Raw genomic sequence first — 144179 nt, forward strand, 5'->3', positions numbered from 1 at the left:
ACATACTTTAGTTCACTGTTGGTAAACCGTGCTTCCGGTAAACCAAATCACTTAGATGAAAAAACAAAACATCAAGAACATTAGTTGCTAGTAATGACAACACAAATAACTGATCATGTCATCTATTCATATAATCTCAATCTCTTCATCACAATAGACTTCTATCCTTTACCGGTGAAGTCATCCAACTTCAACTGCATCACCTGATCTACAACAGTTATGCCAAATGCCAACAATCTCCCCCTTTGGTATTGATGGCAATACTAATTAGATATACAATCAGAATAACATCATCATCTGCAAATTTCTTGCCGATATCACATCTCTGTCGGTTCTCCTTTTGTCATCTCCCCCTTAACCAATGCTTCACTTAATTTGATCTTCAACTTCTCACGTTTGCCATATCTGGTTTCTATTCTTTTCTTCTCCCCCTTTGACAACAATGGGCCAAAGATTTAAATGCATCACTTGTCTTCAATTCTGTTGCCACCTCTTCCATCATCTTTGCTACATAAATAAGAAAAACTATAACAGAGCATTAAATCATAACTTTACATCAGACTCGCTCCCCAAAGGAGTAGCTTGTACCTTTATCAATCCTTAGTGAAAATAAACATGAAATCCATAGGATTGATGGATCTCCATCATTTTAGTTCTTCTAGTGTAGGGGTCTAACCCCTAGTTTTCCTCTAAGAAACTCAAAGGTAGCCTTCGGTAAGGGCTTAGTAAAGATATCAGCTAACTGATCTTTACTCTTCACATATTCAATCTTCACCTCCTTATCTTGAAATCTTTCCCTTAGGAAGTGATACTTCAATTCAATGTGCTTGGTTCTAGCATGAAGTACATGATTCTTAGAAATGTTGATTGCACTTGTAATAATACAATATATAGTCACCGGTTTTGACATATCTATCTTGAATCCTTCTAGCACATGTCTCATCCATATTGCCTGTGTGCAATTCATGGATGCAGCTACATACTCAGCTTCAGTTGTAGATTGAGAAACACGATTTTGTTTCTTGTTCGTCCATGCCACTAATCTTCCTCCAAGTAGAAAAGCTCCACCTGTTGGTCTTTTTTGATCATCTAGATTACCTTCCCAATCAACATTAGTAAAGACATCTAAAGTAAAATCTCTTTTATAGGGATACCATAAACCATAGTCTACTGTGCCTTTGAGATACCAAAAAATTGTTTTTACAGCCACCATGTGACTTTCTTTAGGCTCTTTTTGAAATCTAGCCACTAATCCAACAACAAGAGGAATGTCTGGTTTGCTATGGACAACATAGTGTAGCTTGTCAATCATAGATCTATACTCTTTTTCACTAACACCAAGGGAATCATCTTCCTTTGACAACTTGCAACCAGTCACCATCAGTGTTCCTACCGGTTTGCACTCTTCCATGCCGAAAGTCTTCAACACCTCTTTGATATACTTGGTCTGACAAATAAAGATACCACCATCCAGTTGTTGAACCTGTAAGGCAATAAAAAACTTGATTTCATCGATTAGAGACATTTCAAATTACTTTTTCATTATATCAACAAAGTCCATACACATATCATCAACAAACAATTCTGCTATCAGCATCTTGTCTCCATCAGTCTTCAAATAAATTGTGTTGTCTTCATTGGTACATTAGAAACCAATCTTGATCAAATGTGCATGTAATCTCTCATACCATGCTCTCGGTGCCTTCTTAATACCATACAAATATTTGTGCAATTTACACACCATGTCTTTATCATCGGTCAAGGAAAATCCATCCGGTTGTTCAAGGTATACTTCTTCTTCTAGAATCCCATTCAGAAAGGCTGACTTGACATCCATTTGGTAGACTTTGAATCCCTTGTATGCAGCAAATGCCAATAGAATTTTTACACCTTCTAATCTAGCAACAAGTGTAAATGTTTCACTATAATCCTCACCTTCCTCTTGAGCATACCCTTTGCAGACTAACCTTGCCTTGTTTCTTACAATCCTTCCTTCTTCATCCAATTTATTCCTAAAGACCCATTTTGTTCCAATTACATTCTTATCCTTCAGTCTAGGAACAAGTGACCATGTCCGATTCTTCTCAATTTGATCTAATTCTTCATTCATTGTCTCAACCCAATAATCATCCTTTAGTGCTTCCTAAACTGTCTTGGGTTCAATTGTAGATATCAAACATAAGTTCTCTTTGATCTTTCTCCTGGTTTGCCCACCTGCATTCTTATCACCAATTATCTGCTCTTGTGAATGATTCAATCTGACATATCTAGGTATTGCTTGTGTCGGTTTTGCATTAGGTTCTTCATCTTCTTCCTCACTGTCATCACTCACCGGTTGAGCACCTAGTTCTTCATTTGTCGGTTCTTCATTATTCTTTGCTTTCAGTTCAATGATCACAAACTTTTCCTCATTATCATCCTTTTTCAAGTTCAGATCTGCTTGTACCTTCAGACTTATCAGATAAATCATCAATTTTTACATTAGCACTTTCAATAATTTTCTTAGTTCTCTTATTGTAACATTTATATGATTTACTCTTAGAAGAGTAACCAAGAAACATTACCTCATCATATTTTGCATCAAAATTCTCAGTGTAGTTATCTTTCTTGATAAAACATTGACTTCCAAAGATTTTAAAATAACTAACACAAGGAGTTTTTTCATACCATATCTCACAGGGTTTCTTATTCTTACCTCTTTTTACCAGTACCCAATTTAAAGTGTATATAACAAAACTGGCCGCTTCTCTCCAAAACATTTTAGATACATAACCCTATAATAACATGGTTCTTACAGCTTCAACTATTTTTTTGTTCATCCTTTCTGTTATGCCATTTTGTTGTGGTATCCTCGGAGCTGACATCTATCTCTTTATACCTTGTTCATCACAATACAACAAATTTATCAGATGTGAATTCACCTGCTCAGTCTGATCTTAAACACTTAAAGTTCTTACTAGTTTCCTTCTCAACCAGAGCTTTAAATGATTTAAATTTATTAAATGCTTTTGATTTCTCTCTCAAAAATGTTACCCACATCATTTTAGAATAGTCATCGATGAATATCATGAAATACCTATTACCATAATAACTCTTTGTTCTCATAGGGCCACATAGATCAATATGTACCAAATCTAAAACATTCTCAGAAATACCATTCTTGCTCTTGAAAGAAATAGAGGTCATCTTACCGATTTGACAATCTTTGCATATCACACTATCCGGTTTGACAAGTTGGGGTAATCCACTTACAACACTAGACTTGCTTATCTTAATCAAATTATCAAAATTAACATGACAACAACTTTTATGTCATAACCAACTATCTTCCATTCTTGCAAACAGAGAATTATTAACATTACTATTCAAATGGAATAAGTTACCTCTAGTTTGCTTCTCGGTAGCAATTAGTTTACCATTACCTCCAAGAATTCTGTAGACTCCACTCTTAAACTCAAGCAAATAACCTTTATCATTGAGCTGACCAACACTTAAAAGATTATGCTTAAGACCATCAACCCAAAATACATCATCAACATTACTCTTTCCATTTAGAGATATTAAACCTTTACCTTTAACCATGCAAGGAGAGTTGTTTCCAAATCTAACAACACCTCCATCAAATTCATTAAGGGTTATGAAATTACTTTTGTCTCCGGTCATGTGGTGTGAGAAGCCACTGTCTATAATCCACTCATCACTATTCTCCATATGAGATACTAGTGCCTTTTTATCAGACAGTTCCTCCTTCACAACTACAAACATAATTTCTTCATTGTCATCTTCTTCTTCCGACTCCTCATCAGTCACACCTTCATCTACTGTAACATAACAATGTTTCTTTCCCTTTCCTTTGAATCTTCTAAAATTTTCTTTCTTATCGGTGTTAGGGCAGTTAGCAGCAATATGACCAATTTTATTACAAGAGAAACACTTCAAAGGTAGCTTTCCTTTATACTTACCAGTGCCTCTTGGAAATCTCTTTGCTAACAATGCCTCAAGTTCCATCACTTGATCTTCATTGTCTTCATTTCCCTGGTTACTTCCATGACTTGTCCTGCACTCATGATTTTGACATATATATTTTCCTTTTCTAGCAGATGAATGGGTAACAAAAGCTTTAAAGACAGATTCAATAGATTTTGTCACACTATTGTCAAAACTATTTAACTCAAAAGTTGTAAGCTTACCAATAAATGAATCAACAATTACCTTATCCTTTGAAATAGATGTAATTTCTTCGATTTCCAATACTCTTATAGCATACCGAGGTTGAAGAGTTCTGAGCATTTTACTTACTATTGTATCATCTTCTATTTTGCCTCCAACACTCTTAGTGTTGCCAACAACCTCTTTGATTCTCTGACCATACTGTCCAATATTCTCTCCAAGCATTCTCATGTCATCGAACTTTCCTCTCATGCTTTCCTGCTTGGCTCTTTGAACATCCTCATCTCCTCCATAGATTATCTCTAAATTTTCCCAAACCTCACCTGTAGTTTCCAATCCTTGAACATGAATATATTCTGAATCAGATAAAGTACTTACTGTAGACACATAAAATTGTCTTGTCTAATTAAATAAATATCTTTATTTATTTAATTATCTAAGCCTAATTCTTCTATTAATTAAATAAATCTTTATTTATTTAATTAATTCATTTATCCTCTTCTAGCCTTATTTCTCATTTAAATAAATACATTTATTTATTTAAATTACCCTTTTCCTAAATTAAATAAATATTTTATTTATTTAATTGATCCCACTTCTTCTATTAATTAAATAAATCTTTATTTATTTAATTAATTCATTAGCCTTTTCCACTCATGACACATGTCATTCATCTCTTAATTCATACACTACCTACCCTCTAATTATTTTCTTATTTTCTCTACCTACCCTCTAATCATAGCCGACCATTTATCTTTTACACCTCTCAATCTTATCCTTCCATTTTATATAGTGTCTTCTATATAAGGAGATGCTTCCTTTATTATCAACCCTATGCACCTTGATGATTACTCGACTACACTACGCCTTTGCACTCTCATATGCGATCCTACTTGCAAACACATTTCTGTTCTTTGTTGAGCTCTTGTGCACATATAAAATCTGAGAGCAAATATATCAAGCAAGATCAATAAAGATAGGAAGAATGGAGATCAAAACCCTATTGGACATGTGATGGTATAATCTTTGTGATTTCATTTGATTTGCATTGTCTTGGGTAATCTTCATATGTTATGGTGGATCTTTGTTGTTGTTAGGCTAGGGTTTTGTGGTTGAATCTATTTAGTCTTTCAATATTGTTGTTTCTATTTTCACTGTATACATTTTGGCATGCCCGGTGGGACACTTGTCCCTTTTGCATTTAACATCTTTTGTTGTAGATTTTGTTTTGAAGTTGCAGATCTGACATTTTTGACAACATTTTGATATTTTGCGTCTGTGCACTTTCGGATCGCGTTTTTGATTTTCTGCCGCATCTGTGAAACCTAGAACCGTGTCTGTGTCTTCGACAATATTTTTTTTTTGTTTTGCAGATTTCGGGAAACGCATTTGTGTTCCTCAGCCACGTTTGTGAAGTCTTTAAACACGTCTGCATTTGGGAGCCGCATCTGTGTCAGGTTTAGGCACGTCTGTATGTTTTAGCAGCATCTGTGTCTGTGACAACTGCGTTTGTGTTCGGTTGTTGTGTTTTTGGTTTCATTAAATCAATTTTTCATCATTCAAATTTCAGATTTGGTTTATTTTGGGCTAACATTTTCAGATCTAGCTAACGAAATTGGTGCATCTTGTATTGAAAGCAAAATCGTTTTGTTGAAGGCCCCTATTTTCACAAAGTCTTTTGGAGCTAAAATTTACCTAACTTGTGTGCTTGCAGGAAGGGGTGATTATTTCAAACAATCCAAACTACTAATAGATCTTGGTTGTAGGACCTTGGCAAGGATTTTTGATCTTTATTGTGTGCCTTGTTTTCATAGACTAGCAAACACTTCAATTGGTGCACTAAAAATTGAACCATTGTCTTTTGTGTCTTGAGCAATAGGCTCTTTTTGTTTAATCTTTAGAGGGCTTGTCTCCCCATGTGGTCATTAGGACTACTAGTAAGAAGAGAACGACCCAAGTGGTAGCAAAAGAAAAGCCATCTTCTTCCAAACGACTATAAATAACTGTATCCATGGTGAAAACTATGGATAATGTGTGTTGATTAGTTCATACCAACACTATGTCTCCCCATAAACCTATTTGATCAAATTTATTTGATCATTTGTAGGGCGTAACCTATACCGGCTGGGAGCCTTCTATATTTACAGAGCTGAAAGTGCCGCATGTATGGCCACACGAGCGGATTCCCTTATTAGCACCTTTTTGTTTTAAAATCCAAAATCTTTCTAGTTGTTAGGGCAGGAGGTCGGACCTCTGGTAGCGGCCCACACACATATGGTTCTTAGTAGAGATACAAAGTTTGTCACGAGGAGTTTTCGTAGGACTGATGCTTGGTTTCCCCAAGAAGTGAGTGTCGAGGGTGGAGCCAGTGGGGTCAAGCATCTAAGTATTCGCTCCGAATAGCGTAGCCTCAGGGGAAACTCCATGTGGGATCAACAACTATTGTCTTGGCCAGCCATAAGAATTGTGCTTGACTTATTTTGAACAATCAAATATTCAAGACCAAACATCAAAACATTGTGTCTTTTGTGTCTTCAAGTGTATGCAAAACAATTTTACACCAAACAACACACTTGTCTTTGAGTCATTTTGGAGTCTAAACACTTGCAAACATTGATTCCTCATCAACACTATGTCCTCTTGTCACAAAAAATAGTCAAACATTCAGATTTGGTCACAACAAGCAACTTCACAGATTGGAAAAATTGCACAAATTTTGCAGAAACGTGTCTATGTCTGACATAACCGCGTCTAAGTCATCTAAATGCATCTGTGAAGGGCAGAAACGCGTATGTGTCTTTTGAGCTAAACTGCAACATCTCAGAAACGCGTTTGTGTTTGACAAAACCACGTCTGTGTCATTTAACTGCGTCTGTGTCTGACAGAATAGCGTCTGTGTCATTTAAGCACGTCTGTGAAGTATACAGGCACGTCTATGTTCAGGATTGAAAACTTTCATAATTCAGCAAACAAGAACAGTCAGTTTCAGACTTATTGAGCTTCCTAGGCTATCTCTTCAGGTTTTCATCTAGATTCAACCTGTCTTTGGGTCTCACAAAGTCCATCATTGCTTTACACCTTACATTACATTCACATTTGTCTAAACTTGAGTCAAAAGGTCACTTGCTTGTCCTCATCATACTTTGTCAACACATTACATACAACAACATTTTGCTGAGTGGTCCCTCATCAAGGTCTATCACCTTTGGGTCTCATTTGGTCTTACTTAGAGTCAAGGTCAACTTACCTCATCAAGAGAAACTATCATCTCTTTGGAAGCCACACCTACTCTACTACATACATACTTAGTCTTACACTTTGGACATTGCAAGTACACCTCAGATTCATTTACATTCCATCCAAACTCTTGGTCCTCCATACTCTTTTCCATTTTTCATCTAGTCTCACGCATCTTGGTCAATACCTAGTTCATGGTTGAAACCCATTCCCAAAAATCTAGGAGAGAAACTAAAGAGGCTCAAGAGTCCGCAAACATGAGTTCCTATGAGTATGACAATGATGTCTTTTTCAATTCTGATCATACTACATTACTTGACATGGACGCCTATAAAAACATTCCAAATGTTGAGAACATGGACACTACAAACAACAATGATACACACAATGACAATATGGACAAATTTTCTGTACATTCAGCAGAAGTGGAAGACACCATTATGAATCCCCATTTCAATCGATTGGTTGAGGAAATAATGAGGAGAGATAGACAATAATTCTTACAAGTGATGGCATAAAGTGGAGCCAAGATCCCTCATGATTTTGACATGTCTCAAATAATGGAAAATCGACCTTTGCAACAACCTCACTCCAACATGGATCCAAGGAGGCCTAATAGTGGAGGTAATAGAGGACCACATATGGTGCCTGAATCACCATCATCTTTGTTTCAAAAACCAGAGGTCCCATACACACATGGTCAAGCATATGATACTCACCTTCGCAGACCATTATGGAAGTCTTATGTAGAAAAATATGCTCAACCACATACCAATGCTAAGGATCAACTACCAAAGCAATTGGATATTCAAAGGCATGCTCAAAATTTGGACACAAGGAAACCCCGCGTCAAATTTGGGGGCAACACACTAGAACAAACTCATGACATGCCTATAGAGTATGGTATACATGGATAAAGCAAATATTCCATTCCTCACCATGACTCTATACCAAGTGGTCCAGATACGCAACATCATTATAGACCTCCTCCATATGAACATGTGTATGATCAATATCATCCATATATGCAACATGCTCCTCCACTTGGTGCTTCAGGAATGGGATATGGTCCAAGAAGTCGATCTCCACCTAAGAACAATTTGGAACAACAAATCAAGGATTTACAAAAGAAAATGGAGGACATAAATACACTGAAGCCAACTTACACAATGAGAGACATATGTCCCTATCCATTTGACAAAAGCATTCCAATGCCTCCATTTCCTACACACTTTGTGACACCTAAGTTTGATAAGTATAGAGGAAAAGGGGATCCTAAGGCACACATAAGACAATTTTTCACAGCTTGCATTGAGGTAGCAGCAGAAGAGACATATTTGATGAGATTATTCCCACAAAGCTTAGGTGATCAAGCTATGGAATGGTTCTCCCAACTCCCACTTGGCATTAAGTCATGGGGTGATTTAGCAGAGGCATTTATCCAACATTTCTCATACAACATAGAGACAGACATATCAGTCACCACTTTGTGCAACACCAAGCAAAAAGATGGAGAGTCTTTTTCATCATTTTTACAAAGATGGAGGAATCTAGCCAGCAGATGCTCTTGTGAAATTCCACAAAAACAAATGGTAGAGATGTTCACCCAGAATGTTAACAAAGACATTGGTTATGACCTAAGCAAAGCTTATTTGTCCACCTTCAGAGACGTCATTGAAAAAGGCTTAGCAACAGAGAAAGTCCTAATTGAACAAGGAGTCATTAAGATATTCAAGGAAAACAAAGATGACTTTAAAGGAAAAGATAAGCCAAGATTTTGGAACAAAAAAAAGAACACAGTCAATGATGGTGTTGTTGATGCCAATACAGTATGACCCAAAATCATGTTTTTAGGATCAAGCTCTACAAATAATCAAGTGAATACTCAAACAACTTCCAGGTCACGAAGGAAGTACACTCCATTGGGAGAACCACTTGAGTCAGTTTTCAAGAAGCTAGTGGCAAACAAAGTAATCACAGTTCCAGATTTTCCTCCATATGAACCAAAGGTTAAACCAAATTGGTGGAATGATGATCAGTATTGAGAATTTCATAAGAGCAAGGGTCACAAGACAAGAAATTGCCATCGACTGAAGAACATCATACAAGATCTCATTGATAGAGGTGACATTGAGATTGAAGGACACTCATCCAATCAAGAACGTGAGATGTTTAAGGAACCATTCCCAAAACATGACAAGGGAAAAGCTCCAGCCACAGATGACCAAACCAACTATACCAGAGCATCCTATAACTATGATTCAACTATCAATCACATTTCGATGGACAATTATGTCTCTACCATTATCATCAAGGACAAAACACCTGAGAATTCTACCCAAAGACCCAAGATTGTCCTAAAAGGCATTGGATCTTCTTCCGAACCTACCTCTGAATGTCATATTACAACCCATCGAGGTAAATTCACTTTGCAAGGTGCTCCAGCTAAAAACACCACTTCCTCATCAGCCAAGCCTGAGTATGACCTTGTAGAACAGTTAGGGAAGACACCCGTGCTCATCTCCATCCTTGAGCTCTTACGCATATCCCCTGCACATAAAGCCATTCTTGATAAAATCTTGAGAGACACTGTTGTCCCTACTGATCTGAACGTGGACCAATTTCAAGCCATGGTGGGATACCTTTCCATTCCACAATCCCTTACATTCACAGAAGCCGATGGTGCCTCCGAACTTAGCCACATAATGCACCTTTACACATTGAAGCCTTCATACACAAACATCAAATAAAACGAGTCCTAATAGATGGAGGAGCAGGTCTAAACATTTGTACATTGAGCACTATTAAACAATTGGGATATTCTGATAAAGCTGTGAATTCTACAAACAAAATTACTATCAAGGCATATGATGATGAAGAGTGTTCATCCAAAGGCACAATCACCTTGCCTCTCAGAGTTGGGCCAGCTACAAAGGATGTGGTTTGTCAAGTCCTAGACCTAGATCTCACATACAATATATTACTAGGACGTCCTTGGATTCATGAAATGAGGGCAGTCCCATCTACATATCACCAATGCATTAAGTTTCCTCACAATGGAGTTGAAATAATAGTTAATGGAGATCCTAATCCATTCATATACTACAATAACTTGAGACTGAAAACTGAGATGATCATTCCCAGTAATCGCAAAGCTATTCCTTCTTCTGCATACATTGATCCTGAGTCATTAAAACCTTTGACATCAAAACAAGGTGAGCTTAAAGGCAAATTTTAGGACAAGGGCATGGGTGAATACACTTTGAATCAAAACATGTACTTACGACAAGTCATGAGTTCACCAAAAGAATATGGAAGACCACATCCTAATAAGCAGGTATCTATCATTATACTCAAATGGGACCCTACTATCTTTCAAAGATGGGGTGAACTGGAAGAGGAAGACTTATACAAAATGCTTTACAAAGACCTTGAAAATGATACACAAGATTACATCAGTATACCATGTGAGAAGTATGGCAAAGGGTTCAAGATTCTACAACCTGAATTGACATTCAAAAAGGAACGCTCGAAGGGACTTGGTTTCGTGACTTCCAAGGTCCACACTCAAAGAACAAAAGAAGCATTACAAATCAAAGCTACCAAAATGCAACAAGAGAATCACTATTCCACAGAATCCAACGAATGGGAATGGGGTTCAGACAAATCCTCCAGTGACTACGAACTCACTGAGACATTCAAAGAGCCAGATGAACCCATAGAAGAAGAGGAATTTTATGAAAAATTCAAATTTGGTCAAGAAACAACCCCGAAGGATCCCATACAGTCCTTGCCTCTAAGTCCTAGGTTGAAATCACATAGAATGAGAACACCTATCCCAGAATGCGCTACTAGTGAAAGTAATTTGGATTCATTCACGATCGAGATAGATGAGGAGAGTGCCAACGATGACCTTGATAACTACCTCGACATACCTGAATATAACCACATCTTCACTCTTAGCCCCGCTAACTTCAAAGACATCAAAGGCCTTCCACTTGTTCACCACCAACTCATTGACTGGGACCATGAAGGACCTGCATAGTTTGACACATTCCACAATGATGAAGCTTTTATTGACTATCTTGGCATACGAGATGATCTTCCTCCTGGGGACCATAAAGCGGGATACACTATAGAACTCAATAGCATGGAATATTTTGGTGAGGGTGTCGGGCCTTCCAGTCGCAAAAATATAAAAATAAAAATAAACCAAGGGTCTTATGGCGAAAACCACATTGTGGCACTATTTGACCCCAAAAAAGTAAAAAGAAAGGACGTATTTGAGGGCAAAAACCTCTTTGAGGCACCCGAAGATGGAAGGCTCGACATTCTCCCAGCAACATATGAGGAAAAGTCATCCATGTTGGTAGAGGAGACTATTAAAAAAAACATTGGCACAGAAGAAGTTCCACACAATATATTCTTGGCTCAATCTTTGACAGAGTCATAAAGGTCAAAATTCATAAGTTTCTTCACAGAACGACAAATCAACTTTGCATGGTCATACACTGATATGCCTGGATTGGATCCGAATTTGGTAATGCATCATTTGACAGTTAAACTGGGGGTAAAACCAGTGAAACAGAAATTAAGAAAGATGCATCCACAAGTCGCATTATTAGTCAAAGCAAAGCTTGAGAAATTATTGGATGTCGGATTCATACGCCCAATTGATTATCCCGAATGGATCTCTAACTTAGTGCCTGTCAGTAAACCAGATCGTAGTATTAGAATATGTACAAATTTTAGAGACATCAACAAAGCTTGTCCTAAGGATGATTTTCCATTACCAAATATTGACTTGATTGTCAATCTCACAGTAGGTCATGCGATGTTATCTTTGATGGATGGATTCTCTGGTTACAATCAAATAAAAATTGCATCCGAAGACCAGCACAAAATAGTATTCACTTGTCCTTGGGAAAATTTTTGTTGGAATGTCATGCCCTTTGGGCTAAAAAATGCAGGCGCTACATATCAAAGAGCCATGACTACTATCTTTCATGATCTCATGCACGTAACTGTGGAAGATTATGTTGATGAACTCTTGGTTAAATCAATAGATAGAGATACACATTTGGACATACTTTCAGTCATCTTTGATCAGTTGGAAAAGTATAAAGTAAGATTAAACCCCAAGAAATGTGTCTTTGGAGTAACCTCCGGGAAGCTCCTAGGATTCATTGTATCAAAAAGAGGAATCGAAGCCGATCCAGCAAAAGTCAAGGCCATCCTAGAGATGCAACCACCAAGAAATAGAATTCAACTTTGATCTTTGCAAGGGAGACTCCAGTCCATACGAAGATTCATAGCACAACTTGCAAATAAGTGTAATCCTTTTCAACGCTACATAAAAACATCAAATTCAAATGGGATGATAACTGTCAACAGGATTTCCAGATACTCAAAGATTATCTTCTCAATCCACTGGTTTTGATGCCACCAGTTCCGGACCAACCTTTATTACTATACATATTAGCTACTTCAACAGCACTGGGGGCACTCTTAGCACAACAAGTTGTTGAGGGCAAAGAAAAGGCAGTATACTATATCAGTCGCACATTGGTGGGATATGAGCTAAACTATACACCGATTGAGCGTGCATATCTCATTGTGGTCTTTGCTTTGTAGAAATTATGACATTACATGCTAACTCATAAGACTAAGTTGGTTGCAAGGATCGATCCATTGAAATACCTTCTCAATAAAGCAACACTTACTGGGCGACTAGCCAAATGGGTGATGATCTTGAGTGAATTCAAGATCGAGTATGTGGACAGAAAAGCAATAAAAGGACAAGCTATCGCAGATCAGTTGGCAGATGCTCCCATGATAGATGATGTTCCTCTAATTTCTAAATTTCCAGATGAATCTATTTTAACAGTGTCACATGCAAATCCTTGGCAACTATACTTTGATGGCTCATACACACAACATGGGGCAAGAGCTGGCATCCTCTTCATAACTCCTCAAGAGGATTCTATACCAAAATCATATTGATTATCATTTCCCTGCACTAATAACATAGTGGAATATGAGGCATTAACAACTGGATTACAGATTGCAGTTTAGTGGAAGATCCAGGAACTTCGTGTTTTTGGGGACTCTCAACTTGTAATTCGTCAGGCAACTAATGACTACCAAACAAAGGATGATAAATTAATGCCCTAAAAAATAATGGTGGATGACTTGAAACAACAATTCACGAAGATAGGCTTTGAGCAGATACCAAGAGAGCAGAATAGAGCCGCGGATGCCATGGCTACAATTGCTTCACTAATTGATCTACCACCGAATGAGACCCGCTATGAGTTATTGGTGGATAACCTTTTGGTTCCCTCATATGAAATCACTCCTACTGAGATGATATGTGTTGTTGGTCTTGAGTCCCAGTTATATGGTTCCATTTTCACATACCTTCATGACAATACCCTTCCTCCTGACCTATCCAATAACCAACGTCACACTTTCATTCGCCAATCTTCTTGATATGTCATTTTAGTCGATATCTTATACCGTCAAGGTCTAGATGGCACTCTTCTTAGATGTTTAGAAAGCGACGAAGCTCAGATTGCGTTACGTGAAGTACATGAAGGGATATGTGGTCCACATTCTAGTGGTCCTACCTTAGCCAAGAAACTCATCAGGATGGGATATTACTGGCCCAATATGGAAAAAGATTCATATCAGTTTGTCAAGAAATGTAAGTAGTGTCAACTTCATGGAGACCTCATCCATGCACCAGCACAAGAACTTCAACCAATTGCGACTCCTTGGCCCTTTTGTCAGTGGGGACTTGATCTCATAGGCAAGATTCACCCTCCATCTTCCAACGGTCATAAATTCATCATCACTGCCACAGAGTATTTCACAAAATGGATCGAAGTAGTACCTCTCAGACAAGTCATTGGAAAACAAATTGCTACGTTCATTCTCAACTATATCATTTGTCGATACGGTATTCCTGTTTCTATAATCAATGATAACGGGCGTCCCTTCAAAAATCAGGATGTTCGTGAACTCTGTGACCACTTTCATATTACCCATCATTTCTCCACACCTTATTAACCCCAAGGTAATGGTCAAGCTGAGGCATCTAATAAAACAATCCTTAAAATTTTGAAAAAGACAGTCGACGATGCTGGCCATAATTGGCATATCCAACTTAATCCTACACTTTGGGCTTACCGCACAAGCATCCACACACCTACAGGAGCTAGACCCTATTCACTTGTCTACAACACTGAAGCTATCTTGCCTATTGAGGTCGAGTTACCCTCTTTACGAGTCTCTTTGCAAAACATTATCAGTGATGAAGACTACAGGGTCTCTCGCTTGCAAGAACTTGAACTATTGGATGAACAAAGACAAACTGCTTTTAATCATCTTAAGGCTTATCAACAATGAATGAGTCGCAGCTACAATCATAAAGTGGAGCCTCGCACATTTGAGGTAGGTGACTTAGTTCTCAGAGAAAATCCTAAAAGTCAGCAAGATAGAGAGAAGAAGGGCAAGTTTGAACCAAACTGGTTTGGTCCTTACATCATCACAGCAGCATATGGATCTGGTACATATCAGCTCTCAACCACAGAGGGTGAATCTTTGGAGGATCCTATCAACAGCATGCACCTTCACAGGTTTTACACATAGCTATTCAAAGTATCCTAATTCAGAAAATACAAAAAAAATACAAAAAAACAAAAACAAAAAAAAACAACATTTCGTCCAACGGTGAAAACCACTTCGGTGGTGCCCTGGGCAAGTACTGTGGTGAAAAATGGGTCACCAGTGCCATGCATGGAGACATTGCTCGTCCCTCCTTCAGGATTCCATTTCATCCTTTCACTTTGCACACACTCACAACCTATCCATTCATAACAAACTTACCCATTCCCTTCATGGCTTGTTATTGATCTACCCAAGATTGGTTAGTCATTCATAATAAACATTCATTTTCATCCCTTTCCATCCATAATAAATTAGCTCCTATCTATGGCTAAGGCAAATCCTATGTCTAGTGATGGGTGTGGAACTAAGAGCATCACATGTTTCGAGGAGTACAGTTTCTTCCAGTTTTCTTCAGTCTATCTGTGCACAATCTGCAATAAAGCAACACTTGCATCGCCAATCCGCAATAAAGATCAGTTTCATGGATTCAGTTAGTTTCAGATGAGATGCAACAACAACAATGGGCTTCAACAAATCAAATCTTTCAATAGACTCAGACAACATTATGGTTCAGTGCTATCTATCCTTTTTGTGAAAGTAAACATTGTGACCACAATCAAATAAGACTTATACAAGTGACAAGAGACACTAAACTTGAGGACTACAGTGGATGTTGGTGTCGAGTCTTTATTTTCTTTTGATTTTACCTTTTTGGTGACATGTCTTTTAGCTTTTCCAGGATGTCTCTGACTAGAGATTCTATCTCCAGGATGTCTTTGACTAGAAAGGTGAGGAAGGGGTATCGTCGCCTATTTTTCTTTGCTGCCTGTGGATTGTCTCTTAGTAATGCTATGACTTGTCCAAGGATATGAGGACACTGTGAGTCTATTGTGAGCTGGGGCTTTCCTTGTTTGTGACTGTCTTATCTCCATGCAAATGGGTACAATGACTTTTTGGGTCGAACATATGCTTCGATTGTCATAACCTATTTTGCCATAATAAAGCTCAATGATGATAACACACAAGAAGCTCTTTCACTTTCATATCTTCTATCTTCCATCCCCCTTTCTTGATTGACTTCCACCATTCTTCTTGAGTTGGTGTAGCCAGCTATCACATGACTGAGTATAATGACACACCAAAAATATTTGCATTTCATGTAGTTGCACCTGCATTACCACATATTAAGCTTTTCATACATACATATAGATATCAAAAATTGCATCACATCTTGCACACAACACATATTAGCACATTTTACATTTTCATCATGTATATAATCATTTGCATTATCATATTCATTTGTGTTTCATACATTGACATTTGCATTGGCATAACATATTAAAAATAAAAGAACAAAAAAAAAAAATATTGCATTTCATCATGTACATATTTGCATCCATATCATAACCATCACATAGAAACATACATCATGAAACATCTCATCACATAGGTACACATGCATATAGCTGCCGCAAAGATGAATCATCTCATATATATATAATCAAAAGTGTCATGAAACAATGATGTCAAAATGCATATGGCTACAAAATCACCCGAAGGTGTCTACATCATCATACAAAAATGGTACAAAAATGATACATAGGGAGCCCTCTATGGCTATGATGAACTCCCTCCCTCAAAGCCATCTGGCCTAGACGGAGTCTGAGCCCTAGAAGGACCCACCCCAGGATCATCTCTCCTGCCCCCTCTATCTAGTGGTGGTGGAGGACCCATAACCCCACCACTGGATGCCTATCTCCTCTGGCTCCCTCCCGTAGCTGTCGCTATCCGCAATGGTCTGCGGAAGCTCCTCGCTCGCTGCTCTAGTGGCACTGCCCCGCAGTATAGGTCTCGCTAGTAACCTATCTCCTCCCCTGCCAATAGAACATAGGCATATCTAGCCCCTGTGTCCTATGCCACCTGCCTCCCAGCCCTCAGTGCTGTCTCAGCCTCAGTATAGCGCTGGATAGCCCGATCCCGCTCAATCTTTGTGTCCCTCAGTCGCCTCCTGAGCCTAATTGTCTCCCTGTCCAGGTCCTGGATCTCATCTACCTATCCCTAGCAGATCTCCCTCAGCTCAAGAAGCTCATCCTCCTCCTCCTCGGCTCCCTATGCCTCTACCTATGGCTCCCCCTATACTGGTACCTGTACCTGTACCTACCTCTGTCCTTGTCCCTGCACCTGTCTAGGACCCTATGCTGCTGGCACCTGTAGTGGCAATCCACCTCGGCCCCTCACCACCCAAGCCTGCCTCTCCTCTCCACCCTCTCTCCATGAAGCCACTCTCCTCTCTCCAACTGCACCCTGCCTCCTCCATCGACCTCTCCCCCCACCATCTCCATCATCATCCCCATCCCCACCACGATCTCCATCTATCGAATCCTTGAGTCTGTTAGTCATGGAAAGGGATGCTTAGCCCAATATGCCATGTACTCTGCATCCATGCCTGCATCCTTAATCTCCGGCCATATATCCCATGGCATAGGCACCATCTCTACCAACTGCATCACAACCTAATCATACGACAACAATGGCCCAAAGTGTGCCTGATCCCTGACTGTCCGAGCATACATCCCGGAACCCCATGGCATCCACTGAATATGGCCAAACTACCTACATACCCTATCAACTAGCTGTCTCTCCAATACATAGGGCGTCCGCCTAGTCAGATATCTACTTCAGAAGGTATAAGGTAGATCCACTGCATCATCCTCCCACTGCTCGCACTCATGGTATGACCTCCATATCACAGTGTCGATCTCATCCAGGACTCGATGCCAATGCTCCAACCTGCCAATCTGTGGCTATGATGTAATCATATTGTACAAATGCACAAAGTTGCGTCCATGACCCCTGCCCCTGAAATGTATCGGTTGGGTAATAGGAAGATGCTCATATGCCAACACCTATAGCAATGTAACTCCACAACCCAATCCTACAGATCCATGATAAACAAACTGATGCAGCTCATAGTATAAGTGTGCCAACACGCACCCTAGGCATATCTGGTGTGTTGTGTCACTAGTGTCTCCAAGGTGCTCCCCTATCCCACAGCCAAGTCTGGACATAGGAACCCACTTATCACTCTTCCTAGCACTGTTGGTAGTGCCAGTCCTGTCGCTGTCATGGTATCCCATGCCATATGTCTTGCCCTCATCTCTAGGCCTAGATCCTAATACACTCATCTAAGGGCCTCCCTGTCTCCATCTTGATCATAGGGTATTAGCTCCCCATCGATCAATATCCTCAGAATCCTATAAACATCCTCCAAGGTGACTGTCATCTCACCCATCGGAAAATGAAAAGTGCATGTCTTAGAATGCCACCTCTCAGCAAGTGCAGTTAGCAAACCCATGTTTGCCCAAAACTTAGGCACATACAGAATGTATCGCAAACCCATAACCTCAATAACAGCTCGGTCCTCGAATGTCAACTCTGGTCGTAATCTCTGCGTTGACGGGAATCTCTCTCGCGACTCCAACATAGGCAAATACTCTTGCAGTCAAGCAAAGCAATCATATCAGTCATAGTGGCATTCACTGTTCATCACAAAATGTTGCTTTTTATCTTAAGTGCTTACGATACTCTATCCTAGTGACACTCACTGTTCATCACAAAGTGTTGCTATCTATCCTAGTGACACTCACTGTTCATCACAAAGTGTTGTTATTTATCCTAGTGGTACTCCCTGTTCATCACAAAGTACTACATTTTAGCACTCCCTGTTCATCACAAAGTGCTGCTCATATTTGCACTCCCTATTCATCACAAAGTGCTACTCTTATTGGTACTCCCTGTTCACCACAAAGTACTATTTCTTGATACTCACTGTTCATCACAAAGTGCCTCGATCTATCCTATCTTAGGGCCTCTACTTGAGTGTATCCTCTTGAGTAGTTTCATAATTGGCAACGTATGTCTATCACAGAATTGTCAATCCTAGCCCTATCTGCTATCCTAGTCTTCCCTGGAGGACTTGCTTGAGTGTATCCTCTCAACAGCTTATCCAATCGATAGCATATGTTCATCACAGAACTGTCGATTTGACCTTGAAGACACAAACGTGCCTTCATGACATAAACGTGCTTACAGATTGCACAAACGTGCCTGAAATACATAGACGTGCCTATGCTCTACACAGACACGCCTGTCCTACACAGATGTGCCCACATTTCACAAATGCTCCTCCACAACGCAAATGCGCTCGCATTTTGCACAGACGCTTTTTCCAGCATAAACGCGCCTGGCACAAATGCAGACGCGCCTAGCCAACATAGACGCACCTGGCACCAACACAGACGTGCCTACATGTTTTTGACATTTTTTGACGTTATCCTAAAGCACATTTATTGCACTACCTAGCATGCATTTATGACAACAATTAATGCGACAAAGTACAAGGAGGTTTTGCAGTACTCACCGGCTCTCCTGCATCTGCTGGCCTATGAAATCGGCGAACACGATCGAATCTGTGAACCAATGCCATCGCTACTGACTGTTGCTGCTCTATTTTCTCTCTGCACTCTGATCTCTTGGATGTGTGGATGACAATGAGGATGTGTTCTCTCATGGTCTATCTTATAGACTACCCTAGCCCTAGCCCTAGCCCTAGCCCTCGTCTCCCGAGTCAGTCTTCATTATCCCGTGACTCTGTCACTTTATCCGGTCAATCCTTTCTAGCCATTCTTTCTTATCGAGAGACTGTCTGCGATCTTTCTAGACATTTTCATCCAATCTCTGGAGGGGGCATATCATTCCCATCTTGGGGCAACTTTGTATCAATTCATATTATCTTCTTTGAAACAACACGACAAGCTGCATTGTCTCAAAGAGGGGCAAAATGTAGACACCTAAAATTGTCTTATCTAATTAAATAAATATCTTTATTTATTTAATTATCTAAGCCTAATTCTTCTATTAATTAAATAAATCTTTATTTATTTAATTAATTCAGTTATCCTCTTCTAGCCTTATTTCTCATTTAAATAAATACATTTATTTATTTAAATTACCCTTTTCTAAATTAAATAAATATTTTATTTATTTAATTGATCCCATTTCTTCTATTAATTAAATAAATCTTTATTTATTTAATTAATTCATTAGCCTTTTCCACTCATGACACATGTCATTCATCTCTTAATTCATACACTACCTACCCTCTCATTATTTTCTTATTTTCTCTACCTACCCTCTAATCATAGCCGACCATTTATCTTTTACACCTCTCAATCTTATCCTTCCATTTCATATAGTGTCTTCTATATAAGGAGATGCTTCCTTCATTATCAACCCTATGCACCCCGATGATTACTCGACTACACTACGCCTTTGCACTCTCATATGTGATCCTACTTGCAACCACATTTCCATTCTTTGTTGAGCTCTTGTGCACATATAAAATCTGAGAGCAAATATATCAAGCAAGATCAATGGAGATAGGAAGAATGGAGATCAAAACCCTATTGGACATGTGATGGTATAATCTTTGTGATTTCATTTGATTTGCATTGTCTTAGGTAATCTTCATATGTTATGGTGGATCTTTGTTGTTGTTAGGCTAGGGTTTTGTGGTTGAATCTATTTTGTCTTTCAATATTGTTGTATCCATTTTCACCGTATACACTTACAATAGCTTCTAGGGCTTGCATGTTATCTTGTTGTTTTCTGATTTCATCCGGTGTCAAGGGAGTAGTGGTAGGAGCACCATATGTTGTTTCAACTTGCTTCCAATATTGTGCACCAAGACCTTTGATGTAGATCTTCATTCTATCTTTCTAGATCTTCTAGTTATCCTTGTTGAACTTGGGACCCTCTTTCTTCGTCATCTTGAATTCCTCAGAATCTTTTCCTCAAGTGGTTAGGCTTTCTGCACATAGAGGACCAATGCTCTGATACCAATTGTTAATTCTATGAGGATCCAATTAATACTAAGAGGGGGGGGTGAATCACTATTAAGACCAATTGAAACTTTAACTCAAAATCAAATTTATCTTAGATCTGAAACCATTTAACAAATATCTCAACTTCCGTAATCACATCTAATAACCTCTTTATCAGATTTGTTTAACACATTAATCAAATCATTTACCAATACTTTCACCACCAAAGTAATCATATAAACTTGATCATCTACCAACTCATTAGTCTTATCAATAAGATCAAATACTTTCTCAAACAACTTCTTATTAGTACCGCTAACCTCTGATAAACTTATGATAAAACATCATAACCAGTGTCTCAAAAATAATGCATGAAATGAAATATAAACAAGAAAATCACATGAAAAACATTCCACACATGAACATGATAAGTTTTTGACGTGGAAAACCAAATAGGGAAAAAACCACGGTGGGTGTAGTACCCCTGCCCTAATCAAATTTTTAAAATCGGTTTGACCTTGGTTGACTTCTAAGTGGCTTTCTTGAATGTTTGATTTACCATGTTGTAATGTTATAGACAAGTATTATGCTTAATGTGTGTACCTGTAAATGTTGATTTCACATTGATTCTTATGTAAGATTAGTTGTTCATCTGATTCGTGTTATTAACCCCAGGCTAACACTTTCATTGAAAATATATATGTATGCATGTGTGGTTCATTGTGCAGGAGATTGCAGGTACAATACCACATAGGTAAGAGGTTCATCTCCACCTGGCTTCACAGGTTGAGGGTACCTCATTGGTCCTAAGGTATTGGATTAGGTAGTCGTAAGACCCTACGTTTTACCCTAGTCATGCTTTAGTGAGCGTCGTCAGTCGTCCGTCAAGTTTTCCCTTTGGTTGGATATGTGGGTCATGTATTTGTTTGGTTTTCTTGGTTTGTGTGTTGTGCGTGTGGTAAATATTGATTATTAAATCCCAAGTAATTAATTATATTGAATGTGTTTTTATGCATTAGTAAATTAAGGGACTAAATTAAATAGGACCCCTTTGTGTGATTAATCTATAATCAGATTGCTAAATTCATGTTTGTAGCAAGATTGATTAAATGGTTATTTTTAAATGATGAATTAATTAAGTATATGCATTTTGAAAGGAAAGATTAAAGAGTATTTGAAAATATAAATATCTTACCCTCTTTGGCATTTTGGAAAAAGAAATGTTAGTTTTAATATAAATCAAGAAAATCAATTTTAGAAGAAAAAGCAAGTTTTGCATATTGAATTGTTTGGGAAAAATGATTTTTATTTTTATTTTGAGGAAAATATCTTAAACCAAAAAAATGATTTTTGGTCAAACAAATTCTCTTTTAACCTAGGTTCTGAAAAATATTTTGGGGAGTTATTTTTTAGAATGGAAAAATTTTGAGCATTTGTGGTAGAAGGAATTTCTTGAGCTTGCAGGTTGGGCTCTTCAGCAAATCACTTCTAGGATTGCATATGGAGGTAGGATTTTTATTAATCTCCTTTGTTGTCAAGAAATTTACTGATTTTGTTTTGGGAAGGAAATCTGTATGTAGTTTGGTTTGATAAGCTTTTAGATTTATGAAATGGCAAGAGTGTACTTAATTTCATAATTAAAATCCTCCTTTCCTTCATTTCCAACTTCCTGATCAATTCTTATTTGTTCAAAGTGATTTTTGATACTGAAAAATGAGTGTGTAGGTTTTGGTCAAGAAATTTCTTTTTGAATCTCTTATTTTGGTTCATAAATTGGGAAATTAGTTTGTATTTGGCAAATTAGTTGGATGAATGTGTGTAAATTAATTCCATTTCCCCAAATATGGTATTTGGTTGGAGAATTTTTCCCAGTTTTAACTATTTTGGGACTGGTTATTCAACAAATTTTAATATATAAAAACCCTTGTTATTTTGGAAATATATTTTTGTTTTTGTCTCAGTTTGAGACTATGCTTTGAATTTGGGGGTTTTCTTTATATATATATATATATATATATATATATATATATATATATATATATATATATATATATATATATATATATATATATATATATATATATATATAAATAAAACCAAAAAAAATATGGGATTGCGTGTATGGGCGTGGGGAGCCATGGCTCTACCCATGACCCACCATGGAATTCCACAGTCTGTGGCTCCACAGCTGTGGAAACCACATACCGTGGATACCATAGTTTGTGGCTCCACACCGTGGATACCACGACTGTGGAAACCACAGACCGTGGTTCTGCATGGCTGTGGAGACCATAGTCCGTGGAAACGATGTTTGTGATAACCACGGGTGTGGGGGCCATCAGTGTGGCATTAAAACAAATAAATAAACTTTTTTTTTAAATGTTATTTTTTTTATTAATATTAATTTATTAATTAATGTGTATTAATAAATATATATTAATTGCTAAATTATTAATTAATGTATATAAATAAATATATATTAATTGTTGTCCAATTATTACATTATTAATTAAGGTATATATATAAAGATATAAATACTAATTAATATCTTTAGTTTGTATATTTGTTTAAATATATGCAAGGAAATTTTATTTCTTTGGGAAAATGATTATCTATTTTAGTTTCTTTTAAATGTATATTTCCATATTCTGGAAAGTGTATCTTGGTTTTGGAAAAGATAAGTTTAGATAAATTATTTCGAACAAGTATGGAATGATGATTTTATTTTGGAAAATAAATATCAAATTCTGGTTAATTAATATATATTTAATTATATCTTTGTATGTTTTGCATATAATTATAATTATATTAATGTGATTTTGACTTGAAAACTTATGATGAAGTATTTATATTATTTTATGATGCAAATTGAATTATAGTGAGTTAGTAAACCATGGGCAACATGTACCTAGACAAGGTAGACAAATCACAATCAAATTTAGATCTATTAGAAAACTGGATCGATTGTAATGTTTAAACGATATGGAAGAAGGTTCTCATTTCAGATTTATGTCTATGCATGTTTAATTTTTTGTATTCGCATTTGATTAAGAAATGACAAGTCCTTGATTGTGATTGGTTGATATTGTCATATGTTTATTTTGGTATCTTCTTATGTCCTTGATCTCGAGTATTGACTATTTGCATGTGATGGTTTTTATTTTTGGTCATGTCCTTTATGTGAGTGTTGGGTATCGTTATGTGGATGATTGTAGTTGGCCATGTCTCTAGTCAGAGAACTGTTAGTCGATGCACCTTGTATGAGGACGTGTCTAGCCAAGTGGGTATTTCTACCATATTTAACTTCGTAAACTAGTCCTTGTGTATTCCTTGGTTTTAGGAGTTTGTTTGATTTTGGTCTTGTGTCATATGGGAGAGTTGCTTCGATTGGGGGTCACGCCCAAAGTGGTTGCAGGGTAACCCATCGAAAGTGTGTCTAAATAAGTGATAACCTAATAGAATATTAGAGATTTTAGTTAATGAAACACTAAGTAAGATAATTGTGCCTCACACATGGGATGAGGGCTAATACAGACTCAGAATGCAGTGAGAAGGCTTAAAATGGCAAACCAACAACCTTGTCTTCATGAAAGGATGTGTTGGGTCCACATGAGACTTGGATGGGCCGGAGGTTTGGGAAAGGTTGCTAGGGTAACCCAGTAGATGGGGTCGGGACCTATGGAGGCCTGTCAGAGCAGCCATACCAAGTTATGTGATGACACTTGTCCCTTATGTTCACTAGTGTGTAGTTTGTGTTGTCTTTGGTAGGAGTAATATTGTGGAGTCTTATTTGGTCATTTATGCCTTTGAGAGTACCTGATTTTTATGTTAGACTAAGGGTTGCTTATGATGGTTGCGAAGACTTAATTTCGCAGGTTGTAATTGATTCTTATCATGTTTCAGATGGATCCTTTCCTTCATCTGGGATCATTTATGTATATTTTGACTGGTGTGGTCATATGTATTATTTGTTTATGTACGCCTTATTGGTAGGATGTAATTTATGTGAACCTTATGTATTCTTCACCCTATTATTTATTAGATGGGTCTTGTAGTTGAGAAGACTCAGAGATGTAGCCCACTAGGGGTGAACTCCGATATCAATTTGGTGTTATGTGGTGTTTGTGTTCTTATGTTTCCTTTTTATTTAGCATGTATGGATGTCATTATAGTTAAAATGTATTATGTAGATTAGATGATGTTAATCTTAAACTCATGTATGTAGTTATCTTATTAAATGCAGTAATATGGATCATGAAGAATGTAGGTTGGTATAAAGGAAAGTATTAATTAGTTTTTAATGCAATTTAAGTATGTAAAGAAATTAGATGCATGACATATGTCTTATTGTAAGATGGAACGTAATGTATGGTTAAATTGTAATGGATGAACTTCATCATGTTATTTGTTTAAGTATTGTCATGTCATTAAGTTAATCAACGTAATTGGATTAATTAACGTGAGTTGAGTTAAGTATTGAATCAAGTAATCACGTTGGGAAACTCCTTAGGTGTTACTCAAGTCTTTCGTTGTGTAATCTGAACTTAATGTTAACTCAATGTATCTTTGATTCTGTTTTAACTTACAAAAAAACTATTTGCACTCTATTCTTATGTTTTAGTGTTATCCCTTCGGGGTTTCCTGGCGGGGCATTATAGTGGGATTTGGCACCCACAAATATTTGTACTCTTTTGAAGTATGCCCTATTAGGAGCTTACAATACGCTCGATTAAGAGAAGACCATGTTAGGAGTCACCTGGTTAGGGGATTTGCCTTGCAGCCTAATTAGGAGCTTGATGATCTGTTAGGATCAACCTCGTGAGAGGATTTAACACTCTTTTCAGAATTGCCCTGTTAGGGGACTTAAATGTTTAAGGTCTGTTAGAACCTACCCGGTTAAGGGATTTAACCTGCAGCAACTGTTAGGGAACAACAGTAAGAAAAATGATCTATTATTTAGACTTCTCTGCTTGCTTGATCATATCCAGTTATACTCAACACTCTGCGACTCTCAGACAGATATCACACTTCACTTGGATGACTTAACACATTTTCTAAGACCACCAACACAATAAACATCAATTGTGTCAACATAAATAACCATCTCAACTAGGTCAGCCACAAAACCTAATTACATCATGAATTTACAATTAGGTCACAAGAGATCATCATAGATCGCTATCTAGATCATTACAAAAAATTACAATCCAATATCAACCATTGATTGATCTTAACCCATCACAAAAATCCGATATGTATCCTCAAAATACTCTACTAAGCGTTTCACTGATTCCCAAGAAAATCTTCCTTGAATCACACCAAAACAACTATCAAATATTTCATGTGGGTTGTGTCATGTTACCAACTTCATGTAGACTCATTGTCGATCACTGTCATAATAGAAATCATTACCGATTTGATGATTTCTTGACTGGTCCTTAAATCCTACTAAAACCTTAGCAAAACTTCATCAGAAATTTGAAACATGCCTTCCGGTAATTATCACAAGTTCCAGTTCTAGTCATATACTTCTTTCCATGATACAAGTTCACCATCCAAACCACAAATGACCAATCATAGCCGATCAACCGATCCAATCAAAACAATTCTGCTTTACCAGTTAAAGTCCTATTTCATAGACTTTAGTTCACTACTGGTAAACCTTGTCTTCTGGTAAACCAAATCACTTAGATGACAAAACAAAACATCAGTAACATCACGAACATCAGTTGCCAGCAATGACAACACAAATAACTGATCATGTCATCTATTCATAAAATCTCAATCTATTCATCACAAATAAACTTATATTCTTTACTGATACAGTCATCCAACTTTAACTGCATCACTTGATCTGCATCAATTATGCCAAATGCCAACAAAGTAACCCATATCATTCTAGAAAAATCATCAGTAAATATCATGAAATACTTGTTACCATAAAAAATTCTAGACCTCATAGGACCACATAAGTCAGTGTGCACCAAATCTAGAATATGCTCAGAAGAAAAGGATTTGCTCTTAAAAGAGGATGTAGTCATCTTACCCAACTGACATTATTTACACAACACATTGTCTGGTTTAACAGGTTGTGGCATACCTCTCACCATACTATATTTTCTGACCTTAACCACATTATGAAAGTTCACATGACAAAACCTTCTATGCCATAACCAACTATCTTCAACCTTAGCAACCAAACAACTATTCACATTAGCATTCAGATGGAATAAGTTACCTTTAGTATTTTTCCCAGTAGCAATCAATTATCCTCTGCATCCTAAAACTCTACACACTCCATTCTTAAACTCAAGATGATAACCTTTGTCATTCAACTGAACAACACTCAACAAGTTATGTTTTAAACCTTCAACCCAAAATACATCATCAACATTACTTGTACCATTCAAAGAGATAGAACCTTTACCTTTTACCATACAAGGTGAATTATTTCCAAATCTTACTAGCCACCATCAAATTCTTTAAGCGAAATAAACTTATTCTTATCATCGGTCATGTGGTGTGAGCAACCACTATCAATAATCCGATCATCACTATTGTCAATGTGAGGTAATAAAGCCTTCTTAAGAGACAGATATTCCTTAACAACAACAAAAACAAAAACAATCTCCTCATTGTCTTCATCCTCATATTCCTCATGAGCAACACCTTCATCAACTACAACATAACACTGTTTCTTTCCTTTTCCCTTATATTTTTTAAACTTTTCCTTTTGATCATTATTAGGATAGTTTGCAACTATATGTCCTATCTTGTTACAAGAGAAACACTTAAGAGGTAGCTTTCCTTTGTACTTACCAGTGCCTCTAGGAAGTCTTTTTGCTAATAGAGCTTCAAACTCCATCAGATTATCTTCATCATCCACATCAAATATTCTACCACCATGATGACTTGACCTGCATTCATGACTTTGACAAACATCTTTTCCTTTTCTCACTGGTACACTAGATACAAATGCTTTAAAAGTAGATTTTGTCTTAGGTACACTGTTATCAAAACTATTTAACTCAAAAGTAGTGAGCTTACCAATCAAAGAATCAACAGTAACCTTATCCTTAGTAACTAACCTCAACTCTTGAATAGCAGACACTCTGATGGCATAGGCAGGCAATAGGGTTTAAAGTATCTTTCTCACAATAGTGTCTTCTTTTATAGTACCACCAACACTTTTGATTTCACCAACAACATCTTTAATCCTCTGTCCATACTAAGTAATAACATGCTACCACAACTGAGTACCCATACCTTTGATGTAAATCTTCATTCTATCACTCCATATTCTGTAGTTGTCCTTAGTGAATTTGGGACCCTCCTTTTTCATCATCTTCCTCAGATCTTTTCCTCAAGCGGTTAAGCTTCTACACAAAGAGGACCTAATGCGCTAATACCAATTGTTATTATGAGGATCTAGTTACTACTGAGAGGGGGGTGAATAAATAATAAGGATAAACTGAAAATTTTCATCAATCTGCAAAATACTTCACAAAACAGTTCATAACCAGTACCGGTAGTTGATTAAACAATCACTTAATGCGAATTCACCAAAACATTACCGGTAGCAACTTAAGTGTTCATCATTAAGAAAATATAGTAAAGACATCAAATGCATAACTCAAAAATCCATCCACAACATGAACACAAGGATTTTTCACGTGGAAACCCAAATGGGAAAAACCATGGTGGGAATTGGTACCCACAAAATATGCACTCTTTCGGAATGCGCCCTGTTAGGAGCCTAGCCCGGTTAGGTGCTTTAAAACAATGCCTGGTTAAGAGCAGACCCTGTTAGGAGTTACTCGGTCAAGGGATTTTACAACTTAGCTCTGTTAGGAGCTTTACCTTGTTAGGAGTAACCTCGCTAGAGGATTTAAACCCAAATTAATTAGCTAGCCGGTAAAGGGATTTACAAGATCAGTCCTGTTAGGACCTACTCAGTTAAGGGATTTTAATGTTGTTGTAATTGTTAGGAAACAAAAGATAAATGATTTGGACTCAACACTTCATAACTTTCTATTACAGATCATTGTCAGCTACAATCTGCTTCTCTCATGAAGACATCTCAATCTGGTCTGACACACACACACTTCTCTGATCATCGACACAATAAACCTTCTAAAACTTGACCTAAATAGACTTTACAATTAGGTCAGTTACATAGCCCTAACCTACAATGAATCTACATCATAGATCATATCAGATCATTAGAAATCATTACAAATAATCATATAGATCATTACAACAAATTACAAGACAATTACAGACATTTAATGATCATAACTCATCACCGCACATCAATCTGATAAGCTGTCAAACCCTAATCATATTGTACTAATCACTTCGCCGCTTCCCAATAAATTTGCTCCTTGTACGCACCAAAACAATATCTTATCTCTTCACACGAATTCTGACACGTCATCATCAACTTATGAACATGAAAATAATCACTACCAAACCATAAAACATCACCGGTCAAAAGATCTTATTACCGATTCTCAAACCCTAGTTGGTTATACAATAGTCAATTACAAACATGACTTCTGGTTCACCAAACATGTTGTGGTTCAAGTTATAGACTCATTACAATGTCATAAGCATACATTGCAAACCGCAACACTCAACTCAACACGGATCTCTACCACAGCCATCTCCTTCTCTATTCCTACTTACTGGTTCACTGTCACTTGCCAGTTTTTCTTTCCAACTCAATCCATTTCAGTCCATTATCGGTTAGACTTAACCAGTAGACTTAGATGACATACCAAGCATAAACAGACATGGACAAACATGGTTGTCATCAATGACAACACAAATAACTGATCATCATGTCATAATTATATCATCACCAACAGTCCTTTACTGGTACACCATCATCTCCGTCAGTTATGATATGCCAACATTAAATGCCTGAGAAGACATGAGGGTCACCCTAGGAGGGTGTGGTTAGGGTTAGGTTAGTGTTAACTAGTGGATAAAGATTTTACCCAAAGGGTAAACTCTTGTGCAAGGGTTAACAAGATAAATAGGGTCAAAGAAATGAGTGCTTGATGAGACCCCTAGGTTAAATGAGGGTTAAGTTAGAGAGGAAGTCTCTAACCATGGGTTGAGGTTGGATTAACCATTAATGGTTAGGAAGACTTTGAGGGTTAACTTGTTGAAAACATAAATCCTTTAATGCATTTCAAAGACTTTGATGAATTTTTTAGAAGTGACTTCTCTTAAGGAATGTGAAAATGTTTAAGAGATGGATTAGGCTAATTAGTGTGATTTAGAAGAATCTAGAAGAATCTAGAAGATAACTAGTCATGCAAGTGGATTTGTTAGGAGAATGGAAGTGGGAGAATATTTTTATTTTTATTTTGAAATAAAGTGATTTATTTCACAAATGTGGATGACAACTTGCATTGGAGGAATATTTAAATAAAATTAATTTATTTAAATGGGAGAGAGATTTAAATTAAATGGAAAAGGGGAATTTAATTAAATAAAGGTGATTTATTTAATTAAAAGGTAGGATGTGGCTAGATGAATTAATTTAAATAAATTGAATAATTTATTTAATTAATAGAAGAATATGGAGGGGAAATTAATTATTTATAATTTAATTAATAGAGGAATTGATTTAAAGGATTAAATAAACATTAAATATTTATTTACTCAGATGGTCAAATTTATACGTCTACAATATGTATAGGTAAATAGTAGTAATGTGATAAAGTTTTGTCCACAAGTGAAGGCTAGCAACTGGTTTACAATTCATTAAACATATGCACAAGGTAGTTGATGAAGCCTATTTTATCCTTCATGTAGAAGGAAAGAATTGATATCTAGGGAAAGAAATGTGCAATCGTAATGTTAATGTTCTTTTGTAAGCATACACATGTGAAACAGTAAAAAGTTTACTAATTAGTTGGCATATGAGAAGGGTAAATGTGCACATGGATATTGCATTTTCCAATATTTTCAAATATGCAGGTATCACCTTCTTTTATCCTTGTTTCATAAAAAAAATTCCTCCAACCAACAAAAAACACTAGTGTACCATTATCAATTATACATTTAACAGGCCAGAAATGACCATCACATGTGCAAAGAGTTAGCTGAGTTTGATAATGTGGGAGGCATAGTTCATGTGCCAAATGCTTTGTAAATTTCTATAAGAAGGAAATAGTATCACAAGTGAGAAAAAATACTATATAAACCAAGACATGATAGGAAAAATAATTTTCAGTTGCTCACCATGAGAATAGGTCCACCAATATTCCATCGTTTTACAACCATTGCTATGTATGGTTTACTTGAATCAAAGCTAGTGGGTGGTCCAAGGGTTGCTAAGATGTAGAGGGGAGAAATGAAAATAAGGAGCGAGTATTTAGTTGTAAAATACAAATTGAAAGTGGGAAGCATACAATAGACGCACTAATACTTATTTTCTTGAGAATGGGCATAGTAGAGTATACTGAACAAGAGAGGAATGATGTTGGGAGCAGCTTTCCACATAGTTGATGTTGGCAGAAATTGGAACCTCACCACTCATGTTATCAATGCCCTAGAACAATTCACGTGGAAAAGATGGGGCGGTCTTATGTTTAAGTGGTGGATGTGTGTGCACATCATGAAGAGGGTAGTTTTTCACAACCCATTTTACCAAAGATTATAACTTTGAAGAAAGAGGTGGTCATGTATTTGAACACAATGAAATCTCCATGTTCAAGGCTATTATCAATTACAAATTTTTGCCATCCATTGGTAAATTTAACAATATTGTGGTTTGCAAGAAGAAGAACATCCCACTGAATGCCTATCAATGCTTGTAAAATGACATACATATTGAGGATATTAGAAACCACTAGCACAAACATTGGTGGTATTCTATGAAAAATCATCAAGAGAAAGTAAAAAAGTGCATATAGTAACAAAATAATAATTTATAAAGGAAATTGGTTTTAGTTAAAGGAATATGTAGTGTACCAATATTGTAAAGTTCCCTTCCAGCATTAGTTTGAAAAAAGAGGGGACTATTCCATGTTTGGCATAACAATTATATGAACATACTTGACATGGTGGGGATGCCATCACGCCCTGTTGCTTTATCTTAGATTAACTAATAGTATGTTATTTTTATTTTTTGTATTCAATAAAGAAACACAAGTGTGTTTAGATGGCACACAATGCAATAATTAATAAATATTGGAGACACTTTTTTGGAAAGAGTTTGCTTGCAATGTGCGATTGAGAAGATTAAATAAAACCAAAGTAGAAATGTAAACATATGAAAACGTGTACATATGTACACAACGTAAACATGCACATATGCATACTATAGAGATAAAGGATGTTCAAACAATAGAATCTTTATTTTTGCATAACAAATAAAACAAATATGCATACTATTAAAGATTAATACATTTTAAAGTAATAATGTATGGAAACCCAATTATAGAAAGATATTAAAGTAAGACACCACACAAAACAAGTAATAGCAAAAAAGACAAAATGTACCAACAATTGTTGGGATGTAAGCATGGAACAAAACAACAAGAAATATCATTTTATGAAGGTAGGAAATGAACTAGATACAATGAAAAATCAATCACCAAACTTTAGACCTTCCAGGGAGAAGGTATGTAAAACAATCACCAATTTGTAAAAGCACCAAAACAATGTAGGTAGATAAGTACCAGACATGGTTTGGCAGATAGTATATATATAGAAATAAATGAACATAAATTAAGAACAACAACATTTGTACATATCTGTAGAGCTATACAGAATTTGTATGGGTTAATATTATCAAAGAATTGTTTCATTTAATATACTTATTTGTTTTTGTGACAATAGAATTGTCAACCATCTAACAAGAAAATAGTTCAATGGCTAAGAACTATATCAAAAGCTTTGTGTCCACAAGTAATCTTCAATCGGTAGAACCCCAATTACTTGCCAATGGTTCTCCACCCTCCTTCGTCGATTGAAGGGAACTTTTTTTTATTTATTTTCAGTTCCTACGTGTGCAAGGTATGTACCTTAGCTAAGTGTGCATTGGGCAATATTTGCAATGTGTGTGTGTGTGTGTGTGTGTGTGTGTGTGTGTGTGTGTGTGTGTGTGTGTGTGTGTGTGTGTGTGTGTGTGTGTATTTATCTTAAAATTTGGTATATTGTGGAGATGATTAGTTATATAGGCATAGGTATACATAGTTTAAAAGGATAAGGCCTGTTAAAAAAAAATATTAATGTGAAAGAATGGTTGTTTATTTTCATGGCTACATACATGCATGCAAGCATAAATATATGTATGTATATAGATAGACATATAACCCAGGACACAGTAGCATCAAAATCGATTTCTTTTGTTTCTCTTCTTTGAGAACACAGAAAATGCAACGAACATGTGTTGAACATCCCACTGTTATAGTAATGGGAAATGCATTCTAGAAGTTGCAGCACGACAAGATCAAAGTTCATAATTAATTTTTGGTTTTTATTGTCTGCAATTTATTCCATGTGCCTATGCACTTGGGCATGTATATCTAGCTAACTACATGCGTATACATATACATGTAGGCATGTAGGAGGCATGGATATGAAGATGGAGGGCATGATGTATATGTATTTCACCAGTGTATGACAACATAGGAACATGTTAATGTTTTCTATTTTTTTTCAAAGAGGAACGTGGTGGTGAGTTCATATAGAACCCATAACGTCCCATATTGATGTCTTTGGCAGTCACAGGAAGAGTGCATTAAATGCGGCTAAAAACTTGGCTATCATAAGGGATGTTTCATGAACTTGGGAAATGTGCCAACCGAGCATGGTAAATGTGGATGCTAAAACAAGTGGGATTAAATGCTTTGATGGTGTGAGGAAAATTTCATGGGGTAGAGTAACATATGCATCATTTGCAGTATGTATACATATAGATATGCTTGCATATGCATAACTATATGTATATGTAGGTATATAAATGTACTCCAACAATTTTTTCAGGCTAAAAAGCCTATATATGTATGTATATTCTTATACATAGATATTTTGTATATGCAACAAGACAATATCTATATATATAAATGATATGCCTAAGAATGTTGAAAATTCTCTCTATAAAAGAGGGCATATCAGCGGTATTTGAGTAACAAAGGAGAAATATTTGTAAGCCTTAGGAAGCTATGAAGTTCAGGCAAGCTTGATAACAGTATACCAAATGCCATTGATATGCCCTTTTTTAATAGTGAGCATATCAAGTACTTATATGGAGTTGAGATTTTTTTTTACCAGGACGCATGTTCTTTCCAACTTCTATCTGAGAAAGACTGCAACATCCACTACGTTTGTCTTTAACATTGTCATTACTAATCTTTGACAACCAAAACAAAATACTAGTTTTGCATTCAACAATTTAAAGGGTTTGGAAATATCCCATATAGAAGTAAAATAGAAGATTGGATGACAACAAGGTGGTTATTGACTTAAACTTTTGTTGTGGTAAACATTTATAGTTAAACATGGATATATTTATATGTGCATATACAAGGGTCAACATACACTTCAATTGCAAATTATAAAGTCATCAAGTATAAGCACTATAAGTGTACTACATATATAAATGCATGAATAAATAGATGAATTAATAACTCCAAATGTTTCTTTAAAATAGGGTCGAGCAAGTAATAAAATAACAAATAGGAATGGTACAATACAACAATACAAAGGAATAGATACTTTTTTAACTAGAAATTCATAGTAAAGGCACATAATTATTTAGAACCATATGAAAAGCTAGAGAGGACGGGGAAAATAAGGAATATAATGATGAAAAGACATTGAAACTTAGAGGAAAGTTGAAGGTTGTTTAAAGTTTTCATATAAATCAATAGGCATTAAAAGGGGAAAAGTGTATCAGGAGGCAACATTCTTCAATAAGAGAAACACAATAAAAATAATAACGCGGATATTTCTAATGAGTTTTAAAACATGAATTGAATGGAGGGAACTTAAAAGATTACATAATTACTATGTTGAATTTGTGAGTTTAGTAATCTTTGAGACCAAAAGATTTGACTCAACCTCGAAACCAACCTTTGAAGCCCTCGTAATTGTAAATTTCAATATGTTTTCAGAGTTATACATCTCTATTTTGATGTGAAGCATAAAAATATACAAATTACATTGAACAAATTTGATAAGAGAAATGGGTTTAATAGGGGTGTTAGTATCATACTGAAGCATGTAGAGCTCTTTTGCTGAGATCTGCAATATTTATTTTGCCACATCATCAAATGCAGTAACCCAGATGCAGCCAGTATGATCATAAATCCTCACATGTAATATATATTGATATGTACATTTAGGCATCTGCACTTCACATCTAGGGTAGAACCATTCATTGAACTTTTGTTGAACAGATTTTGTTTGTGTTCTTTCCCATTGAATTTTAGCGGGCAAGCATGATAACAAAAATAATTGTGCTTGATCAAATGAATGGTTGATCTTATAGTTGTTTCTACTACATCTGTAATATCAGCACATCATTCCATAATAGAGGCAAGTGCCATTCTTGTATATGGTGTATTGAGTTGCCCAGGGGTTGAGGGCAAAAGAACTACATCAGATGTTAATTCCCCTTCTCTATGAGAAATTGTGCTTCTAGAATAAAGGGATTAACATTCAGTAGTGTCATAGCAGTGGTGTTAATAACTTTGCCATTAAAGTAGCCCACTCGACCATTTATAATGGAAATGATTACCAACTCACCACCACAATGTTTTTTTGCAAATCCTCACCTATAGTCTACCATGCATCATCCCAAAGGTTCACATCAATAGAAAAGTTGGATATGTCATTGATTTTCAAAGTTCTCTACATGACCTGCATGCCATATTTTATTTGGATTATTGTTTTGTTCCCAATATCAACCAAATTGCCAACTATACTAACCAGAGTGTAGTTGCTATAGTTAGAAATCTCACTTATTGGTGTGAAGGTTGAAACCTTTTCAATTGGTCCAATATTGTCATTACATCGTTTCAATATAGAGCACTGGTCCAAAGTAATTTCTAGGTGGTTGTTTAGTTTGTTATATTTGGTGTTTGCATCTTTGACCAAACCTTTGGAGACAATGTAAGTTGATCCTACCTAAACTCTATCATGGTGCAACACTACCACTTCATTGAAGCAAGTAATTCTAATCTTAGTCCCATCAACATAGATCATGTCAAAGATGAAAACCTAACCATTACTCTTTGGTGTGTTGTATTGATGAATATTCTTCTTATTTTTCACACAACCTTGTATTGTCCATTTTGTTTGGAAAGGGTTAAGTCCTTTTATAGGACTGATTATTTCAGTTTTTTCAGTTTGGGTTTGTAGCAAGTGTATTCCAAATTTGAGGGCTCACTTATGTGAAGGTGTGCTACACCCTATCATTTCATCTTCCTGACCTTTATGCAGGTATTGAGGGCTTCTAAGAAGGTTGCATTGTGGAAGGATAACATCAAGGATGGAAATAATGATAGTCATGGATAATATGGAAGAGGAATGCAGTAAACAATTTGTTTCTTACAAACGTAACACCACATAAGAGTGAAAGGAAAAAAGGACAAGGGGGATGAAGTTGAAGGTACCTTGAACCACACACAAAGAGACACACAAATCCTCTCAATAAGATTATCGAGCCTACTATGAGTGTATCTAAATTGAATAAATCTTTGTCATTAAATGGGACAATAACTAGTTGCATATGGAAATCATCAGAGAGGAGCACCCTATAACGCTCATCCTCCTCTTGATTGCCATGCAATTTTGTGAAGGACAAAATTTGAAGGATTGTGGATGGAACTTCATCTCCAAGATTTATTGATCCGATCACATTAACAATTAATTTTGGGTCTTTCTATGCATCCTACAAAGGCATGAAAAATTATACATAAAAGGTTAATCTCACTTGGAAACCTAAAAAACTATGCAAGAACTTATTTGTGTTGCATGTGCCAATGCACACACGTGGTAATATTTTTGTGTTTTAGAAAACTTCTATTCCAACTGACACATATGGATCTAAATATGCATATATTTAGACCCATGACAACCTGTTCACCAAAGGAGATGCGAGGATGTTTTTTATGCTGGCAATCGATTAAACAAACATGGCATCATGTGCAGTTATTTTTACATATGTAAATGCACCTATTTAAATAATTGTTCCACCATGAAAACAATAAAGAGAAGAGGTGGGGACATCATTGGCACAGGTGAGCACAGTGTTTACAAGCGCACAATATCAAGGGGATAAATTTGTATATGTATACATATATGTGTATATATATGTACACAAACACATATCTATACATGTCTACATATGTGTGTATATATGTATGTAATTACATATATATGTATGCATATATATGCACACCATGTTGGCAAAATGGTCAGCGCTCCCCTCAGGATTCATGACAAGGGGCTAACCGCCTCCCATGCAATCCATATCTCTATAGTTTGTATTAGGCATTGATAGATCGGTCTTTTGACGCAACAACAAAATAGGCCAACAAGTGGTATCAAAGAATTGGGTCACAGGTTTGAACCCCCTTGGGTAATGCTGAGGGGGAGATTGTTGGCAAAATGGTCAGCGCTCCCCTCGGGATTCATTACAAGGGACTAATTTCCTCCCATGTGATCCATATCTCTATAGTTTGTATCGAGCATTGACGGATGGTCTTTTGACATAACGACAAACTAGGCCAACACACCATATATTTGTACATTGTGAATAAACGAATGTGTGTTAACTGGCCTATGCATATATAAACCCATGCATATATATACTGTTACACATATACATACACATTTATATATTAATATACATGTAACTTTATATACATATATATACAACTATGTAGACATATACAAACACATATATTCTCAACATAGGTGGTAACAGGGTTTGCTAACTTATCAGTATCCTGCACTTCCTTCATATCTACATGAAGAATGAAAAGTATATTTACATAGAAGAGTGATGTTGATGCAAAAGGTTCTAAGAAATAGCTGGTAGAATAACATACTTACAAGTATGTTTACTTTTTAGAATTGCACAACTTTTACCATATAAGGACAATGTTATTTTCTCAAGAACACTGAAAAACAATACGAAAATTTTTAGAAGAATGCGCAAAAGTCGCATATGGGGTCCTGTCAAAGCTTGGGCTAGCCGACATGGAATTAATTATTCTGCAAAGTACATAAATTGCTTCCTGTGTGCGAATTGCAAGGATGCAACCTCCAATAGTATTTTTTTTCCACAACAACAAACATCATTATGTTTTTTTTCATAGTCTTGAAATAAAAAGTTTGAGCAAGAAGGCATGCAACAATTGCAACATCAGTGGACCATCTAGGAAATAGAACCATGGGAAAAAGTAGTTTCCCAGTGTAACATGGTGGTATCAATGGTAAACACACTAAAACATGCACATGAGATTTATAGAAAGTAAATAATAGAAAGCATATAAAAATCAATAAAATTGGGCTGTACATAATAGATTTTGCAAACTTTACAAGCATTCATGTTCAAAACATAGACAAGAAACTATATATATGTGTATACATACATTCATGTGGTACCCTACGTAGATTTGAACTAGATTTACATAAGATGTACAAACATCATTAAGTTTGTTTTTCATAGTTTTGAAATCAAAAGTTTGAGCAAGAAGGCATGCAACAATTGCAACATTAGTCAAGCATCTAGGAAACAGAACCAGGGAAAACAATAGTTTTCCAATGTAACATGGTGATATAAATGGGAAACACACTAAAACATGAACACCAGATTTGTAGAAAGAAAACAATAGAAAGCACATAAAAATCAATAAATTTGGGTTATACTAAATTGACCTTGCAAACTTAACGACCATACATGTTCAATAGATAGATTAAAATTGGATTCACATAAGTTGTATCTACTATAGGAATGTGAAATTCACAAATTTTCTTCCCAGCTTCAAATGCCCTATACAATTTTCAAAACGATAAACAAAAAACGATATTAATTCAACTTTTCTTTGCATACTTTATGTATGGGAACATGTTGCAAAGGTACATCAACATTATTAATATATATGTGCATGCATATATATATATATATACATATATATATATATATATATACATATATACATATATATATATATATACATATATACATATATATATATATATACATATATACATATATACATATATATATATATATATGCACCTATATCTATACACATATATACACACATATATATCTATACATACATTTTTGTACACAGACAAAAATCTATATGGGGATACATATAAGTAGATGTACATGCACATACACTTATGTCTATGGTCACACATTTGTATATATTGATAGACATGTATATTGCCATAATTCACATATAAAAACATGCATATGTGAAGATATCTTCTGCCACGTCATCTACTTGGAACCCAATGTCTTCTGATTTTTCGAGAGGAACACGTATACATAAATGAATATACATATACACATACATATGTATGTATAATTTTACATGTATACATACATGTTTATATCTATACATATGTATCCATACACACATACATATTGATATTTATGTATACAGGTGTATACACACACATATATAAATATGTGTCTCTAGAAAATAATTGCAACATATTTGTATACATATATACATACACATACGTATGCAAACATGTATATGTATATATATAAGCATAGAGATATATGTGCATATATATAGAGAGACACACATATAAATATGTATACATAGAAACATAGAAACAAGCACACTATAGCTCCTCTTGAGGTGATTCCAATATGCTTGCTGATGTTTTAAGATATTTTAATATTTTTTATCAAGTAATTCTAGCTCATTCAACCTTGCAACCCAATACTCTTCATCTAGAATGAGATTTTGTAATGAAACCCTGAGTGTAGGTAAATCAACCTTGATGGGGAGTATGGCTTCAGATTCGTACATGAGGAAAAAGAGTGTGGAACGTATGAGAGTGTAGACATAAGTTTGATAGGCCCAAAGGGCAAGATTGGGTTGAAGATGTTAGTCACGGTCAACATCATTGACAACTTTCTTAAGGATTTTGAGGATGGTTTTTTTAGTTGCCTCATCTTGACCATTACTTTGTGAGTAGTATGGTGTGGCATAACAGTTTTGGATATGGAATTTCTCACAAAGTTCACAAACATCTTTGGTTTTTGAAAGGATTCCTATTATCTATGATGATGGATTGGGGTACTCCATACTGATATGATGTAATTGAGTAATAAATTGGCTATTTTTTATTGGTTATGTAGGTAAGTGGAATTGCTTATATTGACTTGGTGAAGTATTCTGTAGTAGTGAGCATGAACTTGTGTCCATTTGAGGATGTCGGGTTAATTTTCCCCACAAGATCAAGTCCCCACTAGGAAAAGGTCCATGGAGATGTTTCTTCTGTTGGTGAATGTATAAGGTCTCCATGCATCAAGCATTACCGACAACTCTGAACAAACTTGTAAGCATCCTTTTCCATTGCTGACCAATAGTACTTGGATTGCATGATCTTATTAGCCAAAGAAAAACCAATAGAGTGAGCCTCACATATACCTTCATAAACTTATCATTAATATTTTTTGACTTCTATTGAATCAATTCATCAGAGGAGAGTTTCATTGAAACCTTTTTGATATATAGTTTCATCAATGATGACGTAACATGCAGCTTATTAGATAAGAGTTTTTGGTTGGTAGAAAGACAAGTCATGGGATATGTACTGGTCATGGAGATAGGAATATACATATTTTTACCAAGGTGAATCAAGACCAACTATTTCACACACATATTAAAACTACAGAATATTGAAAATTGGGATTAAGAGCTATTCTACCAAGAACTTGAAGTACATTATATTATTTGGCATATCAAGTAAAGATACCACTATACCCATTGCATCAGATTCTTTATTCTAGATTTGAGGGATTTTCTCAAAGACAATATGGTTAACGTAATTTTTGAAATCATCTACCATACATTTGTAAGGCTAAATATTATCAATCTTTGTTAGATAATCATCATTAAGTTTCTTAACTATCAATTGAGAATCACCATATATATGGAGATATTTTATTTTTCATTGTACTATTGTACAAACCCCATCAATGAGAGCTTCACATTTTTCTATGTTGTTTGTGCATGGAAAATATATTCTATAAGGTTTTGGTATGGCATCCCCTTGAGGTGTTTTTAATAAGATACCTACCCCCACTCCATGATTAGTATAGGACCTATCAAAGTACAATTTCTATTGTGTGGAATCATCTATTGTGAACTTTGATTCATCCAAAAATTCTATCAGTATTGGGTGATCTATTTGAAGTGGGGATTTTGCTAGTTGATCTACAATAATCTATCCTTTGATAGCCCTTCTATCTACATTTTCAATGTCAGTTTCACTAAGGATCATTACCCATTTGGATAATCTCCCTATGGGAGTAGTTTTGTTCAAAAGGTACTTTAGGGATTAATTTTTGTGATGGGCTTTATTTTGTGACTTAGCATGTAATGTCAATGGAGTGTAGTTTAGCTCATAGCCAATATATGTTCTATTGACATAATATATTACTCTCCATATATCTCTTCCTTGATCATCATTATGTGCCACAGGGGCTCCTAAAGATGAAGTGGTAGCTGAAATGTATAGCAAAAAGGGTTTCTCGAGAGAAGGTGGTACCAACATTGGTGGTGAAAGAAAATAATCCTTAAATGCCTGAAAGGATTGTTGACATTGGTATATCCACTTGAAAGGCACTCCTTTTCATAATAGATGCTGAAATAGTTGACATTTTTCTACTAGTTGGGCTATGAATCTCTTGATAGATTGTAGCTTTCCCTATAGGCTCCTTAGTTGCTTGAGATTTGATGGTGCAGGAATTTCAAGAATGGCCTTGACCTTTTTTGGTTCTACTTCAATTCCTCTATTGACACAGTGAACCTATTGATCCCCAAAAGGGAAAATGCCTTTTAGAAGGGCATTCAAGAAGTTTCATAGGCATGAGAGCCTAATGCGACCTATGAAACAACCTCTAAGATTTTTGAAGTTGTTTCTTTGAATTTCTGAGGGGATGAAAAGGGATAAAAATATGCAAAATTAAAACAAGTTGTAAACCTATCCTAAAGCGATACGCCAAAAATTTAACCAAGTTCACTTTCATTTATGCATAATGTAATCCATAACCATAGATTTCTATAGAAATATCAAAAGATAACATGTATGATTTCAAATTATGATATATAACCATAGAGTTAGAAATTACATAAACAAGATTAGAAATAGCGAGAAACAAACAACTCTAGAATATTAAACATAGAGCACCACATCCTCTTCATCGTTTAGGAGAACAAATTACAAAGGCCATTTTGGCAAAGTCTAAAATCTTGAAATCTTACCTGTGAGGGAGCATTTGTTAATGTTTGATAGAATTGAAAATGCTTCTACCAATATGTCTACTAAAAATTGGTGAAAATGTGAACCCCCTTTTACAATGAGCCCACGGGAATATATATAGAAAAACTCTTTGACTAGAAATGATGATTGCAATCAAACAGGCTTCTACATACCCACCATGTGTCCACCGTCATCATGGAGGTTTTTGCAACCACCCATAATCAATCATCCTTTTTCATAGTGGTATCACCACCTAGAAATTCCCTTTTTTTGTTGCAATTGCTTGATCACACGGGCTTCTCAATTTGTTTGCATTCACACTCTTTAGTTTTGCTACACAGTGCCTCCTGTGGCCTTCTCCCTCAAAAGAAACAATGATTCACTTTTAAAATCTCCCTGGGCTCAAAACATCCATGAGCATGTTCCTTGTGACATGTGGCATGATGGAAGAAATTTTAGAGCCTTTATTTTCTTTTACCTTTAAAAACCTCATGGTATCAACACATGGCACTCTCACATCTTTGTGATAATGAGAATTTGTGATTTAACTATAAATTGCATCGCGTTGACATGTGGTGATCCCAAATTGGCAAAGTCATAAGTCCCTACTTGATGCTCAAAATTCAAAACCACTTACACCATTGGAAAGGTCTTCAAAAATATCTAATTTAAATCTCTTAATATTGATCCCTCCGAGTATGAGTTAAGGGGTTGATGAAATTTTTAATCCCAAATTTCACTCTAAAGGCCTCCAAAAATGCAAAATAATGAAACATAGAAAAATACCAAACAATGGATTGTTAATTTTTACTCATCTCTAACCGCTCCATCACCTCTGCACCACTCCAAATCTCCTTCAGACTGATTTTGACATGATTCTATCACTAGCTTGAGTGTTAATGCACAAAGATGTAGATATTATCTACATCTCTAGTGATTCACAAGGGACCTTTGCCTGCATAGGTTGAACCCAAAATTTCTAGTTCATGGACTGGAAGCCTTATCCATGCCAAAAAAGAAGCATCCAAGTTTTTGATTCATTCAAAGTATCTCGGTTATGTTCTCAATGATGAATCATAAGTGCATAAAAATGCCAGCATTAGATAACTAGTAGCCTTAGCTTTCCATTGGGCATAGAGTCACCGAGAGGGTCCACATAACGTGTGCACTAAGGCACGGAAGAAAATTGGAAAGTAAAACATGCATTCTCCCTCTTAAGGAGAACACAACATGTGCAACTACACTTCTTAGAAAGGAAAAACATCTACCTATTATTTACATGATCACCAAACTCTATAAGGAAATTAAACAAATCCATTAACTAGCTTATCTAAGTAACTTCCTTTTCTAACCAACTTTTAATTCTTAACATTTTCCTAGACAATTAGACAAAAGGAAAAAATAATAAACATCCAAGGAACTATTGGAATGCTTCCCACAAATTAGGAACAAAGAATCTCACCCAATCTTGACTGGTATCTTCTTGTAGTGAGTGGGCAAGCTAAACCTAATCTCCTTGATACTCATCTTAATGCTTAGAGGTAAGCATGACTAGGGGAAACTTGTAGCTCTCCAATTTAGCTAGATGCATGATGGGGCACCCTCTTGAAAGCACCAATTTCAATCACTCAACATTGGATTTGTTGTTATGCTCTACTTCCTTGATGTCTTCCTGACCAATAGGGGTTGGTCCTAATGGCTCATATGATGGTATGGGAACCTCCTCCTATTGTGCATGCTCATAATGATCCTCTAACTTAGGATATGATGCCTTTATGTCATTATATGAGCAAAAAACTTCTAACTTATCCTAAATCAGATCTTCATTAGTCTCCTTATTGATTCCTTCCACAATAGAGATCACCCTTACCTCACAACAATCCTCATGATGATCTATAAAAGTATCAAGCTTATTATCTTTCTAAACCTTATGAACTTTCTCATATTTACATGATCCACCATGCTCCTCAATATCTACTTGCTTCTTTAAGACTTCTTCCACTGTAGAAATAGAAAACTCCTCTTCATCATGGTTAAAAAAGCAAGGAAGTTCACAAATGAGTGGAACAAATCATCTTCTTCATTTTTATCCCTTACTTGTCTAGTATCTTATTGTTGCAACTTCTCCTCTTCATTCTTCCCTTGTGCTAAGGGCAGATTTTCATCTTTGGAAGCATAGGAAATCTTACAACCAAAAGTATGCTCCTCCTCATTCTTATGTTCATGAGACTAGTCAACCCTCCGTACAAAAGGTTCACCCTGAAAGAGTAAAATAGTGCTAGGGACAAAGAGTTGAGGGGGAAAGAATCCTTTTAAAGGGGGTAGAGGAATCTATATTTCCTAAATACAAATAGGTACTTTAGAGGATTTAGAAGATTCCCTCTATCTAAAGCTTGGGACTTCAAATTTAGGATCTCTAGTAGCTGATTTCTCCTCTTGCATGAGTTGCTTTTCCATGGTCGCTAGTCATTTAATCTCTTCTTCCCTAGTAGATACTTGCATTGCAAGAAATTGTTATTGTTGTTTTCTTTTAGACTCTACTCATTGTTGCTCAAGTTGGGCCTAATAAGAATGTTGATCTTTCCAGAGGCAATATTCTTGCTCCTCCTCAATAGTGTTCAATTATTCTTGGAAATTCATCACTATTTCTATGGTGCTAATATTTCACAAGTTTCTTAGATTTTGATGCTAGGGTGAAGGATGAGCGTGTTGATGGGAGATATAATAAGCCTCCTTTGGTTGTTAGTAAGCATATGTAGATTGCCAATAAGGTTGTGCAAGGGTAGGCAAGAGGCAAGTTTTAGGAAAATGTTCATAACTTTTTGTAACAATGGAATATGAAGAAAAACTAGAAGCATATCTAGCTTGATATTATTCATAGGGAGGTGAAATTCTTGTATTTTCAGGGAAAGGAGGTGAAAATTGCATTGTTCATAATATCCTTCCATACTAAGGGATAAAGAAATAAAAATATCTATAGATGATGTTCTAAATAAGAGTTAAGGGTCTGCTCAAAATAGAGAACCAGGTACATACCAATATAATCACCAAAATGATTCAACCTATAAAGTCACTTTGTTTTTGCACAATACTATTGGAATTACTTATCTAAGTTGTCATTGATGTCAAATTTGGTGATCTAGATTGGTCTAGATTAATATGTGAGATGTTGTATATGCTAAGTTGTAGTACAGTGGAAGATAGGTATGTATGCCAAAAATTAGAGATCCATGTTGTTATTGTTGTCATAGTTTTGATATGATTATTTCTCTGGAATCATGAGGAAATGAGTGTATGGATGTGAGAGTTTTTAGTGGTTGTTGTGACATTTGGTCTTGTGCTTCAGAAGTTGTTCTCTAGATTTCATGCTTCAATTGTATGTTCGAATATGTTATGATGAGTAGATTCTTGTTCTCTGGTATCCTCTTGTTTCTTTAAAATTCTGGTGGTTTAGTTTTCATGTCTTGAATTGTATAATGCTGACTTGGATTGTAATTATTGCACCCCAAAAATTTTGGTCTTAGCTATGATCTGGTTATTCCATTTTATGCTTTTTTAATTGCAGCATTCTTGTAGCATGTTATTTTGGTACTTTGAGGATGCCTTCATTTCTAAATTGGCTGACTTTGGAACACTCGTATTGATATTCTACTTTGGTGATTGCAAGATGTATCGTAATCATTAAAATATTCTTTTCAAAAGTATCTTTGAGGTTGACTTGATGTATATCTCCAAATTGATACATATATAGGATCTATTTAAGATGAATGTGTGGAAGCGTGTGGAAGTGTTTGATGAGACATGAATTGAGTATGTTGTGAGGAAGTAAGTGAGCATGAGCAAAGGATAAAATTAGTAAGCAACAAAGTTAGAGAGTTAATTCAGTATGAGTAGATTGGTGAGTTGTTTTGCAAAGGTTCTTAACTAGATCTATTGCAAGCATTCAGTGTATTTCCAGAGCTTTAACTGGAACTGATTTCATTCATGTGTAGATGTAATTTTCTCATTTTACTTCTTTTGGAAGTAAGCCTTTTTGACAATAAGCCGATTGTATTTGAGCAATAGACTCTCTGAGCAATGATCCCTCCTGAGTGAGCCACCTTTGTAAAAATTACCTTAACCAATATCACCCTAACAAGTTTTATACATTGAGAACTAACATTCTCTGTGGTTTTTTCCCTTATTGGGTTTTCCATGTATAAAAATCTTTGGTGTCTCTTTTGTGGCTATTTTATGCAATTTATTTATGTATTTTCAAGGATGATTAAGATTAAGTTAAGATTAGCATATTATCTATTTCATTTTTAGAATTTGAGTGGAATACCGATTCACCCCCTCTCACTATTTTGGTCTATTCAACAATCAATATCAAATCTTGGTCTCTTGTTGTTAGCTTACCACTTGAGGGAGACCTTGATTTGAACAGATGGCTCCTATGGAAATGGATGGAGAATATCAACTACATGAAGAAATGAAGAAGGTCCTTGAAGATCTTGAAAGCATGGAATCTGAGAATGAAGAATTCAAAGAGAGTGTGAAGGTAGCGAATGAATGTGTGCAGAAGTTGAGAGATCAAATCTGGAAGTTCTAAGAAAAGCATAGAGAAGTTAGCAAGGAATTGAAGCAAGCCAATGAGACTATTTTGAATCTAAAATTATGGATAGAAGAGAAGGAAACTGGAATAAAGCCTAAAGAATGTAGTTAATCTGAAGACTAAAGAAAATTGGAATTTAGAATAAGAATTATTGAAGCTTGTTGTCCAAATTGTAGTCCATATTGTTGGTATTATTGTTGTGTTGCATTGGTTTTGTCATTGATGTCAACACTTATCAACACTTGTGAACACTTATCAACACTAAAGATCTTTGGTTATGTTCACCGGCATGATCAATGACTTATGCATAGTCACCGGTATCTGGTTCATCGGCAGGTTATATTATTCACCAACACTAAGGATGATCTATTATCATCTGGAGATTACTTGGTTATGTCAAAGACATTGTTTGGACACTTGGTTTTGGTGATTTGGTTATTGGTCTAATCGAGTTTGCATATTTGTTGTTACCGGCAAATAGGTCTAGGTTATGGACCGACGAGTGTTATCTATTCCAGATCAGCATGACACATTATGGAGATGTTTTATTGATTTGTTATTATTGTAAATGCATTGAGCTGACATGATGCATCGCATATTGATTCCTTTGTAATTGATTTTAATTATAATATTCTTAGTGAGCCGACCTACACATTTGGTCTTAGGTTTTGGTATATATGTAAGATCTCATTTGTGAGATTATGTAGAAGTAGAGAAGAGGTGAAAAATGATTGTAATAAGGCATATGTGAATATAAGTAGAGCTATACACACAGACATCATTTGAAGATTCAAGGAAGGTATGAAGAAGACAATCAGTGCTTAACTGGTACTGAATCTAGCATATGAAGATGCTATTTTGAGTAGTACATTATCATTGGATTTAACCATCCAATTGTAGTTAGTGTGACTCACATTTTGTGATTGAGTAGTGAGCTCTAGGCAGTTGGCCTTTCTGCATGTGCAGGCCCCATTTGTACACACATACTATCTACAGTAGTATCATCTGATTGTGGGTAAGGTTTCCCATCGTGGTTTTTCCCCTCACAGGGTTTCCACGTACAAATATTTGTGTTATGTGTTGTGGATGTTATTTGTCTTTCTCTTTCATGCATTAAACTTTACTGATACTGTTATTAACTTTTAAACTGTCAACCGATATTAAGTTTGGTTTACCAGTATTATGCATCAAGTTTGATTAAGTTATATTTGGGTTGAAATTAATAGACAACTGATTCACCCCCCCCCCTCCCCTATCTCAGTTGCCTCTGGGTCCTAACACATATGCCCTATGCATGTTTTTTGAGGTCTCATTTGTGATTTAGGACCCTCGATTCATGATTTGGAGGTTCTAGTCCATTTTTGAGTGTTTTAAGTTAGTTTTTTATGTTTTGATATAAATCGGGTTCACAAAAACACCTCTTTTATGCACATGTGTAAATCGGGGTTACAAACCCAAATTACACGTCCCCTTGAAAATTTTTAGTCTAGTGCAAATCAAGTTTGTAACCATGATTTACACCACTCTATAACAAAGTCTTGTTTTTGGTATAAGTCAAAGTTGTAACCCCGACCTACACCAAGCCCTCCCATTTTGGTGCAAGTCAAAACCCCGACTTACACCAAGTTCTCCCTTTCTGGTGTAAGGTGGGGTTGTAACCCCTACTTACACTAAGTCCTTCCATTCTTGGTGTATATTAGGGCCATAACCCCAACCTATGGTAAATATTCCCATTCTAGTGTAAGTCAGGGTTGTAACCCTAACCTGCACCAAGTCTCCCCATTCTGGTATAGATCGGGGTGATAACCCCAACCTACACCGAGTCATCTCAAAATAGTATTGGTCAAGGTCGTAACCCCAAAATACATCGAGGCCTTACCCAATAATGTATATCAGGGTCGTAACCTCGATCTACACCCAGTGTCCCCTTCATGGTGCATGTTGAGGGTATAACCCCAACCCACACCGTTTTCCTTTGCATTTTGCTAAGTGTTGGTGCGAATCGGGGTTTTAATCTTGACTTGCACCATGATTCTTTCTTAGGTGTAAATCGAGGTTATAATCCCGATTCGCACCAAAGACAGTTTCTTTGTCTTTTCATAAGTGCATTTCAGACTTGTAAGTCCAATATGCACCTTTATGATTATTGACCCTTCCCAAATGCAAATCCAACTTATAATTCTAAAATGCACTTCATGAACCACATCTTTGGTCTTTTTTTGTCTAACTCTAAGAATTTATCAAATCCATTTCTACAATTCCACTCCAGATGCCAGATTTAGCACATTGGGACCAGATAATTATGAAATATAGGCTGCCTTACGACAATATGAAGATTTTTTGAAGAAAAATGGAGACAACGATGAACATGATGAGGCTCCAAACACTTAGTCAATTTTATGCATCTTCAGCCTAGCATCATTTTGTAATCTCAATTGACACCTCAAGTGTCATTTTGTATTCATGTTTTTTCATCTAGAACTTGCACGTGTTATAAGTCAAATTGAACTCTACCTTTGACTTGGTCACAAATTAGTTGCAACTTTCCTAGTTTCATGCTACACCTCTCCTCTATATATGTGAGGATTTTCATTGTAATAAGGATCTTCTTCTTTATGTTTTTGGGAGTTAGAATCTAGAATCTTTAATCTATATGCAGCAAAACTTTGCCGAAGTGAAGAAAAAAAGTGAAACTTTGTGTTCCTATTGCTATTTTCCAAACTCGATCAAATAAGAAGAAAGATTTGGCATTCAGAATTTGTGTTGGATTCATTGTTATTTATAGTGAGAGTATTCTTATGTCATTTTCATTATAAATTCTTATTTTCCTCAAGTATAGGTTTAGTTGAGGAGATATTGTTAAAGAGGAGAAATAATTGATGGTTTGTGGACTTTGTGCCATATTTCAGCTCTTGTTAATAGAATTAGGAGTAGGTGATTGTGAAATTAGTTTGAAGACTTTGTGCTTCATATTGGTATTTTTCAAGTTAAAGTTAGCTGAAATATATTAAGGTAACACTCTGAATACTTTGTGCTTGTTAGGAATCCCACAGATACTAAGAGGGGGGGTGAATCAGTATCTAACTGGTGAGTAGAATTTCTTGAATTAAAACATGCAGAACATATTATAACAGTGTACCGGTATGCAAGAAATAATGCAATAAACAGAATTAAGAACATCCACATGAAAAGCACACCATAACACAAGGTTTTAACAAGAAAACCCAGTGTGGAAAAAACCTCGATGGGATTTGTGACCCACAATATTCACTCACTAGCTAATAAGAGAATATTACTTACAATAGGGGCCTGCACATGTAGGAAGGCCAACTACCTCGAGCTCACTGCTCAATGGGAAGTCTCACTGACTTACAATGAGGATTATACAAATCCAATATCTTGTACTGCTTTACAATAGCATCTATAATGCCTGATCCAGTACCGGTTGCTACTCTGCTTCTTACATAAACCCTTAGCCTATATTTTGCATAATAGGTCTGCCTAATATTTTTCCTTAACACTTCCTCACTCATGCCAAATGTCTACAATGATCTCTTTTATATATAAGAGTCATTTTACAATTTGCCAAGTCAGCTTACAAAGTTTTTACAATAATAAACAAAATATAATATAACAAAATCCTGTCGGCCTCTGTGCCGGTATACTTCTTTTCTTTGTGCCGGTGCCGGTGTCCTGAGTGTCGGTGTAGAGTGTGATCTACTCATGCTGGTATAATGCCTTTGCCAGTGCCATAGGATTGCAAGGTTGCCATCAATGACAAAACCTTCAATCACATACAATGTCTCATTGGAGTGTGCATATGCCAACAATCTCCCCCTTCAGCATTAATGGCAACACTCATGAGAAATTTCATAAATGTATCTAGAAATGTGAAGTCCAAAAATGTTACCAAAAATGTGTGTGCTCCCCCTGGGCATATGATTCCTGTGATATTGAATTTTCTCATCCCACTACTCCCCCTTTGACATCAATGACAAAGGTTGTCAAGATGTTAGTAGAGTTTGTAGTTTCAACCTTGTAACTGGGTGGTTACAATTTGAAAAAGATCTCCCAAAATCAAGTTTATACTATCCATAAACTTCTTGCTATCCTTTATTGTTGTCTCTGTTCTCTTCACTGTACTGGTGAGATGCTGCAAATGCTCTGCTGGTGTTTTCTGTCCCTGTATTAGTGCCTTAGATACTTCCTTCCATAGTGATTCTAGATAGTCCAATCTTGGACTTAGTTTTAATCTCAAATGTTTTGCCTTATTCACTATTAAAATTTTGTCGTACAGGTGTCTTTGTACAGAGTTTTGTACTCTTTCAATAAATTACACATTTCCAGTAGAAGTGTGTCAAAATTTCTGTTACACTTCTTTATTTGCTCATCAAAGAATTTTTGCTTTTCAATTTCTACTTTATCCTTCAATGACTCTTCCTTTATTTTCTCAATATTTTTTGTGATATATTTACACAGTGTATCAAGTTGTCCTAAAGAATCTTTATTGTCTATATTACAGTTAGGAGCAATTACCTTCAAAATTGGTATGGTATCATCAATTGCCTTATAAGCTTGTGAGCTGCAGTCTGTTATCTTTTTGATTGAATCTAATAGTACCTCAGTCACATTAGTTGATTTGTAGCCTAATGATGAACCAACATTCTGAGTACCGTCAGTGGAAGTAACCAAGCTTGTATTGACCTTTGGTAGGTCTGTTTGTGTCTGCATTTCTTTAAGAAATGGTTTTTCTATTTCTCCAGTTGTCGGTGGCACTATTTCCTTATGTTCTTGTTCCTGTTGTTGTTGTTCCTGTTCCAGAGCCTTTTGCTCTATTTGTTGCATTGTCTCAGTCTGAGTCTCTACCTTTTTCTCTTTGTCTTCTACCAGTTTCTTCTATGTGTTTTCAGTTTTCTTAGCTACCGGAGGCTCACTAGCCATGTCAGTCTTATCAGCTGTATCTTTGTCTACCACTATGTTGATCTTTTGAGTATCAACATCCACAGTATATAAGACTTCAGGATTAGAATTACCATCCTCTACATCCATACTCTCAGTTGTTGGTTGATCTTCTATAGTTGTTGTTTTTACCGGTGGAGTAATCAAAGGAGGTGGGGGTAAGTTGTCTCTAACCTTGATATTAGGTGGTCCACCAACTTTACCTTTACCCTTGTCTCTATCTTTCTAATAAATTTTTATGGGTTTGGGGTTCCTGTATTCTTCTTGTTTTTCTTTTTCAACTAGGAATATATCCCATCCATTTTCTATTTCCTCAGTCACCTCATTAACTCTTCCAACCATTAAAGAAATGTGCCGGTGTGCAGTAGAAAATAGTGACTGGTTGGCTTGAGCAATTAGGTCATCAATTTCTTTGGGTGAGTTTACCGGATATACAACAAGTAGCTTTTCAATCTTTATTTTCTTGTCCGATTCTATTACTGCTTGTCTTCTTGCTTCAGTCTCTTAAATAGTTCATCTGGAATTTCATTGACTACTTCCTTCAAAAACTTCTTATACATGTCCATATGCAATATAACACTATTTTCAACTTGTTCTTTTTCATCAGCTGTTAAAGTGTCATATATTTTCTTTATATTTTTCAATTTACCTTCCTCTGTAATTTCATTTAGCAGTATATCAAGAGGGGCCAAGTCTTTGTTTGTCCTCTTCTTCTTTTTGGGTGTCAGTTTCTTCTTCTTTGGTGTAGCCTTTCTTACCGGAGATCTCACTGCTTGTTGTTTTTGTCTTGTCCTCCTAGGTGAGGGTGTGGTTGCTGGTGAGGGATCTCTTTTCCTTACAACTCTTTTGAAAGTTGCAGGCATGTCACTCCCCAAAGAAGTACCTACCAGTGATAGGTGAGTTTCAGGTTGTGGAGCTGCTAACTCATCCTCTGTTATACCGGTTTTCTTCAACACATCTTCTTTGATGGCCTTTGCTTGTCTGGAACCTTTCCTTACAACTGCCTCGACCTTTTTCACTATTTTATTTGATTGTATGTGGTTTTCAATAGTTTCTACACTACCAAATATTTCTTCCTTAGGTTCTCTGGGGGCTTCTAGAAGTGCTTTAGCATATGTTTCAATTATATGATCATCTATTTCATAGCCCATCTTGGTTACCCAAACTATCCTAGGGATGACTGCTTCCATCCAGATTTCGTCCTTCTTGATTACAAAGCATATTTTATCTTTGTATTTTTCGACAATCTTTTGTGATAACTTGATTCTTTTCTTCATTTTGGCCTTTAATGCTTGAAAGAATTCATGAATATTGTTTTCCTTATCTTCTCCCATGTTATTGAATAGTTCTGTTAACTATTTACCTACCAGTATATCATATCCAAGTTCTTTGTAGCCTATACCGGGAACTTGTTTGGTTATATGTAGCATTAGACATACTAACAGATTTCCAAACCTGAAGGTTCCTTTCTTGTCCTTCTTAATCTTTCCAAGGTTGTCAATTAATTCATCCTTTAACCACTCACATATATCAATCTTTGCATTATCTGTGACCATATCATAAGCACTCTTAATGCATAAACTTGAAACTGAATTGAGTCTATTTGCATGAGTAGCTTTATACCCTAATATCATGCTGATAAATCTCACATTAATGTCTGTTACATCATTAACTCTTAGGGAACTTTTGTCGAATGTTGCATCAGTTAGGTTTGTAACTAGGTCATTGGATACCTTTTTGGTTTTATCTGGCCTTTTACCGGTGGTCGGTAACCCTATGACAGCTTTCATAGCTTCCTTAGTGATTTTATGGATTGCATCTAACCAGAAAAATTCACCATGTACCCTGCTTAAGACTATCCTAATCACATCCTTGGGGAATTCAGGAATGCTAAGGATCTCTGTAAATCCTAGGGTTTCAATGATCTTGTGTTCATCTTTTACATTGCCGGTTTTATCACATATCACAATTTTAAACATGGTTTTAATCTCTTCATCTCCTAGTTCCTCAATGTTGCAGTGGATGTACATTCTGGGGTCTTCAACATAGACAACTCCCTTGGGAATTTGAGAAAAAGCACCTAAGGTATCATCTTTCTTTTCTACCTCGGGAACTTACTGAAATACAGGCCTAGGTCTTTTTATCACTTTGACAATAGTAGGGTTTGCTATATATTCAATTGCAGAGGTGGATGCCATGATAAAATACCTTTTGTTGCCTTTAGTATGGATGAATGCTTGGAGTGTTCTTGCCTCTTTCTCGAAATGCCTTAGCTTAGAATCTTTGCGCTCTTCGTATGTTTGAAATCTTGATGAAATGGAATGGAGCCAAAACCTCAATTTAATAGTGTCTTTTTGCCATCTACCACATTAAATGCATGCCAGTTAAGTATTCACTTAACATTGTCTGGCGATAAAAAGTAATTTCCAAATTCTTATCTCTAACCGAGGGAATAATAGCACATGTGTCATTAGATTGCCAAACCCTCAAGGAAAATTTCTTCAATTAGATGAAGAACTTCTTGTCGGTGGAGCACTGCTCTGTCCTGCCATTGAAGCATCACTCTGTCCTGCTGGTGAAGCATTGATCTGTTCTACCGGTGGAGGAGTATTCCCAATATTTAGATCAGCTTTTCTAATCCATTGTTTTGAGAATTCTTGCTTAACCTCTTCAACTTTCTCTTTACCTTTCAAGCTAGAACTTTTGTTGTCTGCCGGTGATCCTTTACTTCTACAGAATTTTGCAATATGCCCAATCTTGTTACATGCATAACAAGTTACATTATTCTTCTGAATAGCTTTCCCATAACCTATGCTAGTTTGTGTTCTACATTGATTAGATAAATGTCCAAATCTTCCACAAACATAACATCTCACATTCATTCTGCAGTTTTCAGAGTTGTGACCAACTTTGTTGCATTTAGAACATTGACCAGTGGGTGTGTTGATATTCTAATAATTTCTAGATCTACATTCATTTTCTCTATGACCATACTTATTACAGTTAAAGCATTTTCCATTGAATTTATAAGCATTAGGTTGTCTTACTAGTTTGATGTGATCCTGAGTATTTGCAGTACCGGAGCTTTCACCAACTTCAAAGCCAATTCTAGAAGTGTCACCTTTAGGTTTTTGATTCTTCAGCAAGGTGCCAAGTTCCTCTGAGCTTTTCTTGAATTTTTCTTTATGTTGATTTGCAGTTTCTAGTTCTCTTTCTAAAACTTCTTTTTGTCTCATCAGTTCATTTGAGTCATTCTGAGTATGCATCAGATCTATCTTCAACATGTCATTTTCATAGCAAAGTCTTGTGTTCTCATTTGTTGCATCACGTAGTCTTTTGGTCAATTCTTCTTCATTCTTCTTCATATCCTCAATCTCTTTGCAAAATCTCATAGTCATATCCTGCATCTCATTCTTTGTTGTCATGTTCTCTTGTTTCAACTTGCTTATCATATCATTAAGTGATTCCTTTTCATCATTCTCATTTTGCAATTTTTCACAAAGTTCTCTTCTCTTATTTCTTGCAACAGTAAAATTTTCTTGAAGTGCCTGAATGATATCTTGAGCTGCCCTTAAATCATCTTCTAGTTTGATATTTTTCAATTTGTCTGCATCATAGTTTGAAAGAGCTCCTTCAAGTTGCTTCATCAGATTTTCCATCTTTACCGGTGTCAAGATCTTCCTCAAGCTATTAGGCTTCTGAAAATAGAGGACCAAGCTCTGATACCAATTGTTAGGAATCCCACAGATACTGAGAGGGGGGGGTGAATCAGTATCTAACCGGTGAGTAGAATTTCTTGAATTAAAACATGCAGAACATATTATAAAAGTGTACCAGTATGCAAGAAATAATGTAATAAATAGAATTAAGAACATCCACATGAAAAGCACACCATAACACAAGGTTTTAATGAGGAAACCCGGTGTGGGAAAAACCTCAGTGGGATTTGTGACCCACAATATTCACTCACTGGCCAATAAGAGAATATTACTTACAATAGGGGCCTGCACATGCAGGAAGGCCAACTGCCTAGAGCTCACTGCTTAATGGGAAGTCTCACTGACTTACAATGAGGATTATACAAATCCAATATCTTGTACTGCTTTACAATAGCATCTATAATGCTTGATCCAGTACCGGTTGTTGCTCTGCTTCTTACATAAACCCTTTGCCTATATTTCACATAATAGGTCTGCCTAATATTTTTCCTTAACACTTCCTCACTCATGCCAAATGTCTACAATGATCTCTTTTATATATAAGAGTCATTTTACAATTTTCCAAGTTGGCTTACAAAGTTTTTACAATAATAAACAAAATATAATATAACAAAATCCTGTCGGCCTCTGTGCCGGTATACTTCTTTTCTTTGTGTCGGTGCTGGTGTAGAGTGTGATATGCTGATGCCGGTATAATGCCTTTGCTGGTGCCATAGGATTGCAAGGTTGCCATCAATGACAAAACCTTCAATCACATACAATGTCTCATTGGAGTGTGCATATGCCAACAGTGCTTTACTGTGTCATATTGGAAAAGGAAATCATAACTTGAAGATTTTGTTCTTTGCTTTGATTTTCTTAGTTAACACATTGGGTTACAAAATTATTTGTAAGAAGGTTGATAGGATAGTAGTGATTTTTATGACTTTGAGCTTAAGCACTCTTTTTTGTCACGGAGAAGCAACGAAAGATTTGGGCCTTTATAGAAACTTTTCTTCTTTACTTGTTTGTATTTTAATCATTCCTACATTTTGAGTTAATTCATAACATTGAAATTGTAAGAATTATTACTACTCTATATTGTAAATTCTTTCCTGAAGAAAGAGGAGAGAATAACATCTATTCTGAAAAAAGAGGATAAGATGATGCATCACCCAAGTTTAGATTAGAAATCAGAAGTCATATTTCATTTTATATAGATAGAGTAGTGAGTTAAAGGGGGATCCTTCCCTTAGAAATTAGGAGAGATTCAATCTCACACACAGTGGTTGAAACCATAATTTTGTAAACTCGCCTAGTTTGCAAAATTTTCAACCAACAAATCTAAAATCAGAAGCTAAAGTTAGTGTGTTATTGGATCAACTATTGTCAATGCAGAAAGCTCACAAGGACAAGGAAGGATTAGGATTCACCAGTGATTGTTCAAAAGATAAAGGTAAAGGGAAAGAAAAGATGGAGATTGAAAGTACAAACAAAGTTCGGACTCCTGGAACTACTACATACCGATCTCTGGTTCGGAAACCTAATGCTCAAAGGTACTCATCATTTAATGCCTATTATTTTTAGTGCAATTATTTTGGACATAAAGTTGTAGATTGTAGAAGAAATGTGAATCAAAATATTTAATGCTTTAGATGTGGAAATTTTGGACATAAGGCTAACAACAACAGTAGTCAAGTTAATAACAAAAGCTATAGATCATTTGTAAATGAAATAAATATTTTACAAGTGAATATGTTTTTTCAAGGTCATTGTCTCTACACGTCATAAATTTGGTCATGAAGCTAATCAGTGTAGACTCAAAATAAATTCAGTGAATTCAAGATAAAAGAAGGTAAAGTGCTATAATTGCAACACATATGGATATTTTGATAACAATTGCAAGAATGAGAATTTTTTGGTTAACAAACCTAAAAATAATATTATGGTATGGAAAAGGAAGGAATATGTTGAGTCCTTTGCACCCGAGTCTGGCGTGGGTGCTTATTCCTCTGGAAACTGATCTAAAAGTTAGTACTCAAGGGGAAATACAATGAAAAATCTATTTCTCCCCCCTATGAGAAGGAATTCTTGTGGCAACATGAGGTGGTGTTGATATTGTTGTTGATGTATGTTCTAGTAGATTGCATATGCAGAAGAGTAAAGTTTCGGCTAATGTCATTATGGTAAGACATTTTTTGTAGTAAAAACCTAGGTATTATAAGTAATATAAATATTTAATGTTTCAATCATTTGTGCATCTTATGTTGAAGAAAAATTGAAGAGAAAAGAAAGTAGAGAAAAGGAGATTCAGAGTTTAGTTTGTACTCAAGCTGTTTTTCATATCTCTTCTTATGGATTCTAAGATATCAACTGTTCGAATAATTGAGAATGTGCGTCTAGATGAGTATAATAATGAGAAAATTAGGAAATTGAGAAATTCTTTGTCAAATAAAGGTATTTAGGATATAAAAAATTTAGGGCATAAGGGTTTAGATCTTTGGAATGAATTTCCTTGGTTAAAAAATGAAGACATGATAAAATTGTTGGCAATTGACACTTAATTGGTTGGTTCCACTATGTTGTCATTGATGGCAGCATGGTATCTTGTTTTGGCTTTATGTTTTGGTTCAGTTGTGTACCGGTAGGCACTTCACAGACACTACACCGACACCGATAGGATGGAAGGATTTCTAAGGTTACCGGCAATGCAGGCCGACATCGTTTAGAATCAGGTTATCGGTATTGGAGGACGACATCTTTTGGATCTGGAATCAGAAATTTCTTTTTATATTCATGTGTTTATGTTATCTAGCCAACATGTATATTCATATTGTAAATATCTTTGTAAGCTGACACAAGGCATGATAAATTGTAAAGGGTATATAGGTCAGTTGATTAGATCATTTTGAAGTAAGGATATTATGGTGAATATGTATTAGGAAGGAATTAGTGAAGGACATGCGAAACATATGAGAGAGATCATCTATGTGAGGATAATTTTGTAAAGGGGTATTCCGGTAAAGGGTTTAGGGTTTCAGACTGGAACATACATAGCTTAACTGGAACTGTATTCAGGCATAAAAGATGCTATCTTAGCAGTTCATTCATTTCTCCAGATTGTTGTCTAGATTTATATGTAGTTAGTGAGGCTCCTTTTGTGATTAAGCAGTGTGCTCTAGGTTGTAAGCCTTCCTGCAAGTGTAGGCCCCTATATTTTGTAATATCTTTTCACATGGCTAGTGAATTGATATTGTGGGTCACAAATCCCACCGTGGTTTTTCCTCTTTGAGGTTATCCACATATAATTTTGTGTGTTATGGTATTCATTTATGTGATTGACTTATTGGTTGCTTTACTTCTTTCAATTCTATATGTATCGGTATATGAGTTGGTGTATGCATGCTTTAATAAGGTTAAAATTGATCATACTGGTAGAACATTGATTCTTCCCCCCCTCTCAGTGTTCTTGGATTCCAACAATTGGTATCAGATCCTTGTGCCTTGGAGGAAGTTTAACAACTTGAGGGAGATCCTGAATCCAGAATCCATGGATATGGGTTTGGAAAAGCAACTTGAGATGGCACTTGAAGATTATGATGCTGAAAGGATGAAAAACTTTAAGTTACAAGATGAATTAAATTATGCTAAGGAATCCATTCTTGTCCTATAGGAGAGGCTATCATCTGTTCAAGCTAGGAGGAAGGAACTTTTGCAAAATCAGGATGATGAAGAGAAAGATGCACTTAAGGAACAATGTTAGAAGCTAATTCAGGAGAACATGGTCATGAGAAATGAAATGCAAGCTATAACTATGAGAATGTCTAAGGAGATTGAAGACCAGAAGAAAAAGGAAGAAAATATTGTTGTATATCTGAAGAAAAAATTTGAGGAATGTGGTAGGTTGGTTCATGAGAATGATATGTTGAAAACTGATTTAGTACAATCCTAGAGTAATGAACAAGAGCTTGAGAGACAAATGATAATTCTGAGAGATGATCTAACTATTGCAAGTGAGTATAAAGAAAAATTCAAGATTAGTTTAGCACAACTAGATGGGTTAATGAAGAGGCAAATGCAGAATGGAGATTCCAATGGACTTGGATTTGAACAAGGACAAAGTTCTAGTACTGCTAATGAAGATCAAAACCATAAGGCACCGGTAAGGCATTTTAATGCTTATAAATTTAATGGTAGATGTTTTGTTTGCAATAAATTTGGTCACATGGCTAGGCAAGATTCTGCTCCCGGTCAATGTTCTAAATGTAATAAGTATGGTCATAAGATAGAAGATTGCAAAATGAATGTTAAGTGTTATGCATGTGGAAAATTTGGACATATGGCTAATCAGTGCAGGTCAAGCAATTATACCAGTTTTAGAAAAGAAATTCAAAAGAACAATGTTGCATGTTATGCATGTAATGAGGTTGGACATATTGCTAAATTCTGTAGAAGCATAAATCCATCGGTTGGTAATGGAGGATCAAATGAGAAAGGGAAAGAAAAGGTTAATGAAATCCGACAAGATCATACCCAGAGATGGGTCAGGAAGAATGAAGAACAATCAAAAGATGGGAATGAACCAATTACTTATCCCACAGAGGAGGTTGCTCCCGCACCGGTAGGTAGCTCATTTGGTATTTGAGGCAGATGCCTTAGGGGTAGGCAAAATTTCATGAAGATGCTGCATAAGTCCCGGGAAGAGGTTCCAGAAGATGTTCTAGACATTGGAGATGCTTATTTGGTATGGAGATGTTTTATCGAGATCTGGTATCTTCCACCGAAAGTCATTGATGTCAATGAAAGATTAGGGTTTTTCTTGGAGGATAAAAGGTTGAATCTACTTTATTTTTATCACCTTGCATTCAGAAGTGATTAAGAGTGATTTAGAGCGATTAAAAGTGATTCAGTGTGATTAGATATCTTCTTGAGTGATTTCACCAGCGATTGGAAGAGGTCTCTAGGGTTTTTCACCAGAAGTGATTCACGGGTATTTTTATTTAATCAAGGAAGCAGGATCATCATCTGTACCTATCTTTGTTGCAAATCTGACTATAGTTGAGGTCAAGGACCATCCCAGGCAGATTTTCAAGCGGTATCCGCATGTGGCTACCATGGACGATTCGGTTGGCGCTTTTTCCAGTGTCCCAATAGGAGTTGTGTATGTCGAAGATGTAAGAGATTACATCCACTATCACATTGAGGATTTGGGATCGACTGATATCAAGAGCATGTACATGAATGAGCTAATGGGAGATTCTGGAAAGATTAAGCCCGAGTACAAGCACATTGAGGATTTAGGGTTTACTGGCATTCTGGACATTCCAGAATTTGAAGATGAAATTGTTAGGTATGTTATGAGCAGAGTGCATGGAGAGTTTATCTGGTTAGATAGACCATATAAGATTATAAAGGAGGCCATCAGGGAAATCACCAGTTTACCACAGGTTGGGCAGCATCCGGATAAGAAGGTTTCTAATGATCATGTCAACAAGATTACCAGTGCAACTTTGGACATGCGATCTATGAGAATCAGTACTATCACCGAAATAGACATCAGATTCAGTAGCATGGTCATCAGTTACAAGGTAACTCAATCAAACCGACTGAATTTTGTTTCTATCTCCTACATTTTTGTAGCTTATAAGATGATGAGGGAGAATGAGAATTTGGATCTATGTGGTTGGATGTTGGATGAACTATTGATAAACCTAGGAAATATTAAAGGAGAAAAGAAAGGGACTTTCTAGTATGGTAACCGAATTGTCCACTTAAAGCTATTTTTCATGAATGAGACTCCCAGTTTTGGGAAGAGATAATGGGCATTTGATATCCCGGTAGGGAGGCAACTAAAAAAATCTATTGCTACAGTGGGTAGTCAGAGGGATGACAAAGTATGGGGTTATTTTAAGGCATTCCAGAAGGCTATAAAATCTAGAGGAAGGATTCCTAAGAACATTATTGAGAAATACTCAACTGACATATACTTCATGGTGAAGAAAGATGAAACACTCATGGAAGTGGTCAAACCCCGAAAGATCTGGATTGAGGAGATGGGCTATGAAGTTGATACACATATTTTAGATGCTTATGAAAAGATGTTGATTGATGCACCTATTGATGAAGCTGAGAAACCCTGTGTTACTGCTAAGTAGAAGACACAAGAGGTTGAAACTGAGTTCAACCAGAAGAAGAGAGAGAAGCAGGAAGGTAAGGCAAGTAAGTTTGTAGAAAAGGTTTCACAAGACATAAAAGCATTGATTGATGTTGTCTTAGAGAAAGGAAAAAAGAGAAAAGAACAAGAAGTATTCATTGATCCTATTGGAGGATGACACACCCCTGGCTTTCAAAAGGGTTATAAGGAAGAAAACAAAAGAAACCAAGGTAGAGGCTAAAAAGAAACTGGTTAGGAAAGTTACATTCAAGTTACCGACACAGGAGAAAGCTCCAAAAGTAACACCTTCAGCTCCATCCAGTACTAGAAGAAGGGAGAAGAAGGGTGACATTGATCTGGAAATTGAATCTAGTAATGTAACTATCATTCCACCAAAGACTTGTGCAAAGTTAGTTGATGAGATCACTAAAGATGGTATGTTAAAGAATGTATAGTTTTATTATGAACATTTAGAGGATGATGAATAAAGAGAAGTGGAGGAAGTAGTATTGTTATATTTGGATATTTATAAGAAAGCCTTGATAGAAATTGAAAACTAAATACCAACAGAATTATATGATATGTTAGATGCTAGGAGATTATCAACAATGTAAGAAGACAAGCATATAAAGATACAAGAGTTGTTATGTGTTTGTGTTTCTATTGGTCCAGAGGAGATGGATAGGACACTTGAGTTTGCAGATAGGAAAATCTTTAACAACAAACATAGAATAATCAGTCTTATGCTAGGAAGAGTAAATGAAATAATCAAGGAGACCCACAAGGCATGGGTTAAGTTCTTTGAAGAGAACCATGGTTTTTATACTTCATTGGAAACTACGTCAGATACTGCAGACATCCTGATTGAAGGAAAGGAAAGGGTATTATGGGCAATTCACCCTCAATTTTGAAAAACATTAAGATAGTGAAAATTAAGCCCTTAGCAGATACAAATGTATAGACAAATATCAAGATACTTTCAAATACACAGAGTGTAAAGGTTGATAATGTACAAGATACTAATGTTGAGGACAACAGTCCTTTGGATATAGATGTACAGGATGAGGTTACAGTTCCTAGGGAGGAACCGATAGTTACTGAGACTGCACCAAGTGGTGAAGCCATTGGTGCAAGTGAGGAAGCTATAAAGGTTAAATCATTAGAGGAGAAGAAAGGGGAATCCGTCAGGGAACCGATAGTGAGTCCACCATTGTTGTCAATTGACACCTCGTAGGTTGAAAAGAAAAGCATAATCGACATGAGCTCTACTGAACTCATGATGATGGCTACACATAAATTGATGAAGGAGGAATCTATGGATAAAAGGAATATTGATTAGTCTATCACTATTTTGCATAGACTAGTCCCAGAGTGCAATTTTGATAGAGAAGCGAGCCCATTTGGCAAGCTTAAGACAATTACAGAGCACATTTCAAAGGATTTGCAATGCTTGCAGTAGATTTCAAAATGACAAGCACTGGAGAGGTTCACACAAGCAAAAAGAGGTACATTTGATCAAGTGATCGAGTCTGAGAGGAAGAAGATTAATGAAAGGTTGAAATTGATAGACAATTATTTAAAGCAATGTACAAATATTTACAGAGTATGTTGTAACACAGATGCACTTATAGTTAATTTGGATAAGAGGATTAAGGAATCTCAGGAGAAGATGCAGGTATAGCCAATTATTTTGATGCATTGAATTCATTGACTACATCCATTGATGGTGAGGTTTTGGTTTTGGAAGCCCAAATTTATGTTCTTGAGAAAGAAAAAGATAAAATCATAAGAAGAGCTAGAAGTCTTAGAGGTTTGGTGAGTCCCTGGTTGGATTCACTTAGTGTACATAAGAAGGAGTGTATGGATATGGCTGGTAAGCCCACACCGACAGAGTTAAGCGAGAAAGAGTCATTTGCCCATATGCTAAATGGACTTGTATCTATTTTTGACACTTTCAAATCTAGTTGGGATACTTATCTTGATCTATTGGAGAAGGCATATCCAGAAATTTTCAAATTATTAAGCCCCAGTAAGGTATTTTTGGTATATTCATTGTACAGTCTTTTCATTCTTTGTCTCGGTTTTTTATTTTGGTATTCTTTTTGGAATTTTGATGGCATTGATGTCAAAGGGGGAGAGATATTGATGTGAAAAAGAAAAATAGGAAGTTGTATACATTAGGGGGAGTATATAGGTGGAGATATGGAGTATTTTGTATTAATGAATATTCAACTCAGGGGGAGCAGGCTCAGGATGAAACTGACAAATAAAACCAAAATCGATAGATGAAACCATGATCATTTTTCACGAGTGTTGCCATCAATGCCAAAGGGGGAGATTGTTGGAAATTGACACTCAATTGGTTGGTTTCACTATGTTGTCATTGATGGCAACATGGTATCTTGTTTTGGCTTCATGTTTTGGTTCAGTTGTGTACTGGGAGGTACTTCACAGACACTACACCGGCACCGGCACTGACATGATGGAAGGATTTCTTAGGTTACCGACAATGCAGGACAACATGGTTTAGAATCAGGTTATTGATATTGGAGGCCGACATCTTTTGGATCTGACATCGATAATTGCTTTTGATATTCATGTATTTATGTTATCTAGCCGACATGTATATTCATATTGTAAATATCTTTGTAAGCCGACATAAGGCATGATAAATTGTAAAGGGTATATAGGTCAGTTGATTATATCATTTTGAGATAAGGATATTATGGTGAATATGTATTAGGAAGGAATTAGTGAAGGAGATGTGAAACATATGAGAGAGATCATGTATGTGAGGATATTTTTGTAAAGGGGTATTCCAGTAAAGGGTTTAGGGTTTCAGACTGGAACATACAGAGCTTAACCAAAACTGTATTCAGGCATAGAAGATGCTATCTTAGCAATTCATTCATTTCTCTGGATTGTTGTCTAGATTTATATGTAGTTAGTGAGGCTCCTTTTGTGATTGAGCAGTGTGCTCTAGGCTATAAGCCTTCCTACAAGTGCAAGCGCCTATATTTTGTAATATCTCTTCATATGGCTAGTGAATTGATATTGTGGGTCACAAATCCCACCGTGGTTTTTCCTCTTTGAAGTTATCTATGTATAATTCAATGTGTTATGGTATTCATTTATGTCATTAGCTTATTGGTTGCTTTACTTCTTTCAATTCTATATGTACCGGTATAGCATTCGGTGTATGCATGCTTTCATAAGGTTAAAATTGATCATACTGGTAGAACATTGATTCACCCCCCCTCTCAGTATTCTTGGATTCCAACAAAAATTTCTCTTGAATTGCATTGAGAATGATCATATGATTTTGAAAGAAGTTATTTCTATAGTGTCTGGTTGATGTGATAATGGCCCCTTCTAGTAAAGAAATCAATCAAAAACAAAAAATTTGAAACCCTAACTGGGGTCTCAAGTGATCAATGGGCACTCATAATTGACACTATTTCCAATCCTGTAGTGAGGTATATTTCTTATGGAGTTTCTTATAAAATCTAATTCAAAAATAAAGAAGTTTCTACTTCAGCTATTGATGTATACATTATGCATCAGATAGTGAGAGAAGACAAGAACTTTGATTTATGTGAATTGTTGAGAGCACAATGATGGTATGATAAAAGAATAAGTATCCGGTCAACTACTGAGAGGGGGGTGAATCAGTAGATAGAAAAATTGATACAAACTTCACCAATCTCAAAAATAAATCTCTCAAAGTAAACTTAGAACTAACAATGTAATACCTCTGTCAAGATAAAAACTCATAAGATAAACTGGTTGACTGTTACAACAAATTAATAGTAAACAACTTCTTCATTTCTCAATGCTTCTAGTTATCATGACTTATCAAAATAGTTAAGTATTTAAGTAAATCAACCATGAAAACATAACCACAAAAACATTCACCACTTGACACAAATATTTTTGATGTGGAAACCAAAATAGGTAAAAACCATGATGAGATGAGACTCACAAGATAACTATCTGAACTCTTCTGATGTGCACCTTGTTAGGAGCATATCCTGTTAAAGCTTTACAAAAAGTCATGTTAAGAACTGATCCTATTAGGAATCACTCGGTTAAGGGATTGACTACAAATGCCTTGTTAGAAGCAATACCCTATAAGGAGTAACCTCGATAGAGGATTTGAAAATCCAATCTAATGGATCACCTTGTTAGAGGATTTGAAAAATACCAAGCTTGTTAGAGCTTACCTGGTTAGGGGATTTCAATTCTGATGTAATTGTTAGAAAACATTAGGAGTTTGTTGATCTGTCTAAATAACACTACACTTGCTTGGTCAAATCCATTTCATGCTCCTATCTACCTTTACTCAAACAGTAGATACATCATCCGGTTCGGCAACCACACACTCAATTGATCTGTGCCAACTCTTTGCCAACTCATTAAACTAAACAACTTCATTGATCATATAAACATATCAATCAGGTTGGTAACACAACAAAAACCTAATTCTCATCGAGATTACAAACAAATCAGCTCAAGTATGACCATTGGATTATATAGGAATATCTGCACATCAATCAAGAAAACCTTGATCGCTCCTTGATTACCACTTCATCGAACTTAGTAACTCATCACGCACTTTGCATTAGATGCAATACATTTTCTCATTCCCTAGACAAAAACTATTACAACTTGCCAAAATCTCTTTGAATTGTCTCCATACAATAATCATACTTGTCATAATCATTACCGCTCATCATCATATCATAAACCAATATAACCAGTTCACCAAAATTAATCGGTTAGGGTTTATCAAAAACAATAGGTAGGGTTTACCAGTTACATCAATAGATAAGGTTTACACCAGTTACCGGTTCACTCCACAAATTCTTCCTATCGGTTACAGTAACAATATTACAACAATATCAACAATATCATTACCAGTCAATTGACATCAATGACAACATAACATATCATTAATGCAATATTCATGCAAATGCCAACAATCTCCCCCTTTGGCATTGATGGCAATACAAATATCAATACCATTGATTGTTGGGTGATTGTGAATAGGAATCTTGGTTTACATTACCAAGTATTCATCTTGTTGCTGGTTCTCCTTCCCATAATCACATAATTCTTTTCCCCCTTTGACAACAATGCCAAATTAAAAGTAAACTATGTAATATCAAATTTCACCGTGCATCATCAACAATCTACAACTTGATGCTCCCCCTATGGAATAAATCCACTTCTACACCAATCCTTCTGTAAAATTTTGCAAGTAGCTCTGGGACTAATGTAATCTACATCATAATTAACTGACTTCATGAAGAGGGAGAACCCCTAACTGACTTCTAAGATACTCAAAAGTAGTCTTAGGCAGAGGTTTAGTAAAAATATATGCAAGTTTCTCCTTGGTAGAAACATGCTCTAAGATCACATCTTTACTCTGTACTTTTTCCCTCAAGAAATGATACTTCAATTCAATATGCTTGGTTCGTGCATGCAAAAGATGGTTCTTAGAAATATTTATGGCACTTCTATTATCACATAAAATCTTTATAGGTTCTGAAATCTTCATCTTAAAACCTTCCAAAATGTGCCTCATCCATATAGCCTGTGTACAATTCATGTAAGCTGCAACATACTCAGCTTCAACAATAGATTGTGAAGTACAACTTTGCTTCTTACTACTCCATGAAACAAGTCTTCCTCCAAGAAAAAATGCTCCACCAGTTGTTCTTTTTCAGTCATCAACATTTCCTGCCCAATCTGCATCTATGTACACCTTCAAGTCAAAATTTCCTCCATATGGATACCATAACCCATAATCAATAGTACCTTTTAGATATCTAAAAATTCTTTTGGTTGCTACCATATGTGTTTCCTTAGGATTCTTCTGGAATCTAGCAACTATGCCAACTGCATGAGCTATGTCCGGTCTGCTGTGAACAACATAGTGCAATTTTCCAATCATTGACCTGTATTCCTTCTCATCAACAGATTTGGACTCATATTCTTTAGACAACTTACAACTTGTAACCATAGGTGTCCCAACTGGTTTATAGTCACTCATGCCAAATGTCTTCAAGACCTCTTTCACATACTTAGATTGTGTGATGAAAATACCATTATTCATTTGTTGTATTTGCAAGCCTATAAATTTTTTTATTTCTCTCACTAAAGACATTTCAAACTCATTTTTCATTTCATCTGCAAAGATGTTGCTCATGTCATCATTACCTCCAAATATGATATCATCAACAAATACTTCACTGACTAGTATTTTGTCTCCTTCAGATTTGAGATATATGTTACTATCATCACTGGTTCTCAAAAAGCCTATCTTCATCAAATGTGTATGAAGCCTTTCATAACATGCTCTCGATGCCTGCTTTAATCCATATAAAGCTTTATGCAATCTGCATACCACGTCTTTCTTATCAGTCAGAGCATAACCATCTGGTTGCTTAATTTATACTTCTTCTTCTAGTATCCCATTCAAAAATGCAGACTTAACATCCATCTAGTATACCTTGAATTTCTTGTGTGCTGCAAATGCAAGTAAAGTCTTGACACCTTCCAATCTTGCCACTGTTGTGAAAGTCTCACCATAGTCTTCTCCTTCTTCTTGTGCATAAGCTTTGCAAACCAACCTAGCTTTGTTGCAAACTACAACACCATCTTCATTCAACTTGTTCCTGAATACCCACTTAGTACCTATCACATTTTTGTTTACTGGTCGGGGTACTAGGGTCCATGTGTTGCTCTTCTCAATTTGATCTAATTCCTCCTCCATAGCTTTAATCCAATGATCATCACCAAATGCTTCCTTAGTAGTTCTTGGTTCAATAGTGGAGATCATGCAAGAATTCTCTCTGATTATTCTTCTAGTTAGTACTCTAGCATCCTTATCCCCAATAATTTGTCTAGGATTGTGATTCAGTCTCACATATCTTGGAATAACATGGTCATTATCTTCAGGTTCAACTTCTTCATCTAAATTTATCTATTCTGGTTGAGCTGGTACATCAATATTTGCTTTGCTGGTTTTAGATTTCACAGTTTCTGGTTCGAAAAACAAAATGCAAGGATCTTCATCATTTTTATCCAAATTGGTTTCCTTTGAGACTTCAGGATTTTCATCCACTCAAACATCAACACTCTCAACAATTCTCTGTGTCTGGTTGTTAAAACACTTGTAGGCCTTACTCTTGGTGGAATAGCCAAGAAATATACCTTCATCACTTTTAGCCTCAAATTTGCTAATATAATCACCTCTCTTAATAAAACATTTTCTTTCAAATATTCTAAAATAACTAACATCAGGTGATCTACCATACCAATATTCATAAGGAGTCTTGTCCTTACCTCTTTTACCAGAATCCAGTTCATAATGTAGACAACTATGCTGACAGCTTCTCTCCAGAAATTTTTCGCTACACCTCCTTTTATCAACATCATCCTAGGAGCTTCAACAACTGACCTGTTATTTCTCTCTACAATACCATTCTGCTATGGTGTCCTTGGTGCAGAAAGTTGTCGTTTGATACCATTTTCTTCACAATACCTAGTGAATACTTCAGAAGTAAATTCACCGCCTTGATCTGTCCTTAGACACTTTATCTTCTTACCGCTCTCCTTCTCAGCTAAGGCCCTGAATACCTTGAACTTACCAAAAGCTTTAGTCTTATCCTTCAAGAATGTGATCCACATCATCCTTGAGCAATCATCAGTGAAGATCATAAAATATTTGTCACCTTGAATACTTTTTGTTCGTATTGGTCCACAAAGATCTGTATGAACCAAATCTAACTAATATTCCATTGAAAAGGATTTTCTCTTGAAAGTTGAGGATGTCATCTTTCCCAACTGACATTCTTTGCATAGAGTATTAATCAGTTTTTCTAACTAAGGCAAACATCTCACTATCTTGGACTACTCACTTTAACAATGTTATCAAAGTTTATATGACAAAATCTCCTATGCCAAAGCCAACTATCATTATCTTTGCAATTAAATAGTTGCTGACTTTAGGATTAAGGTGAAACAAGTTACCTTTAGTTTTCTTCCCGGTTGCAATCAGTTCACCTTTGTTGTCATAGATTTTGTACATACCATTTTTAAACTCTAATGGGTATCCTTTGGCATTGAGTTGTGCCACACTCAAAATATTATTCTTTAGACCTTCAACCCAATAGACATCATCTGCACTACTCTTTCCATTAAGAGAAATAGTTCCCTTACCTTTAACCATGCAGGGTGAGTCATTTCCAAATCTTACAACTCCACCATCAAATTCCTTCAGAGAAAGAAATTTGCTCCGATCACCGGTCATGTGATGTGAACAACCACTATCAATGATCCAATCATCAGAGTTATCCATCTTGGATACTAATGCCTTCTAGTCTGACATCTCTTCTTTAATAGCTACAAACATAATGTCTTCATTAGCATCACCATTAGATTCCTCATCGATGATACCACCATCAACATCAATAAGACAATCTCTTTAACCTTTACCCTTGTACTTCTTGAATTTCTCTCGTTTGTGCTCATTATCACCATTAGGTTAGTTAGTAGCAACGTGTCCAATCTTGTTGCATGCAAAACATTTCAAAGGTAATTTACCTCTATATTTACCTATACCTCTAGGCAACCACTTGGGAAACAATGCTTCAAGCTCAACTAAACTGTCTTCATCATTAGCTTCTTTGCTGGATCTGGATTCATAACTGTGACTGACATCTCTACTTTTTCTCACAGATGATTTAGAAATAGAAGCTCTAAATGCAGACTCGGATTTTTGTACACTACCATCATAACCATTTAATTCAAAAGTAGTAAGCTTTCCAATGATGGAGTCAAGAGTTACCTTAGTTTTGTCAATGGACTTTAGCTCCTGAATAGCTGCAACTCAGATAGCATAGATCGGTAGCAGGGTTCTCAGTACCTTACTGATCACTATGGAATCTTCCACTTTACCTCCAACACTCTTAATTTCACCAACTATCTCTTTTATCCTTTGACCATACTACTGGATATTCTCACCTTTTGCCATCTACATGTCATCAAACTTTCCTCTTAGACTCTCTTCTTTGGCAATCTTAACATGTTCATCATTGCTATAAATCTCTTCAAGTTTTTTCCATACCTCATATGCTGTTTCAAGACCATGAACATCTACATATTCTACATCAGACAAAGAACTGATAATAGCCTCCAATGCTTGATGATTTTCTTGTTGCTCTTTCTTCTGATCATCAATCAACATCCCAGTAGGTGCAACATACTTAGTATCGACATGTTCCCAATACTAGCTTCCCAAACTCTTGATATAAATTTTTATTATGTCACTCCATATCCTGTAGTTCTCTCTATTAAACTTTGGACCTTCCTTCTTCATCATGATCTACAATATCTTTACCCCAAGCTATTAGGCTAAGACCTTAGAGGACCTGTAATGCTCTGATACCAATTGATGGTATGATGAAAGAATAAGTATCCAGTCAACTACTGAGAGGGGGGGTGAATTAGTAGATAGAAAAACTAATACAAACTTCACCAATCTCAAAAATCAATCTCTCAAAGTAAACTTAGAACTAACAATGTAATACCTCTGTCAAGATTAAAACTCATAAGATAAACCAGTTGACTGTTACAACAAATTAACAGTAAACAACTTCTTCATTTTTCAATGCTTCTGGTTATCAAGACTTATCAAAATAGTTAAGTAGTTAAGTAAATCAACCATGAAAACATAACCACAAAAACATTCACCACTTGACACAAATATTTTTGACGTGGAAACCAAAATAGGTAAAAACCACAGTGAGATGAGACTCACGAGATAACCATCTGAACTCTTCTGAAGTTCACCCTGTTAGGAGCCTAGCCTGTTAAAGCTTTATAAAAAGTCTTGTTAAGAATTAATCCTATTAGGAATCACCCGGTTAAGGGATTGACTACAAATGCCTTGTTAGAAGCAATCCCCTGTAAGGAGTAACCTCGGTAGAGGATTTGAAAATCCAATCTAATAGATCACCTTGTTAGAGGATTTGAAAAACACCAAGCTTGTTAGAGCTTACCCGGTTAGGGGATTTCAATTCTACTGTAATTGGTAGAAAACAATAGGAGTTTGTTGATCTGTCTGAATAGAACCACACTTGCTTGATTAGATCCATTTCATGCTCCTATCTGTCTTTACTCAAACTGCAGATACATCATCCGGTTTGGCAACCACACACTCAACTAATCTATGCCAACTCTTTGCCAAATCATTAAACTAAATAGCTTCATCAACCTTATAAACAAATCAATCAGGTCGGTAACACAACAAAAACCTAATTCTCATCGAGATTACAAACAAATCAGTTCAAGTATGACCATTGGATTACATAGCAATCTCTCCACATCAATCAAGAAAACCTTGATTGCTCCTTCATCACCGCTTCATCAAACTTAGTAGCTCATCACATGCTTTGCATTAGATGCAATACATTTGTTCATTCCCTAGACAAAAACCATTACAATAACTCGCCAAAATCTCTGTTAATTATCTTCATACAATAATCATACTTTTCATAATCATTACCGCTCATCATCAAATCATAAACCAATATAACCAATTCACCAAACTTAATCGGTCGGTTTATAAAAACAATAGGTAGGGTTTACCGGTTACATCAATAGATAAGGTTTACACCAGTTACCCGTTCACTCTACAAATTCTTCCTATGGGTTACAGTAATAATATTACAACAATATCAACAATATCATTACCAGTTAATTGACATCAATGACAACATAACATATCATTAATGCAATCTTCATGCAAATGCCAACACACAGTTGTCAGAAAACATCGAGATGACTAAGGAACATGAATATCCTTTTATATTTGGCTCCTTGATTGTATTTTTAATGCTTTACTTCACAAATTCATTACTCCTGGAAGAAAATATCACATGGAAATCGAATATTCCTGTTGGAAAACAAATTTTCAAATATTTAGCTTGTTTGGAAAATAATGATCTTGCATGCAAAGAATATTTCTTAGAGTTTCAGAAGAAGAAGTTGTTCTCCGGTCTAGTTCCTATTTTTTTCAGTATTCTTGAAGGAAGTACCTCTAGTAGCAAAAGTTCAAAGAGTAAAAGTGTGATGTCTCCTTCGAGATCAATGAAGAAGACAAAAAATGAAGTTGCACATGAGTTTATTTCTCTAGATAATCTAAAATCATCTATTGTGATTAAGGATAAGCATGCTACTAAAGAAAGAGAAGATGAGGAGGATGATATGTGTAGTGTTGATAACATTCTAAGTTTGCTAAAGGAAGAAGTTGGATTGAAAAAGGTTGGTGAATTATGGCTTGAGCATCCCTCCTATGATCAAGATCAGATTGAGGAAATTATAGTTTATTATCTGGTCTTGAATTGTATTTCTCTATATAGTATTGCAAACTTCTTTTCGAATTTCCCGTTTGAAGTACTTAAAGATTGAATGAAGCATTTTATAAAGGCACTGGTTGTTGAAGAAGATATTTAGGATGTCATGGAGAATAAATGCTTATATTCTCATAACAGATTATCTAAATACATTTAAGAAATATGTGAGTTTTTGTGGTAGAAGAAAGCAAAGTTTATAAATATTGTTTTCAGTGGCCTACAGTTGTGGAAAAATTCAAAGAAAAATTTGACTCTATTGAATCTGAGTTGTGTTCCTTGGGTAATGCGTTTGATATTTTCAGTGATCTTAATGCTAGATAGAGAAGAAAGATAAACTCCTTGTAATCAGATCTTATATTTTATCAAAAATAGAAAGAAGGTGTGGTAAGTATATTCTTGAAAGAAAAAGAGATTTTTGAAGCTCAGTTAGAGCATCTTTCTATTATTCTTTTTGAAGTTGAGAAGTGTGAGCGAAACATCTCTGTTCTCAGTTCGTTATCAAATGTAGTTGATGTAATTGTGTAGAATGATACTTTGAGCTTGAGTATCCACTTGGAAATGAAATCATGAAATATTTTCCTTCCTGAGTTGAAAGAAAAATATAAAAGTATATTTGAAAAGCGGAGATGACATATTTTTGTAATGCAATTATGTTTTTTGTTCACCTTTTTCCTTGATATCAAAGAAGGAGAAGTTTTGGAGATGTTTGGAGAATTTTTGTTTTTTGGAAGCTCCATCTAAGGGGGATTTTTTATAAAAAATATTTTAAATCTTTTTAAAGTATTTTTACATCAATGACAAAGGGGGAGATTGTTTGAATTACTTATCTAAGTTGTCATTAATGTCAAATGTGGTGATCTAGATTGGTCTGGATTGAAATGTGAGATTGCAGATCCCTGTTGTTGTTGTTGTTGTAGTTTTTGATATGATTATTTCTTCAAAATCATGAGGACATGAGTGTATGGATGTGAGAGTTTTTGGTGTTGGTTGTGACATTTGGTCTTGTGCCCCGGAAGCTATTCTCTGGATTTCATGCTTCAATTGTATGTTCGGATATGCTATGATAAGTGGATTCATGTGCTCTAGTTTCTCTTTTTCTAGTGGTTTGGTTTTAATGTCTTGAATTGTGTAATGATGACTTGGATTGTAATTATTGCACCCTCAAAATTTTGGTCTTAGCTATGATCTAGTTGTTCCATTTTTTCCCTTATTGTTTTTTCCACGTATAAAAATCTTTGGTGTCTCTTTTGTGGTTGTGTTATGCAATTTATTTATATGTTCTCAAGGATAATTAAGATTAAGTTAAGATCAACATATTATCTATTTCAGTTTTAGAATTTAAGTGGAATATTGATTCACCCCCCCTCTCAATATTTTGGTGTATTCAACAAATACCTCTTTAAGGTTGAAAACATTGAAGAATGCATCGATTATCCAACGACTGATGTAAAGCTCACAAAGTTGGTCCCATCGGCCGTGATAGAGAATTTGTTGATCCCCAAAAGCGAAAAATGTCTTTTAAAAGGGCAGCTGAGAATTTTCACATGCATGGGACCCTAATGTGACCTATGAAATGACCTTCAAAATTTTAGAATTTGGCTCTTCAAATTTCTCAGGGGATGAAAAGGGATAGAAATACACATTGAAAACAAGTTGCAAACCTATCCTAGAGTGATACATTGAAAATTTAACCAAGTTCATTTTCATTTATGCATAATGTAATCCATAATCATAAATCATTTACAAAAATATCAAAAGACCACATGCATGATTTGAAATTCTAATATATAACCACAAAGTTAGAAATTATAGAAGCAAGATTAGAAATAGTGAGAAACAAACAACTTTAGAATATTGAACAAAAAGCACCACATCCTCTTCATTGTATAGGGAGAGCAAATTACAAAGGCCATTTTGGCAAATTCTAAAATATTCAAATCCTACCCGTGAAGGAGCATCTGTTAAGGTTTGATAGAATTGAAAATGCTTCTACCACTATGTCTATTGAAAATTGGTGAAAATGTGAACCCCATTTACAATGCACCCATAGGCTTATATAGAGAAAACCTCTTTGACTAGAAATTATTATTGCAATTGAACAAACTTCTACATACCTATCCTATATCCATTATCATCATGGAGGTTGTTGCAACCACCTGTGATCAATTGTCCTTTTATGCGATGGTATTGCTACTTAGAAATTCCCTTTTTCTATTGCAACAACTTGATCATGCAAGATTCTCATTTTACTTGCATTTGTGCTCTCTGGTTTTACCATACAATGCCTCTTGCGGCCTTCTACCCTCAAAAGAAACAATGATGCACTTTTGAAATCTCCCGAGGCTCAAAGCATCCAAGGGCCTATGCATTGTTGACACATGGAACTCCTACATCTTAATGAGAATGAGGGGTTGTAGTTTAACTAGAAACCACACTGCATTGACATGTCGTGATCCCAACTTGGAAAATTCATAAGCCCCTACATGATTATTGATATTCAAAGCCACTTACACTGTTGGAAAGGTCTTCAAAAGATCTAATTTTAGTCCATTAACAATATACCCTCGGCTATCGAGTAAAGGGGTCAATGAAAATTTTGTTGGAAATATGAAGGAATTGATTATGTGTTGCATTGGTGTTTTGTCATTAATGTCAACACTAGATATTATGGTTGTTCACCGACATCTGGCAGAAGGATTGGATTGGGTAGATTATCAGTTTATTGTCACAGATATGATCTGAATGATGATTAAGTTTGTATGAATGGTTCATATGCTTATGAAGTATGTTTCAGACAATTGGTATTGACTTGATGATCGGATGCTATTTTATGTTCTAGTAAGCCTGCTTTGTAAGTCTAGTAAGGGTTTCATTGACAAATTTTTATTGAAGATGTTTGATGTAATGCTAAGTGGTGTTGGTACAACTTCTAGAAGGGATTCAGGATGATGATGGTGATTGTGTTTGTGCCTCGACAGATTAGTGTCATTGCTTTGGCGTGTGTGGATCTAATTTACATCTGGTGCTATCTAGGTTATGGACTGGTTTCATGAAACATGTTGGTGGATCCTTTTGATGCACTTCTGAGATGTTTTATTGATTGGATGATGTTTGTTTGGCCTTAGGCCAACATGTTTTATGATTTCACTTCAGGATTATGTAATGGATCTATTGAATTATCATTTGGGTGGCCGACCTAATTGTTTATGTCTAGGGATTGTATAAATATTTGTAAGATCTCATTGTAGATCATAGGCAAGGAGCGAATAATGTAATAATCATTTTTGCGGAGGATTTGGTCGATCATAGTTGATCGCACTGGGTTTATGTAAGAGGTTTTAGACCTCCAATATTGAGCTTAACCAAAACTGTAATCTAGCATGTTTGATGCTATCATAGGCAGTTCTTCTTTGTGGATTGTTGTCCAAATATTTTGAGGTGGTTGACCTCTTTTGTAGTCAGTGAGACTCCATTGTGATGAGCAGTACACTCTAGGTAGTGTGCCTTCTTGCATGTGCAGGCCCCTATTATAATCATATACTTTCTGCAGAAGTATCATTCGACTATGGGTAGGGTTTCCCACTGTGGTTTTTCCCTTTACCAGGTTTTCCACATACAAATCATGGTGTTATGTGTTTTGGTTGCATGGTATTGATTCTCTAGTTTTCAATTATGTTTTAATGCTTTATCAGTTATTCTGGTATCTGTTTTCTTATATTCTGGTAAAAGGTTTTAAGTGCTTTAATTCACATGGTCTGTTAACAATTGATTCACCCCCCCTCTTAGTTGTCCATCAGTTATCCTAACAACTGGTATCAGAGTCTAGTCCTCTTTTTGCAGAAGCCTAACCGCTTGAGGAAGATCCTATGGCAACTAATAGTTCAGCTACTATTTACCGGAAGGACAGTCCTAGGCTTGATGGAACAAACTATGGAGTATGGAAAATTTGAATGGAGACTAATTTAAGATGCATTGGAAAGAAAATTTGGGAAATAACTCAGAAAGGTTACACTCCTCATGATCCGGCATCTGGCAATCCTGCACCAGTAGACTTGGAAAAGAACATTGAAAATGACTGCAGAGCTAGAGAAGCCCTCTTAAGCACCTTATCAGATCAGCAAATCATGGGATTATCAGATAAATCATCCACAAAAGCTATATAGGACAATTTGGAGACTTTGAATGAAGGTGATCCCATTGTTAAAATTGCAAAAATTGAGTGTTACTAGGTAAGATATGAAAAATTGAAGATGAAGGAAGATGAAATAATTCTTACATTCATGGAAAGGGTAAATGAAATTATATTAGGAATTCACTGTTGTGGTGGATCTCTGAGCAAGGAAGAGATTGTTTTAAAATTATGAAGGGTTTTGCCACCGCCATATAATATGAAGGTAACTGCAATTAATGAGCTAAGAACCATGCCTAATTCTTCTGTCAATAGAGATACTCTTGTTGGGAAGATATCTGCTTTTGAGATTGAAGAACTTGGTCCTCCAGGAGCTAAAAAGATTGATATTGCATTTAAGGCATCTGCATCATCAAACGACAAGCAAGATTGGAAAGTTTTGCATGCAAATAAATTGGAAGAGATTGGGAAAGAAGATGGAGAGCTTGAGCAACTTGAAGCCCTATTTTCTAGAAGGATACCTAAAGGTTCGACATGAAGTAAGTATGAAGGATAATATCCTTTCAAATGTTTTGTATGTAATAAGATAGGTTTTTTTGAATCTAGATGTCCTAAAAGGAATTCAAAATTGGAAGAAAGAGAAAGAAGATCTTTTAAGCCTAACCTTGAATATCAGATCAAGCATAAGTACAAGAGAAACAAAAAACAAATCATGCTACTATGCTGATGAGGAAGGAGTAATTGATGACTCAGAGGAAGAACCGGAAAGAGATTCAGCTAATGGATCCCGCAATGGAAGAGATAGGGCATTTTATGCTATGAAGGAAGATGATCTAAAACCAGTTATCAAAAATGAGGAAAAGGCCTTTGCAACAAAAGTTGAAGATGAAGATGAATGGGTAATAGATAGTGGATGTTCTCATTATATGTCAGGAGATGATAGAAAGAATCTAACCCTGCTTTGATGGTGATCAAGTCAGATTTTGTAATAACAAAGCATGCATGATCAAAGGAAGAGGAACAATGTCATTGGATGGTAAGCATAACATTGAAAATGTATATTATGTTGAAGTTCTGAAGCATAATCTTTTGAGTGCAGGACAGTTCATATATAGAGGATTTCAATTACAATTCAAGGATGGAAAGTGCAAAATCATTAGCAAATAAAGATTGGAGATTGCAACCGGTACACAGACACAAGGTAACATCTTTCATTTGAACTCCTGTGAAAAACATGATTGAATGCACATTTTGATGAAGGTTGGCTATGGCATATGAGGTCGTGTCATGTAAATTTTGATTGCATTGTAAAGATCAATTAAACTAAGGTAGTTAGAGATTTACCTAATATTATGAAGCCTCATAATCCGGTATGTAAGGAATGTCAAATGGGTAAGCAAATCAAAACTTCTTTTAAGAGCGTACCTGATAAATATAATGACATTCTTGATTTGATTCATACTGACCTATGTCATTCTGCTAATACAAGAAGCTTTCAAGGAGATATAAATTTCATGTTAATCATTGATGACTATTCTAGAATAATGTGGGTTGCTTTTCTAAGGGAGAAATATGAATGTTAGGCCCAATATGGAAAGCTAATGTACTGGGAGGGGAGGGGTGAATCAGTACTTCAAATCTTTTTATCAACAATAACTTTACTATTATGCATAAACCAAAAACTTCTAAAACAACATAAAGCTAAAACAAATAGATAACAATCATACATGATTCACTCCATAACACATATTTTGGTTACGCAGAAACTATTGGTTAGAGAGAAAAACTATGGTGGGGATGGCACCCACAACTTTACAACTGCAATAATAAAGAGTGCTCGGTTAGAGCTACATGTTCAGCTATTTCTGATAGCTTACCCTATTAGGAGTATCAAGATCTGTTAGATCTACCTTGCTAAAGGATTTTACAACACTTAAACTAAATGATGCACTTGGTTAGAGGCTTTACAATTTATAGACTTAGTTAGAGTCTTTTACCCTGTTAAAGGTTTCTCTTACAACTTCAAATATTTCAATAAAATCTTTACAAATATTTGCAACTTTACATCTGGAAAGTTATAGCAGATTCTATGTGCTCAAAATAAGATTACCTTGCTTATAGCATACCTCAGTAACCCATAAAGTAACTCGGTAAACCCTTCTGTTTACTTTGTTCTTTGACTGTTCTTTGAAATCCTTCTCGGTGACCTCTGTGTCTCTGTAACAGTCATAACACTTAGTGCTTTCTCATGTATCACACATGTCTTGCTTCATTCACCTTTGTATATCTCTGTCTATCACACTTTTATCCTTAATCCATGTTGTATAAATAGATCTCTTATGTCGGTGATCTGATTCATTGCTTTGATCTTACAAACATGATTTATCGAATGAATAACTATATAAAATATTTCATTGGTTAGATGACCTCAAAATCATACACAATCCTCAAGTGCAATTTCCAAGGTGATAACGGTTCTATGTTCCTTGATCTTGTAACACATTTTCCCATGTGTGTCTAGATTCAATGAATCTGGTAACACGTTTCACTCGGTGTATCATTATTTCTGCTTGGTAGACATGGAATGATACTTGGTAGACAGCTTGGTGCATATTGGGCTTTGTGACTACTTTCTTCTAGAATCGACTGTTATGTGCATATCGACTGAATATTTCAGTAGTAGTAACCGACTAGAGTATATAGAATGACATTGGATATAAAACTAATGGCAACTTGATAAGTAGTAACAATCTCCGCTTTTGACATTAGTTGAGATGTTTGACAAAACTACTTTCAAAGTCATAACTCAATAATCTATATACTTACAAAATTTGACTAAATAGACAGTCTATACATTAGTCAATGAAATAGTATATTTAGATATACTACCCTTGTCAATATACTGTGCAAAACTCTGATTTTGCATGCTCGATGATCAATGTTTTGTGATAACTGTTCGGTTCACTGCTCTTTTCTCTGTTCCCTATCAAAATTGACTTTACATTTGAATACTCGGTTTTGCTCGGTATATACTCCCCCTATATACTACATTCCCCTGTATACTTTGATATGATACTCACTCCCCCTTTTTGACAAACATCAAAACTTAGTTACCATTCGGTGGGGGCAATTGGTCAAAAATGGATTTATACTTTGTCCTTGCATCGGTGAGAGCGACAGAGAGGGCATCCTTAACACTGTCCATAAGTGAATTTTGCACTGTAATGTCAGCTAACAGTGAAATTAGGCCATCTAAGGTGCTTCCCTCTTACTGAGTGGATAGGGAGGTAGCTTTGTTGATCTGTTCTTGGACAGATGAAAGATGAGGAAGGAATAATGTTTGAAGTGTCATTATGTCTATCCTTATCTTGTGTTCTTCATTCCTTAGTTCCAATTGTTGAGCCATGAGCTGTTGTAGCTTGGTATAAAAATTCTGAATGGAATGTGGCTCAGTGGTCAACTTATTTGAGAGATTAGTGATCTCTTTCTCAATTGCTTCTATTTTATTCTTGATATATTTAATAAATAAAGAGAATGTATAGAGTTTCTGAAATAAATAAAGAATGTGCTTGAGTTGAGGGGTCAACTCAGCAATAAATTTGACAAGTTTAACTTTTCCAATGGCAATAGCTTTCTGTACCTCTTCAATCATTTTTGTAGTGAGCTCCTTGTCTTTTAACTTGCTCAAATATTTGGATGCATCTACTCCAGATGTCTCTATCTTGGTTAGGAGTTCATCCAGTTGAATGTGGATGGCTGCATCTTTGGTTACTGTAGCTTCAGGTAGCATATCGATTAAGAGTGCTTTCACCTTCTGAAGTACTTTATTTTTATTTTGAATAGCCATTTGCTTCTCCTGTTCAGCTTTGGCTTTACATAGTTCACTGAATTCAATGAGTGCTTGCCCCTTTAATTTGGATATATCAACATTGGGCAACACTGTTGGTTTTGACAAATCTAATTTGAAACCATGCTTTTTCATCTTCTTTTCTTTACCTTTCATCGGTTGGACTAAAACAATGGCTTGTGAGGCTTGTTGACCCTCGGTAGGTTGCTTGGTAGAGGCAACACTTTGGTTGGTTTCTTTAGCCTCTATAGTGTCCTTTGGTGTCTCTGATCTTGGTGTCTCGGTTGCAACATTTTCAGTGCTAGAAGGAGCTTGAGAGGTCTATTCTTGAGAAGTAGCTTCTCCTACTACTGACTTGTGACCTTCTGTGCCTTGCTCTGTATCCTTAGGGGTGTCGGTTGCAATAGGCTGATTGACCGAATGATAGGGCTGAACTTTCTCCAAAACTGATTCATTAGATACAAGTTGGGCATATGCATTCCCTTCTATCATTTCCTATTTCAGTGCCTCTGTATCCATGATATCTTCATCTACTTGTATAGTGTCAGCAGGGTCCTGCTCAATGATATCAGGATCTTGCTCGGTGACATCAACTATTTCAACTTTAGCTTGTTCACTAGCATTCTTGATTTGGAAGATTTCTTGCCATTTTTCCTTGGTCTCATTCTCTACATCCAAGTAAAGGCCATTCATCAATTTCAAAGCTCTTTGCTTGACTAGGAATTTTGTGTGGCAGTTTGTCAAATGTTCGGTGATCTCATCTACCGACATGTCTAGGAAAAGATGTACCAGACTTCTTTCTCTAATCTGCTTTTCCAAGTCCATTGCATATTTCCACCTGTTGTCAATATGCAAATAAAATTCATTTGGAAGAGATTTACATACTTCCAATGGGACCAATCAGAATTTCAATAGTCTGCAGATGACAACTTCTTCTATTTGTCTCTTTTCATCATCAGATCTGGATTCATACTTAACATATCTGAATGATCCAAATCCACCATATTGCTTTAGATTAGCACAAAAATTTTCAACACTATGTACATTTACCTTTTTGCTCTTGACAATCTGAAATTTACTTGCATCTTCAGATTCAGTGTCACTAGACTCTTTGGTCAAAATGAGTCTCCGAGTAGATTTCATGTAAGTTTTTGTTACCTTGGGTATGGCAACACTCTTTGTCTTCTTACTCGGTGAAGCTGCAAATGCTCTTGTGTTAGGTCGCTTTGCTGGAGGAGTCGGTGATACTTTTGATGTATCCTATTTCTTTCTTTTCAACACTTTTCCCTTAGGCAATTCGGTGCTCAGTGTTATAGATGCCTATTGGGCTTCAGATTCCTCTTCGGTAATGGCTATAGTGCCTTTGACAGGTGTGGAGGAAGAACCTTCTCCAAATTTCTCCGCTAATGTCTTAATCATCTTTGTTGCCTTCCTTGTAGCTTTGGGTACTACAATGCTCATTTTTACTTTTTCCTTCACTTCTTCATATGTTCCATACCTCAGCTCAGTAGCATGCCTTGGTAATGTCAGAAATGCATCTATCTACTATTGTGTGATGTCAAAATTAATATCGTAACCCATAGGTGGAAAAGATTAAGTTCTTGGTTCCACAACATTCACATAACAGTAATCAGTGTCCACTTCAAAACATATGTCATCCTTGTATTTCTCCACTAGCTTGGGTGGAATCCGGTACCTGTTATGCATCCTTTCCTGAAACTTGCTAAAGTAATCATCCATAATATCATTAAAGTTATCACCTAGCTTCTTGATGAAGTCGTTGATTTGATGGGTGTTTGGTCGGTGTAGTTCCCAAACAACTTTACCGACTGATGGAAAGAATTTTCCAAAATAGAAAAACATGCATATTAACAGTGATCTAAACTTTAGTGTATTGGCCGAATTGTTCTTCTTCGGCTTCCTTATGGTGTTTAGATTCTCAAATAGGTTTTTTAGCAATACCTCACATAAATCAATTTTCATGCCTTTCTTCACAATCTTATATGCTAAGTCTACTGCTACACAGGGTACACTATTTTCCCTTGCTGATTGGAAGAAACAATAACCTATTGCTCTAATGGCAAACTTTAGCTCTGCATCAGTGATATTGTTCAATTTCAGTCCTCTACAATCTGATTCTACTCCAGTTAAACTGATCAATTCCTTCTGTGATATCATTTTCTGAGCTCGGGCATGAGCATAAATAGGGTAACCAGTGATCAAATGAATGATTTCCTTAGTGATCTTAAATGGTTGCTCTTCTAGCCACATGAAGTCATCATGAACCCTGCTCAGAAAAAACTTGACCCACTGGGGTTTGAAGACACGGGGATAGGTTAGGGCTTCAGTCAATCCCTTGATCTTAATGTGCTCATTCTTGCTATCCATTTTACCATCGGTGCACAATTCATCATATGTGTCTTTGATTTTAACGTGACCTAGTTCTTCAACTTGACATTTAGTGAAGAATCTCACATCCTCGACTAATAAAACTCTATCCAGAATGAGTGAGAATGTTGTTTTGTCATCTCGTTCAAATGCAATTTTGGGAGTTAAAGAGTATTTCAGTGAGGGATTTTCGATATTCTCAATAACAACGGGATTCTGGATCTTAGGTGCCATTGTAGATTTCAGATAAGAATTAACACAAGATCCTTAGGGTTTAAAGATTTGCAAATGGCATACGCTTCACACTTAGCAGATAATTACAACTTGATATGATCGGTAAACCAGCTTAACAATGCGTTGAGATTGATGTAAATACCTTTGAAATTCACTTGGGAGGTGGTTTGATCACCTTTGATTCACTTTTCTCTACTCTCTTGAAAACTTGGTGAGTGAAAAATGACCACGTAAATGCTTTAAGTATACAATATACCTTATCGGGCTCCGTGCAGGTTAGGTCAAAAAACATTAAATGCACTCGGTTCCACTAAACTTTCTTTCCTTTTTGTGCTTTAACCGAGTAACCAGACTTTCTTCATTTACCGACTTGATAGGCTTCCTGTATTCACCGACTTGACAGTCTTCCTGTATAGTGCTCCAAAAGACTTTGATAGAATTTCAAACTTTCTAATGCATCTTTAACTATGCAGATTTTGAACTAAGTGCATGATAAAATAGGAATTGTTAAGATTTAATCTTTGAGAGAATGCAGTCCCTTCATACCTTTACCGATTAATTTGGAATAGGTGCACCTAACTCGGTAGGTAAGGTGCTTTCTTCATTTGACACAATTTCCTTCTTTTTCCAAATCATCTGTAATTTTCCTTTTTATTTCTTCAGTTTCTCCTCTAGGTTGATCTCTGCAATCTCTAGCCAAGTGTCCAATTTTGTGACAATGAAAACATGCCATACCAAGATTTCTCCATGATCTTCGGTTGTTCATTCCAAACCTTATAAAGCAGTTGGCACTTATATGTCCATATCTTCCACAACATTCACACCATATCCTTGTATTGTAATCCCATGGTACTGCAGAATACTGTCGGTAAGGATCTGTGTGAGTTCGGTAACCTCCAGTATTTGCTCGATGTGCAGACCACATATAGTTCTTTTGCTTAAGCCAACACTTCTTGATACTATGTCCATATCTATTGTAGTTTTTACAAAACCCTTTGAATTTTGCCTTCTGATAATTATTAACAGACTTTGTCCTACATTGGTTAAATGTATGACCATATTTATTGCAATTGTAACAATAACCATTAGACTTAGTGACATTCGGTTGCTTACCTTTTCTGATTTGGCACATGTTAGCAGTGTGACCTTGATTTCCATAGTAGTTGCAAATAGCCTTCTTTCCTTTGATGTGCTTCTTGTTTCCAGCTTGCTTTGATGATTCTCCTCTCTCGGTTGTATGAATTCCCTTCTTGGTAGAGTCTTTTCCTTTGTAATCGAGTCCTGCTTCTTTGTTGGGTCTTCTTGTATTCAGTTGCTCATCCAACATCTTTGATGCTTCATAACTCTTCTTCAGTGTTTCCTTGGATTTCTTTTCTATTTCAAGTTCATCGGTCAACCTTGATACTTCAAGTTTCAATGCTTTATTCTCATCATCTTTCAGATTTGCTTCATGATGTGCATAACCTAATTGATCTGACAGATTTTGTTGAATCCCAGTCAACCTTGTCATTTCTTCATTCTTTTTAGATACTAAAGCTTCAAGCTATTGTTTTTCTCTTTCTAGATCTCTTACTTTATCTTCAGCTGTCCTCAATGCATCAAGATTCTCAGTCATCTGTGTGCTGAAATGTTCATGTCCTCTTTTCATTTCTTTTAGCTAATCATCCAGTACTTTGTTCTTTTCTTTCAGTTGTCCAATCATCTCTTCAGTTTCTTCAGATATACTATCCTCAGATGATGTTTCAATTTGTTCCACTAACTCTTGAGAGTCCTGCAAATCATCAGACAATCTTCTTCTAACTTTTAGAGATTTTTGCATTTGTCTTTGCATGTCTGCAATCACTTGATTAGCATGATCCAACTCTTCTTGCAGATACACAATTCTTCGAGATTATTTATAGCCTTCCATTGATAAGATCTTTCTCTCTAGGTTGTTAAACCTTTTTCCAAGATTCAAGCTCTGATACCAATTGTTAGGCCCAATATGGAAAGCTAATGTACTGAGAGGGGAAGGGTGAATCAGTACTTCAAATATTTTTATCAACAATAACTTTACTGTTATGCATAAACCAAAAACTGCTGCAATATAACATAAAGCTAAAATAAATAGATAACAATCATACATGATTCACTCCATAACACATATATTTTGGTTACGCAGAAACTCTTGGTTAGAGAGAAAAACTGTGGTGGGGATGGCACCCACAACTTTACTACTGCAATAATAAAGAGTGCTCGGTTAGAGCTACATGTTTAGCTATTTCTGATAGCTTACCCTATTAGGAGTATCAAGATCTGTTAGATCTACCTTGCTAAAGGATTTTACAACACTTAAACTAAATGTTGCACCTGGTTAGAGGCTTTACAATTTATAGACTTAGTTAGAGTCTTTTACCCTGTTAAAGGTTTCTCTTACAACTTCAAACATTTCAATAAAATCTTTACAAATATCTGCAACTTTACATCTGGAATATTATAGCAGATTCTATGTGCTCAAAATAAGATTACCTTACTTATAGCATACCTCGGTAACCCATAAAGTAACTCGATAAACCTTTCTGTTTACTTTGTTCTTTGACTATTCTCTGAAATCCTTCTCGGTGACCTCTGTGTCTCTGTAATAGTCATAACACTTAGTGCTTTCTCATGTATCACACATGTCTCGCTTCATTCACCTCTATATATCTTTGTCTATCACACTTTTATCCTTAATACATGTTGTATAAATAGATCTCTTATGTCAGTGATCTGATTCATTGCTTCGATCTTACAAACATGATTTATTGAATGAATAACTATATAAAATATTTCATTGGTTAGATGACCTCAAAATCATACACAATCCTTAAGTGCAATTTCCAATGTGATAATGGTTCTATTTTCCTCAATCTTGTAACATGTTTTCCAATGTGTGTCTAGATTCAATGAATCTGGTAACACGTTTCACTCGGTGTATATCAACTTAGTGTATCATTATTTCTACTCGATAGACATGGAATGATACTCGATAGATAGCTCGGTGCATATTGGGCTCTGTGACTACTTTCTTCTATAACCGACTGTTCTGTGCATACTGACTGAATGTTTCGGTAGTAGTAACCGACTAGAGTATATAGAATGACTTTGGATATAAAACTAATGGCAACTTAATAAGTAGTAACAATGAAGCCTTTGAGAAATTCAAGATTTTAAAGCTATGGTTGAGACAAAGACAGGGATGAAAATCAAGTGTCTGAGATCAGATCAAGGTGGTGAATTCACATTCGGTGAATTCAATAGCTATTGTGAGAAAAATAGAATTACGAGACAGTTATCTGCACCCTAGACACCTCAGTAGAATGGCATTGTGGAAAGAAAGAACATAACCATTTTGGATGCAGCCAAAACCATGATGATGGAAGCTAATTTTCCTCATATGTACTAGAGAGGAGTAAGTACAACAATTTATACATTCAACACAGTTCATATCAAAGGAGATACCGGTAAGACATCTTATGAATTATGGTTTGGTCATTCCCCTACTTTTAAGTATTTTAGAATCTTTTGAAATAAGTGTTATATCAAAAGAGATGATTCCATTGGAAAGTTTAACCCTAGATGTGATGAAGGAATATTTCTTGGTTATTCAACTAAGAGAAAAGTATATAGATGTTATAACAAAAGAATGCAGAGAATTGTGGAGAGTGCTAATGTGAAAGTGGATGAGCAGCACAAAGACCAAACTAAACCTTATGATAGAGAACCGACAATGGAAATGATCATAACTGATCTGATAATGCCTGTATCGAAATAGAAAGTTTAACCAGTTACCCTGATATCATCAGAAAACTCAACTATAACTGAAGAGAAGCACAAAGAACCTAAAAATCAGAAAACACCAAGGTATGTAAGGCTAAATCATTCTGAAAATCAAATCATTGGAGACAAAAATGAATTATGACAAGAAGAAGATTGACAAATCAAGAGGTATGTTTCATTTCTTAGATTGAACCAGCATCAGTAATTGAATCTTGTAAAGATGAATGTTGGATGAAAGCTATTGAAGATGAATTAGATCATATAGAAAAGAACAATACTTGGACTTTGGTTCCCCAGCCTGAAAATAAGAATGTCATTGGAACTAAATGGGTTTTTAGAAAACAACTGAATGAGGATGCACAAGTTGTAAGAAAGAAGGCTAGATTGGTCTGCAAAGGATATTCTCAAAAGGAAGAAATTGATTATGGTGAAAATTTTGCATCGGTAGCCAGAATTGAAGCTATTAGACTATTTCTTGCTTATACAGCACATAAGAACTATAAGGTCTACCAAATGGATTTTTGTTGGCATTACAATAGAAGGAGATTGTTGATATTCATTAAGTATATTGAGAAGGTTGTTGGAGATTATTGATATAACTGAAGAAGGATGATAACTATCTTTATAACATTATTTTGTCATTGATGTCATGAAATTGATATTTTGATTCAGTATGATGTTGCCATATCTTGAGAAGATTGATTTGAAGAGAATTAAGATGTTGGTAAAAGACATAGAAAGAATATGATGAATAAGGGGAGAAATAAGTTATTCAATGCGCAACTATTACCGAGTTAGACAATGATGAGATCATGATGTTTAGATTGTTTTGATATCCTACATATGTTGTTGATTGTAAGGTTAATACTATACTATGTCACCGAGCAAAGAACCTAGTCAGTAGACCCTAAGGAACCTAGTCGGTAAACCCTAAGGTTATCGATATCGGTCAATGGAGGTGGAATGTCTACCAAGTAAAGTTTAGTATTTACCGAGTTGCAACTGAGTTATGACAGATCACATTGGATGGATAAAAGCATTATTTAATGAAGGATGCTGATGAGCTGGAGTTGAATAAATGATTGGTATGCCGCACAGAAGTTTGTTAAGGATCTACATCAATGGAAAATCAAGAGGAAGATCTACAGCACAGATTGAACTGAATTAACCTAGCACAAGTTCCTAGGAAGGAATGCAAGTTCCAAGGTGAGGTAAAACATTTTCAGATTGAAGGATATATTGAACCTAGTCAAGATTGAAGATCTGATGGCTATGATTGATCATGCGAAATGTGATCAAGGAGATTCAACGGTTAGCAAATTGTTTATAAATAAGGAATTGTTGCTAAACAATGGATGCAGGCAAGTGTAAGCATAGGGATGCTACATAGTGATTACCGAGCACAAAAGCTTGAAGACCTAACAGAGTAGGGAGCCCAGCAGAGGGACAAGATAAGTCCTATGACTAGACAGTGTTGAGCAAATAAGAATCTGCTTTAGCATTTTAGATGTGAAGTTGCAGATATATTTTATTACTATTATTTATTTTGTAAGTGACAGAAAATCTCTTAACTGAGTGGACTTAACAGTCTTATTTGTAAACCCTCTAGCAAGGTAACATTCTAAATGAGTGTTTGAAATCCTTTGACAAGGTCACTTCTAACAAAGTGAAGATCCTAACAAATTTGAGGGAAATCCCTTAACCGGGTCACATCTAGCAATGTGTTTGTAATCTTTAACAGGATTTGCTTTTAACCGAGCATACTCTAGAAGAGTATATTTCTTAGTGGGTCTGAAATCCCATAGTGGTTTTTCCCTATTTGGGTTTCCACGTTAAATCTGGTGTTATATGTGTTATGATGATTATGTGTTTATGAGTTAGCATGTGTAGTAGTTTTGGTTATATTGCTGAAGTATAAGTTACCGAGGTTGAATCTGTTGAATATATTGAAGATTAAGTTTGTATGATTCACCCCCCCCTCTCATCTTACTAACTATTGGCATCAGAACTTTACAATTGGTATCAGAGCAGTGGACTCTAGAAGAAAAGTTTAAAGGTACTTGAGGCAAAGATCCGAATATGTATAAAAGGGATGCACCAAAGCTGAACAAGTCAAGTTTCTCCACATGGCAGAAAAGGATGAAGCTGCATTTATTAGGAATTGGAGAATATGCAACATATTATTTGGAGAATGATTACATACCACCAAGCACCAACCCAATGACCTTGGAAGAGATAAAGGCAAAGCAAGAACATATTCAAGCTATGATTGAAATAACATCAGCATTGACCAGCTCAGAGTTTAATGATCTAGAAGGCTGTAATGATGCAAAAGCAATGTGAACCAAGCTCATATATATGTATGGCGGTGATGAACATGTTCAAAGAGCAAAAGTAGATAGTCTAAGAGGTCAACTTGAATCCATGAGAATGAATGAAGGTGAGAACATAACCCAATACAGTACAAGGTTAAAGGAGACCGTCAATCAAATTAAAGGAGTAGGAGGAACTATTGAAGAAAAGGATGTAACAAGTAAGTTGTTGAGAACCCTTCTACCTGCTTATGTCATTCGAGTCTCTGCAATCAATGAACTAAGGTCTGTACCAAATATGCCAGTTTCTTTGGATGCTACTATTGGTAAGCTACATGCATTTGAGTTAAGTAATTTTGATAACAGTGGGTCTTCAATAAATAAAGTAGAATTTGCATTTAGTTCTTTTCATATTGGTGAATCTGATGATTACAATGATAGAATGAGCAAGTACTCTGAAGGGAATCACAGTGGAGCAAGTGAGAGATTTCATAAAAACATGGAAGAGGTACACAAACTATATGAAGAAATCAAAAAGAAAGAAGAGTTTGAAGCATTGTTGGCCAGAAGGTTACTGAGAGGAAAAGGTAAGTATAAAGGAAAGCTACCTTTAAAATGTTTCAATTGTGATAAAATAGGACATATGGCTTCTAACTGCCCTAACAAAGAATCTAGTGAAAAGAGAGAATACCGAGATGATAGGCAGAAAGACAACCAATACAGAGGACACCGAGACTTTAGAAGGAGAGACAGAAAGACATGCCTAGTAGCTGATGAGGAATCCAACGATGATAAATCTGATGAAACTGATACAGAGGAAGTTGTTTATGTGGCTATTAAAGATGGATCAGATGAAGAAAGGTATGAAGAAAAAGCCCTTATATCTCACATAAATAATAATGATTCTTGGATCATAGACAGTGGATGCTCACATCACATGACAGGTGATAAACACAAATTTGTTAAATTAGAAGATTATGATGGAGGCTATGTAAGATTTGGTAATGATGCACCATGTCCGATAAAAGGTAAAGGCTCTATCACACTTCTTGACAATGCTAATTGTGATGATGTATACTAGGTTGAAGGTTTGAAATATAAATTGTTGAGTGTAGCACAGCTAAACAATAAAGGATACCGAATAGAATTCTAGAAGGGATGTGTCAAAGTTCATGACAAACATGGAAACTTAGCTGCTACCGAGACACAAACAAAAGGTAATACATTTCATCTTGACTCAACTCGAAACAAATGTCTATATGCAAAAATAGAATATACCTGGTTATGGCATAAAAGGTTGTCATATAAATTTTGATAATCTGATCAAAATAAGTAAGAAGCACTGAGTAAGAGGTCTACCGAGCCTGGAAAAACTTGAGAATGCTATGTGCCAAGGATGCTAGATGGGTAAGATGACAAGATCAAGCTTTATAAGTAAGTCCTACACTTCTAAAGGAATTTTAGATCTAGTACACACTGATCTTTGTGGTCCCATGAAAGTTCAAAGTTATTATGGTGATAAATATTTCATATTATTTGTGGATGATTACTCAAGGATGATGTCAGTTATGTTTTTAAAAGAAAAATCAGAAGCTTTTCAAATGTTTAAATGGTACAAGGCAAGAGTTGAAAATGAAACAAGAAGACAGCTGAAATGTCTTAGATCTAATAGAGGAGGAGAGTTCACTTCTGATGAATTTAACTTATTCTGCAATGATCATGGTATAAAAAGGCAAGTGTCTGCACCAAGAACACCTCAGCAAAATGGGATAGCTAAGAGAAGAAACAGATCAATTGTAGATTGTGCCAGAACCCTGATGATAGAAAAGAGGGTACCTCAAACATTTTGGAGAGAAGCAATCAACATTACAGTTTACACCCTGAACCGAGTACAATTGAAGAAAGGAACTATGAAGACACCATATGAAATCTGGTATGACAAGAAACCTAATGTAAGTTATTTTAAAATCTTTGGAAGTAGATGTTATGTTCACAAAGATGACCAAAATGGAAAGTTTGATCAGAAAAGCGGGGAAGGAACATTTCTTGGTTATTCTTCTAGAAGCAAAGCATTTAAATGTTTGATCAAATCATCTAACAAAATAGTAGAACGTGCAAATGTGAAAATTGATGAATTTGCAGAAAGAAATGATGAAGGAAATTCCAAAGAACTAGAAAATTATGAAGAATTTGTTTATGTTCAACCAAGAAGTCCTACCGAGATAGTTGCTGAAGAAAATGAAGATAATGTCCAGTTACCGAGTGATGAAGAAGATCATACAGAGCCTACCGAGCCTATATTAGCCAAATATGTTAGAAGCCATCATGCATCAAGTCAGATTATAGGAGATAAGGATGATCTAGTGATGACAAGGAACAAACTGAGACAGAACACATGTCTGATATCTGAATTTGAACCGAGAATAGTAAAAGAGGCATTTAACAGTGAAGATTGGGTAAATGCTATGACAAAAGAGATTGATCAAATCAAGAAGAATGAAACATGGACACTGGTCCCAAGACTGAAGGACAAAAATGTAATCGGTACAAAGTGGATTTTTAGAAACAAGCTAAATGAAAAAGATGAGGTCATTCAGAACAAAGCAAGACTAGTTTGCAAAGGTTATGCTCAAGAAGAAGGAATAGATTATGGTGAGACTTTTGCACCTGTGGCTAGACTTGAGGGAGTAAGAACATTGTTGGCATATGCTTCTTTAAAAAATTTCAAAGTATATGGGATGTTAAATCTGCATTTTTTAATGGTATACTAGAAGAAGAAGTTTATATTGAATAGCCTGAAGGATTTGTTGAAGACAAGAGTAAAGACCAGGTATGTAAATTAAACAAAGCTTTATATGGTCTAAAACAAGCACCTAGAGCATGGTATGAAAGACTACACTCTTATTTGATCAAGATTGGTTTTATAAGGACAAGTGAAAACAATAATATGTACATGAAGAATGATGATGACAATGGAATACTAATCTCAACCATATTTGTTGATGATATTATTTTTTGTGGTAATGACTCTTTATGCAAGAACTTTGGAAATGAAATGTGCAAAGAATTTGAGATGTCATTAATCGGTGAGATAAAGTATTTTATAGGTTTATAAATACTGCAAATGAAAGATGAGATTTTCATTACTCAATCCAAGTACATAAAGGAAATCTTGAAGAAATTTGGAATGGAGGATTCAAAACCAGTAAGTACTCCTATGACTACTAACTATAAAGTATCAAAGAATGATGAATCTGCATCTATTAATGAGACACTTTACCGATCTATGATTGGAAAATTACAATATGTTGTGCACAGTAGACCGGATATAGCACATGTAGTAGGTATTGTTGCAAGATTCTCTACAGATCCCAAAGAAACCCATATGGCAGTAATTAAGAGAATTTTCAGATACCTGAGAGGCACTGAAGATTATGGCTTAGTATATGAAAAGAGGAATGATTTTGATTTAAAAGTTTATACTGATGTTGATTGGGCGGGCAACATTGATGACAGGAAAAGCACAAGTGGAGGAGCTTTCTTTTTAGGAGAAAGACTAGTGAGTTGGCTTAGCAAGAAATAAGGATGTATTTCACAGTCAACAGAAGCTAAATATGTTGTTGCAGCATTGAATTGCACTAATATAGCATGGATAAAACAACTGTTGGAAGGTATAAATGAAAAGGTTACCGAGCCAGTAACTATATTCTGTGATAATACGAGTGCCATTAACATTTCAAAGAATCCGGTAATGCACTCTAAGACAAAACATATTTCTATAAAGTATCATTATCTCAAAGAAGAAGTTCAAGAGAAGAAAGTTGTGCTGGAATATATCAGTTCAAAGGAGCAAATAGCAGACATCTTCACAAAGCCACTGCCAAGGGACACTTTTGAGTATCTCAGAAGCAAGTTAGGGGTCCTACCCCTATCTTCTACTCACTGACAGAGTTTAGTGAAAGCATCAATTCGATGAATCTATAGAATATTATGTGTGGATTGATGCAGATTTACGCACTTTAGGAGGTTTTCTAAAGGTGTGCAGGAAATAGTGAATAGAGACAAGTTGCTCTGACCGAGACTGAGATGATACATGTGTAACTCAGCAAAAGCAAGCACTTCGCAACAGAAGAGTTCATGATTTAGTTCTTTTACTTTTTGGAATTGTTGTCAAAGGGGGAGAAGACTAAATGGTAGAACTAAATGGTAAAGCCCTAAATGAAGAAAATAACAGAAGACCAATGCCAGGGGGAGAAGACTTCAGGAAAAGATTTTAACAACTCAAGGATAATAGGAGAAGTCTCCACAACAATCTGAATTTGAATCAATTTGAATATCTTGTTGGTATTACCATTTAAAAGTTGGTATTTCCATCAATGCCAGAGGGGGAGATTGTTGGCATTACAATAGAAGGAGAATGTTGATATTCATTAAGGATATTGAGAAGGTTGTTGGAGATTATTGATATAACTGAAGAAGGATGATAACTATCTTTATAACATTATTTTGTCATTGATGTCATGAAATTGATATTTTGATTTAGTATGATGTTTCCATATCTTGAGAAGATTGATTTGAAGAGAATTAAGATGTCGGTAAAAGACACAAAAAGAATGTGATGAATAAGGGGAGAAATAAGTTATTCAATGGGCAACTATTACCGAGTTAGACAATGTTTGAGATCATGATGTTTAGATTATTTTGATATCCTACATATGTTGTTGACTGTAAGGTTAATACTATACTATGTCATCGAGCAAAGAACCTAGTCGGTAAACCCTAAGGAACCTAGTCGGTAAACCCTAAGGTTATCGATATCAGTCAATGAAGGCGGAATGTCTACCGAGTAAAGTTTAGTATTTACCGAGTTGCAACCGAGTTATGATAGATCGCATTGGATGGATAAAAGCATTATTTAATGAAGGATGCTGATGAGCTAGAGTTGAATAAATGATTGGTATGTCGCGCAGAAGTTTGTTAAGGATCTACGGAAATGGAAAATCAAGAGGAAGATCTACAGCACAGATTGAACCGCATTAACCTAGCACAAGTTCCTAGGAAGGAATGCAAGTTCCAAGGTGAGGTAAAAAAATTTCAGATCGAAGGATACATTGAACCTAGTCAAGATTGAATATCTGATGGCTATGATTGATCATGGGAAATGTGATCAAGGAGATTCAGCGGTTAGCAAATTATTTATAAATAAGGGATTGTTGATAAACAATGGATGTAGGAAAGTGTAAGCACATCGATGCTATATAGTGATTACCGAGCACAGAAGCTTGAAGACATATTTGAATAATAGAGTAGGGAGCTCAGCAGAGGGACAAGATAAGTCCTATGACTAGATAGTGTTGAGCAAATAAGAATCTTCTTTAGCATTTTAGATGTGAAGTTGCAGATATATTTTATTACTGTTGTTTATTTTGTAAGTGACAGAAAATCTCTTAACCGAGTGGACTTAACAGTCTTATTTGTAAACCCTCTATCAAGGTAACATTTTAAATGAGTGTTTCAAATCCTTTGACAAGGTCACTTCTAACAAAGTGAAGATCCTAATAGATCTGAGGGAAATCCCTTAACCAGGTCACATCTAGCAATGTGTTTGTAATCTTTAACGGGATTTGCTTTTAATCGAGCATACTCTAGAAGAGTATATTTCTTAGTGGGTCCGAAATCCCACAGTGGTTTTTCCCTATTTGGGTTTCCACGTTAAATCTGGTGTTATATGTGTTATGATGATTATGTGTTTATGAGTTAGCATGTGTAGCAGTTTTGGTTATATTGCTGAAGTATAAGTTACCGAGGTTGAATCTGTTGAATATATTGAAGATTAAGTTTGTATGATTCACCCCCCCTCTCATCTTACTAACTATTGGCATCAGAACTTTACAATTTTAAGTGTGCATTTCTAAATGGATAACTTGAAGAGGAAGTCTTTATTGAGAAACCTGATGGATTTTTACTAACAGATGACAAAAATATGGTTTGGAGATTAAGGAAAGCCCTATATGGATTAAAACAGGCTCCTAGAGCTTGGTATGCAAGGTTGGATAAGTATCTTTTGAAGCTTGATTTTATAAAAGGTAATGCTGACAGTAACCTTTATTATAAATTCTTTAATGATGATATTTTGATTATTGAAGTTGTTGAACACTATGTTTGAAAATAAAAGAAATCTTCCTAAGGGTGTGAAAATTAAAGGTTATCGACCAAAACGTCATATCGAGCATCTCAAAAGGAGTTTCACCGAAAGAATGCTTTCATCAAAATAAAGCATGACGTGTAAAGCACCACATAAAAATGCCTTCGGCAGAATATCACTTTCGATAAATGAAAGCGGCCGCTCATCGATACTCCTGTTTCATCGAAAAGCAAAAAGCAAAAGGCAAAAAGTGATTTCGATAAGAAACAGCTGCCGAAGAAATTCAAAAAGCATTCATCAAAATACAAATCTCATCGATAGCATTGTATCGAACAAAAGCAGAAGGGTTTTATCGATGAGGAGGATGTCAAAGAAAAATGACTTTCGAAGAGCTTGCATGAACTTTCACCGAAGAATAGAACTCATCAAAATATGATTTTGATGAAACTTACGAGTGACTTATCGAAAGAAAGTTCATCGAAGAAAAGATGATTTCGAGGAGACTTGAAAAGAGTTTCTCGACATAGGCTATTCACCGATGAAGTGATATCGAAGGAAGTGAGTTTTCGATGAAAGGCTAAAGTATCCGGTTGAAGACAAGGGTTTCATCGAAAACTCGATTTACGATCATTTCAGTTGAACAGTACTTCCCGCGAAAGCGTTAAAAGCCCAAGTGAAGAATGTCACATCTGCAATTAAGTTTAAACATTTGAATAGCCGTTATGGATGCAGAGACATTAACTGTGCACAAGTTGCCCATGCAGTTATAGCTGAACTGATCGAGTTTTTCATAAGAAACAGATTGATGCTAAGAAACTGAAAGCTGCAAGAAATTTGCTAGAATTCGTGAACGACAATCAGAGGAGCTAGACAAATTTTCCAAGTAAGTTTGATTTCTTGTATTTATTATGGAACCGTCTTCTTCTTCTAAAAAGAGCAGGAAAGGGAAAGAGCTAAACCCTGAAGAGAAGCCCAAAAGACAGAAAAAGGAAGGTAGAGCTTTGACTCAAGATTTGCTAGACCAGTGCCCAACATCCAGCGTGAGGTCTAAAAAGATCAAAAGTGAAGAAGAAGGATTGGAGGATAGATTTGAACATCTGGGAGACATATGGACCGAAATCAGGGGACATGAATTATTCTTGTTTAGTTACAAAAGAAGGGATGCTCCTGAGCCCATAAGTAATCTATGGAAGAAAAACTTAGGGAAATTGGTAGTCCCAAATGTGTTTGTGGATGTTGAATTAATGAAAGCTCTGGTAGATTGCTATAATCCGAGAACCAAAACCATATGCGACTACCGAGGCAATCCCTTGGTGGTGATTAACAAACAAACTATTGATATGGTGTTTGATCTAGACTGGGAAGTAGAGGAGAAAATCGATATGCAGAAACTATCGCAAGAATTCTTTAGCTTGGAAAACATCTACAGAACATGGAGACTACCTATTCACCGGCCGAAAGTGGGCAGGTCCATTGGCCCATTCAGCAAAAATGATAAGGTGCCATTCGATGTCAACCATTTCCATCCATATTTTAAATATACATACTATGCTGCAGCCCAAGTATTAGGCTTAGAGGCTCATCCTCTCATGGATATTGGGGTTATGGTTCTGTGTGCCGATTTACAATCGAAAGACCCTAGGTCATTTGATTATGCCACTTATGTTGCAGATGCCCTAAATCATGGTTTGGAGAAGTTGAAAGGAGACCTTGTGAATATCCATTTTTCATTGTACTCTTTATTGATGCATATTATTCTTTATTGTGGACAAGAAATTAATTTCTGGTCAGATGATTTCTGCATCAAAGCTTATGATAAGAATGGTTTGAAGAAACCAATTCAGTTGTGGGTTTCTGCATGGGATCAAAGATTCATGAACAACCAGTACTGGCACTTTCAGGAATATTTTGTGAAACCCCTTAGTGCGGCCTTTGGGCAACATAGAGATTATACTTTGTCCCCTGAAATTAAGAGGTTCCTCAGGCCAAAAGACTTCTCTCCGGAGTCCCAGATTGATCACAATTGGGGTGACTGGTATTACCACAATAATCATACAGAAATCAGGGTATTTGGGTATGAAGGAAAGCCATACATGCTTCCAATTACAGTACCAAATAGGGTGGCTAGCCTGAAGATTGTGAGACAGTTATCTACGATCAGTGCCAAACATCTTACGGATTTTGGTAAACAGTCCATTGTTCCAGGGTTATTGGTTTTTTCCGATTTTATTGTTAAAAGTTCAAAAAGCTATCATCTACTTCAAAATAAATTAGATTATTATGGCATGACTCTGGGTGAACCTAGAGAGAACTTTGATCCTGAGGGATATATAAGAGCTGCCAGGGCGTCACAAAAACTAAAGGCCGGAATACATGTTGCTAAAATGCCAGACGACTTGATCAAGAACCTTGAAAGGGAAGAGGCCAGGGATTTGAGAGAAAAAAGTGAAATGACTTGGGAAGCCTTCAAATGGAAAAGAGCAAGGGGGATGGTGGATGGAGACTTGCTTGGAAACCTCCAAGACCCTGTGGAGATAGCCAAAAAGCTACTTCAACATGAAGTAGAGATTATGCATAGGGTGCCCTCCCAGTTCCTTCATTTTATCAATACTGAAAAGGATAGTCAACCATTGGCTCACATGTCATCAAAATCAACTGCTAGTAGTATCCCTGCTGACTCTCCTAGAGAAGATTATCCTCCGGGTTTTGAAGCAGAGGTGGATGTAGACACTGGTGAATTCAACATCAAAGATGTAGTTGACATAAGAATGACAGAGCATGAGGATTTTGTTGCTGATGACGGATTCGCTTCTTCAAGGGAATTCCTTTCATTCTTGTACCAGTATAAAGGGGCCCATGTGAAACGAAGCATGGCTGGAAGACCCGAAGAAGAACAGATGAAAAGATTACAGGATGAAATCGATACCCTCATGAAGGATATGACCCCTGAGAAAGGGAGGAAAATATTAAAAGAAGCTGGTGTCATCATCTTCTCTAGTTGGGACATAAATTCTGCACTTCTTTCTGATGGATTCTTGAAAAAACAGGATTTGAATCAACAGGTGTTGCCTCAAGAGGTAGATAAATTGTTCCTAGGCTCCAGGTATGATCCTGATCAAAAGGCTCTCCTACAATGGGCATTATATCCAAAGGGAAAAAGGCCAATTATTGTAGATATCGAAGAAACCTTTGGACACCTCATGATTCATCAGGTTGGAAAGACTGACCCTAGGGTCACTGCAAAGTTGAACTTGGATGTAGCCAAATTAAATATGGATCAGACGGAGTTTTTGGTCAGAGAAAATATTACTTATAAGGGCTTATATGAAAAATCTAAAGAAGAGAATCAAAAGTTGCAAACAAAAATATTACAACTTGAGACAGGGATTCCTTTGAATGAATATGCCTCGTATCCTACAGGACAATGCTTGGACGATGTTTCTGATGCTCTATATTGGAAGTACCAAGCAGATAAGGCTACCAAATAGATAAACAATATCCAGCAAAAAATGGATAAATTGGTTAATGACATCATTGAACACCGATTCAACACCATGCTTATACATGTCGAACATTACTGGAGGGTGTACGCTGGAACCATAAAAGCATTAAGAGAGCATGAAAGATTAAAAGCACGATTAGATGAGGTGATAAGCAGTATTGATGTGATGACGCCAGAGGAGAAGGCTGAAGGGATTTCACACATAGAAGATCATGCTAAGTTCAAAGAGATGCTAAAGCGAGATCTTAAAGAATTGGATGATGGGAGCCCTATTGGAATGCCCTCATTTTATAAAGAAGGAGGAGCAGTGTCCATGGAAGATTTGCAGAATGAGCTTATAAGCATCAAGGATTGGGCTCTAACAAGATTGGACCGAAGCAAAGACATGGCCCCTACCGTCAACCAGATGATCTTCGAATACCTTTCACAAGGAGAAGAATTGAAAAAACAAAGTGTTAAGATCAAGACTTTCAAAGAGGATGATTATATTCATCATTTAGGAATTCTTACCCTCTTTTTACTTAAGTTTGTTAAGAATATTCAAATTAGCGATTAACATTTTGAAAAGACACGTCTTTTCATATTTGGCTCTTGCTCTCATATATAAGTGAGAAAGGCTTTTTGTAATAAAGAAAACACAAGTTAGAATAGGAACAAGATAGCAATGTATGCCCACCTGTAAGTTCTCTATTATACAAATTTTTATGGAGTACATGCTATCATCAGTTGTTTTCTTTGCGTATGCGTTGTGGATTATTTCATTTTGTTTTGGCAATCGCTTGTGATATTATCTAAAGAGATAAGGTTATTCATATTCTTGGAGTGAAATTTATGTTATATGTTATAAAGTTGAAATAAAAGTTCTGCTTGCGAATTGTAATTGTTCTTCGCAGTGCTTACTTGAATGGTCCCTTAAGGGTAGGGTTAAATTCGTTCAAGCAACTTATGATATAAGCATTCAATTAATCTCAAAAGATATAATAACCGACAGGCCCATAAAGGGGTGGGTTAAAAAGCTGTCTCACAAGTTCGCATAATAAGTCCTGAAGAAAATATAATGACTCTGTAGCCCAAACAGCGAAGAAGGCACTGGTTATTTACAGATTACACTTATCACCGTATTCGTCATATGTCATTTTAAAAGCAATAGGAGTAACTAAACATAGATCGAATAGCTTCTACAACAACAATCTTGAACTCATCTGCTATATCTGCATCCTAGGAATCTATGCCATCTTGAGATAGGAGGGAACCAGATCAAAACACTTAATCTGCTATAAAAAGCACCGGTCATTAAGAACAACAGGTGAATAGGTACACACGCCTAGGTCCTGCAGAGCCTGAAGTGAGAGAGTTAACAACTAAACAGGTTCACTCTATATGTTGGCCAAGTCAATTGGAGGGTTTGATCATAGGAGTTGGCATTTCCTTGGAACCTATCCAATCTGTTGATTTGAGACCCAACAGAAGTATTTGTTGATGATATCATTTTTGGAGGTGAAGAAAAATTATGCATGGAATTCTATGATAATATGAAGAGTGAATTTGAAATGTTTATGAGTGGAGAAATAAGATTTTTTCTATGTTTGCAGATTACTCAGACCGACAAAGGCATCTTTATCTGTCAAACTAAGTATCTAAGGGAATTATTGAAGAAATTTGGTATGGAAAATTCCAAAGCAGTTAGTACTCCTATGGTTACAATTGGAAAATTGTCAATTAAAGATGTATCCCCTTCAATATATCCTATAAGATATAAATCCATGATTGGTGGTTTTCTATATTTAACTCTGACTAGATCGGATATAATCAATGCAGTCAATATTGTATCAAGATTTCAAATTAATCCAAGAGAAAATCATGAAAGTGTAATAAAAAGGATATTCTGGTATTTGCAAGGAATAATTGAATATGGTTTATGGTACCCTAAAGATGATGACTTTACTTTATGTATATATATAGATGCAGATTGGGCAAGTGATGTTGATGACTGGAAGAGCACATCCGGTGGAGCATTCTTTCTTGGGAAGAAGTTGGTTTCATGGATCAACAAGAAGAAGTCATGCATTTCTTTATCTACTGTTGAAGTTGAATATGTTGCAGTTGCAACTAATTGCACTCAAGTTCTATGGATGAAGCAGATGTTGAAGGATATACAAGTGAGTTGTAATGATCCAGTTGTTATTCACTGTGATAACTCTGCATCTATTGACATATCAAAGAATCTAGTATTTCACTCTAAGACTAAGTGCATATTAGTCAAGTATAACTTTTTGAAGGAAAAGGTGGAAGCAAAAGAAGTCAAATTGGTTTATGTGAACACTAAAGAACAAATAGCAGACATCTTCACTAAACCTTTGTTCGTGAATCATTTGAATATTTTAGAGACAAATTGGGGGTTTCTACCCCTCCAGTAGAGATGTAAATGATGCAGATGTGCATCAATCTGGTATGCATTATCAAATCTATCTTTTTCTCCAGATTGATGAAATAATGCTACTACTTAGGGGGCATAGTCAACCTTGAGATTTAGAGTTTTCATATTCTGTTTGATATCATTTCCATTATTGTCAAAGGGGGAGGAATATATGTGAAAAACTATTGCTATTTATTTTTCAGATTGATTGTAATTTGGTCTTTTGATTCAAATTTGTTTTAGAGCTTTATTGCTATATCATTTTATGGGAGATTGTTGGATGTTTTTGACATAGAGTGTTGCCATTAATGCCAAAGGTGGAGATTGTTGGCAATATGAAGGAATTGATTATGTGTTGCATTGATGTCAACACTAGTTGTTATGGTTGTTTACCTACTTCCAGTAGAAGGATTGGATTGGGAAGATTATCAGTTGATTATCACCGATATGATCTAAATGATGAAATTTTTTATGAATGGTTTGTTGAGCATCAAATTTGAATGTTTATCTGTGGAATTAAATCATAAAAGCCCCCTATTGCTAGAAGAAATCATCATTTTCATTAATACTGTGATAGCCCACAAGTCATCAAGCGGGTATAATAGCGCCCTATAAAGATATCCAGATTCAAATATTATCGATGAGACCCAACGATGTCTCATCGATATAGAAGGACCATCGTAGAAAGTTAAAACACCGACAAACTTCAGAAAGGACTCATCGAAGACAATATTCCATCGACGAGAAAATGTCTTCGAGGAGATAATACCATCGGTGCAAAGGGACTCACCAAAAGAAGCATTCTTATCCAAAGAATGATATTGATCAAATAGAAGGAAGCTACATCGATAAAAAGATATCGATAAGGATATGAGTTTCGAGGAGGCTAAAAAGCATGTTACCGATATGTGTGGTTTTATCGATGCAACTTTATCGAGGAAGATTACTAATGAGCTCATTGATGAAAGATGATAGTGGAAGAAAATCATCAAAAGAAGGATGGCCTTGATGAAACAATAGACCCATCCATCGAAGGAGTGTAGTGATGTCGATAGAAAAAGTGTTTTGATGGAAGGATAAAGGAAGTTATCGAAGCCCGAGGTTTCTTCGACATGAAACCCGATGAATATTAGATATATATCGATGAGGAAATAGGTTTCAAGGAGGATAAAAGGCATGTCTCCGATATGCATTGTTTCGCCGATACAACTTTATTGGTGGAAGATGACAAGAGAGGATAAAGAAAGGCTTCAGTGAGACAATAGATCCATTCATCGACGGGGCATAGTGATATCGATGGAAGAGTTATTTCGGTGTAAAAATAAAGGAGGTCACCAAAGCCGAAGGTTTCTTCGACATAAAAACCCGATGGATATCAGATAGGTATCAGTGAGGAGATAGCCATAATGACTGAATGCAGCATTTAGATGAAGGGAGAAAATACCTAGTCGAAGTAATGTTCAAAACAAAACTATTAGTTAACGGTTATATGTTGAAAAGCCACAACACTTGGTGATAATGTATACTCTCATATAAAGGAGGGAGCTTTTGCTATATGGATAAAGAATTAGAGAAAGGAGTAGATTATAGCCTCAGGCTTACCATTGTACAATTTTGGCGAATATATATAATATAATCAGTTGTTTTTCCTTTGCATATGTGTTGTGGATTACTGCATTTTACTGCAGGCAGTTGCTTATGATATTATCTAAAGGAGATAAGGTTATTTGTGTTCTTCCAGTAAAATTTTGTGTTTCATATTGTAGATTTGGATCAAAAATATTTACTTGCGAATTGTAATTGTTCCTTGTATTTCTTCCTTGTATGGTCTCTTAAGGTTAGAGTTAAATTCATTCAAGCGGTTTACAATATAGACATTAAAGTAGAGCTCATAAGAAACAATAATTGACAAACTCATCGAGAGGGGGTGGGTTTAAAAAGTGTCTCATAATTTTACACAATAAGTCCTAAAGAGATATAAAGACTTTGTAGCCCAAACAACAAAGAAAGGCATTGGTCATCTATAAAATACAACTCATCAATTCATACTTTCACATTAAAAGTAATAGGAGTAGCTGAGTAGGAATTCTAGAATAAATTATCAATAGTGTGTATATATATATTTCAAGCACAAAGATCAAATAGCTTCTACAACAACAATCTTGAAACTCATCTACTATATCTCCATCCTAGGAGCTTATGCCATTCTAAGATAGGAGGAAGTCAGATCAAGATGCTAAATCTGCTATAAAAAGCATTAGTTGAAGGAACAACTAGTGAGTAGGTATACCCGCCTAGGTCCTACAGAGCCTAAAGTGAGAGAGTTAGTAAGCAAATAGGTTCATTCTATAAGTTGGCCAAGTCAATTGGAGGGTTTGAGCATAGGAGTTGACATTTCCTTAGAACCTTTCCAATCTGTTGATTTGAGACCCAACATGGTTCATATGCTTCTGACGTATGTTTCAGACAGTTGGTATTGACTTGATGATCAGATGCTATCTTATGTTCTAGTAAGCTTGGTTTGTAGGTCTAGTAAGGGTTTCACCGGAAAAGATTTATTCAAGATCTTTGATGTAATGCTAAGTGGTGTTGGTGTAGCCTCTAGAAGGGATTCACGATGCTAATGGTGATTGTGTTCGTGCCTTGAGTGATTAGTGTCATTGCTTTGGCATGTGTGGATCTAATTTAGGTCAGGCGTTATCTAGGTTATGGACCAGTTTCTTGAAACATGTTGGTAGATCCTTTTGATGTGATTTCAGGATGTTTTATTGATTGTATGATGTTTGTTTGGCCTTAGGCCAACATATTTTATGATTCTATTTCAGGGTTATGTAATGGATCTATTGAATTATTATTTGGGTGGCTGACCTAATTGTTTAGGTCCCTGGCTTGTATAAATATTTGTAAGATCTCATTGTAGATCATAGGCAAGGAGCGAATAATATAATAATCATTTGTGCAAAGGAGTTGGCTAATCATAGGTGATCGAGTTGGGTTTATGTAAGAGGTTTTAGACCTCTGGTATTGAGCTTAATCAGAACTGTAATCTGGCATGTTTGATGCTATCATAGGCAGTTCTTCTTTCCGGATTGTTATCCAAATATTTTGAGGTGGTTGACCTCTTTTGTAGTCAGTGAGACTCCATTGTGATGAGTAGTGCACTCTAGGCAGTGTGCCTTCTTGCATGTGTAGGCCCCTATTGTAATCATATACTATCTGTAGAAGTATCATCTGACTGTGGCTAGGGTTTCCCACCATGCTTTTTCCCTTTACCGGGTTTTCCACGTACAAATCATGGTTTTATGTGTTATGGTTGCATGGTATTGATTCTCTAGTTTTCAATTATGCTTTAATTCTTTATCAGTTATTTTGGTAAAAGGTTTTAAGTGCTTTAATTCACATAATTTGTTGACAATTGATTCACCCCCCACCCTCTCGGTTGTCCACCGGTTATCCTAACAATTGGTATTGGAGCTTGATCCTCTTTTTACAGAAGCCTAACTGCTTGACGAAGATCCTATGGCAACTAATAGTTCAGCTACTGTTTACTCGAAGGACAACCCTAGGCTTGATGGAACAAACTATGGAGTATGGAAAATTTGGATGGAGACTCATTTAAGATGCATTGGAAAGGAAATCTGGGAAATAACTCAGAAAGGTTACACTCCTCATGATCTGGCATCTGGCAATCCTGCACTGATAGACTTGGAAAAGAACATTGAAAATGACTGCAGAGCTAGAGAAGCCCTCTTAAACGCCTTATCGGATTAGTAGATCATGGGATTATTAGATAAATCATCAGCAAAAGCTATATGGGACAAGTTGGAGACTCTGAATGAAGGTGATCCCACTGTTAAAATTGCATAAATTGAATGTTACCGGGTAAGATATGAAAACTTGAAGATGGAGAAAGATGAAAGAATTTATGCATTTATGGAAAGGGTAATGAAATTGTATTAGGAATGCAGTGTTGTGGTAGATCTCTGAGCGAGGAAGATATTATTTCAATAGTATTAAGGGTTTTTCCATCGGCATATAAGATGAAGGTAACTACAATTAATGAGCTTGAGCAACTTGAAGCCCTATTTGCTACAAGGATACCTAAAGGTCCGACAGGAAGTAAGTATGAAGGAAAATCTCCTTTCAAATATTTTGCATGTAATAAGATAGGTCATTTTGCACCTAGATGTCCTGAAAGGAATTCAAAATTGGAAGAAAGAGAAAGAAGATCTTTTAAGCCTAACATTGAATATCAAATCAAACATAAGTATAGGAGAAACAAAAACAAATCATGCTACTATGTTGATGAGGAAGGAGTAACTGATGACTCACTGGAAGAACTGGCAGGAGATTTAGCTAGTGGATCTGGCGATGGAAGAGACTATGTATTTTATGCTATGAAAGAAGATGATCTAGAACTAGTTATCAAAATGAGGAAAAGGCCCTTGCAGAAAAAGTTGAAGACAAAGATGAATGGGTAATAGTGTTAGACAGTTCAAATAACTGGAAGACATCTGAGAGGGGGGGTGAATCAGATGTCACTAGATTACCAGAACCTTAAGCATTTAAAACTTTAATACCAGAACCCAAAATATCAATACCAGAATGCATAAAGCAAATACTAAAATAGTAGATAAACCAATTAAGCATAAAATATAGTTAGAGAATAAATACCATCCACATGACACCAAGATTTATACATGGAAAACTCGGTAAAGGGAAAAACTATGGTGGGAAGCCTACCCACAGACAGATAATACTTTTGCAGTAAGTATGTGAATTAAAATTGAGGGGCCTGCACTTGTCGGAAGGCCAACAGCCTAGAGCACACTTTTCATCACAAAAGGAATCTCACTGACTACATAGAAATCTAGACTACAATATGAAGAAATGAATGAATTGTAAATATAGCATCTCTTATGCCTGAGTATAGTTCTGGTTAAGCTCAATACCAGAGGACTAAATCCTCTTACATAAACCAAACTCAATCACCAATGATCAAGAAAATCCTCTGCCTAAATGATTATTACATTAGTCGCTCCTTACATATCCATATCCCATATCCTCATGATCTACAATGAGATCTTACATCATATATATACAAAACCTCACCCATAAACAATAAGGTCGGCCACTAGACAATAAAACAATTACACAATTATAAAACATGTCGGCCAGAGACCAAACAAATAATATCCAACCCATAAGACATCCCGGAAACACATCGAGAGGTCCAAACCACACATTACATTAAGCTGATCCATAACCTAGATACATCGGGACCCACTTTAGGTCCACATGCTAAAGCAATTATCTCAATCTGCCAAGCCTTGAACACGATAACCATCAGCATCCTGAAACTCCACCAGAAGCCACACCAACACCACTTATGCATATCATCAAATATCTTCATCAAAGCTCTGCCGATGAAACTCTCGCCAAAACCACAAACCAAGCTTTCTAGAAAACAAGATAGCATCCGGTCACTAGAACAAAACCAACTGACTGAACATGAATATGAGTAGCATGAATAATCCAATTCCATAATCCAAAAATACCAGAGCATACTGGATCATGCCAGATCTAATCCAAACAGAAACCAAACATCCTATTGGGACCTGAAGGGTACCGATAAAGCATCCAAAATAGCTAGTGTTGACATCAATGACAAAACATCAATGCAACACATAATCAATTCCTCCAAATGGCCAACAAATAGATAGTGGATGTTCTCATCATATGACAGGAGACAAAAGAAAGTTTTTAATCCTGCAAGAATTTGATGGTGGTCAAGTCAAATTTGGTAATAACAAAGCATGCATGATCAAAGGAAGAGGAACCATTTTATTGGATGGTAAGCATAACACTAAAAATGTCTATTATGTTGAAGGTCTGAAGAATAATCTTTTGAGTGTAGGATAGTTGGTAGATAGAGGATTTGAATTACAATTCAAGGATGGAAAATCCAAAATCATTAGCAAATCAGGATTGGAGATTGCAACCGGTACATAGACAAAAGGTAACATCTTTCATTTGAACTTCGGTGGAAAAACATGTTTGATTGCACATATTGATGAAAGATGTCTATGGAATAAGAGGTTGTGTCTTGTAAATTTGATTGCATAGTAAAGATCAATTCAACTAAGGCAGTTAGAGATTTACCTAATATTGTGAAGCCTCATAATCTGGTATGTAAGGAATGTCAAATGGGTAAGCAAATCAGAACTTCTTTTAAGAGCATACCTGATAAATCTAATGATATTCTTGATTTGATTCATATAGACTTATGTCATCCTACTAATATAAGAATCTTTCAAGGAGATATATATTTCATGTTAATCATTGATAACTATTCTAGACTCATGTGGGTTGCTTTTCTTAGGGAGAAATCTGAAGCCATTGAGAAATTCAAGATCTTTAAAGCTATGCTTGAAACAAAGACGGGGATGAAAATAAAGTGTCTAAGATCATATCAACGTGGTGAATTCACATCTGGTGAATTCAACAGCTATTGTGAGAAAAATTGCATTATGAGACAATTATCTATACCTCGGACACTTCAGTAGAATGGCATTATGGAAAGAAAGAACAAAACCATTTTGGATACAGCCAGTTTCATGATGATGGAAGCTAATTCACCTCATATCTACTGAAGAGAAGTAGTAAGTATAGCAGTTTATACATTCAACAGAGTTCATATCAAAGGAGATATCGATAAGGCAGCTTATGAATTATGGTTTGGTCATTCCCCTACTCTTAAGTATTTCAAAATATTTGGAAGTAAGTGTTATATCAAAAGAGATGATTCCATTGGAAAGTTTGACCCTAGATGTGATGAAGGAATATTTATTGGTTATTCAAATAAGAGAGAAGCATATAGATGTTATAACAAAAGATTGCAAATAATTGTGGAGAGCGCTAATGTGAAAGTGGATGAGCAACACAAAGACCAAGCTAAATCTTCTTACAGAGAACCGACAGTGGAAATGATCATAACTAATCCGGCAATGCCTGTACCGGAACATAATGTTGAACCAGTTACTTCGGTATCATCAGAAAACTCAATTGTAACAGAAGAGAAGCCCACAGAACTTGAAAATCAGAAAACACCAAGGTATGTAAGGATAAATCATTCTAAAAATCAGATCATTGGAGACAAAAACAAGGGAGTTATGAAAAGAAGAAGATTAGAAAATCAAGAGGTATGTTTCATTTCTCAGATTGAACTGACATCAGTAATTGAAGCTTGTAAAGATGAATGTTGGATGAAAGCTATGGAAGATGAATTACATCATATAAAAAAGAACAATACTTGGACTTTGGTTCCCTAGCCTGAAAATAAGAATGTCATTGGAACTAAATAGGTTTTTAGAAACAAACTGAATGAGGGTGGACAAGTTATAAGTGACAAGGCTAGATTGGTCTATAAAGGATATTCTCATAAGGAAGGAATTGATTATGGTGAAACTTTTGCACTGGTAGCCAGAATTGAAGCTGTTAGACTATTTCTTGCTTATGCGGCATATAAGAACTACAAGGTCTATCAAATGGATGTTAAGTGTGCATTTATGAATGGAGAACTTGAAGAGGAAGTCTTTATTAAGCAACCTAATGGATTTTTACTGATAGATTAAGGAAATCCCTATATGGACTAAAACAGGCTCCTAGAGCTTGGTATGCAAGGTTGGATAAGTATCTTTTGAAGCTTGATTTTATAAAAGGTAATGCTGATAGTAACCTATATTATAAGATCACTAATGATGATATTTTGATTATTGAAGTATTTGTTGATGATATCATTTTTAGAGGTGAAGAAAAAATGTGCATGGAATTCTCTGATAATATGAAGAGTGAATTTGAAATGTCTATGACTAGAGAAATAAGATTTTTTCTAGGTTTGCAGATTACTCAGACTGACAATGGCATCTTTATCTATCAAACTAAGTATCTCAGGAAACTATTGAAAAAATTTGGTATGGAAAATTCCAAACTAGTTAGTACTCCTATGGTTACAAGTAAAAAATTGTCAATTAAAGATGTATCCCCTCCAGTAAATCCTACAAGATATAAATCCATGATTGGTGGTTTGCTATATTTAACTCAGACTAGACTGGATATAATGAATGCAGTTAGTTGTATCAAGATTTCAAAGTAATCCAAGGGAAAATCATGAAAGTGCAATAAAAAGGATATTCTGGTATTTGCAAGGAACAACTGAATATGGTTTATGGTACCCTAAAGATGATGACTTTACTTTATGTGCATATAGAGATCCAAATTGGGTAGGTGATGTTGATGACTAGAAGAGCACATCCAGATGAGCATTCTTTCTTGGGAAGAAGTTGGTTTCATGGATCGATAAGAAGTAGTCATGCATTTGTTTATCTACCATTGAAGCTAAATATGTTGCAGCCGCAACTAATTGCACTCAAGTTCTATGGATGAAGAAAATGTTGAAGGATATACAAGTGAGTTGTAATGATCCGGTTGTTATTCACTGTGATAACTCTGCAGCTATTGACATATCAAATAATATGGTATTTCACTCCAAGACTAAGCACATATCAATCAAGTATAACATTTTGAAGGAAAAGGTGGAAGCAAAAGAAGTCAGATTGGTTTATGTGAACACTAAAGAACATATAGCAGACATCTTCACTAAACCTCTATCCCTGGAATCATTTGTGTATTTAAGAGACATAATAGGGGTTTCTACCCCTCCAATAGAGACTTAAATGATGCAGATGTGCATCAGCCTGGTATGCATTATCAGAGTTGTCTTTTTCTCCAGATTGATGAAATAATGCTACTACTCAAGGGGGTAGTCAGCCTTGAGATTTAGAGTTTTCATATTCTGTTTGATATATTTGGCATTGCAGTCAAAGGGGGAGGAATACATGTGAAAAAACATTGCTATTTATTTTTCATATTGATTGGTATTTGGTCTTTTTGTTCAGATTTGGTTCAGAGATTCATTTCTATATCATTTTATGGGAGATTGTTGGGTATCTTCCATAGCGGGAGACTTGTTTGGCATTTCTTGGCACTTGGAATTTTTACACATCTAGTTTTGCCATCAATGCTAAAGGGGGATATTTTTGGCAATACAAAGGAATTGATTATGTATCGTATTGATGTTTTGTCATTGATGTCAACACTAGCTGTTATGCTTATTTACCGACTTCTGGTAGAAGGATTGGATTGGGAAGATTATCAGTTGATTGTCACCAGTATGATCTGAATGATGGAACAAGTTTGTATGAATGGTTCATATGCTTCTTAAGTATGTTTCAGACTGTTGGTATTGACTTGATGATTGGATGCTATCTTATGTTCTAGTAAGCCTGCTTTGTAGGTTCAGTAAGGGTTTCATCAGCAAAGCTTTATTGGAGATCTTTCATGTAATGCTAAGTGGTGTTGGTGCAGCTTCTAGAAGGGATTCAGGATGTTGATGATGATTGTGTTCATGCATCAACTAATTAGTGTCATTTCTTTGGTGTGTGTGGATCTTATTTAGGTCTGATGCTATCTAGGTTATGGACCGGTTTCATGAAACATGTTGGTGGATCCTTCTAATGCGCTTCTGGGATATTTAATTGATTGGATGATGTTTGTTTGGCCTTAGGCTGACATGTTTTATGATTTTATTTCTGGATTATGTGATGGATCTATTGAATTATCATTTGGGTGGCTGACCTAATTGTTTAGGTCCAAGGCTTGTATAAATATTAGTAACAAATCATTGTAGATCATAGGCAAGGAGCGAATAATGTAATAATCATTTGTGCAAAGGATTTGGTCGATCATAGGTGATCGAGTTGGGTTTATGTAATAGTTTTTAGACCTTTGGTATTGAACTTAACCAAAACTGTAATCTGGCATGTTTTATGCTATCATAGGCAATTCTTCTTTCTGGATTGTTGTCCAAATATTTTGAGGTGGTTGACCTCTTTCGTAGTCAGTGAGACTTCATTGTGATGAGCAGTTCACTCTAGGCAGTGTGCCTTCATGCATATGTAGGCCCCTATTGTAATCATATACTTTCTGTAGAAGTATCATCTGACTATGGATAGGGTTTCCCACCGTGGTTTTTCCCATTACCAGGTTTTCCACGTACAAATTATCGTGTGTGTGAAGTAGGATACCTGTAGTTGCAACACAAACATTCAATGGATCATTACAAGCATGGTTAATAAATTTAAATCAAATGAAAGATAAACCATGTCAAAGTGACCTATCACCTCCTAAGATATGCAAGTGTGTATTTTCTCTTAGATCTAGATGAGCAATCCCAGTGATGTGACTAAACCAAGACGGAGGATTTAAAATGATATGATGTGTAAGCTATATGAATGCATGATTATGATAAATTGATCCAAGAAGCTAATTATGCTAATGATATCCATTGATTATGCTAAATGAAGATGCAATTAAGCTTAGATGAGAGATTTATTATGCTATATGATAAAAACAATTATGCTAGAATATGATCAAATTAAGATAAATCTAAGATGCAATTGCCTATAATAACAATGCTTAAACTAGAATGCTAGAAATGATATGCCTATAATAACAATGTTTGAGATGAAAATGAGATGGGATCCTTTGTGCTCTAAAATGGGGGATATCTATAGGATTTCCAAGGCTAGGGGTGAGGTGGCAGGAATCAATGGTCAAGATTGAATCTAAAGATATCAAGGGTCAAATTGGAAGATGTTGGAGAAGAGGTTGGAGGGAGAGACACTTGTCATCTCTATGGTGACAAGTGTCAAGGACCCTTGCTCATAAGAGGTCAAGTGTCCAAGGGAGGAGACATGTGGCATAAGTGTAATGTGTCTCAAGGGGAGAATATTCACCCCATAGGAGGTTAGTGTTGACGGGTGTTTTAACACACTCACCAACAGTCAAGTAGTTTATGTGACCACTCACCACCTCTACTGAAAAGCAATAAGTTTTAAGAAACTAACTACTCCAAGGTATCTAGAGTTGGGTCTCGACGGTGATGGGAAACTCAATGGTTGATGTAGTTGTACCTGTTAAGGGGCCTGCTGGTTAAACAAATCCCAATAACTTCCAATAACTTCACTTTTTTTTGTATTTTATTATTTAAAAGCCCTTTTAAAATAAACTGTAAAGGATAGATCAAGGAAACAAGAAAATAACAATAAAACTAATGCAATCACAACTTAATGAACTACTCAATGAGTACCTTGCAATCCAAAAACATCAATATTATTTAAACCAGCATTCAATAAAGGACCTCCAATAAACCTGTGAAGTCAAGAACCTCACAAATTCATGGCAAGAATATCACCACAATATCGTCTATCCCAGTAATTCTCATACACCACTTACGTGCGCAGTATAATTCATAAAGCAATAAACATAAGACCACAACAAGTTGTTGATTTCAAACAATAGACATTACCAGACTGCAAAGAACAAATTAATAGCACATACGCATAGATCAAACAATCTATAAGTTGTTTCTTGTATTAACTACAAAGAATCTATCACAAAATTATTTTAATTCATAACTATCTTCATAAAATAATCTAAATTCTCTAAGTGGACCTCAAATCATCAATTTGTGGACCCTTACAAATGGATCAAACTCTCCAATTTATAGAGTTTCTTGTCCTACCTTCTAGGAAATAAATCCACCTAAATTAAGAACTAAAAAGCAAGGAGTCACACTTTGTTAGACAATTCAAATAACCAGAAGACAACTGAGAGGGGGGGTTGAATCAGTTGTCATACATTACTAGAACCATTAGAAATTTAAACATTAATATTGAAACCCTAAACATTAATACCAGAATAATAGATAAACCAATTAAGCATGGACAATAATCACAAAATAAGCACCATCCATAGGACACCAAGATTTGTACGTGGAAAACCCAGTAAAAGGAAAAACCACGGTGGGAAGCCTACCCACAGTCAAATAATACTTATGTAGTAAGTATGTGAATTACAATTGAGGGGCCTGCACTTGTAGGAAGGCTAATAGCCTAGAGTGCACTGCTCATCACAAAAGGAGCCTCACTAACTACATACAAATCTAGACTACAATCCAGAGAAGTCTTGACCTGCCAAAGATAACATCTCCTATGCCTAAGTACAATTCCGATTAAGCACAATACCAGAGGAATAAATCCTCTTACATAAACCCAATTCAATCTCCAATGATCGACCAACTCCTCTGCCTGAATGATATTACATTATTTGCACATTACATTCCTTGACCATGACCTCTAACAATAACCATGATGATCTACAATGAGATCTTACATCTATATATACAAACCCTTGACCATAAACAATCAGGTTGGCCATAAGAAAATAAACCAATTACATAATTACAAACTATGTCAGCTTAAGAGCAAACAAATAATACCCAACACATAAGACATCCCGAAAAAAAATCGATAGGTCCAATCCACACGTTCCATTAAAGTCGGTCCATAACCTAGATCAGTTGGGACCCAATATAGGTCCACATGCTTCAAAAATGATCTTCATCCACCAAGTCTCGAACATGATCACCAACAACATTCTGAAACTCCACTAGAAGTTGCACCAACACCACTTATACAATTCATCAAAGATCTCCACCAAAAGCTCTGTCAGCGAAACCCTCCCTGAAACCAGAAACCAAGCTTCTAAGCAAGTAGGATAACAATCAATCACCAGACCAAAACCAACTAACCAAATATGAGCATGAGTGTCATGAGCAAGACAATTCCATCACCAAACTATACTAGAGCCTACCGGATCATGCCGGATCTAGATCAACTAGAAACCACTCAACCTACCAGGACCAGAAGGGTGTCGGTAAAGCATCCAAACAACTATTGTTGGCATTAATGAAAAAACATCAATGCAACACATAATCAATTCCACCAAATGGCCAACAATATCCCCCTTTGGCATTGATGGAAACACTAGATGTGAAAAATATCTAAGTACCAAGAAATGTCAAACAAGTTTCTGCCAATGGAAGACAACCAACAATCTCCCATATATAGCTTTGAATGTCAATATCTCTCCCCCTGTGAATAATATCTCTCTAAAGCTCTGAATTCCTCCCCCTTTCTTTTTCTTTTTCCCTTTCTTTTTCTTTTTCACATCAATATCACTCCCCCTTTGACATCAATGCCAGAAATCTGACTAAAATATCAAAGAAAAAACATAAACCATTGAATGACAAAGCTGACTACTCCCCTTGAGCAGTAGCATCCCACATCAGTGGTGAAATGAATAATATCTCTGATAATGCATGTTAGACTGATGCCAAACTACATCAATGAAGTCTCTAACGGAGGGGCAGAAACTCCCAATCTATCTCTGAGGTACTCAAATGATTCTTGTCTAACTTCATTTGCTTCCACCTTTTCCTTCAAAAATTTATAATTGATAGATATGTGCTTTGTTTTAGAATGAAATACCAGATTCTTTGATATATCAATAGCAGCAAAGTTATCACAATGAATAACTATCAGTGCATCACAATCTACCTTTATATCCTTCAACATTTGCTTCATCTGTAAAACTTGTGTACAATTAATAGTAGTAGCAACATACTTAGCTTCAACAGTAGATAAAGAAGTACATGACTATTTCTTGCTGATCCATGAAACCAACTTCATTCCAAGAAAGAAAGCTCCACCAGAAGTATTGTTCTAGTCATCAACATCTCCAACCCAATCAACATTTGTATATGCACATAAAGTAAAGTCATCTTTCTTAGGGTACCAGAAGCTATACTTTGATGTACCTTGTAAGTATCTAAAAATCCTTTTCACCACCATCTCATGATTTTCTCTAGGATCACTCTGAAATCTTGAAACAATACAAACAACATTCATAATGTCTGGCCTAGTCTGAGTCAAATAAAGAAGACCTCCAATCATAGATTTGTATCTTGTAGGATTTACCAGTGTAGAAACATATTTTCTTGTCAATTTATCACTTGTAACCATAGGAGTACTTACTGGTTTAGAATCTCCCATACCAAATTTCTTCAACAATTTCTTAGCATATTTAGTTTGATAGATGAAAATACCTTTGTTAGTCTGAGTAATCTGCAAACCTAAGAAAAATTTCATCTCACCAATCATAGATATCTCAAATTCTTTCTCCATATTCTTAGAAAATTCTATGCATAACTTATCTTCACCTCCAAAAATAATGTCATCAACAAATACTTCAATAATTAGTATATCATCATCAGGAATTTTATAATACAAATTACTGCCAGCACTACCCTTAGTAAAACCAAGCTTCAAAAGGTATTTATCCAACCTTGCATACCAAGCTCCAGGTGCTTGTTTCAATCCATATAAAACTTTCCTTAACCTACAAACCATATTTGTATCATTTGATAGTAAGAAACCATTAGGTTGCTCAATATAAAATTCCTCATCAAGATCCCCATTTAAAAATGCACATTTAACATCCATCTAATAAACCTTGTAGTTTTTATAAGTAGCATAGGTAAGAAATAATCTTATAGCTTGAATCCTAGCTACAGGTGCAAAAGTCTCCCCATAAAAAATTCCTTCCTTCTGAGAATATCCTTTACAAACCAATCTATCCTTATTCCTTATAACTTGACCATCCTCATTCAATTTATTCCTAAAAACCCATTTAGTTCCAATAACTTTTTTATTTTTAGGCTAGGGAACCAAGGTCCATGTGTTATTTTTCCCAATCTGATCTAATTCTTCTTCCATAGCTTTCAACCAATATTCAACTTTACATGCCTCGATTACTGATACTAGTTGAACTTGTGAAATTAAACATACCTCATTAGTTGTCAGTCTTCTTTTTGTCATAACTCCATTGCTCTCATCCCCAATGATATGATCTTCTAAATGATTCAATCTCACATACCTAGGAGTCTTCTGACTTTTTGTTCCTCTTCTCTGTTCTTCAGTTACTGTAGAATTCTTTGATATTGCCGAAGTAACTGGTTCAACACTTTGTTTCGGTAATGGTGCTACTGGTTCAGATATAATCATTTCCACTACCGGTTCCTTCTCATAAACTTTGATTTGACTTTTGTTCAGCTCATCTACTTTGACATTAGCACTCTCCACAATTCTTTGCAATCTCTTGTTATAACATCTATATGCTTTGATTTCATTAGAATAACCAATAAATATGCCTTCATCACATCTAGGGTCAAATTTCCTAATGATATCATCTCTCCTGATATAACATTTACTACCAAAAATTCTGAAATACTTAACTATAGGTGTATTGCCAAACCATAATTCATAAGGTGTCTTACCAGTTTCTCCTTTGATATGTACTATGTTGAATGTATAAACCGTTGTGCTCACTGCTTCTCTCCAATAGATATGAGGTAGACTAGCTTCCATCATCACTGTTCTAGCAACATCCAAGATAGTTATGTTCTTCCTTTCCACAACTTCATTCTGCTAAGGTGTTCAAGGAGCAAAAAATTGTCTTCTTATACCATGCTTCTCACAAAAGTTATTAAACTCACTGAATGTGAATTCTCCACCATGATTTGACCTCAAACATTTAATCTTCAATCCTGTCTAAGTTTCCACTTTAGTCTTAAAGATTTTAAACTTTTCAAATGCTTCAGATTTTTCTTTTAGAAAAGTAACCCACATCATTCTAGAATAATCATCAATGATTAGCATAAAATATCTATCACCTTGAAAACTTTTAACTCTAGCAGGGCCACATAAATAAGTATGAATAAGATCAAGAACATCATTTGATTTATCTTGTATACTCCTAAAAGAGGTTCTGACCTGTTTACCAATTTGACGTTCTTTACATACCGAATTATAGGGCTTCATAATTTTAGGTATATCCCTAACTGCCTTAGTTGAACTGATCTTCACAATGCAATCAAAATTCACATGAAACGTCCTTTTATGTCATATCCAACTCTCATCAATCTGTGTAATCAAACATGTCTTATCAACGGAGTTGAAATGAAATATATTACCTTTTGTCTATGTACCAGTTGCAATCTCCAAACTAGATCTACTAATGATTTTGCATTTTCTATAATGCCCAAAAATTTATCACGCAAAACACAACCAATTTTTTTTTTTTAATTATTATTATATCTGAATAGATATAACACATAAGAAACCTTCATCACGTTAAACTATTCCTACACAAGTAATAATATTCATATAGGGGAGGATATACATATTTATATTAAAATTATAATTAATATCATTATTGACCCTATTAACATAGTGCATCGATCCACTAATATTCTCATTGAGATAAATAGTTTTACTAATATTCATATTAATATAACTTAACTAATAACATTAGTGGTAATGACAACCCAAGAACTCACTTTGCTAATTCTAAATAAAGAATCCATTTAATACAATTAATTTTCTTATTCTATAAATATTCCCTTCTATTCCTTAATCATACAATCTATAAAATTAATTTCTTTCCTTTCTCTTCCTTTTTCTCTTACACAAATAAATTACTAAGTTTCTATATGCTCCAAAATGAATACCCATATAATGCTCATATAATATTTAAAATTGCTATAACTATTACCCTCTTCTTATATTTATCAATTATAGAGGATTTTAACTAAATATTTCTAATCTAAAGAATTAGATCATGGATATGATAAAAATAAGTTACAATAAAATGACCATTTACTCTTTATGTTTCCTTGATTTATAAATAAATTATCAATATCACAAGTACCAAACTTTCAATTATGAAAAAGGGCAAATATTTAACTTCCTATTTTATTCTTATTTACTTCAAAGAATCTCCTTTAAAATTATGAAATTTAAGGGAGGTAGCATTAAATACTAAATCAATGGATTATATTAACCTTGTTATTCAAAATAATTAGATTGAAATAAGCAAATAAATAGCTAATTATTAATGGAATCATTATTTAGTTAATTTAATGAATAGGTTTGAACAATAATCTTCATTCTATTTTTATGGAGCAAAATCATCCAATAATATGGATGTGATTTCATGTCATTTACTAATTATTTAATAATATAAATTTTGATTACATCTTTTTCTATATATATATATTTTCAATCAAGGTTATCTTATATAAGAAAAAAAATAAATAGAAAGATTTTCTTTTCTTTTCAACATTATCATTCTTTAACTCTTATTATGGAATAAGGAATAAAGCAAGAAAGTTTTCCATAAAATCAATTGAAATATGAAAATGATTCTGTCATACTATCTCAACTATTTTATAGGAAAGATAAAATAGAGATCAATCTCATTTTTAATTTTCTGAAGCTAAAATCACATTTTAAATTAACTCAATTAACATTCATCAATCATTTTATAAATTAAGATAATTTATATTTTCATTCTATTTTGTGAAACTAAAATCACAATTTCAACATAGAAACAATTCTATTATTATTGATTATTTATCTTATAAAATAGAATAAATTTTCTTTCTATCTAAAGGACCAAAACAACCAAAACATTCACTTCAATGTAGAAAGGATTATTAAGATAAAACATAACTTCATCTACCAATTAGTGAATCTTAATGTACATTTTGCAGGTCATAGGAAGAAGGAGATGCCAAATCCAAATGTCACATTACTGGTTAAACATTAAGTAGAGAAGACAAGGCAGTCTCTTTATATATATATATATATATATATATATATATATATATATATATATATATATATATATATATATATATATATATATATATATATATATATATATATATATATATATACTGTCAGATATAGTCACAGATATATAACTATAGGTTGTCAGTGCAAGAACAATACATGAGCAGCCACACCTGGATAGTGGGAATCACTGCGCTACTAACATATGTTGAATCACTTTCACGCAGGGATGGGATGGGCGACTATTGTCAGAATAGACAGATGAAAGCCATTCTCACTTTATATTTCTATTTATTTATTTATTTTCCTTTTGTTTTTGAATCGTAACATTGTCAACATTTAATAAATAGCCTCTTCTAGATTAGTTCTGAGTTGATTAGTAATTATTTCCAGACACACTGCTACATATTTTATAAAGATTCTTCCAACATGCAAGTTTGCAAAAAGGAATTAGAATACACAGGAGATCAATCTCTCTCTCTATAATCTTGTTTTGCCTACATATCAACCATGTTTAAGAGTTTTCCATGATCAAATAAATAGCATGAATGCGAATATTTTATAATTTATTTATATGATCAGAAGTACGTTTTGTTATTAATATTTTCTGGAGACATATTACTAATTTGTGTGCAGGAACAACTCTATGGACCTGTACGTTTTTTTATTTTTATTTGAATGGTGCAGTTTTCAAGCCATAATGATATCTGCATCTCCTTCCACTATTTCTTTCTCTTGGAAATATAAATCCCAACTTATGTTCGCATGCACAATCCTTTCTGTGGCAAGGTTTATAAAATATTATCTTAAGATGGATCACACATTTTTACTTAACCTAAATCCCTCAAATGGTATTTTGAAATGGATTAATCTAAAGGCCACAAAATTCTAAGCCTCTTCCAAGTGCGATGCTTCGAAAAGTTGTGAGCAGTATACCAACAAATGGAACCATACTTTTAAATTACGTAATGAAATAAATAATAAAAAGAAAAAATAAATTTACAGCTCTCCTTCGGACATGAAAAGGAATACAACTATACTAGGTCTTTCCTTGGTCCCAGTTTTGGAGGCTTACCCAGATTACTTTAACAAGGCACCGAAATCTACAGCTACACATAATGAAATAACTCTTGAAATTTCATTTTCAAACCTATCAGATTTGAACATACAAGTATGTCATTGAAGAAAACAATAAGAGTTTCATTAAAATTATTTCAACAATGGAAATGAGAAAGGCTTACTCTTCCATTGCATAGTTAGTGATGAATGCTTTCTCATACACCTGTGAATAATACCTCTACTTAACATTTCCTTAAACTATGCTTTCAGATTGATGATTTTTCCGTTAAAAGAAGATCATTTGAAGAATATCCAATGAGGTTTGTTCTTCTCTTGAATGTAAAATTTCTACACAATATTATCATGGACTATAATTCAGAAAATAATTAATAAAAATGGACTATAATTCTGAAAATAATCAATAATTTTCATTAGAGAGAAACAATGGTCTAGCAACAAATTAAAGGCTTGCTCTTTTATTACACAACAACTTTTCTTTAACTAGAAACTTTGAAAGATCTCACAATCATACATGACAATGTAATGTCCCCTTTTTAGCGCAACATGATATGGGGTGTCGTTAGCCTATTCTGACACAGTCCCAAAGGCTAACAAGGACATTGGTGGGATCCTGAGGTGTTTTGGCCTAGGTGTTTTCAGTTTCAGGCCAATCGGTGCTGCTCTGACAGGGTTTCTAGACACTTACTATTTATAGTAAGTTAGTCTCCAAGCAGTGACTTGAAATTTTTAGTGTTTCCCTGGTTGGCATAATTATCAGTAAAAAATATTTGAAGGCGACAATGATTTAAAGGGATTATCAACAATGTTTTAATATTTAACGATAAAGTGTAAAGTTAAATTAAATATTTAACTTTATCGTTATATTATAAGGTTGGGAATATAAAGTAATGTTTAAAATATTAAAAGTTCCCTTTAATGTGTACATTGTGGGAAATAATATTTTATTCTAAAATGTATTATCCCACATTTAGGAAATGAAGTGTTTGCATCCAGGAAGAAGATATAAATTGAGGTTGAGAGCTCTCTTTTGGGGTATGCTTGGATGAGATTAACGTTATGCTGTTGGATTTCATAGAGATCTGATTATTGGGCTTGGAGGATGGAATCCCTCTTTGCTAGCATTCTCTTCGATGTTGAAAGACACAGTCAGGAGGATTAATGGTGTTTTCATTCAGGAAACACATTGAGCTTCATCTGGTGCTCTCGCATGAAGTTTTTACAGGGGTTTGAAACTGCAGATTTGAAGATAGTGATTTTGCTACAGTATCGCGTGAATAGTGTTTTTGCTACAGTACCGCGTGAATAGTATTTTTGCTACAGTGCTACGTGAATAGTGTTTTTGCTATAGTGCCGCGTGAATAGTAAAAATGCTACAGTACCATGAATAGTGCTGCTATAGTGCATGAACAATGTTGGTATGAAGTTTACTTGTTTTTCCTGCTGATTAGAAGTTTGGAAGGCTACCATTACATCTGCAGACCACTACAACATTCAATTCCAGGTTTTTTCTATCATATTTTCATAACTAAGCATTGTAATTGTTGAATACAAACCTGAATCATTGTTGCAGCCCATAAGGCAGCTGAATGTGCACATTGATATTGCAAATCAGTATTTAACAACAAATAAGAAGTTTCGAGTTTTGCATATATTGTTGTATGTTTGTCAAGTGTTTGATAAAATGCCATGTTGATTATTAAGCAATTTAATTGATATCACATAGTAGTTTGCAAGTCTCTTTCAAAATAAAAATAGGGGTGGTCATTTCAGTGGTATCAGAGCTATAAGTCCTGCCATCTTGTGGAGGTCTTACAGAGACTTTGGAACAGCCGGATAGAGGGAAAAGTGTTTGACAAAATATCAAAACACTAAAATCAGAAATTAATGAGTTAAAAAACATGCTAAGCATGTATGTTTAAGCATGCAACAGGGGCCTTATAACTTCCGCCATACCAAAGCAAGACAAAATAGAAATTTGAACTCACAGAGCGAGCAGTCTAGTTCATCCATGCAGGTGGACATAGAATCCAGTCATACAGACATAGAGGAGATATTCTTTGATCAGGACAGCAGTATGGGTGACCGAGATGATAGGAATACCGGTCCAGATCAAGGGGAGGTAATGTTTAGACAGTTACTAGGTATGTTAGAGCAAGGGCAGCGTATGCAGCAGGAGTAGAATAGGCGAATGGACATGATGTTGCAGCTTATGGCTAGACAGATGGGCATCAATATTAATCCAGGTGATGCCAACAATGGAAACAATAACAATGGGGGAAATGATAACAATAGGGGCAATGATAATAATGGAGGCCAAGGCAAAAACAATGGCCCTAAGAATAACATTAATGGTAATAATGGACATGGCAACAATGGGAATGAGGCAGAAAACTTTAGACATGTTGCACGCACAGCTCGAACAGCGAGCTCGAGACCTCTTCTACCCACCTTCCCACCTAGGGATCCGGTTCAACCAGTGAACGAACCATAGATTACTGAGTTACAGAGTCAGTTCAAGAGGGACTAGGAGGCCAGTGGACCCGAGTTTCAGGCAGATATTTCCCTCAGAGATTATATGGACTTGAGGATGAGACATATGCCTAGAGCAGGAGGGAGGAATCAGAATTTTGAGCTGAGAAAGAAAGTTGGAAAACTTTCCTTGCCTTATTATGATGCTTCAGGGAAGATGACCGCACGAGCTTGGGTGCAAAAGGTAGATACATACTTGCAGCTAAATCCTATGCCTAAGGAGGAGGCTATCAAGTATGTGGCTATGCATTTGGACAACATTGCGCATGAATGGTGGCATCATGGCATGATGACTCTAGGGCATAATCAGATTACATCCTATGAGGAATTCACAGAAAGATTGATTGAGAGATTTGACACTAGGGATCCCGAGTTACATTTCAAGGAGCTAGCACATTTAAAACAGTCAGGTTCTGTGGATGCTTACATCGCTGAGTTTCAGCGTTTGTCTGTACTTGTTACTGATATCTCTCCTAGGAGATTGGTGGTGTTATTTTGTGATGGGCTTGCTGATCCATTATGTGGTTGGGTGAAGGGACATGATCCACTCACCTTAGCAGAAGCAACTAAAAAGGCACTAGATTTAGCCCCTTCGGTATACAAAGGAAAATACCATTCAACAGATTCTTCCTACCGCAAGGACAAAGACAAAAAGCCATTTCAGAAAGAGTATAACAAACCCAAAGAAGGATCAAAAGGACTAGACAGTGAAACCTTGAATGAACTTCGAAAGAAGAAACTGTGCTTCCAGTGTAGAGAGCCTTGGGACTTATCTCATAAATGCCCTCTCAAGGCTAAGGCAAATCAAATGGAGTATTTTTCAGCAGAGGAGTCAGAGTCAGAGGGGGGGGATCAGCACTCCAATTCAGATGAGGGTAACACGATAGAGGAGAGTAGCATTCCTAAGGATGATAGATCATTGGCACGCTTGACAGGGGCCCAAAAGGCAATCACATTTAAGGTCAGGGGTACTATCCAGGGGCAAAAAGTGATATCTCTCATTGACACTGGGGCTACACATAACTTTACAGATACACAGTTGGTAGCCATGAGAGGCTTACAGACAGAGGAGCATGATGGTTTTAGAGTCATGGTGGCTAATGGCCAAAAGCTATTATGTACTCAGAAGGTTTCAAATCTTCACATTAGATTTGGAGATGGCTATGAGTTGGAGGATGATTTCTATGTTGTGGACATAGGAGATTATGATGTCATCCTCGGTATGACATGGATGGCATCGCTGGTTGAGTTCACTTTCAACCTAGCAAAGTTGGAAATGAGGTTTCAGCATGAGGGTAGGACTGTTGTTCTTAGGGGACTTTCAGATGGGAGTTGTAGGGTAGTCTCTTTGAGGAGAATGGAGAGACTTTTTCGGCATAATGACATAGAGTGGGCAACAGAGTGCTTAGTTATGCCATCTTCACCGGAGCCTCAGGTGAAGAGTCATCCACCAGATATACAGGAGATTCTTGACAGACATGCTAAGGTATTCAGTGATATTCCTCACGGGGTTCCTCCTGACAGGGGTGCAGAGCATGTTATTGAGCTCGAGGAGGGAGCCAAACTAGTGATGATCACTCCCTATTGTCATCCTAAGAAACATAAAGATGAGATAGAGAAGGAAATTAAGGAGTTGTTGGAAATGGGGCATATCAGGCCTAGCAAAAGCCCCTTTGCTTCAGCTGTAGTTCTGGTAAAGAAGAAGGATGGGACAATGTGCATGTGCATCGATTATAGGGCATTGAATAAGAAAACAATAAAAAATAGATATCCCATTCCTCGGATTGATGAGTTGATTGATGAATTGCATGGAGCATGCTTTTTCACCAAAATAGACTTACGGTCTGGATACCATCAGGTCAGGATGAGGGCAGAGGACATTGAGAAAACTGGCTTCCGATGTCACTATGGCTACTTTGAGTTTATGGTTATTCCATTTGGACTAACCAATGTACCCGCTACATTTTAGAGTTGTATGAACTAGGTATTCAAGGAGCAGTTGAGGAGATTTGTCTTGATCTTTTTTGATGACATCTTGGTCTTCAGTAAGACCTGGGAGGAACATTCACAACATTTGGAGGAGGTATTATCTATCCTAGAGAGAGAGTCTTTGTATGCCAAGGAGTCTAAGTGTGAGTTTGGTATGACATAATTACTATACCTTGGGCATATTATTAGTGCAGATGGAGTTTGAGTAGACCCTGAAAAGATTAGAGCTATAGTTGATTGGCCTACTCCTACGAACCTCACACATCTTAAGGGATTCTTTGGTCTTTGCGGATTCTACAGAAGGTTTGTTAAGGGTTTTTCACAGATAGCAGCGCCTTTGACAGATCTCACCAAGAAGGGGGCCTTCATGTGGACAGGGGCAGCACAAAGGTGTTTTGAGCATTTCAAGCAGGTAATGTCTTCATGTCCAATTCTAGCTCTACCAGATTTCATGAAGCCTTTTGAGCTTCATTGTGATGCATCGGGTGATGGGATTGGAGCAGTATTGATGCAAGAGAAGCATCCCATTGCATTCGAGAGTAGGAAGCTCCGAGGAGTTGAGAGGAGTTATTCTGTCTATGACCGAGAGATGTTGGCCATAATGCATGCATTGGCCAAATTTTGATCATATTTGGTAGGTGGGCGTTTTGTGATCAAAACTGATCACAATAGTATTAAATACTTCATGAACCAGTGTGATCTTAATGACTGGCAACAGAAATGGGTTACTAAATTGCAGGCTTATGACTTTGACATAGAGTTTGTCAAAGGTAAGAAAAACGTGGTGGCTGATGCCTTATCTCGGAGACCTCACTTATGTGCTCTGGCAGAGATTTCAGGAGATTGGAGAGATCGGATTATAGCAGAGTATGTCGAAGATGCTTGGGCTTCTGGATTGATTTCAGGTACTATATAGGATGATCGCTATGAGGTGATAGATGGATTGATTAGAGTTGAGGACAGGGTTTATTTGATTCCGTCATCACATTTGAGAGAGGTGATACTGAAGGCATTTCATGATGCACCCATAGCTGGGCATCCAAGAATCTTCAAGACCTACAGGCAGATCCAAGAGCGGTTCTCATGGAGAGGGCTCAAGGATGATGTTCAGAGGTATGTCAGGGAGTGTGCGGTTTGTCAACAGAATAAAGGAGAGCACACATTTCCTGCAAGTTTATTACAGCCCTTGCCCATTCTTGATAGGAAATGGGAAAGTATTTCGATGGACTTCATCACTGGTTTACCACGAGTGTAGGGAAGGGATTGCATCTATGTGGTGGTGGACCGCTTGACGAAGTTCGCTCACTTCTTTGCTATTCCATCCATTTACACAGTAACACAGGTGGCAGATCTTTTCTTTAGAGAGATATTCAGGTTACATGGGCTACCCAGATTCAATGTCAGTGATCAGGATAGTAAGTTTATGAGTGTTTTTTGGCAGGAGTTGTTTAGGTTGTGTGGTACAGATCTTACACCTAGCACTAGTTATCATCTGCAGACAGATGGGCGAACACAGATTGTGAATAAATGGGTGGAGGGATATTTGAGGAACTATGTAACTACACAACAAAAGGCTTGGGTCAGATGGTTGCATATGGGAGAGTATTGTTATAACACCACTTATCATATGTCCATCAGGATGACTCCTTTCATGGCACTCTATGGTTATGACGCACCTAGCTTCATGGATTTAGTTTTGGGGGACAACAGAGTGCCCAAAGCCAAAAACTTATTGTAGGATAGTCAGGACATCCTGAAAGTGCTCAAGGAGAATATACAGTAGGCCTAGAATCAACATAAATTGTATGTTAATCAGCACCGAATAGAGTGCAGTTTCGAGGTAGGGGATATGGTTTACTTGAGGCTACAACCATATAGACAGTCATCACTCAAGAAGAGCGGAGCTGAAAAGTTGAAGCCTAGATTTTATGGTCCCTATAGGGTGATTCGCAGAGTGGGCGAAGTCGCCTATGAGCTTGAGCTTCCAGAGGGCAGTCGGGTGCACAATGTGTTTCATGTGTCTAGGCTTAAGAAAGCCATTGGTCAGAGTGTAGTGCCTTCTGCAGATTTACCCCCTTTGGATGATGAGGGGAAGCTTGTGTTAGTACCCGAAGCTATTCTGGATGTCAAGGAAAGGACACTTAGGAACAGAATCATTAAGGAATACTTGGTGAAATGGAGAGACCTTCCAGATGAGGATGCTACATGGGAGAATGAGTAGGTATTGCAACATTCAGGACCGAATTTGCTTGAGGACAAGCAATTTCAAGGGGGGCGGACTGTAATGTCCCCTTTTTAGCGCAACATGATATGGGGTGTCGTTAGCCTATTTTGACACGGTCCTGAAGGCTAACAAGGACATTGGTGGGATCCTGAGGTGTTTTGGCCTAGGTGTTTTCAGTTTCAAGCCAATCGGTGCTGCTCTGACAGGGTTTCTAGACACTTACTATTTATAGTAAGTTAGTCTCCAAGCAGTGACTTGAAATTTTTAGTGTTTCCCTGGTTGGCATAATTATCAGTAAAAAATATTTGAAGGCGACAATGATTTAAAGGGATTATCAACAATGTTTTAATATTTAACGATAAAGTGTAAAGTTAAATTAAATATTTAACTTTATTGTTATATTATAAGGTTGGGAATATAAAGTAATGTTTAAAATATTAAAAGTTCCCTTTAATGTGTACATTGTGGGAAATAATATTTTATTCTAAAATGTATTATCCCACATTTAAGAAATGAAGTGTTTGCATCCAGGAAGAAGATATAAATTGAGGTTGAGAGCTCTCTTTTGGGGTATGCTTGGATGAGATTAATATTATGCTATTGGATTTCATAGAGATCTGATTATTGGGCTTGGAGGACGGAATCCCTCTTTGCTAGCATTCTCTTCGCTGTTGAAAGACACAGTTAGGAGGATTAATGGTGTTTTCATTCAGGAAACACATGGGCCTCATCTGGTGCTCTCGCATGAAGTTTTTACAGGGGTTTGAAAGTGCAGATTTGAAGATAGTGATTTTGCTACAGTACCACGTGAATAGTGTTTTTTCTACAATACCATGTGAATAGTGTTTTTGCTACAGTACCGCATGAATAGTGTTTTGCTACAGTACCGCGTGAATAGTGTTTTGCTACAGTGCCGCGTGAATAGTGTTTTGCTACAGTGCCGCGTGAATAGTAAAAATGCTACAGTACCATGAATAGTGCTGCTATAGTGCATGAACAATGTTGGTATGAAGTTTACTTGTTTTTCCTGCTGATTAGAAGTTTGGAAGGCTACCATTACATCTACAGACCACTACAACATTCAATTCCAGGTTTTTTCTATCATATTTTCATAACTAAGCATTGTAATTGTTGAATACAAACCTGAATCATTGTCGCAGCCCATAAGGCAGTTGAATGTGCACATTGATATTGCAAATCAGTATTTAACAACAAATAAGAAGTTTCGGGTTTTGCATATATTGTTGTATGTTTGTCAAGTGTTTGATAAAATGCCATGTTGATTATTAAGCAATTTAATTGATATCACATAGTAGTTTGCAAGTCTCTTTCAAAATGAAAATAGGGGTGGTCATTTCAGACAATGGGTAAACACAAAACAAGGCTTGCTCTCCTCCCAACCATAATGACATCATGAAGCCTCATGGGCTCTAGCCATACCCCCGAGCAAGATAAACATTTTATACACCATGAAAATCTATGGTGAAGGTATCCTAGTATAGCATATTCTTTCTTTAACACTCTCTTTTTTTTCTTCCTTTCCTATAACATTCTCACAACTCAAGTCTTCCATGATTTTCAATCCTCATAGTATCATCTATGCAAAAATCAACAAACAAAGGTGAAGAATAACTTATCTTTCTTCCAAGCCAACAAGATGATCTCCTTCTCCATCAAGAACCTTTCCTCTTCTACTTCTTCCATCTAGAGTTTCTTCTCAATCCAAGTTCTCCAAAAGGAGAAGTGGGTAATGCCCTCTCTAGCTTCTTGCTGAGACATATATGGGTCTCAACCATAATCCCATCACTTACAAACAAGTGGGATTTTGAAGGGTCACATCAAGCCCAAACGACACTATCACATGTGTTGGGACTATTTAAAATTGAGTCAAAGTTTATAGGCCTAATTCAAAATTTTGCTCTACATGTCAGAAAAGTACCTGAATGAGTCAGTTTGAATGGCCTAGTTAGAGAGGGGGTAAATGGAGTCGGTTGATTTTCAGAGGGTAAGGCTTGGGATTCATGTCCCACACCTTTCATTTGGCCTATTCAGTGATGTGCAACTTTCAGAATTCAATTTGGATAAGTTTATGAGGTACTCAGTTTGAGGGGTGAGCTGGAAGTGCATTTTAGGCACAAATGCAGATTTTATTGAGTAGCCTACTTTGAGCGATTACATCTTTTGCCCTGTTGATCGTCATGGATAAATTCAAAGTGGATTCTATTCTATGCATAAATGTGAGTCATTCTGCAAAATTTCAAGTCTTGACAAATCCATTTGCTTAGTTTTCATAGCCAAATCCGTTTGCAGTTTGTGTGTTTTGGCAAGTCCCTGTTTCGACAGCTAGTCGGAGCCCTGTTTCGCATAAGTGTAAAAGTTGCCTCACTAAGAGGCATGTTAGAATGTTTATTCTGGGTTAATACTGGTATAAATGATGAGCTACATTTCAAATTTCAAGCCTCAGTCAATCCGTTTGATCGATTTTCAAAAGGGTTCATTTAGCCATCGTTTTCAGTTATCCGTACTTTCAGTGATATATCAGTTAATGTAGCCATTTTTGTGAGCACGCCATTTGCATCCTGTCAGTCTGGTGATCGAACTAAGGATTCAAAGATTTAATATGTACTTCAAGGTACCTATGTTTCAAGTTTGAGGGCCTACAGAGGTCGTTTGATATTTTTGAGAAAGGCATCATGTGTTGCCAGGACATTGACTTCATCAGGTCCGCAGTGTCGACAAAGCCAGTTGGGCATTTTTGAAAATTAATATCTCTTCACTCGGAACTCGTCTTGAGAAACCATTTGGTATAAGTCATCCTTGTATATCAGAGTACACGCTTGTCAGATGGTGAGCTCCAGAAAGGTGTTTTGACAGGTTTGAAAATTACATCTTCGCAATTAAATGCGAAAATGTGGCGTAATCGCCTGAAAGTTGTAAAATGTGGATTAATGATCCGAAAACGATGCCGATCGTTTCTAGAGGTGTGTTTAAAGTTCCTGAATCATTCCAGAGGTCAGTTGCGTGAAATCAATTTTTTTTTTAGTCGAGCCCACTTTGGGGCCCGACCTGGCTCGACTGCGATTCGCCAGTGGGATGGTGAGAGGTGACTCCAGTTTATTGGTCGTTAATGGATTGATGGTGTATGTCTTGCATATTAGTTTTAAACCTCAAACATTTCAGAGAGATATCTCCACCAATGTTTTATATATTGAAAAATGGAAGGCGATGGGTATTGGAGCAGACTTAAAAAAAATTCAAAGCAATGCAATTAGTATGTGTATCTTCATGTTGAATCCTCCCTGTGGCTGCTGATTAAAGCATATTGTAATTGGAGCTCCCTTGCTGGATTCTTCTCATGTGATCATTGGTGAGACTTTAAAAAAAAAACAAAAAAAAACTCCAAATTAACCAAGATGAAAGAGGGAAAATCAGTGGTTGGGCGTTGAAGTTACCAGCAGGCATAGACATTTCTTTTCAAATGCAGCATTTTCCTCTCCCATGTGAAGGCTTCAGGTCAAATGAATGGAAAATGCATGTTGTCAAGTTGAATGCATATCTCTAGGCCAATGTTCCTTCCTCCATGACGTGTTGCAGCAGCTACAGAAACTTCCAAAGCAAATGAAAACACTCCAAAGCCCCACGTGAAAGACTTTGTGTGACATGATAAGAGAGCAGCATTAAAATGTTTCAAGCAAATAAACTGCAATAGTCCTCCTTCCTACACCTGGTAATGGTCTTAGAAGACTTTGATGAATGAAACTTGGCAAGCATTTAACCCAAATATCCTTGTGAGTGACGTGATGGCTGGAGGAGTATATAAACCTTCAAGCATATGCATAGTGGCATAAACTCCCCATTTCTCCCTCACGTGGCCTATGAAAAGGGGGTTAAACTTCAAAAGCAAATATAAACTTTCAAGCATTAGCAATTAGCATGTTTAATGCAATTTTTTCCTTCTCTGTGGATTTCTCCTTGTTGGGCGTGGCATAGTGGCAGAGACCATTGAAACACCATAGGAATTGGCAATGAATCCTTTGCGTGGCATGAAGGAGGCCATTGAAAATGTTTTAAAGAAAAGTAAATAGCAATGTCCTCCTCCTTACGTGCCTCCCCATATTCCTCCAACCTAGGCATGGCGTTGAAAACTATAGGAAGAGTGCAAGAGCAGGTTTGAAAATCCCAGCAAATGCATGTTGGCAAGTGTAATCCAAATCCACATTTTGCCCCAAGTCTTCCCTCTATGTGGTAAAGGAATAGCAGGCAGTGTGGCATGGAGACAATAGCAGCAATCAAAACCAATAATGCAAAATGTAATAGAAAACCCCTCTGTGTGGCTGTTTGGAGGCCATATTTAACATGTAGCAAATGCATTTGGCAGGTGTAAAGCCAATGTCCGCGACCTTGCCAGCATTTTCCCTCCCTCACGTGGTGTTTGAAGATCAACACTTTCAATCAAATCTGGAAATCGCCATGAAAGCACTCAGAGAAAGCTTAAAATTGAAGCTCCAGGCTTAATCACAATATCCCACATTGGCTGGGAAATGGTCTTTTTTAATATTTATATGCAATTCTCCATAGTAGTAATATGTCTAAGCAATAAAGGCTTTTGACAGATGGTGCCTATGGGTGCCCAAGGTGGGCCCACACGTGGGCATGGATCTCGAGGTGACAGAGGAGGTGATTGAGCGGCGATGAGGTGGACCCCACGCAAGCACGCTTCTCGAGGCAGACGGGCAAATTTTGCAAAGAAAGGTCAGCTTAACTAGTGAGTAGGTTCGAGATTGATCAACGGTGCACGCAGCTTCGCGAAGGCGAGATGCTCGAATGTTAAACCCAGCGAAATGGCAAAAATGCAGTAGGTTAACCAGTGAGCATGTTAGATCAAGATCGACGGCCTGCGTGATTTCACAGGCGAAAGATGCACGAACATTAAACCTCGCGAAATGGTGAAAGGAAAAATGCGAAATGGCGAAGTCCAAGTGGCATACACGTGGCAAGTGCGGTCAATGTCCAGCAGGCAGGTCCCGTCCCGGTGGTGATGAGGTGGTGCATAGGTGGCGATGACATGGCATTGAGGTGGTGTACACGTGGCGGCCAAGTGGCAGTGACAGAGTGGAGGACATGGCGGTGATGAGGTGTAATCCTAGGTGGCACCTAGTGGACCCCATCAGCCAATCAGATCCTGCCATGTGGCAAAGCGTCAGGACCAAATGGAGGCAAAAAATCAAAATTTATATCCATAAATGATATAGTTCAAACTATATTAAATTTCGAAAAATTTAAATGATTGAGCACAAATGGAGTTAATTCGCCCAGGGCTCAATTTTTTGCCAAAGTATGAAGTGTTATATATTTTCAGAAAGCTCTCGGAATGAGGAATCTGATTATGAAGTTAATTTTGGTAAAGATCAGATATTTCTGGAAGCAGTTTGGTCGAGATTGAAATTAAGTTAGAGAGGAGATACTTGGCAATTCAGTTGCAGATTTGATTTTCTTCCCTCCTCTTTTTATTCCCGATTCTTCTCAGTTGTAAGGGTTCCAGAAATTTTGAAAATGCTACAGATTTGATGGCTTCCACTTTCTGAATGTCATGACCCAAATTTGTAAATGCTTTTGGTTTGTTTGAGGGTACAGAGGATCGTAGTGCATTGTTGTAAATGGATTTTAGTTGCAGGTCTTGCTTGTGTTAGGCATGAGTAAATTCCTCACAGTATTGTCTCTAGGTATGTAGTTCATTATCATGAATTGAATCCTCAAGGAGGATAAGATTTGTCAATTTCAAGGAAATTGTGTGATTGTTTATAGGTATCCTTCAAGGAAGGTTTTAAATTCTGTAGTCAGTCATAAATGATGAAATATATTTCCAGATCTAATAAAATTGTGAATGAATCAAATAGTGCATTAATATAAGGTATTGATGCATGAACATCTTGTTTAAGGAAAATAAAGCTTGCATCTATGAATCATATTTGTAGTTTTGTCTGTGACTTTGTTGCCCAATGAACAAGGCACTGGTCTTGCAAGTTTGGGGATGTTTTCAGATATACATTTTAAAAGATAAATCTAATTTCCCTTCATGTTTAGGGGTGTTTGTGTTCCATTCTTTCCAAGCTCTATTTCATCCTATTACTTGTACAAATCTAGCCAATCTGTAATGTTTCCTAACCTGTTGAGCTTGTGAAATGATCTATCTACTTAGTGTTGAGGCAGTTATGTGTCTGTAATTGTTGTATTTAGTGCATCAAAAGGGTGTCCCCCCCTAGGTCTAGCAGAACCTAAAGTGCAAGAGGATCAATTAGGGTCCTATGTTATGTTGTCCAAGCCCTGATGTGTTTCATAGACTGAAATTGGCCATTTCATAGAAGGATTGCAGGTATACTTGGGTTATCACTTTTGGTGAACAAAAAAAATGGTGACTCTGCTAGGGATTAAATGGATTCAAATGCTTGATTGATATGGTTAGAAGTGGAATGTATTCTTCATCCTATCAATTTCATATCCAGTTAGTCAGTCCATTGTGTATGCACAGAGTGTGAAAGTGGTTTTATGGTGAAGAAAATGCTCCTTGTTCTAGATCTGCAGAATGATATGTGTTTCATGTCATATTTTATGAAGGAGTAACAATGAATTTATATTGTTGAGAGTTGTAAGTTCTTGCAACTGTGTGCAAATTTTTCCCCAATTCCTTATTGGGTGGCGACTCTGTGGTTCATACCAGTGTTAAATAGCCTAGAAGAGAATTGGTTGCAGCAAGATTGAAGGAGACAATAAAGAACTTGAATGTGTGTTGAATGGTGTTCTGTTGTTCAAAATATCCTCTGTGCAAGAGGTGGCGACTCTAGTGTAAAAGACAGTGCTAAAGTGTGAAGTAAATCTCCAGATCCACAAGTCTTACAGCTGTAAATCTCCAGGTATTTTCAGAGGATTTAAATGCAAGACATCTCTTCTGAAAGTTTGAATGTATAATGTAGTTTTCCCATTTAGTGAACAGCACTAGTCTAGAGGGAAAGAGAGGATCTCAAAGTTGATTTGCATATCTATGCTGCTAACATATTCAGTGTATGTTATCTTTCATAGTATGCAAATGTGGAAGAACCTTATGTCAAGCAATGTTAATGAATAGATTTGTATAAAGATACTTGCTTGAAGTTTTTATCCAAAGTTGTAAAATCATTTGTGGGAGTAAGAAGGAAAATGAATAGTAAAGATTTTCAACCTTGTGTATTTCCACATAGAGCCATGCCTGGTGAAGTGTCACAACTGTATAATAGGAGAAGTTTCATCATGAACCATTATGTTGTTCTAAATTTCAGAGATATTCCGGGTTACCCAAATCCCATACCCACAGAAATCAGAAAGTATTTGCCTATATTCAGTGGGAAGAAATCAGATTTAGCATGTCAACACGTGAAAAGATTTTCAGATTTGATAGGAGAGTTTGAAATTTGTCAAGAAGATGTATGCATGAAATTGTTCATTCAGTCATTAAAAGAGGATGCAAGAGATTGGTTCTCTTTTTTGCCAGTGAATTCTATTACCTCATGGGAAGAATTGGTTTCAGACTTCATGGATCAATTTGATGAGAAGGTGAGTGATTCTGACTTGCTGAAAGAATTCACTTATATACAAATTAGGGAAGATGAATTGGTACCAACATTTAATATCAGATTTTCACAAGCTTTGTCCAAAATTTCCAGTAAGTATAAACTTGATGATAAAGTATGTCTAGATGTTTATAAGTCCATTTGATGAAAAGATGAGCTTCTTATTGAGAAACAAAGAGCCTAAAACCTTGTATGAAGCTTTTAACACAGCTAGAAACATTGAAAATAATTTGAAATTTGGGATAGCCAAGAAATTTGTGTCTGTTGTTGTTTCATGTCAAAGCACCTTCAATGGTGGAATACCATATGAAGTTGAGCAAATCATTTCGTGTCTAGGTGCATCAAGCTTTGCAGTTCCAAATGGTTTTGTTGATGTATATGTTTCAGATTTGAATGAGAGTCAAGATCCTCTGTTGTTAATGCCGGTCTCCTCTCACAGTAATGATGGAATGATTAGTGGAAAGTGTTGTGAAAGTGTTGATACAGAGGTAGATATATACAAGGGATATGTACCATTTGATTTGTATGCCGATTATGCTGATTATGTGACTGCCAGTTACCAAGTGAATCATGCATCTCTCCAAGATAATATTAATGAAAATAATGATGGTGATGACCATCAATCTTTACATGCTGCTGATGAATTTGATGTTGAAATTCCAAATACAAAGGGATTACTAAGTGTTGCTGTTTGTGCAAGTGAAAATGTTCAATATGATGAAAATCAGAATTGTTTAGTGCAAACAATAGCTAATCCTCATTTAAACATTGATGATGTCAATTGTGTTGAGGATGAAGTAAATGTATTTTCAGATTTCGCTTCTTATAATCATGTTGATAATATTTCTTTTTTGAAAGATACGCACAATGTGAATTCAGAAAATTGTAATGGTACATATCATTGCGATGAAGATATAGCACACATGGATGGACAAAAGTTTACATAATCTCACATGGAACAGCAAAGTGCAATGCAAGTCCAGAAGATTGCAGAACTTAAGAAATCTATTGAGGTTGTCGATAAGAAGGTTCAAATGTTGGAGAGCCTTCGAGCTGTTAATGAAGACCTTCTAAAACATAGTGAAGAGGATTCTTCGGAAAAGGACTGTGAATTGAATGTTTGTATACTTGATGAACATGCTGATCTAACAGATGGTTTTATGACAGAAAATCTTAGTGAACATGTTGAAAACCCATCTGATGAAGTAAATTGCAGTGATGTTCATTTTCTTTCTTTGGCTGATGACAAGTATTCTATTGGTGAAGAAGATCAGTTGTGCCAAGATAAGTATGATTATCTTGATTTTCAGAATGATGGTCATAGGATAAAATCTTATGAATGTGAAACATGGAACACTGAGCATTGTTCCAGCCAAGTTTCAATTTCTTCTTTGCTTGATGAAGATGATTATGATGATCGAATGGATGGTGTCTTTAGCAATTTTACTAATGCTTTATTCAATGTTGATATAGATACGGACCAGCCACTTCAGTGTCATAATGTTCATAAGGGGGTTCTTCATTTTGTTTTTAACCCTTTGTATGAAGAAATAACTGATCAGCCAAATGTTGTAAATGATGAACCGGTCCATAATACTAATGGAATTCCAAACAGCAATAGCATAGGTTGTGAAAAATTATTTTATGATGAAAGTAAGAGGTATGGATTATGTGATGATCATTTAAAACCACAAATGAAAGTGTTTCAGGTGGATATAAGTTTGAATGAAAAAGATTCAGCTGAGGATTTGCTTCAGCCAGAGGTATGCATTCTTTTCCATGAATGGGATGTTGAGAATGCAGAGGTTTTCAATTTGATAAGCAAGGATAATATGAGGTGTGATCTACATAGTGAAGTATCACATCCAAATTGTAATGTTCATGTTCCTTGTTTGCATCAGTTGATTAGTAATGCCCCTTATTCTATGAATTTAAATGATAACAAGGCACATGCCGATAGGAATTGCAATGTTGAGAATGAATGTTTTACTTTTGAAGTTCAGCATGATAATGCCTTTGCAAATGGTAGAATTGATTGGGATAATGAGATGTATGGCAATTTGTGGAAGAGCCCTTATTGTGCTTTGTTTCATGATCTTATTTTTGTTGAAGTAATGTGTGGTTACAAAGCTCAAAATTAGACAAATGGCATGCACACTAGCTGTTTCAGCAGTATGATGGTAAGGTCTGATAATAATGATTATGCTCGGTTGTTACTAGAAGGTGCCTTTGTTTGGATCATGGTATCAAGAGATGAGAATCAGATTTTTCACAGAGGTAAATGTTTGTAAGTGGAGTAGTTATAAGTAGTTGTGAGCATGTTTGTATCTATTGTACAATTGCTTTGCTTTAGTTGTGTGGTTTTCAATAAAGTGCCCTGCTCTTTGGGTAGAATAAGGAGCCCTTTTTTTGAGAAGAGAAGGGAAGAGAAGAATGATCCGTTCTTGGGTGGTCTGCTTAACCATAGATATCTGGATTCTTGTGTTGATCTCTCAATCAACCATCCCCAGTCAGAGCCACTGTTGGGACTATTTAAAATTGAGTCAAAGTTTATAGGCCTAATTCAAAATTTTGCTCTGCATGTCAGAAAAGTACCTGAATGAGTCAGTTTGAATGGCCTAGTTAGAGAGGGGGTAAATGGAGTCGGTTGATTTTCAGAGGGTAAGGCTTGGGATTCATGTCCCACACCTTTAATTTGGCCTATTCAGTGATGTGCAACTTTCAGAATTCAATTTGGATAAGTTTATGAGGTACTCAGTTTGAGGGGTGAGCTAGAAGTGCATTTTAGGCAGAAATGCAGATTTTATTTAGTAGCCTACTTTGAGCGATTACATCTTTTGCCCTGTTGATCATCATGGATAAAATCAAAGTGGATTCTATTCTATGCATAAATGTGAGTCAGTCTGCAAAATTTCAAGTCTTGACGAATCCATTTGCTCAGTTTTCATAGCCAAATCCGTTTGCAGTTTGTGTGTTTTGGCAAGTCCCTATTTCGACAGCTAGTCAGAGCCCTATTTTGCATAAGTGTAAAAGTTGCCTCACTAAGCATCATGTCAGAACGTTTGTTCCGGGTTAATGCTGGTATAAATTATGAGCTATGTTTCAAATTTCAAGCCTCAGTCAATCCATTTGATCGGTTTTCAAAAGGGTTCATTTAGCCATCGTTTTCAGTTATCCATACTTTCAGTGATATATCAGTTAATGTAGCCATTTTTGTGAGCACACCATTTGCATCCTGTCAGTCTAGTGATTGAACTAAGGGTTCAAAGATTTAATATGTACTTCAAGGTACCTATGTGTCAAATTTGAGGGCCAACAGAGGTCGTTTGATATTTTTGAGAAAGGTGTCATGTGTTGCCAGGACATTGACTTCATTAGGTCCACAGTGTCGACAAAGCTAGTTGAGCATTTTCAAAAATTAATATTTCTTCGCTCGGAACTCATCTTGAGAAACCGTTTGGTAGAAGTCATCCTTGTATATCAGAGTACATGCTTGTCAGATGGCGAGCTCCAGAAAGGTGTTTTGATAGGTTCGAAAATTACATCTTCGCGATTAAATGCGAAAATGTGGCGTAATCGCCTGAAAGTTGTAAAATGCGGATTAATGATCCGAAAATGATGCTGATCATTTCCAGAGGTGTATTTAAAGTTCCTGAATCATTCCAGAGGTTAGTTGCATGAAATCAAATTTTTTTTTAGTCGAGCCCACTTTGGGGCCCGACCTGGCTCGACTGTAATTCGCCAGTGGGATGGTGAGAGGTGACTCCAATTTATTGGTCGTTAATGGATTGATGTTGTATGTCTTGCATATTAGTTTTAAACCTCAAACATTTCAGAGAGATATCTCCACCAATGTTTTATATATTGAAAAATGGAAGGCGATGGGTATTGGAGTAGATTTAAAAAAAATTCAAAGCAATGCAATCAGTATGTGTATCTTCATGCTGAATCCTCCCTATGGCTGTTGATTAAAGCATATTGTAATTGGAGCTCCCTTGCTGGATTCCTTTCATGTGATGATTGGTGAGACCTTAAAAAAAAAAAAAAAAACTCCAAATTAACCAAGATGAAAGAGGGAAAATCAGTGGTTGGGCATTGAAGTTACCAGCAAGCATAGACATTTCTTTTCAAATGCAGCATTTTCCTCTCCCATGTGAAGGCTTCAGGTCAAATGAATGGAAAATGCATGTTGTCAAGTTGAATGCATATCTCTAGGCCAATGTTCCTTCCTCCATGAAGTGTTGCAGCAACTACAGAAACTTCCAAAGCAAATGAAAACACTCCAAAGCCCCACGTGAAAGACTTTGTGTGACATGATAAGAGAGAAGCATTAAAATGTTTCAAGCAAATAAACTGCAGCATTCCTCCTTCCTATGCCTGGTAATGGTCTTAGAAGACTTTGATGAATGAAACTTGGCAAGCATTTAACCCAAATATCCTTGTGAGTGACGTGATGGCTGGAGGAGTATAGAAACCTTCAAGCATATGCATAGTGGCATAAACTCCCCATTTCTCCCTCACGTGGCCTGTGAAAAGGGGGTTAAACTTCAAAAGCAAATATAAACTTTCAAGCATTAGCAATTAGGATGTTTAATGCAATTTTTTCCTTCTCTGTGGATTTCTCCTTGCTGGGCGTGGCATAGTGGCAGAGACCATTGAAACACCATAGGAATTGGCAATGAATCCTTTGCATGGCATGAAGGAGGCCATGGAAAATGTTTTAAAGCAAAGTGAATAGCAACGTCCTCCTCCTCACATGCCTCCCCATATTCCTCCAACCTGGGCATGGTGTTGAAAACCGCAGGAAGAGTGCAATAGCAGGTTTGAAAATCCCAGCAAATGCACGTTGGTAAGTGTAATCCAAATCCACGTTTTGCCCCAAGTCTTCCCTCTGCGTGGTAAAGGAATAGCAGGCAGTGTGGCATGGAGACAATAGCAACAATCAAAACTAATAATGCAAAATGTAATAGAAAACCCCTCTGTGTGGCTGTTTGGAGGCCATATTTAACATGTAGCAAATGCATTTGGCAGGTGTAAAGCCAATGTCCGTGTCCTTGCTAGCATTTTCCCTCCCTCACGTGGTGTTTGAAGATCAACACTTTCAATCAAATCTGGAAATCGCCATGAAAGCATTCAGAGAAAGCTTAAAATTGAAGCTCCAGGCTTAATCACAATATCCCACATTGGCTGGGAAATGGTCTTTTTTAATATTTATATGCAATGCTCCACAGTAATAATATGTCTAAGCCATAAAGGCTTTTGATAGATGGTGCCTATGGGTGCCCAAGGTGGGCCCATGCGTGGGCACGGATCTCGAGGTGATGGAGGAGGTGATTGAGCAGCGATGAGGTGGACCCCACATAGGCACGCTTCCCGAGGTAGATGGGCAAATTTTGCAAAGAAAGGTTGGCTTAACTAGTGAGCAGGTTCGAGATGGATCAACGGTGCACGCGGCTTCGTGAAGGCAAGATGATCGAATGTTAAACCTTGTGAAATGGCGAAAGGAAAATGGCGAAAATGCAGCAGGTTAACCAGTCAGCATGTTAGATCAAGATCGACGGCCCGCGTGATTTCGCAGGGCAAAGATGCTCGAGCATTAAACCCCACGAAATGGTGAAAGGAAAAATGCAAAATGGCGAAGTCAAAGTGGCATACACGTGGCAGGTGCGGTCAGCGTCCAGCAGGCAGGTCCCATCCCGGTGGCGATGAGGTGGTACATAGGTGGCGATGATGTGGCGTTGAGGTGGTGTACATGTGGCAGCCAAGCGGCAGTGACAAAGCGGAGGACATGGCGGTGATGAGGTGTCATCCCAGGTGGCACCTAGTGGACCCCATCAGCCAATCAGATCCTGCCATGTGGAAAAGCGTCAGGACCAAATGGAGGCAAAAAATCAAAATTAAAATCCATAAATGATATAGTTCAAACTATATTAAATTTCAAAAAATTTAAATGATTGAGCACAAATGGAGATTAATTCGCCCAGGGCTCAATTTTTTGCCAAAGTATGAAGTGTTATATATTTTCAGAAAGCTCTTGGAATGAGGAATCTGATTATGAAGTTAATTTTGGTGAAGATCAGATATTTTTGGAAGCAGTTTGGTCGAGATTGAAATTAAGTTAGAGAGGAGACACTTGGCAATTCAGTTGCAGATTTGATTTTCTTCCCTCCTCTTTTTATTCCCATTTCTTCTTAGTTGTAAGGGTTCTAGAAATTTGGAAAATGCTCCAGATTTGATGGCTTCCACTTTCTGGATGTCATGACCCAAATTTGTAAATGCTTTTGGTTTGTTTGAGGGTACAGAGGATTGCAGTGCATTGTTGTAAATGGATTTTAGTTGCAGGTCTTGCTTGTGTCAGGCATGAGTAAATTCCTCACAGTATTGTCTCTAGGTATGTATTTCATTATCATGAATTTAATCCTCAAGGAGGATAAGATTTGTCAATTTCAAGGAAATTGTGTGATTGTTTATAGGTATCCTTCAAGGAAGGTTTTAAATTCTGTAGTCAGTCATAAATGATGAAATATATTTCCAGATTTGCTAAAATTGTGAATGAATCAAATAGTGCATTAATATAAGGTATTGATGCATGAACATCTTGTTTAAGGAAAATAAAGCTTGCATCTATGATTCATATTTGTAGTTCTGTCTGTGACTCTGTTGCCCAATGAACAAGGCACTGGTCTTGCAAGTTTGGGGATGTTTTCAGATATACATTTTAAAAGATAAATCTAATTTCCCTTCATGTTTAGGGGTGTTTGTGTTCCATTCTTTCCAAGCTCTATTTCATCCTATTGTTTGTACAAATCTAGCCAATCTGTAATGTTTCCTAACCTGTTGAGCTTGTGAAATGATCTATCTACTTAGTGTTGATGCAGTTATATGTCTGTAATTGTTGTATTTAGTGCATCAAAAGGGTGTCCCCCCCTAGGTCTAGTAGAACCTGAAGTGCAAGAGGATCAATTAGGGTCCTATGTTATGTTGTCCAAGCCCTGATGTGTTTCATAGACTGAAATTGGCCATTTCATAGAAGGATTGCAGGTATACTTGGGTTATCACTTTTGGTGAACAACAACATGTTCTAAAGGTCCCCAACCCCAAGGTATTGACCCTAGGGGTCTATTTTTGCACCATAACCCATAAAATGGACCACATAATACCTTTTTGAAACCCACACAAAGACCCATTCGAGTTTTGGCTTTACCCAAAGGGTTTCCAAACACAAATCTCCTCTATCACCACATGACCTAAAGTTCTATGCTCTCTCCACACATTTAAAATTGACTCTAAATAAGATAAATATATCCCTTCATTCATTTCTATGCAAAATAGGTTACCCTTCTAAGACCTTCACAAGATATTTGATTTGGAGTAATCCCCTTTTTTTTCCTTATATTGTACACCATCTATCTTGCATTATCCAACCACAAGCACAATTAGATCATCATAATTTTGAGTATAAATTGTTGTCCAAATTCCCAATGATTTTTACTTGTAAATTATTTAAACATCATTTCTAAGCAATCCCATATTATATCATCATTTCATATGCACATATGCAATTGTTAGTTATCAATAATCAAATCCATACATTGGAAACTTAGATGTTAATGCTATTTAACTTTCATCACAATTAGAGTGATGCATAAAAACACAACTAATAGAATGGCATCACTTCCATTCCACCACCATTTTAGTTTAACTATGATATTTTGCAACAATTAGGATTGTATTAATAGTGTGGGGTCTTACATTTTCCATCCTTGAACTGTAATTCAAATCCCTTATCTACCAATTGTCCTACACTCAAAAGATTATGCCTCAAACCTTCAACATAATAAACATTGTTAGTATTGTTCTTACCATCCAATGATATAGTTTCTTTTCCTTTGAGCGTACATGCTTTGTCATCTCCGAATCTAACTAGACCGCTATCAAATTCTTGCAAAGACAAAAACTTCCCTTTATCTCTAGTCATATGATGTGAACAACCGATGCCAATTACCCATTCATCTTTTTCTTTAATTTTAGCAGCAAGTGCCTTCTCTTTAGGTACATTATCTTCCAATTCCAGATCATCTACCTTGATACCTAGGAACACCCATTCCTTCCCATTGTCGGAACCACTAGCAAAGTCATCTATCGGTTCATCATCAGAATCTATAAGGCCTTCCTCATCCGCTATGTAGCATGATTTGTCTTTGTTTTTCTTGTATTTATATGTCTTCTGATATCCAGGGTTAGGCTTAAATGATCTTCTAACTCTTTCTTCAAATTTTGAATTCCTTTCAGGACATCTAGATGCAAAATGACCAATCTTATTACATGCAAAACATTTAAAAGGTGCTTTTCCTTCATACTTCATATCAGTCCTTTAGGTACTCTTCTAGCAAATAGTGCTTCAAGTTACTCAAACTCATCATCTTCTCTCTCCATATCTTCTAATTCCTTTGCATACAAAGATTTCCAGTCTTTCTTACTAGTTGTAGATGTAGATGCATGAAAAAAAGGTTCAGACTTCACAGCTCCAGGAGGTCCAAATTCTTCAAGCTCGAAAGAAGATAGTTTCCCAACCAAAGTATCTTTGTTAATAGATGTATTAGCCATTGTTCTCAACTCATTAATAACAGTAGCCTTCATTTTGTAAGTCGGTGGTAGGGCTCTCAGAACTTTAGAAACAACTTCATCTTCGCTCAGAGTTCCACCACAACATTGAATTCCCATAACAATCTCATTTATCCTTTCCATGAATGTAGTAATCCTTTCATCTTCTTCCATCTTCAGGTTTTTATATCTCACCCAGTAACCATCAAGTTTAGAAATCTTCACTGTAGGGTCACCTTCATTAAGAGGCTCCAACTTATCCCATATAGCCTTTCCAGATGATTTGTCGGTTAATCACATTATTTGCTTATCAGAAAGTGCAAACAAGAGGGCTTCTCTTGCTCTACAATCATTCTCAAGCTCCTTGTCCAGGTTTTCCAGAGGAGGATTACCAGATCCCGAATTATAGGGTGTGACACCATTCTGTGTGATCTCCCA

This window comes from Cryptomeria japonica, chromosome 11 (genome assembly GCF_030272615.1).
Source record: "Cryptomeria japonica chromosome 11, Sugi_1.0, whole genome shotgun sequence".
NCBI classification, from domain to species: Eukaryota; Viridiplantae; Streptophyta; class Pinopsida; order Cupressales; family Cupressaceae; genus Cryptomeria; species Cryptomeria japonica.